Genomic DNA, 144,179 nt, shown 5'->3' on the forward strand with positions numbered 1-144,179 from the left:
TGTGGGAGCGATGTGGAGAAGAGAGGCTGTAACCGTAGGACCTGGGAGATCACTGTGGAGGCTTCATCCAGCAGTGGGGAGACACGGGCTGGAGAGGATGGGATGAGGGAATGTGTGGGAGCGATGTGGAGAAGAGAGGCTGTGACCGCAGAACCTGGGAGGTCATTGGAGAGGCTTCATCCAGCAGTGGGGAGACACGAGCTGAAGAAGAAGATGATGATATGATACACTGTGTTCAGAAAAAAAGGGACCCCTTTTATATTTCATCATATCTTACAGAAAAATGACAACATTTTCATGAACATTTTAGCAATTGTAGGTCTGTCACAGTAGATTCTTGCATTTAAGAATTGTCTGATAATCTAATAAATATTCTTGGGAATTGGTGATGGAATGAAGACCTCATCAAGCGCATCGTTACAAAATGGTGTTTAGCGAAGAAGATAAGCGCGTTATAAAGTGCTTGAGACAGAGAAAGAAATATGGTCGAAAACGCTGACATAAAATGTTTTCTGATTAAAGTTGGTCGCTAGGAGGACTGAAAAAACAAATTCAGATCATTCAGCAGTGGGAGCAGCTGGATCAACACGGTATCGATGATGCAATCAGACAGCGTTTAATCAGGAGGACGACATTTCGAACACACACTTTGAACTCAAACTTTATAGTAATCTTAATGTCTCATATTAGATTACATGATAGAAGGAACCACAGGGCACAACGGATTTAGAATATCCAAACTCATTTATTGAGCCAACACAATGTTTCGACCTTGATGGTCTTTATCAAGTGACATAGTGGCACATTTATGCCACTATGTCACTTGATGAAGACCATCACGGTCGAAACGTTGTGCTGGCTCAATAAATGAGTTTGGATATTCTAAATCCGTTGTGCCCTGTGTTCCTTCTATCATCTACCCAGGACTGATTACAGGCTATCGTACAAACACTGGAGCACCGGTAACTGTATTATTTTTGTTCATATTTTGAGGAGTGCAGCATCTCTCTTATTTGTCAGATTAGATTACAACAGTTGAACACATTTACGAGCTACGAAGGAAAAAGTCCTATTTCTCGTTTAATGAACACGTACCTCCCGCAGCGTATCTGGTACTTGTTGACATGATACAGTGACATCAATGTAGTTAACATCAGTTGATTGTCCACATTGTGCTTCCCACATAGTGTTAATCTACATAACAGAGCTACAATATGGCACATTTTCATGGAGACAGCGAGAAATATATATGTTTTGATGAAAAACTAAAGGGGTCTCTTGCATGTGTGCGTGTGTTACACTAGGCTAACAGAACACTAACAACTCTATTACCTTATTGTTAACTGTATTCCTGTGCTCTACACATACATGCATACAATCTGTTACCTTTAACCCTTTATTAGTCACATGTATGTCACCTTACCTATACACATATATAGTAGTGTGAAATGTACGTCTGGCTGCAAACTAATAAAACCTCGAGAAAAAAAACCCCAAAGACATTCACAAGTAGAACTAGAGTTTTATTATGAAATTACTCTTCAAATACATCATGAAGTCATATTTGTTTTGTCGTTTCCCTGAGGGAGGGATCACAGTACTTGAGAGAAGAGAACAGAATAACAGGCAGCCTGCATTTTTTTTAAGCCTTCAATACAACCCTTTATTTTATTTTTTTAATATTAACAGGATTTCTTCACATAAACAATCACGTAACAGACTCACAAACATGACAAAATAAATATACAACGCGTTCACAAGTCCGTTTTTTTACTTAAATATTAAATAAATAAATACAGCATTTTCATATACTGTTATCAGTGCCCGGAACACAATGTCCCCCAGTCTGGCGATGAAGGAACCGCATTGCGCAGAAATACAACGCAGCTGCGTCCAGCACAGAAAAGGGGTTACGTTAAATTAAAATATGGAAAACGGAAAAATAAAACCAAAAATGTCTGTTTTCTTTTTCCCTTTCCCAGTTTTTTTTGTTTTTTTTCAAATGAAAAGAAACGGAAAAAAAAATATCAAAACTCCTCCTTTTATAAAATATCTTTAAAAAAATTCCCATCGTTAAAAGAATAAATAACAAAATATATAAAAAATAACTAGGTTTCATCAAAACTATTACTGTAGATAGAGTTTATTTTTCAGTGGAATATAATTTATTGTCAAAAGGTTTTTATTTTTTTCTCTCTTTTTTATTTTTATTATTTTTTATATTTTCGCTCTCTTCCCCTTATTACCGTGTGGTGTCCAGTTTAAAATAAGTAGAAAATGAATAAATAAAAAGTCAACTTTAAATAAATAGCAAAAAGTTCACATATGGTTTTCTGAATAAATTACAACAGAACTTGTCAAAAATTAAATAATTTACAAGATAATAAAACGAACTCCTTTTTATCCCAGGAAGTGCAGGTTTCCTACTGTTAAATACTAGCTGATTTGTATTCACAATGTATTTAGAGGAGAGTATTATTTACACGTGGGGAGTTCTGTTCTCACAATTCCTTCATGCTCATGTAGCAAACCCTTCTTAGAATAAAAGCTTATTTCTCAGAAGCAGCAGCGCTCTACTTCGTTAGAACTTGGACAAATTTTGTTCCGGGTAGGAACTGATGCGTCCCCATTTTTTATTTCTCTCCTGCTATTATCTGTTCCTCATTGATTTCACTTTACCCTGTATTTATAACTACACTGCAAAGCACTGTGTACAGTACACAACTGGAACTACAGACCAATCATATCACAACCGCTACCATATGGGAATATGCCAGGTGTTTCGATGGTCTTCCGCTGAAATGGTCATATAACAGTTATATACATCCCAATCACCATACAGTGCAAATACATTGCATACCATTTTTTCACAGTTGCTCCATATCTAGATCTACTTTACTTTGCTTTTTCTTAAAGAAGCGTTCTAGACCCCACTCTTGATTTCATACCCATGTCAGGTCTTAAAGTGCAGAGTAGCAGAGATACGCAGTGGTGTTTTGCACTGCAGCCCTCGAATGCTGAAGGAACTTGCAACATATCGTTCTAAAGGGTTAAAGTGAAATGTAATCAATAGCTAGAAACAGGGGATGGCATTTTAGAGAGAGAAGTATCAAACAGGTTTGTATATTGGTCTAAATAACAAAGCAAAGGGTTACTATTTCTCCCTGTTACACACCCTTCAGTGCTCCAGTACAAGTGCTGGGTGCAAGTGCTGATTCCACTGGGAATTTTTGATAAAGTTTGCTCTTTCGCCGGAAGCAGGATTTCATGCTTAATTACAAGTTACTGGCATTTTGTTTGCTGTATTATATATCTGAGAACTGCTGATTCTTTCCCCTGTAATGTTAAAGAAAATGCCCAAACAGAACCCATGGTTTTAGCATCAACAGCCTCATCTCAGTTGAATAATATTAATATGCACCTGTATTTATTGAATGCATTCCAATTATACTTCAGGGATGTTTGTGCAGCGACCTGTGGGGTGGAGGCCTAGCAGCTCTATACTGTTGCTCTTGGCTACATAGTGTCTCCGAGGGGAAGAGGGGAGAGTGGAATAATGATATTATTACTTAATTACAGGGGTCTATGTATCAGCGTAGAGAAAAGTGTGTTTAGACGCCATGCTCTGTGTATTGGAGCAGACCTGCGGCGTATGTAGGAACCGTTTCCTACATCTGATGCAAAATTTTAGACTTGCGCAAATAAAAAGGCAAAAAGAATGGCGCAGACAGATGCAGAATGTATTATATCTCATTATAATCTGTGCACCATGTAACTCTCCCCAACTCCTCCTACTGACTCTCCCCAAAGTGCAAGCTGGGACAGAGATGCAGAATGTGATACATCTCATTATAATCTGTGCACCATGTAACTCCCCCCCAACTCCTCCTACTGACTCTCCCCAAGGTGCAAACTGGGGCAGAGACGCAGAATGTGATACATCTCATTATAATCTGTGCACCATGTAACTCGCCCCAACTCCTCCTACTGACTCTCCCCAAGGTGCAAGCTGGGGCAGAGACGCAGAATGTGATACATCTCATTATAATCTGTGCACCATGTAACTCGCCCCAACTCCTCCTACTGACTCTCCCCAAGGTGCATGCTGGGACAGAGGCGCAGAATGTGATACATCTCATTATAATCTGTGCACCATGTAACTCCTCCCCAACTCCTGCTACTGACTCTCCCCAAGGGGCAAACTGGGGCAGAGATGCAGAATGTGATACATCTCATTATAATCTGTGCACCATGTAACTCCTCCCCAACTCCTCCTACTGACTCTCCCCAAGGTGCAAGCTGGGGCAGAGACGCAGAATGTGATACATCTCATTATAATCTGTGCACCATGTAACTCCTCCCCAACTCCTCCTACTGACTTTCCCCAAGGTGCAAGCTGGGGCAGAGACGCAGAATGCGATACATCTCATTATAATCTGTGCACCATGTAACTCCTCCCCAACTCCTCCTACTGACTCTCCCCAAGGTGCAAGCTGGGGCAGAGACACAGAATGCGATACATCTCATTATAATCTGTGCACCATGTAACTCCTCCCCAACTCCTCCTACTGACTTTCCCCAAGGTGCAAGCTGGGGCAGAGACGCAGAATGCGATACATCTCATTATAATCTGTGCACCATGTAACTCCTCCCCAACTCCTCCTACTGACTCTCCCCAAGGTGCAAGCTGGGGCAGAGACACAGAATGCGATACATCTCATTATAATCTGTGCACCATGTAACTCCTCCCCAACTCCTCCTACTGACTTTCCCCAAGGTGAAAGCTGGGGCAGAGACGCAGAATGCGATACATCTCATTATAATCTGTGCACCATGTAACTCCCCCCCCAACTCCTCCTACTAACTTTCCCCAAGGTGCAAGCTGGGGCAGAGACGCAGAATGTGATATATCTCATTATAATCTGTGCCCCATGTAACTCCCCCAACTCCTCCTTCTGACTCTCCCCAACGTGCAAACTGGGGCAGACAGGGAAAAATTTGAGCAAAATGCTTTGATACATATGTGCAGGGTAAAAAGGCTCCGTATTTTTTTCTCCAAAATTGCCTTGATACACAGACCCCCACAGATGGAAAGTCGCTGAGCCAGGAATCTAACCCAAAAGATGGTATTCAAGGCACACCGCCATTCCTGTAGAGGTTAAAGAGAGTAATGTAGCATGAATAAATATTCTCTCTCTATATATATATATCCTGCACTGCTGCACATTGGGGTACAAAGACTATCAGAAAATAGAATTCTAGAAATTAAAGACACTGGATCATTACAGATGAAGAGTCTGGTCTCCCCCACACACGCCATCACTGGGGTTACCATTATTGTTCTGACAGCAACAACTCCCCCCAAACTGATGTTAAGACAGAAAAATAAGGAACGATGCAGCTGGAAACACCAAAAGCTCCCTGAGAACCTTGTATCCTTTGCGCTTCCATTGGAATTTCAGAACTGCTCTCCGAATGTTTCGTACGGAAAAAGAAAAAAAAAAAGATGAAAAGAAGATTCTCCTTGTTTCTAATACTTGCAATGTCTTTGTCTTCCTCCTGCCAGTTCATTCTCGGAAAACACAAGGAGAGTGTGGGACAGACAACAGGTCAGCAGAGATAAAGCTGCAGTTTTGGCTTTGTGTTGGAATTGGTCCATGAACAAACCTCAGGGTTTCTGCTGAAGGTCAGTGATCTCACCGTGATCTCACCGTGATCTCACCGTGATCCAGTAGACACGGAAGGGATTAAGATGCCCAATTTCACTTGGTGGCCTTCATCACTAGTTGCACATGAGTTCCTACTTATGACCCAGTTTTCACCGCTGGATAGGTAAGCATGATCTCCCTTCCTGGTTTGCAAAGTCGAGACAGATACACTTGAAAAAGAAAAAAGTTCGGTTTCTGTTCAGATTTTCCAAATTGGCTTGGTTTTGTTTAACTTATTTTGGTCCTTTAAAGTTTTGCGATTCAATGCACGAGCCACCTTGGCTTGTGGACCTGAATACTTGAGTGGAATGTCCCTTATATGCTCACGCTACACCTGGATTCCTTTGACTGCTTGTTTGATACTTTCTAGCAAAGCTTTGTTCTCTGGGTTCTGGTAGCACTCCTGGTTTGTGTACATGTCAGTCAGGGTGTTCACATAGGCATCGAAATTCTGTTCACTGATTGGCTCCTATAAGAAACAAGAAGAGACAAATGTCCGGATTGAAATATGCCATATTAATATCTGCACCAAATGAGTCAATTCCATGAACAGACATACAGTAAGCTAAAAAAAAAGCTCCTATAGGCCGCACTTATAGTGCCGGCGACGGCGATGTCGGCTGAAAACAAATACATTGCCGCCGCCGCGTGCGCTTATAGTGCACGCGACGGAGCGACGTCGCCGTCGCAAAAACCTGAAGCTGGCAAAATGTGATTTTTCACGTGACGGCCCTTGAACAAATCAAATTGCCGGAAACCCGCGCCGCCGTCGCCCGGCGAAACATAACTTTCGCCGGTGGCGACGGAGACGGGTGACATCACCCGTCGTGTCGCCGTCGCCGTCGCCATCGACGGCACTATAGGCACAGTCTAACATTTCGTTGTGTATCCGAGTCGCACATTTCCCGGCGCAATCATGCAGCAGATTTTAATCACAAGGGTATTTTTTAATTGTAAAAGATATTTTTTTGTTTGCAGTTGTGATTTTTGACACAGTTGTTGATACCGCTGTAACTTTGGCATCACGGTAGCATTCATACCTCAATTATTTATGATCACTTACCTAGCCCGTAACAAAGATAACATGCTATTAGTATTCCATGGAGTTGGAAGTGACATAGTTACATGAGAGGTGGGGTTGGAACAAGACCTATGTCCATCAAGTTCAACCTGTGTTAAATTTAGACGACAGATACTTTATCCTATATTAGTACTTACAGTATATTGATCCAGAGGCAGGCAAACAAAAAAACCTCAGTGACATATCATCTAATGATATCTCACAAGGGTGGAAATAAAATTAATTCCTTCCTGACTCCAATAATTGGCAATCAGATTACTCCCTGAATCAACATCCTTCCCATGTTTACTTATTTGGTATATCCCTCTAAACCTTTCCTTTCTAAAAAGATGCTAAGCCTTGAAGATATCTATTGTATCTGCCATCACAGTGTGAATTCCACATATAGCTCAACCCCCTTATAACGCTGTGCTTGGGGTCCAAAGAATCACATCGCGCTATAAGCGGATCGCGTTAGAAATAAAGTACAATTGTATGCATTGTACAATAAAGTATTTAAGACACCAATAATCCTGTTGTAAAGTATTCATAAATCCGAAAATTGGGAGCCGCGCTTGCATCGCGTTATAAGCAGATTCGCGTTGTAACGGATCGCGTCATAACGGGGTTGAGCTGTAGTAACTGCCCTTACTGTAAAGAACCCTTTCCTTTGTTGCTGGTGAAATCTCCTTTCCTCCAACCTTAAGGGATAAAGCTGCGCTTTTAGGGTTAAAAAGAGTAACATGAGCTCATACAACCCCTGTATTTATTTTGCTAGGTGGGACTGCAGCTTTAAAATGCCTTTTTTTGTACTCACCATGTGTGGAAGGCGGATGTTGGTAAGACTTCGGATTAGGGCCTGGCTTAACCCCGACAGTTCCACAAACAGTGCTTCGTTCTGCTCCTCTATAACCTTATTCTCATCTTCAATGTTTTTCAAGTTCTTTTCCATTGATGTTATCTGTAGTAATTGGAAGGTAATAAGTACTATCCATCCAAGCTTTGTAGGTTTCTCCTATCAATAATATAATGTGGCTGGCCCCTCCAGTTATACTTCTAACACCTTCAAAACCAGAGGGGTCTGAAACACATTGTGTAGCAATGCACTACAGCCGTTATGGTATTGAAGTGATTACACTTAATGATCGATAGGCCTAGCCCCAATCTGTGCTTGGAGCAATCTAGATTCTCTTAATGCACCAATAATGCAGCATGCTCAGGAAGCCTCTGCTTCCCTTATGTTCTTGATGTATGTATCTCTTTATTTATATAGCGCCGTTAATGTACATAGCGCTTCACAGCAGTGATATACATGACAATCATATAAATAACAAATAACATAAATAAAACATAAAGGGAAGAAGCGCTTCAGACATAAAAGTGACATTTTGGAAAAGGAGTCCATGCTCCGAAGAGCTTACAATCTAATTGGTATGTTGGAAGAACATACAGAGACAGTAGGAGGGCGTTCTGGTAAGTGCGTCTGCAGGGGGCCAAGATTTATATATGAGGTGTAAAGTATCAGCCACAGTGCTACTCATATGCTTCGTTAAGCAGGTGTGTTTTAAGGTGGGTCTTAAAGGTGGATAGAGAGGGTGCTAGTCGGATATTGAGGGGAAGGGCACTCCAGAGGTGTGGGGCAGTCAGTGAGAAAGCTTTAAGGTAGATGAGGGCTTTAGATACAAAGGGGGTAGAGAAGACATCCTTGAGCTGAATGCAAGAGCCGGCATGGTGTATAGTGAGAAATTTGGGCTGAGATGTAACAGGGGGCAGAAGAGTTTAAAGCTTTAAAAGTGAGGAGGAGAATTGAGTGTGTGATACGGGATTTGATAGGAAGCCAGGGGAGGGATTTCAGCAGGGGAGACACTGAGACAGATTTAGGAAAGAGTAGAGTAGACAAATAAGGAAGGATTGACAGCAATGGGCTAAGGTTTTGTGAAGAGTTTAATTAAAATTAACTTTACACCGTGGGTTCAAGACAAAGCTAGCAGTGGGGTCAGAATTACAGCTAAAAGCAGTGACTGGTTGGAAGCCATCACTAGTTTTGGTAAAAGATGACAACATTTGGTCTTAAAGCAACAGGCCTAATACACGTAAGAAAGATGAAGGTCTGGTCTCTGTTGATGGATGAGATGAGATGAGACAAGTATGCTGACCTGAGTTTGGAGGTTCACCATGTCTGTTTCCATCTCTGTGTTGGATTCGTTGAGTTCGTTAATCTCTTTGTTAAGCTGTTTAATTTCTTCATCGTTTTCTAGGACTGTGTGAAGGAGGAAATAGTGAGTTAAGAACTCTGATTTTATACTGCGTAGGTTATTGAACCCCTACATCCTCCAGTCATGGACCGGTGCTGTAGAAGTAATAACTTTGCTGTGAAGTGACCACTTTGCTCCAGAGAAAATCATTAATACCATTTTGCACCAGCATGTTTGCCATTTGAGATGATGGATAAGTTCAATTATAAATCGTGTGATGTGTTTGCACTGGTGCAAAAGTTCAGTTACACTGTAATAAATCACATTCCTTATTTTTTTTATAAGGGATCCACTTTTTGTACATCTCCGTTTTAATGTAGTGAAAATGATCTCCGGGAAGTTTCTGAGTGAGCACAAACAGAAAAATGAACATGCTTATTTTTAGGTCATTTATTGCAAAACAGTGAACTTGGTGGAAGTTGTCACGTTTTAGTAAAAACACTTGTGAGTCACTTTCTCTTACTGTGCCTTAGCCAAGAAAGGTTACATTGTAAGCTTTTGGGGTTTCGACATTCTCTGTTAAAAAAAAACAATAGGCTGCATTCAGTGTCAGCACTTTATACGGATAAAGGATTATTGTTATTATCTATTAAATGATGCAGTGAGCTACTGAACGTGATCTCTTAAACTGGACAGGTAAACAGTACTCTAGATTCCCAGCATGCAGAGACTACTATATATTTGCATGGATCGCAAGCAATCAGCATCCATATCTCACCCACTTACCATCGCTGGTCTTGAATTTTGTGCCAAGAAGTTCATCCCCTGAGAGTTTCCCCTTCTTCCCAGCAAAAGCAGCTCGTGGACATCCGGACAAACTGAGCACAACACATTAGAAGAATTTTAGGAGAGGCCCAGGTGACCTGTCGTCCCAAAGCACAGTGGCCCAAACGTACGAAGCAGTTGTCTACCAGAAGACAACTTCTGGCTCTGGAAGACACCTTAAAGCCTATAGAAGACGATGAGGCGTCTTTCACCAGTGGAAGGTTCTTATGGCAGAAGACGGCTTGGTAAATATGGGTACACTGCTGTAGATAATCATATTTTCTCCAACACTAGGTCTTGGAGTGAATATATGACTGTAGTTCTGGAACCCAAGCTTGGCTGCTTAATGCTTTAAGGCTTATGGGAAAATTCCTGTGAAAAGGAGGATTTGTAACCTAAAACATGGCACACTTGGTGAGTTCATTGACCACACTACATCTTCAGTTGAAGCGCTGAAGACTGGTACAGTCTTGGAGAACCTGGTCAGAGTGAATGTGATCTATAGTGCTTTCTGTCTCTCCAAAAGAGGAAAATACTACAAGATGTCACCAGTGGGATAAAAGTAAAGCAGAGGTGCTATGGTAAAAGGATGTGAGAAGAAGTGTGGGACAGCTGCTTTATATCTGCTTGTACCTCCTGTGAGTGAGGAAGCTGCCATTGGCGTGACCTGTCCCATCGCACCCTGGGGTGGGGCAGGAGGGACCCTCATTCTTCAGGGACTTCCATGAGAATGCAGAGCCATTGAGAGCCCCCTCTTTCTGCCGGCGAGCTGCCAGCGGACACCCGGATGCACTGCGGTGGGACGCGTATTTACCACTGATGTGCCCCAGCCCATCACAGCCCGGAACGGGGCACCTAAACCACGGAGAGAAGAGAAAGTATAAGGAACCCGGTGGAGATGAATATTTGCATCCTATATAACAAATGTATATATCCAGAGTGCGTTATTTCTGAGAGCTCACGGGGGCACAATGACTTGTGCTACTAATCTGGGCTCAAGGAGAAGCTCCTTGGCAATGTCACTGCCGTTTGAAGTGGGTGATCCCGATTCTAATCCCAGTGTCAGATCCCTGTGATCCCGATTCTAATCCCAGTGTCAGATCCCTGTGATCCCGATTCTAATCCCAGTGTCAGATCCCTGTGACCTTGGGAAATCCCGATTCTAATCCCAGTGTCAGATCCCTGTGACCTTGGGGGATCCCGATTCTAATCCCAGTGTCAGATCCCTGTGACCTTGGGGGATCCCGTTTATAATCCCAGTGTCAGATCCCTGTGACCTTGGGGGATCCCGTTTATAATCCCAGTGTCAGATCCCTGTGACCTTGGGGGATCCCGTTTATAATCCCAGTGTCAGATCCCTGTGACTTTGGGGGATCCCGATTATAATCCCAGTGTCAGATCCCTGTGACCTTGGGGGATCCTGATTATAATCCCAGTGTCAGATCCCTGTGACCTTGGGGGATCCCGATTATAATCCCAGTGTCAGATCCCTGTGACCTTGGCAAATAACCAAATATTCCCTGTGCCTCAGGAACCAACATTAGATTGTATACTGTAAGGGGCAGGGACTCACTGTGTCTGCAAAATTCTATATACAGCACTGCGTACACTGACAGCGATATATAATAACTAGCATTAGAAAATATACCAAAGGCGGTGCATCCATAGAGATAGGCATTACTATTTTCATACCAAATATACATTGCATATTGCATATGTTGTTCCTGGCTCTTTCTATCTCTGATAATAAAGGACAAGTCAGCTGAAGGTGGTCTTCGTATTTATGATTATCAGCCATTTACAATGTATTGATTGTTCCCTTAAGAGCTTTTATATTGTTTATCCCCATCCATGTGTTCAATTTGGTGCAGAATAATCCCTATTACAAGTCATGGGGTCTTAAATTCAACCAAACCCATCACTAATAATGAGAGCAGCAAATTTCAGAGAAATAGTCCCCTCCGTAATCACGGACTTTGCTGTGTGAGATCTTAGCATTTGTTTTATGCCTTTTCTTTTTAATAAAGACTGAGTAGCATACAGTAGCTGCGCCATCACATATATATTTTTTTTTAATTAATCTGGAGAAAAAAAAATGCTGATCTTGACTTTAATCGTTTGCAAGGACAGCGCAATTCTCTCCTAATATCTGTGCCAGCAGGATCCGTGCGAAACGCGTAACAGCCCTGTGTGTGTGTGTGTGTGATCACAAGCAAATTACTGCGTCCTCCAGAGATAAATCCCAATATATTCCACCTTTACGGTATGAATGTTACCCATTGTACAATGCTCGCTCTCTTTCTGTAAGCAATAAACGTCAGCAGAGATCTGCGCTTCCCCTTTAGTGCTTTGTTGTTGTTTGCGTTTATAAATGAGGTGACATTTCTGCTTTGCGTGACATGCCAGCGACACCTAGTCAGTTTCTCACCAATTTGCTCTTGACACAAGATCATTTTGGAGAGGGGAGTGATTTCCCATCGCATCTGCAGTCATTTGCTTAAAGGATGATTAACAAAGCGAGGTGGAATGAATGAGTCTTCCCTCAGTGGGGGTTGCAGGACCCCGGATAGCTCTAAGCAGCTTGTAGCACTCTGATGGACTCACAGAATAGCTGCCGTGCTATTTAAGTGTCAGCCTGCTTAGACCAACCGCTGAGGGTAGCTATTGATAGAATATACGTTGCCTACCCCCTGGAACATTTTGCACTTGGCAGCCATGGGATATTATACATTTATTGTTATTGCATAACAAGGTTTCACCATATATGCTGCCACTTTTACCTCCACTAAATAACCCAGTAATATGAGCTGGTTTTGTGCGCTGCGTCTTGGGATTTAAACGCATGTTATCCTTTTGCCTTCTTCATTGAAGCATTAACTCTGGCACGCACAACCTTCTAAACGATGAAATGCTCCTCAAGGTGACGCACAAGGTGTGCCGCTACAGATGAAGTCTTCCGTTCGGACGTGTCCTCCTCGCACCTCCGGCACGGCAATCTCCCCCCCGCGCGCCACGCGCACGAGAAGAATGCGCGCGCTTCACCCGGCTTTTTTACGAGCCGTAGCGGGTGAAAGAGCACCGCGGGGAGGCACAAATTCCCGCCGCAGGCACCTAACAGACTGCACACGGAGCGTGCCTGGAGGCACGACAGAACCAAAGACCGCATCTGTATGTACCTGATGGGAGGTCCACATGGGACCTGAGACGTTGTCTTTCCACTGTTCTTGGCTGTCACATTAAATGGGGAACTTCATTATGAACTTGTGTGATACTTTGTATCTCTGTCCTAGAGGAGACCGGCACTCTGAAGAAATTGTTTGCCTGTGTTGCGTTGGCTGCACAAGCCGGATTCTCCTCGCCTGAGGCTGTTTCCCTGCACTTAGGAATTGTACTATAATTTAATACACAATGTATACAGGAAATGTGACGACAGATAATAACCCTCTGGCACTCTTAGTCTGAGTCTTTCTCCAATGTAGTATAAAAACACAGCCTTTGCTTAGCTCTTGTGCATATTCCACGCATGGCTTGGATATTAGTATTGACCTCACTATTGAAGGCATTGAACCTCTATGTAAGACAACCGCTGCATCCCATTCACAACGCAACACCAACTGGCTGTCACTACTTGCCGTACTCTACAACTAGCAGAGCTTGGCAATCAGGACTGGGATAATGGCATGTGAAAGTCAGAGAAGGCCTCTTTGCTACACACACAATCCCGTTCCAGTAGCACTGCATCGACTAACAGCAAAGAAAGACCAATGGCTTCAACTGCTCTTTCCTTTTTTTGTTTAAAGTCGGTGTAAAGCTTTTGCCTCTGTTTCCATATCTCCCCATTTTGGGAAATCATTTTTTAATCGCTTTATTATTTTCAGATCTGCCAGAAAAGCTGCCAAGCCTTTGAACCTGTAGGATCTTTTGTGCATTAAGTCGTTTCTTTCCTACTGATCAGGTTCCACTTACTTCATTAGTTCTGGGTCATCCTTGTCATCCTTAGTGGGTGTAATTTTCATCCCGCTTTTCTTGGCACGAGGACAGCCTGACAAGCTATAATTGGAGAGAAGAAGCAGCGTTTATTGTTGTGTTCTGTGCATGGACAGAACCCCACATAAGTTTTCTTCCCAGGCAGGGTAGAGGAAAATCCAAGGATGCTGCATAATTGCCATGAACCCATCAATGCAACACACTGCAGGACCCAGGCAATGCAACACACTGCAGGACCCAGGCAACGCAACACACTGCAGGACCCAGGCAATGCAACACACTGCAGGACCCAGGCAATGCAACACACTGCAGAACCCAGGCAATGCAACACACTGCAGAACCCAGGCAATGCAACACACTGCAGAACTCATCAATGCAACACACTGCAGAACCCAGGCAATGCAACACACTGCAGAACCCAGGCAATGCAACACACTGCAGAACCCAGGCAATGCAACACACTGCAGAACCCATCAATGCAACACACTGCAGAACCCAGGCAATGCAACACACTGCAGGACCCAGGCAATGCAACACACTGCAGAACCCAGGCAATGCAACACACTGCAGGACCCAGACAATGCAACACACTGCAGGACCCAGGCAATGCAACACACTGCAGAACCCAGGCAATGCAACACACTGCAGGACCCAGGCAATGCAACACACTGCAGGACCGAGGCAATGCAACACACTGCAGGAACCAGGCAATGCAACACACTGCAGGACCCAGGCAATGGAACACACTGCAGGACCCAGGCAATGCAACACACTGCAGAACCCAGGCAATGCAACACACTGCAGAACCCATGCAATGCAACACACTGCAGAACCCATCAATGCAACACACTGCAGAACCCAGGCAATGCAACACACTGCAGGACCCATCAATGCAACACACTACAGAACCCAGTCAATGCAACACACTGCAGAACCCATCAATGCAACACACTGCAGAACCCAGGCAATGCAACACACTGCAGGACCCATCAATGCAACACAGTGCAGAACCCAGTCAATGCAACACACTGCAGAACCCATCAATGCAACACACTGCAGAACCCAGGCAATGCAACACACTGCAGGACCCAGGCAATGCAACACACTGCAGAACCCATCAATGCAACACACTGCAGAACCCAGGCAATGCAACACACTGCAGAACCCATCAATGCAACACACTGCAGAACCCAGGCAATGCAACACACTGCAGGACCCAGGCAATGCAACACACTGCAGAACCCAGGCAATGCAACACACTGCAGGACCCAGACAATACAACACACTGCAGGACCCAGGCAATGCAACACACTGCAGGACCCAGGCAATGCAACACACTGCAGGAACCAGGCAACGCAACACACTGCAGGACCCAGGCAATGCAACACACTGCAGAACCCATCAAAGCAACACATTGCAGAACCCAGGCAATGCAACACACTTCAGAACCCAGGCAATGCAACACACTGCAGGACCCATCAATGCAACACACTGCAGAACCCATCAATGCAACACACTGCAGAACCCAGGCAATGCAACACTGCAGAACCCATCAAAGCAACACATTGCAGAACCCAGGCAATGCAACACACTGCAGAACCCAGGCAATGCAACACACTGCAGGACCCATCAATGCAACACACTGCAGAACCCATCAATGCAACACACTGCAGGACCCAGGCAATGCAACACACTGCAGAACCCAGGCAATGCAACACACTGCAGGACCCAGACAATACAACACACTGCAGGACCCAGGCAATGCAACACACTGCAGGACCCAGGCAATGCAACACACTGCAGGAACCAGGCAACGCAACACACTGCAGGACCCAGGCAATGCAACACACTGCAGAACCCAGGCAATGCAACACTGCAGAACCCATCAAAGCAACACATTGCAGAACCCAGGCAATGCAACACATTGCAGAACCCAGGCAATGCAACACACTGCAGAACCCAGGCAATGCAACACATTGCAGAACCCAGGCAATGCAACACACTGCAGAACCCAGGCAATGCAACACACTGCAGAACCCAGGCAATGCAACACACTGCAGAACCCAGGCAATGCAACACACTGCAGAACTCATCAATGCAACACACTGCAGAACCCAGGCAATGCAACACACTGCAGAACCCAGGCAATGCAACACACTGCAGAACCCAGGCAATGCAACACACTGCAGAACCCATCAATGCAACACACTGCAGAACCCAGGCAATGCAACACACTGCAGGACCCAGGCAATGCAACACACTGCAGAACCCAGGCAATGCAACACACTGCAGGACCCAGACAATGCAACACACTGCAGGACCCAGGCAATGCAACACACTGCAGAACCCAGGCAATGCAACACACTGCAGGACCCAGGCAATGCAACACACTGCAGGACCGAGGCAATGCAACACACTGCAGGAACCAGGCAATGCAACACACTGCAGGACCCAGGCAATGGAACACACTGCAGGACCCAGGCAATGCAACACACTGCAGAACCCAGGCAATGCAACACACTGCAGAACCCATGCAATGCAACACACTGCAGAACCCATCAATGCAACACACTGCAGAACCCAGGCAATGCAACACACTGCAGGACCCATCAATGCAACACACTACAGAACCCAGTCAATGCAACACACTGCAGAACCCATCAATGCAACACACTGCAGAACCCAGGCAATGCAACACACTGCAGGACCCATCAATGCAACACAGTGCAGAACCCAGTCAATGCAACACACTGCAGAACCCATCAATGCAACACACTGCAGAACCCAGGCAATGCAACACACTGCAGGACCCAGGCAATGCAACACACTGCAGAACCCATCAATGCAACACACTGCAGAACCCAGGCAATGCAACACACTGCAGAACCCATCAATGCAACACACTGCAGAACCCAGGCAATGCAACACACTGCAGGACCCAGGCAATGCAACACACTGCAGAACCCAGGCAATGCAACACACTGCAGGACCCAGACAATACAACACACTGCAGGACCCAGGCAATGCAACACACTGCAGGACCCAGGCAATGCAACACACTGCAGGAACCAGGCAACGCAACACACTGCAGGACCCAGGCAATGCAACACACTGCAGAACCCATCAAAGCAACACATTGCAGAACCCAGGCAATGCAACACACTTCAGAACCCAGGCAATGCAACACACTGCAGGACCCATCAATGCAACACACTGCAGAACCCATCAATGCAACACACTGCAGAACCCAGGCAATGCAACACTGCAGAACCCATCAAAGCAACACATTGCAGAACCCAGGCAATGCAACACACTGCAGAACCCAGGCAATGCAACACACTGCAGGACCCATCAATGCAACACACTGCAGAACCCATCAATGCAACACACTGCAGGACCCAGGCAATGCAACACACTGCAGAACCCAGGCAATGCAACACACTGCAGGACCCAGACAATACAACACACTGCAGGACCCAGGCAATGCAACACACTGCAGGACCCAGGCAATGCAACACACTGCAGGAACCAGGCAACGCAACACACTGCAGGACCCAGGCAATGCAACACACTGCAGAACCCAGGCAATGCAACACTGCAGAACCCATCAAAGCAACACATTGCAGAACCCAGGCAATGCAACACATTGCAGAACCCAGGCAATGCAACACACTGCAGAACCCAGGCAATGCAACACATTGCAGAACCCAGGCAATGCAACACACTGCAGAACCCATCAATGCAACACACTGCAGAACCCAGGCAATGCAACACACTGCAGAACCCATCAATGCAACACACTGCAGGACCCAGACAATACAACACACTGCAGGACCCAGGCAATGCAACACACTGCAGAACCCATCAATGCAACACACTGCAGGACCCAGACAATACAACACACTGCAGGACCCAGGCAATGCAACACACTGCAGGACCCAGGCAATGCAACACACTGCAGAACCCATCAATGCAACACACTGCAGAACCCAGGCAATGCAACACACTGCAGAACCCAGGCAATGCAACACACTGCAGGACCCATCAATGCAACACAGTGCAGAACCCAGTCAATGCAACACACTGCAGAACCCATCAATGCAACACACTGCAGAACCCAGGCAATGCAACACACTGCAGGACCCAGGCAATGCAACACACTGCAGAACCCATCAATGCAACACACTGCAGAACCCAGGCAATGCAACACACTGCAGAACCCATCAATGCAACACACTGCAGAACCCAGGCAATGCAACACACTGCAGGACCCAGGCAATGCAACACACTGCAGAACCCAGGCAATGCAACACACTGCAGGACCCAGACAATACAACACACTGCAGGACCCAGGCAATGCAACACACTGCAGGACCCAGGCAATGCAACGCACTGCAGGAACCAGGCAACGCAACACACTGCAGGACCCAGGCAATGCAACACACTGCAGAACCCATCAAAGCAACACATTGCAGAACCCAGGCAATGCAACACACTGCAGAACCCAGGCAATGCAACACACTGCAGGACCCATCAATGCAACACACTGCAGAACCCATCAATGCAACACACTGCAGAACCCAGGCAATGCAACACTGCAGAACCCATCAAAGCAACACATTGCAGAACCCAGGCAATGCAACACACTGCAGAACCCAGGCAATGCAACACACTGCAGGACCCATCAATGCAACACACTGCAGAACCCAGGCAATGCAACACACTGCAGGACCCAGGCAATGCAACACACTGCAGAACCCAGGCAATGCAACACACTGCAGGACCCAGACAATACAACACACTGCAGGACCCAGGCAATGCAACACACTGCAGGACCCAGGCAATGGAACACACTGCAGGACCCAGGCAATGCAACACACTGCAGAACCCAGGCAATGCAACACACTGCAGAACCCATGCAATGCAACACACTGCAGAACCCATCAATGCAACACACTGCAGAACCCAGGCAATGCAACACACTGCAGGACCCATCAATGCAACACACTACAGAACCCAGTCAATGCAACACACTGCAGAACCCATCAATGCAACACACTGCAGAACCCAGGCAATGCAACACACTGCAGGACCCATCAATGCAACACAGTGCAGAACCCAGTCAATGCAACACACTGCAGAACCCATCAATGCAACACACTGCAGAACCCAGGCAATGCAACACACTGCAGGACCCAGGCAATGCAACACACTGCAGAACCCATCAATGCAACACACTGCAGAACCCAGGCAATGCAACACACTGCAGAACCCATCAATGCAACACACTGCAGAACCCAGGCAATGCAACACACTGCAGGACCCAGGCAATGCAACACACTGCAGAACCCAGGCAATGCAACACACTGCAGGACCCAGACAATACAACACACTGCAGGACCCAGGCAATGCAACACACTGCAGGACCCAGGCAATGCAACACACTGCAGGAACCAGGCAACGCAACACACTGCAGGACCCAGGCAATGCAACACACTGCAGAACCCATCAAAGCAACACATTGCAGAACCCAGGCAATGCAACACACTGCAGAACACAGGCAATGCAACACACTGCATGACCCATCAATGCAACACACTGCAGAACCCATCAATGCAACACACTGCAGAACCCAGGCAATGCAACACTGCAGAACCCATCAAAGCAACACATTGCAGAACCCAGGCAATGCAACACACTGCAGAACCCAGGCAATGCAACACACTGCAGGACCCATCAATGCAACACACTGCAGAACCCATCAATGCAACACACTGCAGGACCCAGGCAATGCAACACACTGCAGAACCCAGGCAATGCAACACACTGCAGGACCCAGACAATACAACACACTGCAGGACCCAGGCAATGCAACACACTGCAGGACCCAGGCAATGCAACACACTGCAGGAACCAGGCAACGCAACACACTGCAGGACCCAGGCAATGCAACACACTGCAGGACCCAGGCAATGCAACACACTGCAGAACCCAGGCAATGCAACACTGCAGAACCCATCAAAGCAACACATTGCAGAACCCAGGCAATGCAACACATTGCAGAACCCAGGCAATGCAACACACTGCAGAACCCAGGCAATGCAACACATTGCAGAACCCAGGCAATGCAACACACTGCAGAACCCATCAATGCAACACACTGCAGAACCCAGGCAATGCAACACACTGCAGAACCCATCAATGCAACACACTGCAGGACCCAGACAATACAACACACTGCAGGACCCAGGCAATGCAACACACTGCAGAACCCATCAAAGCAACACACTGCAGAACCCATCAATGCAACACACTGCAGAACCCATCAAAGCAACACACTGCAGAACCCATCAATGCAACACACTGCAGGACCCAGGCAATGCAACACACTGCAGGACCCAGGCAATGCAACACACTGCAGAACCCAGGCAATGCAACACTGCAGAACCCATCAATGCAACACACTGCAGGACCCATCAATGCAACACACTGCAGGACCCATCAATGCAACACACTGCAGGACCCAGGCAATGCAACACACTGCAGAACCCATCAATGCAACACACTGCAGGACCCAGACAATACAACACACTGCAGGACCCAGGCAATGCAACACACTGCAGGACCCAGGCAATGCAACACACTGCAGGACCCATCAATGCAACACACTGCAGGACCCAGGCAATGCAACACACTGCAGGACCCAGGCAATGCAACACACTGCAGAACCCACAAGGGAATAAAAGTAAGTCACATTTTAGTTAACTATAGGGCCGTGGATATAGTAGGCGCGCGCGCAACGTCGGCCAAACAATCTGTGGCCTGATATCCACATAGATGGGGACGCTTGGCGGAGGTGTGGCTGTGACGTCCAGAGGCTGGTTCGCCCTCATTGGCTGAAGCGCTCACGTGACCCGGTGGTCACGCGACACAAACAAAATCGTCTGCTGGAAAATCTGCCGCTTCCACGCGCTTCGTCGCGTGTGCGCTCCAGCGCACTATGGCCGGCCCCATAGATCCCCTGCATTTTGTTAGAGCCGCGCGCGCCATCGCTCGCACCGTGGCCATGGCCATGGCCTTAGAATCAAAATTGTACAGTCTCCGGAAAACTTGTTTTGACGCGTTGCCCGCGATGAGGGCGGATAGTCCCTAGAAGATGAGCAAATGGCCATGACACACGGCGTACATCATAGGGGCCTCTGGAGTGGCACTTTTCATCACGATGCACGCTGTACGCCATTAGGGCACTGAAGGGGATCATGCAGAACCTCTGCCCAGTACAATAACCAACGTCAGATTCTAGAACCAAGGCATTTCAGGGGTGCCCAAATGGTTTGTGCTGTGCCCCCCTGCCTGCTCTCCCCCACTGCTCGAGCCCCCTTCACCTTGTATCAAGCGTCAAATTGTGCCGCGGGTCATGCGATGTCACATCACGTGACCCCGTGGCGGCATTTAACGCCGCGTTTTCATGGCGACACGTCACACAAAGACATCTGAATCAAAGTAAGTGAGTTACAGAGGCCTGTAATTTAATTTAAATGCCTTGGGGAAGAGCACGGGGCCTCTGTAACCGTCGCCCCCCCACCCCCCAAAAAAATATCTCGCACTCCCCCCAGTTTGCACACCCCCACCCTAGGGGATCTCACCTCCGGTGAGAGGCATAATTCCCTGTTATGTGTCCTGAGCCATCACAGCCTGGAGTTGGGCACCTGGGAAAGAAAGAAAAAAACAAAGAAAAGGACATTAGATTCTTCTGGAGGGGAATTCCGGGTCAATGGTGGAATCGCTTAAAAGTCAAAATGGCGATCAGCGCAGACTGCTGCTTTAACATCTATGTTTGCACTAAAAAGGCAGTTTGATTTTGTTCAATAAGCATTTGTCATATGGCAAAGCATAAAAAGCAAAAACATGCAAAGAACTGAGAGTTTAGCCCTGAAGAGTTCAGCCCCAATCTGCTCAGAGCTAAAAAAAAAAAAAAAAAAAAATAGGGCCAGTTAAAATTTGGAGCCAATTGGAATATAATTTGCATCCTCTGTGATCTTTTGGTCAAATGTAATCATGAATTTGGTCTTGGTTGCCTGAGCAGATTTTTGCCAGACGGGGAAGAGGGGGAGAAGGTGAAAGCAGGAGGGCGGCAGGAGGAGAAAGAGGAATTGAAGTTCAGTGCAAACATACTTGAGATCAGCAGAGTGGGCAGCCATGAGGTTTCTGAGACTCTTGTCTGCAAGAGGGCAACCAGAAAGGCTGAAAGAGAACAGATAGAGATTTGGATAAGCCAAAAAGAAAAGGGGATGCGGGATAGTATCAAACCATAAAAATAAAAGCTTGCAAGCTGGAGCGGGAAGAAGCCATCACCGGGAGTCTAACCTGCGGTGGGAGGCGTAGTTTCCAGTGATGTGTCCACTTCCATCACATCCGGGGGTGGGGCAGCTGTAGGAAGAGAAGACTTCGCATTATAATCGGAGCAGAATGAATTCAGTCCACCTCCAAGTCCCAGGTTGTTTTCAGATCATTTAGGGTTGCCAGGTGTCCAGTATTGAACTGGACTGTCCTATATTTGGATTCTCTGTCCAGTAAAAAATGAGAGGTAATACTGCATGTGTCCGGTATTACTTCTCTGGACATAATGACATGGCCGGGATGGGGGAAGGTTACGCAGGATTTCCCCGAGCAGGGAGAGAGCAGGGCTGCTGCTAGGGGGCTGGGCAGCTTCCTTCATCCTCATTGGCTGCTGCTAGGTAATGTCAGGACACAGGAGGAGGAAACAGCATGGAGTGGTGAGAGGTGTGCGTGTGTGTCTCTCTCTCGAGCATGTCACGCCTTTCACCATTGTGTTCCAGTATTTTTGGAGAAGCCGCCTGGTTATACTTGGGATAAGCACACCTAGAACTATGAAATGGGAGTTAGAGGTCTACGATCCACAAGAGAGCGCTAATCGTTTGCACAGACTCCCATTCACATTAATGGGCTTCCTTTTGTGGATCTGGGCCGGAGGAGGTTGTTCATTACATTGAGATTTGTTTGTGCAACAGTGCCCCGAGTGGCACTATTGCACTTTAATGAAAGACTGTATAAAGCAGTGTTTCCCAACCGGGGTTGGGGCACCCTGGGGTTCCCTGAGAGCATGAAAAGGGTGCCGCGGGATTTCCCCATCTGCCGGAGCAGGGAGTGAGCAGGGCTGTTGCAAGGGGGCTGGTCAGTTTCCTCAATCCTGATTAACTTCTGCTGGGTTAGGCTTTGGTACCGCTGCGTCCGGCAGCGCGCGTGGCCGCATTCGCGTTCTTCACCAGCAGGGGTATCCTTTCCTAGCCGGTCCTGGTCCTCCCTCGCTGCACGGCTCACAACGCGCTGTGACGCGTCAGCCGCCAGGGGATGCAGGAAAATTGCGATCCCGAGCGGTGACGCGTCACGTGGTGCGCTGATGAGCCTATCAGGGGCAGGAGCGGGAGCTGTCAGAGAGCTTCCTCCACAAGTTAGGGGGTGGTGTGTGTGTACGTGTGGACCGGGATCAGCACGGAGAGGAGGGCATTTGTGGGGGGGGGGGGAGCTTTTTACCTTCCAGCATACAGCGAGCAGTAGCTCCCTCCTGCAGCCCGGGGGACCGACCCCCGCTGCAGCCATCCGCTGGAGGGGAGGGGGGGGGGGTGCCATCGGACGGGAGCAGCAGAGGGCATGTGGAGGGGGGGAGTAGCACGGAGAGCAGCAGAGGGCATGTGGAGGGGAGGAGTAGCACGGAGAGCAGCAGAGGGCATGTGGGGGGGGCCCTCCTGCAGCCCGGAAGACCCCCGCTGCAGCCCTCCGCTGAAACCACGCCCCCCCGGCCGCCGCTCCCTACAGACCGGTCAATTGCCTCTCCACGCGCCGCCTGTCTGCAGTGCGGGCGTGTGGTCTGAGGCAGCAGGGCTTTAGCCTAAGGCTGGGTAAGGCAGCGCTTATAGTGCCAGTGATGGCGACGCGACATTGCGCCAAAACAAATGTATTGCCATCACGTGCGCTTACAGTAGAAGCGACACGACGGCGCAACAGAGTGAAGGCTTGATCGCGATCGCTGGATGTCAAGTCAATTTGATTTTTCCAGCGACCGCAGCGTGACGTCACCGTCGTCGTCGCTGGCACTATAAGCGCAGCCTAATGCAGCCAATCAGGAGGAGGTGTCAAGAGCCTGGGGTGTGTGGCCAAGCAGAGCAGGAAGCAGCATGGGTCAGAGTGGTGAGGCTGTGTCCTGTGTGTCTCTCCTGTGTGCGTGTGTCTCTGTGTCTCTGTCCTGTGTGTCTCTCTCCTGTGAGCGTGTGTCTCTGTGTCTCTGTCCTGTTTTGTTTTTCTCCCCCCCCCTCTGTCTCCTGTGACTCTCTGCCCCTCTCTGTCTCCTGTGACTCTCTGCCCCCTCTGTCTCCTGTGACTCTGTGCCGCCTTGTCTCCTGTGACTCTGTGCCCCCTCTGTCTCCTGTGACTCTGTGCCGCCTTGTCTCCTGTGACTCTGTGCCCCCTCTGTCTCCTGTGACTCTGTGCCGCCTTGTCTCCTGTGACTCTGTGCCCCCTCTGTCTCCTGTGACTCTCTGCCCCCTCTGTCTCCTGTGACTCTGTGCCCCTCTGTCTCCTGTGACTCTGTGCCCCCCTCTGTCTCCTGTGACTCTCTGCCCCCTCTGTCTCCTGTGACTCTCTGCCCCCTCTGTCTCCTGTGACTCTGTGCCGCCTTGTCTCCTGTGACTCTCTGCCCCCTCTGTCTCCTGTGACTCTGTGCCGCCTTGTCTCCTGTGACTCTGTGCCCCCTCTGTCTCCTGTGACTCTCTGCCCCTCTCTGTCTCATGTGACTCTCTGCCCCCTCTGTCTCCTGTGACAAGAAGGATGGTCCCTGCCCCGAAGAGCTTACAATCTAAGTGGTAATTAGCCGCTGAAGAGCCCAGAAGAACAGGCCACGGAGAGCACAGCTCAGAAGCAAAAAACGGGAACCAGATTGAAATGCCAGTAAAAAGGGAGGTTTATTCTTGAACAGGAATCATCCACAACAACGGAGTTGCACACGGGCAGTCCTCTTACGCGTTTCACGCTCCAAGCGCCTGGAGCACGAAATGCGTAAGAGGACTGCCCGTGTACAACTCCTTTGTTGTGGAGGATTCCTGTTCAAGAATAAACCTCCCTTTTAACTGGCATTTCAATCTGGTTCCCGTTTTTTGCTTCTGAGCTGTGCTCTCCGTGGCCTGTTCCTCTGGGCTCTTCATCTGCTTCTCTTACTGGGAGATGCACGCACGTCAATTGACATGAAAGTGTCCAGCTTCCACGTGCAGCACCAGAGGTCTGACTGAACCCTCTCTTTGAAAGGATGGGTGATCTGTGACTCTGGGGCAGCTATCAGCTAGTTACTTGGACTTGAACTTTTCATACACATACCTAAACTTTTTTATGAAGAACCACTTCCCTTGCTATGTAAGGAGAGATTGCGTGGTGTGTTCTTGAGAGAACTGGACAATTATATACCTAATAGAGGTTGATATATACATATAACATTTGTTATACACCGTAGCTTTGTAATATGCTAGGGTAGGTTATGGTCCATGTCATTTGACCCATATATATGGTTGTTACAGTGAAATTGCTATAATATTTTTTTGTTAACTCACACAGTTCCTGTAGACATTGGTGTACATATTGATACAGTCACCTATAATAGCTGTGTCTTATTTAGCGCACTCCTTCCACTTTCCCCTCCCTACTTGCCCCGATGGACTCTGGATTGCTCATCCACATACTAGTGCAGTGAGTACTAATTTCATTCATCAATGACTTTCACTTATCTATATGCTTTTGGATGCTATCTTTCATTGGAGTCTGAAAAGGAGGGGGCTAGAGAAGTGATTGCACTAAGGAGGGAGTTACACGTATCTGGGTTGTCCGTTATTCATCAGGGTCTTATCCCTTGCATCTGCAAGGGGCCGAGGTCCGTGCATGAGATGTACAGTATCAGCCAGCAGAGCTACCTATATGCTTTGTTAAAGAGGTGTGTGTTTAGATAGGTCTTAAAGCTGGAGAGAGAGGGTGCCAGTCAGATATTAAGGGGAAGGGCATTCCAAAGGCGCGGGGCAGTGAGTGAGAAAGGTTTTAGGCAGGAAAAGGCTTTAGATACAAAAGGGGGGCAGATTTCTGCGAATTTCTTCACAATTGATTAGAGAACGTTTTCACAGCTTTCAATTGCCAAAACGTAGCCATTTTTGCCAGATGTTGAGCAAAAATGGCAGTATGTAAAGGACCACATCACTGTGCAGATTTAACTTCTAATGCTTGAGTGGAAAAAACCCCCCATAACATTTCGACTGATTCACGACCCTATGCGAGAAAAGGGCGCAGCTCTGCTCAATATCTGTGCAGCTCAATGCTCAGCTGTCCCTTTCTGCTGGGAGGTGGACCCTTGTTCTACTGTGTCCTCTTCCACCGCTCAGGGACTGCCAGAGTTATGTGCCGGTCTCCCGGAGTTTTGTTTGGATTAGTTTCATGGAGTTAGATGCAATATCAAAATACATTGCTCTAGGGGAAACAATCTGACGATCTGTCTGTGGCAACATACATTAAATATGATATAGAATTGGAGTTGCAGATCACGCTAAGGTTAGATTTTTGCTCAGAAACAAAGGGACGAGCCTGTTTTTTTTATTGATATCTTTGAGGGGTCGGTACATGGATAAGGACATAAGAGGAGAGCACAATCGTACTTATGCAGACCACTTTAATTGCCACAATTCCACGTTCCGGTTGGTCCACGCAACCTTGAACATGGTGAGGCTGGTAAAGTACATGACCCCCAATAAACAGGGACTGTCCTTATATTATGTTTTGGGGCAATGTTTCTTGCTGTTTCTTTGTTTTAATTATAATTCTCTTTAATTTTATTTATTCTAATAAATGTAGCAGTTCCGTATGTTTACGGCAATGCAATTATCTTAAGCTGCTGATCAACCCGTTCTCCCGTGATTGATCGGCGAAGATCCTGTTTTCCAGGGTTCACAATATGGCCGCCTGTTTCAAAAGAGGAAGTGCTGTGCTCTCATAAATGGTTGCTATAGAACCCAAGGATACGTAATACATAAAAAGTCATTAAAAAGGGCATAAAGATATAAAAATGCTGTATTATCAAATACTACACAACTGATTAATTAAAAAACACTTTAGGGGTTTAAACCAGTCTGTATCCGGCAACACACAAATATATACATTGGACATGGCATTGCATCAATGATGGGCATATATGTGGTTTAGTGGCTCACTCATACTTCTGCTTAGAGCCCACAATTGTCTAGCGCCATTGACATACATTTTCCTTTGTGTGAGAAGGACACACTCGCCCCATTCTCCACACATTTACCAAAGCACGAATTTAATTATAACAAGGGAACCCAATACACAACCCAGTTACTTTGTAGCACTGGCAAACAGAATGCAGATAACCACAGTGAACACTCTTGTGGGTTATCAACCTTTTTTACTGCTGGAGGGAGGTCACATCGCACGGAGAATCTGGTCTCTTGTGCACTGAACGGGTTAAAGGGACAAAATAACTGGCTACTCGTGAAAGGAGGGCTAGGCAGGTGGCGTTGGAGGGGGAAAAACCCTCAAATTACCATATTATATCCATGCTAAGGTTTCTTGAATTCGTCAAATAAAGGTCTCCTAGCTTCCTGTTCTAAACACAAAGATCTCTTTCGGTGGGATGACAAGGTCGTTGTAACATATGGCCAACTTCCACTGTTCAAACTAACTGCAATGAAACAGGCAAATCTCTGTGAGGGTTTATTAAGGAGATCGATGCTTCGGTCCTACCATGGACATTTGTCAAGAAGATATCTTGTATCTTGAGAAAAGGTTCATGGTAGAACCAAAATGTCGATCCTCTTAATAAACCCTCCCTGAGGTTTTTTCACAAGCCCCCTGGAGTGCCTGTTTAATTCCTGTTAGTTCTGATGTATCCATTGATTGTGGTTTCTAAAGCACCCGGGGCAGCTATATGAACATTCTGGTGCGTGCGCCTTTCTCTTCACTATCTACAACTTTTACTGTTAACAGTCCACAGCTACATGTCAAATCCAGTACTGCCTAACTGTTTAAAGCTGTGAAATACCAATGCGGGGTATTATTCCTTCCCGTTACAGGCAATGCTTGAAATAAGTGCAGCATGAAACTTTGACTCATAGGTGCACAGGGAACTGCAGGAGGAATTCTCAACCTTTTGGGACATTTGTACCATGTAGTAATACAGAATGAAAAGGGGGTATTAGGTATGAGTGTTTGACCTCCGGATTTTCTTTCTCTCTGCTTTGGGGGCTGTCCATGGTCCTTTTTCTATTCTTTAGGTTAGCCAGCACTTACTGCAAACTACTTTCGTTTTTTGGGATCTACTATTACTGCAGTACTGCCACTTTCCGGGAAATGTTGCTGTGGCCGGAGCTTTAGTGGCCCGGCGTTTTGTGGGGTATTTATCACCACTACAGAAGTACCACTAATGTTCTTTCTGCTTTGTGTCAATTGATGTACGTCATTTGCACCAGACGATTTTACAACAACTGCATTACAACACAGTGGTGTGTGACAAGTGAATTTTCTGTAATAGCATAGCTCATATGCCCTTCATCTTGTTATTTAGTTATTCCCTAATTCACTGGTTTCGCACCCACTTTGATCACTTTCATATATATTTTACACTCTGGTCAATTAGGTGCTTAATTAGTTGATCCTTAATTACCCCTCTCCCCCCCCCCTTTTTTTTTAACTGCATTGTCATCAATGCAAATCCTCTATAAATGACGCCGTAGGTTACATCATTAACAAAGCAGTGGGGCAAATCACACAATTTGAGCATCAGTGGCTCTCCTTTAGGATGGGATATATAACCCCAAGCATGTATTTCCATTATGTTTCTATATTCATGTTTGTGAATTTGCAGAACTTACTCATTCAGAAGGGTTCCTCCTTTTTTTCCTCCATCGCCCGCTTTTGGACTTGCACACCCCCCATCGCGTACCGGCCGAATATCTCGTTGTGAAGCAAAGTATCTAGGAGAATATTGGTTTCATGTAAGTCCAATGGCAGAGGCATTCTGTGTCAGACTGAAAGAGAGTTCCCCTGAGGCCTTTTCCTGAAGGGGCAACATAACTGCTATCGAGGAGGAGGGGGGAGGGATAGGTTGTGTATGATCGGTGAAAGTGGGAGGAGTTATAAGTAGAGGGTATATACTTTAGGAGGGGGCCCAAGGGGACTCCTACCTCTTCTTCACCTGGACCAGTAAGAAGCCCCACCCTCCCTCACTCCCTGTTTTTAGAAGTGGTTGGTGGTGTTGTGGTGTGTGATGGTTTGAAATGTTTCTGGTTTCAGCGTGGCGGTAAAGTGTTAGGTTGGGGACCAAGTACAAGTTAGCTCCTTATGTGGAGGTTGAAGTTACATACAGTACATCTGAATTGTTGGTTATGGGGAAGGCGGTGTCATGCCCAGCTTGGACAGCCAGTATGGTGGTGACATTCCAGTGGCGGGGTGTGTTTTGGGCAAAGTGTCCTTAGCGGCTGTTGGCATATAGACCAACAAGCCGGGGACATGAGGCATGGGTAATTTGAGGCATGGGTAAGTTATTCCGAGGTACGTCTGGGCAAAATGAGGACCGTTCAGAAGTACTTGTAGTACTCATCGATCACTGTGCAGTTGGAAAGCGAAACAATCCATGGCTGCAAAGTGGGGGGGAAGGGGAAGTTGGGGGGGGGGGGGGGACAGAGCATCTCTTTCGCCCAACTTTCCAGACGAGAGCCGATTAGATCTGCAACTTTAAGTGCGCTCCAATGTTCATGATGTGAAGCTACATGTTCCTTTCAAGTTCCATATTTGTTGTATGTGTTTGTTATCCAGCACCCGCTGTTACTATTGATAATCACTTTAAACATGTCTTATGGGCACCTGCAATATGTGTTTCCTAAATGCCTCTGCTATTAGGGGTGGAAAAGTGTCTCATGCAAGAGAACCGTAGAAAGTCAAATGAACGGCAATGTTTATATGTTGCCAAAGTACCCACGTACCTGCTCTCCCAACAAGAGTATGTGAAGAAAAGAACCTTTTTGGGTTTAGAGCAAAGAGGCTGTGCTCACATAGGCCTCACACTACATGATAGCTTACAAACTGTAACCTTTAGGTTTTCTAAGAACAGTACTAATGTGTCTAATACTTGCATTATGTCCTTATTCTTTTGGAAGGAGCTTTAATGCTATTTCTTTATCAAACGTATCCATGGCAACATTGCATTGTACTTACGTCAGAAGTTCCTTCTTGCTGTCCTTGGAGAGAAATTTCAGTTTGAAATTGGTTAGCGTAACATCTCCCGGGTATTTCCGTTCCTCAAAGCTTTCCTCCTGCATCTCCTGGTCATCGGCTTCCGAGGAGGCAAAAGAGGCAGCCGCAGGTTCCGACTGCAATAGAAGACAGAGAGGTTTCTTTCTTAGTTTCGCATGCTCAGTGTGAGATGTGTGTGCAAGGCTGACCACCAGAGCTAAAAAGATCCTATAGGGAGATGATGGGGGAGCTTCCTGCAGTCGGTTATCTCTTCAAATGTAATAAGTAGTTCAGTAGTTGTGTTTTAATAAACTCTGCAAACATGACCTATGAGTTGGTCATTTTGAAAAGTATAGGTTATAAAATATTGTGATATGTTGCGATAGCATTGTGCGCCATGTCACGGGTCATATCTAAATGTCACCAGATTAGTATGTCACACACACTCATCTTTCAATAATTCCTAATAGAAGGATTTCCTCTACCACCTACTTCTTCCGGCTCCTCTTCACGTTGGCGATTCGGCTTTGTGTAGTCAATAGGCCCATCCCAATCATCTTGCCGGGAGGTCTGGCTAGACTGGGGGGACGTCATGGTGCTGCTGGTGGCACTGGTGCAGTTTTGGCGCTGAGACTGGTCGGGGGATTTCATGCTTGGGCTGCTACTGCAGCTGCTGCTGCTGGGGAATGGGTTCTCTCGTTTCCGATGCTTGTTCATGCTCAAGTCTAGAGTGCCATTTTCATCGACTTCAATGTCCATGGACTGCTGCCAGAGATAAGCAAATCTTTTGACCACTTGCACGATAAAAACCAGACCTCATGGCCGTTGCTCCATTTGCTAATAATATACTCATATATTCACCAATGTGTGGGATCATGAACCACTTTTCAGTTAAATGGGAAATGGTGGGTGTCAATGTTATCCACGCAAGTTCATTCATCAGCTCCAGTGCAGGGTATCGTACCTAAAGCAGTGTTAACTGCCATTGACTTAAATGGCAGTTAACACTGGGCAGTGTGTGAAACCCTGCATCGGAACTCGATGAATCTGTCCCTTAGTGAGAGTTAATCAACATAATCATTCTGGAACCCTTCGCTGCTGGAGAGTCAAACAATACATTTGGTACTCTTCCTCGACTAATTAAACACATTGATCACATCACACCGGGCCTGTAACTCTACCTTCCTTCTATAAATCTGCACTCACTTTGCTGGGGAGATCCTGCTGCTTAGTGCTAAGATTCTCTGGCATTTCCCAGCATCGCGTCGAAAGATTCAAAATGGCGGTGGCGGCCATATGAGCAGCTTCCGCGTCGTGGGTATAGTCGAAGCCGGAGGAGGAGGAGGAAGTGCTTTTTACATAGCTGCTGGAGGGGCTGTGGCTGGGGGAAGAGGCCTTTGGAAATGGTTTGGCTGCGGAGGGTGCAAAGAGAAAAGCAATAAATACATGAAACGCTCTGTGCGAAAGCAAATTGTGTTGTGCAATCCAGGATGTTCCACCGTTACAGAGACGCGATGGCCAAGACTGTATTTCCACCAACGCATAATACTTTGCATTGCAAGCTCCTTCACAAATGAATAGTTTAAAAGCAACCCTTTGGGGAAATATGAACAGTAGGAGACATCATCTTCAATTTGTCACTGGCTTTTCAATGACGTTTTGCATTTAATAAATATTTCCAGCTCGGACGGATTTTCAATCAGCAAATTAATAAGAGAAGAGGAGAGAAATGATGGAAAGGTTTATCCTAGTTGGTTTTCTGGAATTCATTTTGTCAGTACAATTACCCTGAGAAATTCTTTCCTAATATTGCAAACTAGGCAATCCTATTCAGCAAGAGAATTATATATATTTATTTTTTTTGCAGAGAAACAAATGACTTTTCCATCAGCCCTAACCCAGGCTGGCAGCGGCATTTTCACATCTGGCCTCCTGCCAACATCATCATTTTATCTGTGCAGGTTTTAGCTGTGTAATAAAGAAGCCATTCCATTGTGCTGCAATAACCAGGGTTCTCTGAAGCATGAGTGCTTCTCACTGAGCATCTGTGTCAGGATTACACAGGGATCTTGGGAAGTAGGATTAGTTATGAGGAGAAAAGCCCTCTTGAGGCCGCTGAGATCTGCAAACAGTTTTCCTAAAACCCATATTTTCTTTCCGGCGTTTGAAAGAAGGATTCAATATGCATTAGGGAAAAGCAGATGTTGAAACCATCTCTAGCTGAACTCTGTCTTACCAGCCAGGTGTATCAATCGACTCCTTTTTACCCATAAAGAGAGGAATATGCATTATACTGGCAGGGACCACCATTTTTCTCGGAAGAGCCAGGATTTCCCAATCGGAGGAAATTTTGTCTGAACGTCATAAAAATGACTAAATCATTTGCACAGTTTAACTAATAATTCTCATGGTTGTCTAAAAGAAGATGTCCCCAACTCCTATCCAAGGTCAATGTTGATTTATAAGGAAGCCCTCTATATTAATAAAAAAAAAAGACGTATGCAGCCTCTTTGCTGGGCTGAATTTGGTTTCCGTTCCATTTATTTGAATGCATGTTGAATAGAGCCACACTAGCTCTTTTCCATCTAAATCCTATTCCCAATGCTGGAGAAGATATTGTCTCCCTTTTAAATAAATTAAACTAAAATCTTCACCATGGGTCACAGCATATGGAATAAGGTCCACTGTTGGGTAAGGATTAATGTATCTCTATGTTTACCTGTTTAAATATAATGACTCCATCACTATCTTTTAAACGTATTGCTCAGTAGTTTAATATGTATGCTAATTCTATAAAAGTATATGTGGCTGGAATCAGTATCATTATAATTGTCCCTGGTTTCGCCTGGACACATTCCAATCTTCATCTGCTGCATATTCTTTCCAACCTCCCAGATCCAGAGCTTGATGCGTAGCCGCTAGGGTAGTTAAAGAGGAATCTGTCATTCAAAATACCCCACAAAAAAAATGTTGACCCTTCTACTTACATTTAAAGGCTTTGGGTGAGGTTTCGCTTGTCTGAATCTTTGGGGCAAGCAAGCGTTTGCCGAAAACCTGAGCATCAAAACTTGCATAATCGAAGGTGACCTTGGAGTACTTCTCCAGCTCCTTGGCCAGATTTGCCCTGGGGGTTGCAGGAACCATGTTGGGCCTGTAGCTGCCATACTGTGGAATCTCCAGTTGCTTTACAAAGCACATGGGCCTGTCGGATAGAAAGTGCAACAAGAGACATAGTGAGTGATTTAAAGATGTCTACGCACTTAGGCCATGCTTGCTAAACTATGCTGTTCCATAACACACCATCCGGCACCAGAAGACACTTTATGACCAGTTGAGATGAGTGGGCTGGAGGATTTTATGGACTAGCAGCACTTCGTAAATATGGACTCAACCCAACTGTGTGATACTAGAGGGAGCTTATGATATAACATCCTCCTCACATGAAATATTGTGGAAATGATGCATATATCCCCGTATGTCTTCTTTTTCACTCACCTGAGTATTCTGTCTGAGTTTGAGTTGTTTTTGGAGAGCTCTCCAGGTTGTTGCTGTTTGTCATGCGACCTGGCCAACTTTTCAGCTGCAGCAATGGGACATCCAGATAAGCTGCGGACAAGAAGTCACATATGAAAGCTGTCGGCAGCAAATGAACCCAACACTCCCAGTCACTGTAATGTTATGCCTCTTAGGGCCCATTATTATTAAATAGTGCTATTCCATAAAACAGCTGTTTCAGATAGTGTCTTAACGAGTAACACTATTTAGTAAATAAGGGCCGTGTTGAGTCATGGGGACCACACATCGTTTTTACTTTCTGTTGACCGGCTAAAGAATTGTTAGATGGAACTTTTTGAAGAAGTCTTGTGTGTGTATATATAGTAAATTTCCTATTTACTGCAGGATTTAGTGGAAAAACTGCAGAATTAACGTTTTTTTTTCTTTTCTTATTTTAATTAATCATTTATTTAACTGGCGTTTACAAAGTACATTTATCTTATTTCGAGTAAAAAGCCACTATAAAGAACATAGATGTTGGACATTTTGCCACTGCGGGACAACTCACCACACCCATTTCGCTGCAGGGTTTAGGCTTCTTACAGTTTAGTTTTTTTAGGGGTTAAGGTTAGGATTAGGGGTTATGGTTAGGATTAGGGATTCGGGTAAGAATTAGTGATAAGGTTAGGACTAGGGTTAGGTGGTTAGGACTATGGGTTAAGGTTAGGATTAGTGTTAGGGGTTAAGGTTAGGATTAGGGGTTAGGATTAGTGTTAGGGATTAAGGTTAGGATTAGGAATTCAGGTTAGGGGTTCTGGATAGGATTAGTGTAAGGGGTTAAGGTTAGGATTAGGGGTTAGGATTAGTGTTAGGGGTTAAGGTTTGGATTAGGGGTTAGGATTAGTGTTAGGGGTTAAGTTAGGATTAGGGATTCAGGTTAGGGGTTCTGGTTAGGATTAGTGTAAGGGGTTAAGGTTAGGATTAGGGGTTAAGGTTAGGATTAGGGGTTAACGTTAGGATTAGTGGTAGGGGTTAAGGTTAGAGTTGGGAATATTAGGGTTAGGATTAGTGTTGGGGTGAAAATTAGCAATATTAGGATTAGGGGTTACATTTAGAAATATTAAAGCTAGGGGTTAAAGTTAAGATTAGGTGTTACATTTAGAATTATTATGGTTAGGGTTAAGGGTTAAGATTAGAAAAAATAGGATTAGGGATTAAAGTTAAAGTAAAGGGTTAAGGTTAGGATTAGGTTTATGAATATTAGGGCTAGGATTAGTGTTGTGGTGAAGGTTAGACATATTAGGATTGGGGTCAAGGTTAGAAATTTTAGGGTTAGGGGTTAAAGTTAGGATTCGGGGTTAAGGTACTAGGTTGTCTAGGTTATTGGCATTACCCAAAATGGCCCGGAATCCCCCCAGACTCCCTGGGTCATCTGCGGTGGCGACCTGTCCCAGACCCAAAGATTATAGGCTACAAAGACTTCCACATTTCACATGGTTCAAATTGTGGCATCATCCCAAATGTGACTGGTGGGCCGTCGGCTACTTCCCATGAACGATCACTATACTGTACCTTCGGTGTGTGTTTCTGTTGCTGTTGACATGGCCCTGTCCGGTGCAGCCTGGGGTCGGACACTTCAGGACATTTTCATGCATGGCCAGGACTTTGCATAGGAAATAAAAAAGGGAGAAGATTTACCATCACGGAATCGCTGGACAGCGCAGGCGGGCGCCAGTGTGAGGCGGCTGCGCCGGTGTCTCGAAGCCGATATTAAGACGGGCCATTTATCTCGGGATTTATTTCGATTTATCCTTTTTGAATATCATTTCTTTCTGTAGACGTTAATCTTCTAGATGTTTTGTGCAATGCTGGCCTTAAAACTTAACAAAAAAATGCATGTGTGTGTCTGGCTTGCTTTGTGCTATACTGTGTGCGTGTGTCTGTAGATAAGTCTCTTTGCAACTGCAGAGACCCTGCAATTAAGTGTTCTGTATACAGCACACATCGCATAAGAATCTATGATACAGGTCTCATGTCACATCTGGGAATCTAATGTTTCCCACCCATTGAGTACCATTTAATAAATTTTGTGTGTGTGTGTGTGTGTGTGTGTGTGTGTGTGTGTGTGTGTGTGTGTGTGTGTGTGTGTGTGTGTGTGTATATATATATATATATATATTTACTGGCTATGTATCAAAACTCAGCCAGTGCTGAAAGCTGTGTAATGCAGCGAGCATAAGCTTATAAGGCTACGGCCCCGCTATCTGCGCTGCACGTGCGCCTGCAAGGCATTTGTCCCATTATATATAAAACTTGGATGCCCATGTTAGTTGCAGTAGATTATACAACATATACTCACTCTCTGGAGGGATCCTGTCCTTATGAGGGCATCCTGAGAGGCTCCGGTGATGGGGGTACAGCCCTGTAACGTGTCCGGTGCCATCACAGCCAGGTGTGGGACATTTAATCTCTCGCTTCTCAGGTCTTGCTGCATCTAAAACACACACAGAACACGTGAGAAATTATAAAGGAATCGGACGTTTTATAATTCCTCTATTTTGTTCTTGTATACTTTTATTGTTTTCATGCTAAGCAGAGGTTTTTTAACTTTCTACGTAAAATCTTTCATGCTAAAGGGGGTGTTAATATTTCTAAGAAAGTCAAATACATTGATCATTTTGTTTCCATTTTTATTTAATTTTTACCAGCCTTGAGGGCCTGCCTATTTAAAAGATGCTTAATTTGTATGTTTGTTAAGAAAAAGGCCAAATATAAAGAAAATCTAAAAAGAAATATAAAGCTCAACCCCGTTATAACGCTGTGCTTGGGGTCCAAAGAATCACATCGCGCTATAAGCGGATCGCGTTAAAAATAATGTACAATTGTATGCATTGTACAATAAAGTGTTTAAGACACCAATAATCGTGTTGTAAAGTATTCATAAATACCAAAAGTGGGAGCCACGCTTGCACCGCGTTATAAGCGGATTCGCGTTATAACGGAGTTGAGCTGTATAAAGATATGTTAGTTTTTATTAGGATTCATTCTTGTTGGCTCCAGTATGAAAGCAAAGTAACAAGGTTTGAGCTTGTCCACTGTGAACGCGAAAAGTTAATGTACAACTAGATATCAAAACTAAGGATGACACCAAGAATAAACAGGAAAGATTGTTTTTTCAATTGCATGCGTGCTAATCTGTTTTCTGTGCGCTAATGGACAGTCACATAGATTCTTTACCAATTCTACCATCATTGTAGGAAAACACTGCTACGAGGAGAGTTGTATTATAACAGCTTTAAAATGAATCAAAGAAAGAAAGAAGCACTCTAAAAATGAGTACGGCACATAAATTGCTTCTGAAGCAGAAAATATTGGATTTTACTCTTGGCAGTATTGTAATGACACATTGCAGAAACACATCTCAAGAATGCTTCATGTTCTGGAAATCTACCACGCTTTACATCAAAGGATGAGAAACATGGCGCACTTGGAAAATGTATCCCTGCAATCTAATGGCTCATGACAAGTCTTCCTGGCTAAGATTAGCAGGCAATAAATGTTATTTTTTTTCCTCTATAATATTTGTGCCTCTCTTTCAGGTGTAAATGTTTAGTCTTTACACAGATAAACCCGAATGGGTCCACTTTGACCACCCAGTCCTCCAACACTGTAGTCTCTCTGTTTCTTATGTTCTTGTGTAGATCGAAACCTTTGTAGGAACAAATATATATATTTTGTATATAGCTTCTGATATTTTGGTCTGCGCCACCTCCATGTATTTTAAACACAGAAATAGGTTTACCGTAAAAGTTTTTTCTGATGTCCATCGATCTGTTTTGTTTTTCATCCGCTTGGAAATTCTGGATGTTGTCTGCAGGGGTTCTGCTGGGCTCCCGGACAACCTTAACTTGTTCGGCTTTTAGAGCAATGGCTTGCTCCAAAAGCCCAAGGTTTCCTCTGGTCATCATGTCGTACATCTCAGACTCATCCGTCACAGCTGATTTCTGTGAATGGCTGTCATCGTCTTTATCATCGTCTGACCTGACTTCCACAATGACTGAATATTCGGGTTTAGGACTGAATTGTCCTTCACAGTGGATTTTGGGGGAGTCCTGAGAAGCACGGGGCATTTCTTGGGTGACCATGTCAGACGGTGGTTCCTCTTCTTCCTCTTCATCCTCGTCCAGGTCATCATCATCCTCATCCAGTTCATCATCATCTTCTTCATCGTCCTCTTCATCTTCCATATCCTTTTGAAGCTTGCAGGCGTCATCACAGTTGACTTCATCCCTCGGTTCAAGACATGACTCACTGCTTCGTTCACTGGTCACCTCAATTACCTCTTCTGCATCTTCAGTCTGAATGATGATCTCTTTCTCACAGACCTCTTCCACCACTGTTTCCTCTACCTCCTCCTGGACTATCTGTACAACACCAGCACTTGGTTTGGGAGTCTCCAGCTCACTTTCTGGCAAATGCCCTTCTGAGACAAGTGTTTCTTTAGCTATTTGGCCCAGGTTTAAGAGAGAGTTGGCAATGATTTCTTGATAGCTGCTGTAATTGGCTTTTGCACAGGAGCTTGTTTCATTGTTAGATGTAAGCTCTTCGCAGGTTGCTTTTACTGAGCTTTCAGCTGTAATGCAAAACAACAAAAGGTTATCTTTATCCTGCCTTGTTCTGTAATTACTCCATGGAATAAATGGGTCTTGTAATTATGTAGCTAGAAAAACTGCTGAAACAAAACCTTAATTAACAAAGTCACGGTCTAATGAAAAGGAGACTAGTTCACGGATATCCAACAGGTTATAGTAGTAGCTGTTTTGTATCCAAGCTTGTACATAAATCAGGCAACCAACTTTAAGCTTGCTACACTCTCTTAATGACAGCTTACCATTATAAGAAAAGTGAGACTGTAAGCTCTTTAGGGTATGAATTTATAGTACCTGTAATACTTTATCTCTTCTTTTTTTCAATAAAAAACAATGATAATGTATCTAAGAGTCCTGTAGACATAACACCTTTTGTAGGCTCTGGGGACATTCCATGGCTCTTAATATCTGTGTTCTACTTTGTATCACTCGCTTTGTAACTAATAAAAGGATGATGTGTGTAAGACTCCTAAAGGTAGTGCACCTTCTACAGGTTCGGGGCTTGGGACATCTTTGGGTTCCGTAGTTTCCGATTCCTCCTCCGTCTCATCCAATGTCCCTTCAGAGTCATCTGTGCCGGACTCCTCCTCCTTCGCCTCAGTTTCCTCGCTGCCGTCGCTGTCCACATTGTAGCCCTCGTCCAGAGCCAGCTTAAGCGGGTGGGACTTCCTTTTGGATGGGTGGTGCTCGGCGTCGGCGTCCTGCAGCTTTCTTTTCCGCGCCAGGGGGCAACTTTGTAAACTGTGAAACGGCAACAAGACAGATGCTGCTGGGAAGATAGTCCACAATTTTCTTTCTATATATTTATTTTTCAGGGAATTCCAAATAAATGATCTCATTGATCAGGGACACTGCAGGCAATGATCCGCCTCTTAAAACATAATTTGGCATCCACTTTGCTTTTTTGTTCATTATTATAAAATTTGGCAAATTTGAAATTTAAAAAAAAAAAGGGAAGTTTTACCAGTTCGGTCAATTTATCTAATTCCGCTAACCGGGTCCAAAAAATATATTACAAGTTATCCACATTTATTATGAAATGATACTGTTGTTTTCTATGGCCACAATTTTCTTTACAAGTTAGCAATGGCAACTGCAACTTTGCACATCCAGGACTGAGTTCTACCAAGCACAGCAAGCGCACAATGCATTGTAATTCAGTGACGTTTCAGGCCTTTTCCTGTTCAGACTTAAATGCCTAACATGTGATTGACTTTTTGACATGTTCCATGTTAAGATTGTAGTGTTTTTGGTTAAATGACCGAGTACTACGCCTGTCACACAAGCCTAACATACAGTATCTTACATCAACTGACATAGCTTGATAAAAGCTAGGTTACTTTAGTGTCTGTAACACCCTATAAATTCATATTTTATATCAAATCTGTGGAACAATCACTAGCAGTGATTAGATCAAAATAAGGTGTGTTGCGGCACTGAAGGGGTTAATCTGTCTAGCAGACCCCACGTTATGCCATTCAGTTTTGCCACCTCACATTTCCTCTGCACCTTTGTTCCCTGTCGTCAGAAGGGGCAGCTGGAGTAACAGTTCTAAGCTGGGGTATCTGAGGGCCCTTACAAGAAGCTGCCTCCATGCTACTGTTTGACCCTTTGCCAGTTTCTCTCCCTGGTTATCAGTGAGTACTGTAACTCACTGGTGGGTTTCTAAATGGAAGAAAATATCACAGCATATACTGCAGGGTAAGAGGAAGGATACACAGTGCATGTAGTAACTGAAACTAGTGGTGGAGGGGGGCATCTTTAGCTCAGTTGCCCCAGGCTTCTTAAAGCCCTACTGCAGCCCTGTATTCTTATGTAGATGTCATACCTGTGTGCTGCATATGCAGTGCTAAAGCATCAGCTTTGTGCATCCAAAATTTACCTTCTATGTCTTGCATATTTTCCCCTTATATGTCCTGAGCCGTTACATCCTGGGGTGGGGCAGCTTGGGAGAATAGAAATGAGAACAAAGATTATTTGTGACTTCGTCCCTTCTTTCATGGCGCAGGAACTGAAGTCAGCTAGGGAACGTAAACTCATCCACCAATCAGCTAGGGAACGTAAACTCATCCACCCACCAGCTAGGGAACGTAAACTCATCCACCAATCAGCTAGGGAACGTAAACTCATCCACCCACCAGCTAGGGAACGTAAACTCATCCACCAATCAGCTAGGGAATGGAAACTCATCCACCAATCAGCTAAGAAACAGAAACTCATCCACCTACCAGCTACGGAACGTAAACTCATCCACCTACCAGCTACGGAACGTAAACTCATCCACCACCCAGCTACGGAACGTAAACTCATCCACCACCCAGCTACGGAACGTAAACTCATCCACCAACCAGCTACGGAACGTAAACTCATCCACCTACCAGCTACGGAACGTAAACTCATCCACCACCAAGCTACGGAACGTAAACTCATCCACCAACCAGCTACGGAATGTAAACTCATCCACCAACTAGCTAGAGAACGGAAACTCAGCCACTAACCAGCTACGGAACGTAAACTCATCCACCACCCAGCTACGGAACGTAAACTCATCCACCACCCAGCTACGGAACGTAAACTCATCCACCAACCAGCTACGGAACGTAAACTCATCCACCTACCAGCTACGGAACGTAAACTCATCCACCACCAGGCTACGGAACGTAAACTCATCCACCACCCAGCTACGGAACGTAAACTCATCCACCAACCAGCTACGGAACGTAAACTCATCCACCTACCAGCTACGGAACGTAAACTCATCCACCAACCAGCTATGGAACGTAAACTCATCCACCACCCAGCTACGGAACGTAAACTCATCCACCAACCAGCTACGGAACGTAAACTCATCCACCTACCAGCTATGGAACGTAAACTCATCCACCAACCAGCTACGGAACGTAAACTCATCCACCACCCAGCTACGGAACGTAAACTCATCCACCAACCAGCTACGGAACGTAAATTCATCCACCTACCAGCTAGGGAACGTAAACTCATCCACCAATCAGCTAGGGAATGGAAACTCATCCACCAATCAGCTAAGAAACAGAAACTCATCCACCCACCAGCTAGGGAACGTAAACTCATCCACCAATCAGCTAGGGAATGGAAACTCATCCACCAATCAGCTAAGAAACAGAAACTCATCCACCTACCAGCTACGGAACGTAAACTCATCCACCTACCAGCTACGGAACGTAAACTCATCCACCACCAAGCTACGGAACGTAAACTCATCCACCAACCAGCTACGGAATGTAAACTCATCCACCAACTAGCTAGAGAACGGAAACTCAGCCACTAACCAGCTACGGAACGTAAACTCATCCACCACCCAGCTACGGAACGTAAACTCATCCACCACCCAGCTACGGAACGTAAACTCATCCACCAACCAGCTACGGAACGTAAACTCATCCACCTACCAGCTACGGAACGTAAACTCATCCACCACCAAGCTACGGAACGTAAACTCATCCACCACCAAGCTACGGAACGTAAACTCATCCACCAACCAGCTACGGAATGTAAACTCATCCACCAACTAGCTAGAGAACGGAAACTCAGCCACTAACCAGCTACGGAACGTAAACTCATCCACCACCCAGCTACGGAACGTAAACTCATCCACCAACCAGCTACGGAACGTAAACTTATCCACCTACCAGCTACGGAACGTAAACTCATCCACCAACCAGCTATGGAACGTAAACTCATCCACCACCCAGCTACGGAACGTAAACTCATCCACCAACCAGCTACGGAACGTAAACTCATCCACCTACCAGCTATGGAACGTAAAATCATCCACCAACCAGCTACGGAACGTAAACTCATCCACCACCCAGCTACGGAACGTAAACTCATCCACCAACCAGCTACGGAACGTAAATTCATCCACCTACCAGCTACGGAACGTAAACTCATCCACCACCCAGCTACGGAACGTAAAGTCATCCACCTACCAGCTAGAGAACGTAAACTCATCCACCAACCAAGGAATGGAAACTCATCCACCAACCAGCTACGGAACGTAAACTCATCCACCTACAAGCTACGGAACGGCAACTCATCCACCAACCAGCTACGGAACATAAACTCATCCACCTACAAGCTATGGAACGGCAACTCATCCACCAACCAGCTACGGAACGTAAACTCAACCACCAACCAGCTACGGAACGTAAACTCATCCACCAACCAGCGACGGAACGTAAAGTCATCCACCTACCAGCTACGGAACGTAAAGTCATCCACCTACCAGCTACGGAACGTAAACTCATCCACCACCCAGCTACGGAACGTAAGCTCATCCACCACCCAGCTACGGAACGTAAACTCATCCACCAACCAGCTATGGAACGTAAACTCATCCACCTTACCAGCTACGAAACGTAAACTCATCCACCAACCAGCTACGGAACGTAAACTCATCCACCACACAGCTACGGAACGTAAACTCATCCACCAACCAGCTACAGAACGTAAACTCATCCACCTACCAGCTACAGAACGTAAACTCATCCACCACCCAGCTACGGAACGTAAAGTCATCCACCTACCAGCTACGGAACGTAAACTCATCCACCAATCAGCTACGGAACGTAAACTCATCCACCAACCAGCTACGGAACGTAAACTCATCCACCAACCAAGGAATTGAAACTCATCCACCAACCAGCTACGGAACGTAAACTCAGCCACTAACCAGCTACGGAACATAAACTCATCCACCAACCAGCTACGGAACGTAAAGTCATCCACCTACCAGCTACGGAACGTAAACTCATCCACCAATCAGCTACGGAACGTAAACTCATCCACCAACCAGCTACGGAACATAAACTCATCCACCAACCAGCTAGAGAACGTAAACTCATCCACCACCCAGCTACGGAACGTAAACTCATCCACCACCCAGCTACGGAACATAAACTCATCCACCACCCAGCTACGGAACGTAAACTCATCCACCAACCAGCCACGGAACGTAAACTCATCCACCTACCAGCTACGGAACGTAAACTCATCAACCAACCAGCTACGGAACGTAAACTCATCCACCAACCAGCTACGGAACGTAAACTCATCCACCTACCAGCTACGGAACGTAAACTCATCCACCAACCAGCTACGGAACGTAAACTCATCCACCAACCAGCTACGAAACGTAAACTCATCCACCTACCAGCTACGGAACGTAAACTCATCCACCACCCAGCTACGGAACATAAAGTCATCCACCTACCAGCTAGAGAACGTAAACTCATCCACCAACCAAGGAAGGGAAACTCATCCACCAACCAGCTACGGAACGTAAACTCATCCACCAACCAGCTACGGAACGTAAAGTCATCCACCTACCAGCTACAGAACGTAAAGTCATCCACCTACCAGCTACGGAACGTAAACTCATCCACCACCCAGCTACGGAATGTAAACTCATCCACCTACCAGCTATGGAACGTAAACTCATCCACCAACCAGCTACGGAACGTAAACTCATCCACCTACCAGCTACGGAACGTAAACTCATCCACCACCCAGCTACGGAACGTAAACTCATCCACCTACCAGCTACGGAACGTAAACTCATCCACCTACCAGCTAGAGAACGTAAACTCATCCACCAACCAAGGAATGGAAACTCATCCACCAACCAGCTACGGAACGTAAATTCATCCACCACCCAGCTACGGAACGTAAAGTCATCCACCAACCAGCTACGGAACGTAAACTCATCCACCAACCAGCTACGGAACGTAAACTCATCCACCTACCAGCTACGGAATGTAAACTCATCCACCAACCAGCTACGGAACGTAAACTCATCCACCAACCAGCTACGGAACGCAAACTCATCCACCTACCAGCTAGGGAACGTAAACTCATCCGCCACCCAGCTACGGAACATAAACTCATCCACCACCCAGCTACGGAACGTAAACTCATCCACCTACCAGCTACGGAACGTAAACTCATCCACCAACCAGCTACGGAACGTAAACTCATCCACCAACCAGCTAGAGAACGGAAACTCAGCCACCAACCAGTTACGGAACGTAAACTCAGCCACCAACCAGCTACGGAACGTAAACTCATCCACCTACCAGCTACGGAACGTAAACTCATCCACCTACCAGCTACGGAACGTAAACTCATCCACCTACCAGCTAGGGAACGTAAACTCATCCACCAACCAGCTAGAGAACGGAAACTCATAAACCAACCAGCTAACGACTGTAAACTCATCCACCAACCAGCTAGGGAATGGAAACTCATCCACCAACCAAGGAATGGAAACTCATTCACCAACCAGCTAGGGAACATAAACTCATCCACCAACCAGCTAGGAAACAGAAACTCATCCACCAACCAGCTAAGAAACGTAAACTCATCCACCAAGTATCTAAGGAATGGAAATTCATCCACCAACCAGCTAAGGAACAGAAACTCATCGACCAACCAGCTAGGAAACAGAAACTCATCCACCAACCAGCTAAGGAATGGAATCTCCTCCACTAAGCAGCTTTTTCTCATCCCTTTTTATTGTATTTTGTAATGCTGATGAGCCATGTGACCTCTTTTGCTTCAAATTAATGAAACACTTCACCCCATTTATTTAAATGAATGGTTCATTATAGTTTCATGAGTATGTTTAGATAAAGATTTGCATGTGTATGAGCACAATGTTAGACACCTTCCTTGTGTCTTAACTCTTTGAGTGCTATAGAAGTTGCTGGCATGAACCAGCTGCATGCTCTAGAAATATAGAACATCCACGTATATTATCAACTAATATGTGTCAGGTCTCCCAGTACTGATGGGCTAACATATTCAGTTTGTATTATTGGATTTTTATGTTCTTGGTTCTGATCATTCCCCTCTATCCTGTTTCTTGACTCTCATTTAAATGCAGCCAGTGCCCAGATCCCAATTAGTCGAGTACTCGTCCAGTTAATCATCCACTTAGCTGACATCTGCATTAGGGATTGTGGGGCATACAAGGATGACCCGCAAATGTGTCACCAGTTACAACTGTCGCTACAATGACACTGAGTGTGAAGCAGGGGAACCTGGTTGAATTCCCGGTGTCGGCTCCTTGTGACCTTGGGCAAGTCACTTTATCTCCCTGTGCCTCGGGCACCAAGAACATAGATGGTAAGCTCTGCAGGGCAGAGACTCTGGCCTTTAAAAATTCTATATACAGCTCTGTGTATACTGTCAGCGCTATACAAGAAAAAACTATTATTATTACTACCCATGTGAACAGTAATAAAATGAAAGGCTCTGAGATGTTTTCAAAGTTTGAATGCAGTGTTGGCTGGTGAAGTTGATTAAAAAAATATTATTTAAGAAACAATATCTATAACTGCACAACTGGCTTTGTACCAAAGGCTCAGCACAAAAACAAGTTCTATGGAATAGACAATGCATACCGATTGGATTATGAGTGTGTGGTACTAATTCCTAACGATAGATAGTGTGGCATAGCAGTTACAAAGTTGCAGTGACCAGGGCTAATTTCTAAAGCAAATTTGTACCATGTTTTTAAGACTATAAAATAAAAGGAATATTTCTTTAAGCTGGGTATTTGAGACAGCCGCTGAATAGGACACGCTGTGCTGCAGAAGAGAGGCCTAGTGGAGGTCCACGCTGGAACATGTGAGGTCAGGTACTACTCTTTGCATGCTCTTACCTCACTTCCTGTCCTATGAGCTCCGCTGGGACCACTGGGGAGAAGCACATAAAAATATGTATTAGTGCCAATCGCCGACGTGCACAGAGCGTTACGTACACACATTTCGACCTCTTCTACACGCGTAGAGGTGACGCAGGTTATTGGTTCTAGATCTGAGCAAATACCCATGGGTACACACAGACCATACTGTCACAATGTCATTGAATATAAACATGGATCTAAAACTAGTACTTTCAGACTTTACGGGATTCGGCTGGCCATTGTCTCCCATCATTCCACGGGTATATTGCTGCTTACTGCCCACAGTTACCACTCATGCAGTTTGGGGGTGTAGGCTATTTAATGCTTGCTGCTCTGCCATGCTGTCTCTGTTAGTCATGTAAGAAATGTACAGATTGGAGTCTCGGGCTCATTTTCATGGAATCAGCGTGTGTGTCCCTGCTTCTCAAACCAGTGTAGCTTTTAGCGGTGATCCCCGGAGAACACTCACATCACACTCTGCAGCTCTGCACTCTGTAGATGAATGCTTGTAAGTAATTAAGGGCTTTTCAGAATGAATTAATCATACATCTCGGTTTGTTATTAAGGAACTTTTTTTTGTGAATGAATCTGATGATGTATGACTTGCATGAGAAGTACGTGGCTCCGTGTTATCTTCTAAGAGCAACCTGCCGCCTGCAGCGCAAAGGAACAGCGCGCACTTACCTCTGATTGTTTTAGACCGCGTGCGTGTTCTTGTATCATCATTTTCTACATTCATCTGGAATTATAAAGAGTTTACGGGAAACATCACTTATATCGTTGCTATTGTATTTTCACAATGTGCCCACCATGCACTTTATTATGCAAGTACAGTTTAAGGACAATTAAAAATATTGGTAAAATGTAATCCCGTTGCATCTTACAATGTCGTTAGTGCATATTTATATACATTTTAATGCCAAACTATTTCGGATCATGCATCCGGTCTGCAGCTTCTGTAAAGGAGGGGTGATGAGGAATTCTGATATTATCACTGCTATTAGTATTATTACATTAATTATGGTCAACCTGAGGCACAAGAAGGTAAAGGCCACACATGTAAAATGCTCTGCAATCGCGTCCTAGAGCTGGAGAAGAATTCTGCTCCACGTTAATTGATGGGACTGAAATCTTCTCCAGCCCTGGGAAAACGGATTCAGAACACATTAAAATTTGAATAGGGGCCACAGTGCTTTGTCCAGAATCACAGCGGCAGTTATGCAGGAAACCTAATTACATGACGTGGGAAGTGGGGTTCTGGACCAAAAACTAGATTTTGATGGAAATAATCGTATTTCTTAGAATGGGATTACATTGAAGTCTATGAGACATCCTTCCAATGAGTGAGACATCCTTCCAATGAGTGAGACATCCTTCCAATGAGTGAGACATCCTTTCAACGAGTGAGAGTTGTTAGGCCTGTAGGTGGACTAATACAACGAAGGCCGAATGTATAGTGGTTCCTTTGCAAATTGATATTGTGATACAATATTACCATCTATGGAAAATAGGTACCACCTTTGCATGTTACTATTAAGCAATCTTCTGTGACACTGTTACAAGTGATACATGATATGTGCTATTGTTTATGGTGCCATATGTGACTATTGGTATTTGATCTGTGAGATTATTGGTGATTGATATTGTGATACAGTTACAAGTGACATCTGCACTTTGGCTGGAACCATGTCTTGTTTGGCGTGGCTGGCCATTGCTGTCAAATCCTTTCTTTTACAACTCGGATGTCTCTCTCTTCAGCCCCACCAACACCTATTGCTGACATACAAAGAACAATTGTCTCACGTCCAATATATATTAACAAAGTGCCACTCTCCCTCTCTCACTGCAGCACGGAAACACTGATGTATGTCTCTTGCTGGAAGCAAAAGCAAAACAACCCTCTGGAGCAACGTGAGCTCCTGATCAACGCAAGCCTTGTACTGCTGCAGCACCGAGCATGTTTATTAACAGCCTCCCCGATCCACGAATTCATACTCATTTCTACATCCAAAGACTAGGCGACCTCAAGCCCCTCACCGTCCGTATACTGTGCTGCCAGAGTGGCCAGAAATACATTGGAAAGCAATGACGCACTAAGCCTGTTTGTCGGAAAATGGATCCGGTATCATTGGCCTCTATGGCCACGAAGGAGATTAAGTGGCAGTCCGTCCAAAAAATGTTTTAAGGAAAATAGTTTTCATTATGGTAGTACAAGCTGTACCAGCCCGGAAGAAGGTAACCCCCCCCCCCCCCCCCCTTTATGCAATATCTCCATCGTGTTCAGTCATGAGCTTTTTTTAAAATTTATTTCTTTTATTTCTATTCTTTTAATGTAGCAAAAAAGATGCCACCCCCTTTCCAATGAAATAAAAAAATAATAGTTGGGCTTTTGTTTGATTATTTTCCCCTAAATCTATTTTTGATGGTCATCTGCTGCCACTAGGTTGGTTCATTTCCCGTCATAACAAACTAAAAAAAAAAAAAAAAGACTTTAAATAATAAAGCAGAAAACGTTTTGTTGGACAGAAGAATCCGTAATGGTGATACAGAAAAAAAAAAACACCCTGCTCACTTATAATATATCAAAAGAATATGTGTATGTTGAAAACCATGAATACATCAAATATATATTGTTGAATAAAAAAAAATACAATCAATACATGGAAACAAAATTGTGATGGCGTGGGGCAGGGGGGAGGTTTCCCCTACGTCAAGAGCCCTTTTTAAAGGCACTTCAAAGACCAGACTAGTAGGGTTATCTGATGAAGGGGTGGGTACCCCAAAACATCACACCTTTGCTTCATTTGCCTTGGGTAGGATGTCACTGACTGCATTTTTGTTTTCATGTATTATTTGTATTTACTTGATTTTTTACAAATGTTTTATTCAACATATAATATCCAAAGTAATAATTTTTTTAATATACATATATTCTTTTGATATATTTTGACTGAGCTGTGTCCTTTCTCCCCCCTCTCTCTGCATTGTGATCTTTCGGTTGGTGTTGGAGGCTCCCTGCCACACCTCATTTCATATTATTATTTTTTTGGTTTGTTTTCAGCTCCTCTTGTTTATTCTCTATATGTTCTAACGATGAAAGACCCTACCAAGCAGAATTTGATTATGGGTTTCTATGAGTGAACACACTTTCAAGGCACAGCCACAGAATTCGACATGACTGCGGGCTTTGATGAGAACACAAGATGATGTTACCAAAGCCACTTTGTGTTTGTTTGCAAAGCATAAAGCATTTCTTTCAGTGGATCGCCCTTGGATGATCTCCAGACTCTTCCACTTCCTGGGAGTGAAGCGAGTCTAACGGATCTGCACTTTAATTCTAGTGTGTGCATACAGCAACCCGCACACATTTCTCCACACAACATGCAGCTATCACAGGGCACCATTCTACATTGGCGCATTCTGAGTTGGCACGGAATTGACTCGCCTATTGGGACTATCGATAAAATGGAAGTCCGTTATTTATTGTGGGTTTTAACTTTGCTCAGATTACAATAAACTAAAGAGCCGCCTGTGAGAAATGGAGATTGGATGTCGTCAGTGGCACTAACTTTTCACGGGTTGGCGAGAGTTCTTCAATAGATGTAAGAGTGTGTGTTCAGAGTTTCCCAAACCTCGCAGGTCTCTTCTTCAGTTGTAAACACTGCAAGTATTATGTACTAACATAATACAAACGTTAAAATAATGTGTGTATTACCCGCCCCCCCCCCCCTTCCTATCCCCTTGCTTATTTTTGTTTCCCCCCCTCCCTCCTTTTCTTTTCTGTATCCCGCTGATAAATCCAATAAAAAAATTTGGGGAGTTTCAAAAATAAAAAATGTTTGTATTTATGAAGATGTCATACAGCGCATAATTTGTTTTTTTAAAGGATTTTTGACGCATCTCATGTGAAATATGGATTGGTACAATTTAAATGAAGTTTTTTTTTAATTTTTTAGAGCTAGTAATACTTTAATGTTATTAGTGTAATATTATTTATAATAGTCATACTGTGAAAATAATGTTTTAAACCTATATAATAAAATATCTGTGCCGCATCCAATATATTTTTGGGTTGATACAAAGCAGCTTCATTCTGTGCCAACACTTTAAGACAAATTTAACTTGGTGAGTGATTTTGACACACTTTTCATTGATTTTGTACTGCACACAAATATTATTTCTGAAATACATACCCTTTACATCAGTACTCCAAACACCGTCCATTTCTGCACCCCACCAATCCTCTATTCACCTTCTTTCTCTCTCTCTCTCTACTCCTCCTTCTTGATGCTTGGGATATGTCTCCTAATCCTGGACCCAGCCATACACACATCTGCTCTGACCCACGCCTCCCTGCCACCTCTTCCCCTGCTAATGGTATTAACCCATCTAATGTAATACCGACCAACCTTAAAACTCACATTGCAAAAGAAGCCTCCCAATAGCCTTGACTCGTGGTTACTGTCCCACACCCACAGTCACCCCTACCAACCATCAAGGCCAGACACTGCCATCTACTGCACTTATTCCCTCACCTGCTGTCTCTGTAAGTCTCCCAACATACCACTTAGATTGTAAGCTCTTCGGGGCAGGGATTTCCTTTCCTATTGTCTGATTTTGCTGCGCTTATTTTATTATTATAATTCTCCATACTGTATTCTTTGTGAAGCGCTGAGTACACTTTTGGCGCCATATAAATAAAGATATACATACATACATACATACATTTCTGTGTGCTAAAACATGACAAAATTATTTTGGGGCGCAGATGGAGACATTTCAGCTTAGTACAAAAATCGATTATAATCATGTCGCACACACAAACGTTTGCCAGACACAAGGCTGTACCTTCCCTTGATGTCTTTAGCTAAGCCTTGTGTTTTGCAAACGGGTGATGATATCGATTTGTGCTATTTTTGTGCTTTTGCGATCCTGGCACATGTCCAGCCAGCACCTACATTTATTACTGACTTGTATTCTAGAATCGGAGAAGTTGCTTTTTCTATGCTCGGGTGAGATTGGTTCTTGGTACACAGGCGTACACATGCGCTATTGAATGTTTGACATTGACCCAAAAAAAGCCGTTTGTGCCACTTAGCAAATAGGCCTTTATTACACCTGTGCGGACTTTATCGTGAGCCGTGGAAGCGGCAGATTTAAATTCAAGTTGTGTGCGTGTGAGCGATTTGTTAGCTTTAAAGTTTGGTTTTCCGATGAGCGGTTCTCCCCCCCGGGGTGTCCTCCCTGCTGCTCGATTTAAATATCCCTGACAGCGAGCCCTTTGTTAGCGACATTCAGAACACAATTAAACAGCAGTCGTTTCCTCTGCGGGTGACACAAAGGAAGACGTCGCCGCCCACGTGACATGCTGGCTGCTTCTCATCGTTGAATGGATCTCCTCGGAAGTATTTAGCTAGTGTAACACATCTCTAGCCAACACTCACGCTAAACGTGTCAGCCTACCTACTGTACACTGTCTTTCAGATTTGCCTACACACTATTTGATGAATATGCCGCCCTAAATAATGATATAAAGTATTTCATTTCACATCAGACCCAGAAAAAGAACATTCTTCGCTATACAAGGATAACAGGGATCTCCTGATGATGAAAATGCTGCATTTTCTAGATATAATTAGAAACTCTGCATACTTTTAGTATTGCAACAGACTTTGGGCCATTTTTACTAAGCGGTGATAAGCCAGCAGACACGCCACGGGGTTGTAAAGTACCCCTAAGGCCCATTCATTGGAAGGGGAAATAATGTCTTACGGTGCCATGAGCTTTCTCATGACTTGGCACTGCTTTGTAATGATGCCTGTCAGGTTTTGCAATGTGTTGCATGCATCTCGAGCACTGACCCTGTGCAGTAATCAAAGACTCTTCGTACCTTGGACTCCCGGCTGCTTAATCTCCTCGTTGTTTCACAGCTGTTTATCCTCTCGCCGCGGGTCCACCTTTGGTTTAGTAGCTCACCGCGGAACTCATTTTCTGTGGGTACCAAGAAAAGAACAGGAGATTTAGGGAACGGGGAAGGCAAAGGTTTGAAAGAATGCCCTGTGCTTCGTTACTTTGTATCAATCTCCCAGACAGGAATTGTATGTATGTATATCTTTATATACAGGTAGTCCTCGTTATCCAACGTTTCACTTTACAACGAATGGCATATCCAATGCTTTACAATGCAACCCTACGGGCCGTTTTACGAGGCCGGAATGCGTTATCCGACTCCTGAATGCGTTATCCAACCCTCACCGCCGCTGATTAACATGGGACTCACTTTACAACGGTTTCACTATCCCACGCTACTTCCAGAACAGATTCCGTTGGATAACCGAGGACCGCCTGTAGTGTCATTCATGTACATAGCGCTTCACAGGCATTGTCCTTTTCTACCTTCCTTGTGTGAGGGGAGAAGATTGTTGACACACATGATAATCAGACTCCTGAATTGTTTGAACTGCAGCGCATCTTTCTGTCAATGTTTTTCTCTTTTTATCGGGCAGGTTGAAGTTGCTTATTATTATTATAATAGCATGTTCTTGTATAGCGCTGCTAGTTTTACGTAGCGCTTTACAGAGACATTTTGCAGGCACGCATCACTGCCTCGTAGAGCTTACAATCTATGTTTTTGGTGTCGGAGGCACAGGGAGATAAAGTGACTTGCCCAAGGTCACAAGGAGCCGACACCGGGAATTGAACCAGTGCCAGTCAGTGTCTTTTACTCACTGGTCCGCTCCTTCTCCCCTGAGATAGACAAGTGTTTTGAGTGTATGACGACGCTTGTAGGAGAGCTTTCTTGCATCTGACACCGATGGTATAAAATAGAATAATGATGCACACACACAAAAAAAATCTGAAGACTATAACTGTGTGAAAACAGCGTGCGAAATTAAACTGGATGATCAACTGGTCATACGGATTATGTGTTCCCACAAACGTCGGCAGCACCCCCGCTATTCTTATATTCGACAAAATGCAAAACAAGTGTATTCAGAAACAAATAAACACAATCCCAAATCTCACTCAGAAACGAGTCAACGCTAGAGAGTTCGAAATATACATTGTTTGTCTTCACCTGACACCGTGAGTTATTTCAAAGGTCTGAGACAGGGAGAAGCGGGTGTTACTGCGGGTTTCTTTTGGGAGGGGAGGAGGTTACCTAAGCAGTTGTCTGCACTATTGCAGTTTAATTAATAAAAAAGACCTTCGTCCCAGGGGGTGTGTGTGTATGTCAGTGTGTGTGTGTCAGTGTGGGTTGCAACAAGCCAGTCTCTAAGTAAAGCGTTAAAATGCAAATTCTCTGAGCTCATTGCTGACACATAACCGAAAATAGAAACGGAAATCTTCTCGAGCTTACAAGAGCAAATCAAAGCAAATGTTCTGCAGAAATGTTCTGCCCTGTCACCAAAACCAGAATGGCCAAATCCCTTGCTGCCAAATATTAATGAGTACTTGGATTTATTCGCTAGCTGCAGTTTAAATACTGTATGATGCTTCAGAAGAGACTGCAATAGGGGTTCAGAACCCATTTGGGCCGAGTACATTTTAAACGTGTAGGCTGCAATAGCTGTGGGATTCCTAGAAACAGGATTCCCATGTTTGCTTTAAGTTAGGTTTTGAGGAACATCTTTTTGGTTTTAGTTTAAGGCAGGAGACAAACATTAGATGAAACTCAACAGATGAATGGAGTGTATTCAGAGCACTCACATGTTAAACGGACAATCTTTAGCCAAAAATGGTAAAGAAAGAGAAAAATGAGGTACAGTACCCATGTATGGAAAAAATACAAAAAGGCTTTATTGGGGCATAGATGAATGACAAAAACATAGACAAGAAAGTCCTAACAACGCGTTTCACGCAAGTGTTTGCGCTTTCTCAAGGAGCGCACGATAGCTGTACTGTATTAGATGAAACTCCCATGACTAAGGAGGCAGCTTTCGCCAGCCTGCGAGGAGGTGGCTAATTTTCTGATTTAAATTATAATAGTGACTTTGTTATTATAACTTAGTAATATTTGCATGACTTCTCTTCCACTTGCAAAGCAAAGATCTTCAGAAAACGCTTAGATTGCAAGCTCTTCGGGGCAGGGACTCCTTTTCCTAATATTACTTGTATGTCTGAAGCGCTTATTCCCGTTATGTGACGCGTGTTATGTACATGCATGTCGCTATAGGAATAAACAAATACATACAGTACACTACATCCATGGTCTGTGTCAGGTACTAAAGGGGAGAAAGTTACAATGTTATTAATACTAAATTCTAGATGAGTAACGTGAAGCACAACAAGATAAAGAGATATGACTAACATCACACTATGAGTAACGGAGGCGTGATAAGCACACACACAGATTGGTGTTAAACTTTAACACCGTAACCACCAATCCACATGTCCTGGCCGCTGTTTCCTTTGGCTATGACGATGTGGTATAATGTGACACAAGAAAGGCAGAGAAGTGGTTCCACGGATTTAAAAAATGCAATCATTAAATAAAGTGTCCAAGTTTCAGCTGTCACAGCAGCCTTTGTCAAGGAGTGGCATGAGTCTCTACTCTTCCTTCCCTGTGTCTCCTGTACCTGGGATAGCAGCGGGCCTTCCCTGTGTCTCCTGTACCTGGGATAGCAGCGGCCCTTCCCTGTGTATCCTGTACTAGGATTACAGCGGGCCTTCCCTGTGTCTCCTGTACCTGGTATTGCAGCGGGCCTTCCCTGTGTCTCCTGTACCTGGGATAGCAGCGGGCCTTCCCTGTATATCCTGTACCTGTGATTGCAGCGGGCCTTCCCTGTGTATCCTGTAAGTGGGATAGCAGCGGGCCTTCCCTGTGTATCCTGTACCTGGGATAGCAGCGGGCCTTCCCTGTGTATCCTGTACCTGGGATAGCAGCGGGCCTTCCCTGTATATCCTGTACCTGGGATTGCAGCGGGCCTTCCCTGTGTATCCTGTACTTGGGATAGCAGCGGGCCTTCCCTGTGTATCCTGTACCTGGGATAGCAGCGGGCCTTCCTTGTGTATCCTGTACCTGGGATAGCAGCGGGCCTTCCCTGTGTATCCTGTACCTGGGGTAGCAGCGGGCCTTCCCTGTGTATCCTTTACCTGGATAGCAGCGGGCCTTACCTGTGTCTCCTGTACCTGGGATTGCAGCGGGCCTTCCCTGTATATCCTGTACCTGGGATTGCAGCGGGCCTTCCCTGTATATCCTGTACCTGGGATAGCAGCGGGCCTTCCCTGTGTATCCTGTACCTGGGATAGCAGTGGGCCTTCCCTGTGTATCCTGTACCTGGGATAGCAGCGGGCCTTCCCTGTGTATCCTGTACCTGGATAGCAGCGGGCCTTCCCTGTGTATCCTGTACCTGGGATTGCAGCGGGTCTTCCCTGTGTATCCTCTACCTGGGATTGCAACGAGCCTTCCCTGTGTCTCCTGTACTTGGGATTGCAGCGTCCTTCCCTGTGTATCCTGTACCTGGGATAGCAGCGGGCCTTCCCTGTGTATCCTGTACCTGGGATTGCAGCGGGCCTTCCCTGTGTCTCCTGTACCTGGGATAGAAGCGGGCCTTTCCTGTGTATCCTGTACCTGGGATAGCAGCGGGCCTTCCCTGTGTATCCTGTACCTGGGATAGCAGCGGGGCCTTCCCTGTGTATCCTGTACCTGGGATAGCAGCGGGCCTTCCCTGTGTATCCTGTACTTGGGATAGCAGCGGGCCTTCCCTGTGTATCCTGTACCTGGGATTGCAGCGGGCCTTCCCTGTATATCCTGCCCTGGGATTGCAGCGGGCCTTCCCTGTATATCCTGTACCTGGGATAGCAGCGGGCCTTCCCTGTGTCTCCTGTACCTGGGATAGCAGCGGGCCTTTCCTATGTATCCTGTACCTGGGATAGCAGCGGGCCTCCCTGTGTATCCTGTACCTGGATAGCAGCGGCCTTCCCTGTGTCTCCTGTACCTGGGATTACAGCGGGCCTTCCCTGTGTCTCCTGTACCTGGGATAGCAGCGGCCTTCCCTGTGTCTCCTGTACCTGGGATAGCAGCGGCCTTCCCTGTGTCTCCTGTACCTGGGATAGAAGCGGGCCTTTCCTGTGTATCCTGTACCTGGGATAGCAGCGGGCCTTCCCTGAGTATCCTGTACCTGGGATAGCAGCGGGCCTTCCCTGTGTATCCTGTACCTGGGATTGCAGCGGGCCTTCCCTGTGTATCCTGTACCTGGGATAGCAGCGGGCCTTCCCTGTGTCTCCTGTACCTGGGATTGCAGTGGGCCTTCCCTGTGTATCCTGTACCTGGGATAGCAGCGGGCCTTTCCTGTGTATCACCTGGGATTGAGGCGGGCCTTCCCTGTGTATCCTGTACCTGGGATAGCAGCGGGCCTTCCCTGAGTATCCTGTACCTGGGATTGCAGCGGGCCTTCCCTGTGTATCCTGTACTTGGGATTGCAGCGGGCCTTCCCTGTGTCTCCTGTACCTGGGATTGCAGTGGGCCTTCCCTGTGTATCCTGTACCTGGGATTGCAGCGGGCCTTCCCTGTGCATCCTGTACCTGGGATTGCAGAGGGCCTTCCCTGTGTCTCCTGTACCTGGGATTGCAGCGGGCCTTCCCTGTGTATCCTGTACCTGGGATAGCAGAGGGGGACTTCCCTGTGTCTCCTGTACCTGGGATTACAGCGGGCCTTCCCTGTGCATACTGTACCTGGGATTACAGCGGGCCTTCCCTGTGCATCCTGTACCTGGGATTGCAGCGGACCTTCCCTGTGTATCCTGTACCTGGGATTGCAGTGGGCCTTCCCTGTGTATCCTGTACCTGGGATTGCAGCGGGCCTTCCCTGTGTATCCTGTACCTGGGATAGCAGCGGGCCTTCCCTGTGTATCCTGTACCTGGGATAGCAGCGGGCCTTCCCTGTGTATCCTGTACCTGGGATTGCAGCGGGCCTTCCCTGTGTATCCTGTACCTGGGATAGCAGCGGGCCTTCCCTGTGTCTCCTGTATCTGGGATAGCAGCGGGCCTTCCCTGTGTATCCTGTACCTGGGATTGCAGCGGGCCTTCCCTGTGCATCCTGTACCTGGGATTGCAGAGGGCCTTCCCTGTGTCTCCTGTACCTGGGATTGCAGCGGGCCTTCCCTGTGTATCCTGTACCTGGGATAGCAGAGGGGGACTTCCCTGTGTCTCCTGTACCTGGGATTACAGCGGGCCTTCCCTGTGCATACTGTACCTGGGATTACAGCGGGCCTTCCCTGTGCATCCTGTACCTGGGATTGCAGCGGGCCTTCCCTGTGTATCCTGTACCTGGGATTGCAGCGGGCCTTCCCTGTGCATCCTGTACCTGGGATTGCAGAGGGCCTTCCCTGTGTCTCCTGTACCTGGGATTGCAGCGGGCCTTCCCTGTGTATCCTGTACCTGGGATAGCAGAGGGGGACTTCCCTGTGTCTCCTGTACCTGGGATTGCAGCGGGCCTTCCCTGTGTATCCTGTACCTGGGATTGCAGCGGGCCTTCCCTGTGTATCCTGTACCTGGGATAGCAGCGGGCCTTCCCTGTGTATCCTGTACCTGGGATAGCAGCGGGCCTTCCCTGTGTATCCTGTACCTGGGATTGCAGCGGGCCTTCCCTGTGTATCCTGTACCTGGGATAGCAGCGGGCCTTCCCTGTGTCTCCTGTATCTGGGATAGCAGCGGGCCTTCCCCTGTGTATCCTGTACCTGGGATTACAGCGGGCCTTCCTTGTGTATCCTGTACCTGGGATAGCAGCGGACCTTCCCTGTGTATCCTGTACCTGGGATTGCAGCGGGCCTTCCCTGTGTATCCTGTACCTGGGATAGCAGCGGGCCTTCCCTGTGCATCCTGTACCTGGGATTGCAGAGGGCCTTCCCTGTGTATCCTGTACCTGGGATTGCAGCGGGCCTTCCCTGTGTATCCTGTACCTGGGATAGCAGCGGGCCTTCCCTGTGTATCCTGTACCTGGGATTGCAGCGGGCCTTCCCTGCGTATCCTGTACCTGGGATTGCAGCGGGCCTTCCCTGTGTATCCTGTACCTGGGATAGCAGCGGGCCTTCCCTGTGTATCCTGTACCTGGGATTGCAGCGGGCCTTCCCTGTGTATCCTGTACCTGGGATAGCAGCGGGCCTTCCCTGTGCATCCTGTACCTGGGATTGCAGAGGGCCTTCCCTGTGTATCCTGTACCTGGGATTGCAGCGGGCCTTCCCTGTGTCTCCTGTATCTGGGATAGCAGCGGGCCTTCCCTGTGTATCCTGTACCTGGGATAGCAGAGGGGGACTTCCCTGTGTCTCCTGTACCTGGGATTACAGCGGGCCTTCCCTGTGCATACTGTACCTGGGATTACAGCGGGCCTTCCCTGTGCATCCTGTACCTGGGATTGCAGCGGGCCTTCCCTGTGTATCCTGTACCTGGGATAGCAGCGGGCCTTCCCTGTGTATCCTGTACTTGGGATTGCAGCGGGCCTTCCCTGTGTATCCTGTACCTGGGATAGCAGCGGGCCTTCCCTGTGTATCCTGTACCTGGGATTACAGCGGGCCTTCCCTGTGCATCCTGTACCTGGGATTGCAGCGGACCTTCCCTGTGTATCCTGTACCTGGGATTGCAGTGGGCCTTCCCTGTGTATCCTGTACCTGGGATAGCAGCGGGCCTTCCCTGTGTATCCTGTACCTGGGATAGCAGCGGGCCTTCCCTGTGTCTCCTGTACCTGGGATTGCAGCGGGCCTTCCCTGTGTATCCTGTACCTGGGATAGCAGCGGGCCTTCCCTGTGTATCCTGTACCTGGGATTGCAGCGGGCCTTCCCTGTGTCTCCTGTACCTGGGATTGCAGCGGGCCTTCCCTGTGTATCCTGTACCTGGGATAGCAGCGGGCCTTCCCTGTGTATCCTGTACCTGGGATAGCAGCGGGCCTTCCCTGTGTATTCTGTACCTGGGATAGCAGCGGGCCTTCCTTGTGTATCCTGTACCTGGGATAGCAGCAGGCCTTCCCTGTGTATCCTGTACCTGGGATAGAAGCGGGCCTTCCCTGTGCATCCTGTACCTGGGATTGCAGCGGACCTTCCCTGTGTATCCTGTACCTGGGATTGCAGTGGGCCTTCCCTGTGTATCCTGTACCTGGGATAGCAGCGGGCCTTCTCTGTGTATCCTGTACCTGGGATTGCAACGGGACTTCCCTGTGAATCCTGTACCTGGGATAGCAGCGGGCCTTCCCTCTGTATCCTGTACCTGGGATTGCAACGGGCCTTCCCTGTGTATCCTATACCTGGGACAGCAGCGGGCCTTCCCTGTGTATCCTGTACCTGGGATAGCAGCGGGCCTTCCCTGTGTATCCTGTACCTGGGATAGCAGTGGACCTTCCCTGTGTATCCTGTACCTGGGATAGCAGCGGGCCTTCCCTGTGTATCCTGTACCTGGGATTGCAGCGGGCCTTCCCTGTGTATCCTGTACCTGGGATTGCAGCGTGCCTTCCCTGTATATCCTGTACCTGGGATAGCAGCGAGCCTTCCCTGTGTATCCTGTACCTGGTATAGCAGCGGGCCTTCCCTGTGTATGCTGTACCTGGGATAGCAGCGGGCCTTCCCTGTGTATCCTGTACCTGGGATTGCAGCAGGCCTTCCCTGTGTTTCCTGTACCTGGGATTACAGCGGGTCTTCCCTGTGTCTCCTGTACCTGGGATTGCAGCAGGCATTCCCTGTGTATCCTGTACCTGGGATAGCAGCGGGCCTTCCCTATGTATCCTGTACTTGGGATTGCAGCGGGCCTTGCCTGTGTCTCCTGTACCTGGGATAGCAGCGGGCCTTCCCTGTGTATCCTGTACCTGGGATTGCAGCGGGGCCTTCCCTGTGTCTCATGTACCTGGGATAGCAGCGGGCCTTCCCTGTGTATCCTATCCTGGGATTGCAGCGGGCCTTCCCTGTGTATCCTGTACCTGGGATAGCAGCGGGCCTTCCTGTGTGTATCCTGTACCTGGGATAGCAGCGGGCCTTCCCTGTGTATCCTGTACCTGGGTAGCAGCAGGCCTTCCCTGGGTATCCTGTACCTGGGATTGCAGCGGGCCTTCCCTGTGTATCCTGTACTTGGGATTGCAGCGGGCCTTCCCTGTGTATCCTGTACCTGGGATAGCAGCGGCCTTCCCTGTGTATCTTGTACCTGAGATTGCAGCGGCCTTCCCTGTGTCTCCTGTACCTGGGATTGCAGCGGGCCTTCCCTGTGTCTCATGTACCTGGGATAGCAGCGGGCCTTCCCTGTGTATCCTGTACCTGGGATAGCAGCGGCCTTCCTGTGTATTCTGTACCTGGGATTGCAGCGGACCTTCCCTGTGTATCCTGTACCTGGGATTGCAGCGGGCCTTCCCTGAGTATCCTGTACCTGGGATAGCAGCGGGCCTTCCCTGTGTCTCCTGTACCTGGGATAGCAGCGGGCCTTCCCTGTGTATCCAGTACCTGGGATTGCAGCGGGCCTTCCCTGTGTATCCTGTACCTGGGATAGCAGCGGGCCTTCCCTGTGTGTCCTGTACCTGGGATAGCAGCGGGCCTTCCCTGTGTATCCTGTACCTGGGATAGCAGCGGGCCTTCCCTGTGTATCCTGTACCTGGGATAGCAGTGGGCCTTCCCTGTGTATCCTGTACCTGGGATTGCATCAGGCCTTCCCTGTGTATCCTGTACCTGGGATAGCAGCGGGCTTTCCCTGTGTATCCTGTACCTGGGATAGCTGCGTGCCTTCCCTGTGTCTCCTGTACCTGGGATAGCAGCGGGCCTTCCCTGTGTATCCTGTACCTGGGATAGCAGCGGGCCTTCCCTGTGTCTCCTGTACCTGGGATTGCAGCGGGGCCTTTCCTGTATAACCTGTACCTGGGATAGCAGCGGGCCTTCCTAGTTTATCCTGTACCTGGGATAACAGCGGCCTTCCCTGCGTATCCTGTACCTGGGATTGCAGCGGGCCTTCCCTGTGTATCCTGTACCTGGGATAGCAGCGGGCCTTCCCTGTGTATCCTGTACCTGGGATAGCAGCGGGTCTTCCCTGTGTATCCTGTACCTGGGATAGCAGCGGGCCTTCCCTGTGTATCCTGTACCTGGGATTGCAGCGGGCCTTCCCTGTGTATCCTCTACCTGAGATTGCAACGGCCTTCCCTGTGTATCCTGTACCTGGGATAGCAGCGGGCCTTCCCTGTGTCTCCTGTACCTGGGATAGCAGCGGGCCTTCCCTGTGTATCCTGTACCTGGGATAGCAGCGGGCCTTCCCTGTGTATCCTGTACCTGGGATGGCAGCGGCCTTCCCTGTGTATCCTGTACCTGAGATTGCAACGGCCTTCCCTGTGTATCCTGTACCTGGGATAGCAGCGGGCCTTCCCTGTGTATCCTGTACCTGGGATAGCAGCGGGCCTTCCCTGTGTATCCTGTACCTGGGATTGCAGCGGGCCTTCCCTGTGTATCCTGTACCTGGGATAGCAGCGGGCCTTCCCTGTGTATCCTGTACCTGGGATAGCAGCGGGCCTTCCCTGTGTATCCTGTACCTGGGATTGCAGCGGGCCTTCCCTGTGTATCCTGTACCTGGGATAGCAGCGGGCCTTCCCTGTGTATCCTGTACCTGGGATTGCAGCGGGCCTTCCCTGTGTATCCTCTACCTGAGATTGCAACGGCCTTCCCTGTGTATCCTGTACCTGGGATAGCAGCGGGCCTTCCCTGTGTCTCCTGTACCTGGGATAGCAGCGGGCCTTCCCTGTGTCTCCTGTACCTGGGATAGCAGCGGGCCTTCCCTGTGTATCCTGTACCTGGGATAGCAGCGGCCTTCCCTGTGTATCCTGTACCTGAGATTGCAACGGCCTTCCCTGTGTATCCTGTACCTGGGATAGCAGCGGACTTCCCTGTGTCTCCTGTACCTGGGATTGCAGCGGGCCTTCCCTGTGTATCCTATACCTGGGATTGCAGCGGGCCTTCCCTGTGTCTCCTGTACCTGGGATTGCAGCGGGCCTTCCCTGTGTCTCCTGTACCTGGGATTGCAGCGGGCCTTCCCTGTGTCTCCTGTACCTGGGATTGCAGCGGGCCTTCCCTGTGTCTCCTGTACCTGGGATTGCAGCGGGCCTTCCCTGTGTATCCTGTACCTGGGAAAGTGCGGGCCTTCCTTGTGTCTCCTGTACCTGGGATAGCAGCGGGCCTTCCCTGTGTATCCTGTACCTGGGATTGCAGCGGGCCTTCCCTGTGTATCCTGTACCTGGGATTGCAGCGGGCCTTCCCTGTGTATCCTGTACCTGGGATTGCAGCGGGCCTTCCCTGTGTCTCCTGTACCTGGGATAGCAGCGGGCCTTCCCTGTGTATCCAGTACCTGGGATTGCAGCGGGCCTTCCCTGTGTATCCTGTACCTGGGATAGCAGCGGGCCTTCCCTGTGTGTCCTGTACCTGGGATAGCAGCGGGCCTTCCCTGTGTATCCTGTACCTGGGATAGCAGCGGGCCTTCCCTGTGTATCCTGTACCTGGGATAGCAGCGGGCCTTCCCTGTGTCTCCTGTACCTGGGATTGCAGCGGGGCCTTTCCTGTATAACCTGTACCTGGGATAGCAGCGGGCCTTCCTATTTTATCCTGTACCTGGGATAGCAGCGGCCTTCCCTGCGTATCCTGTACCTGGGATTGCAGCGGGCCTTCCCTGTGTATCCTGTACCTGGGATAGCAGCGGGCCTTCCCTGTGTATCCTGTACCTGGGATAGCAGCGGGCCTTCCCTGTGTATCCTGTACCTGGGATAGCAGCGGGCCTTCCCTGTGTATCCTGTACCTGGGATTGCAGCGGGCCTTCCCTGTGTATCCTCTACCTGAGATTGCAACGGCCTTCCCTGTGTATCCTGTACCTGGGATAGCAGCGGGCCTTCCCTGTGTCTCCTGTACCTGGGATAGCAGCGGGCCTTCCCTGTGTATCCTGTACCTGGGATAGCAGCGGGCCTTCCCTGTGTATCCTGTACCTGGGATGGCAGCGGCCTTCCCTGTGTATCCTGTACCTGAGATTGCAACGGCCTTCCCTGTGTATCCTGTACCTGGGATAGCAGCGGGCCTTCCCTGTGTATCCTGTACCTGGGATAGCAGCGGGCCTTCCCTGTGTATCCTGTACCTGGGATTGCAGCGGGCCTTCCCTGTGTATCCTGTACCTGGGATTGCAGCGGGCCTTCCCTGTGTATCCTGTACCTGGGATAGCAGCGGGCCTTCCCTGTGTATCCTGTACCTGGGATAGCAGCGGGCCTTCCCTGTGTATCCTGTACCTGGGATTGCAGCGGGCCTTCCCTGTGTATCCTGTACCTGGGATAGCAGCGGGCCTTCCCTGTGTATCCTGTACCTGGGATTGCAGCGGGCCTTCCCTGTGTATCCTCTACCTGAGATTGCAACGGCCTTCCCTGTGTATCCTGTACCTGGGATAGCAGCGGGCCTTCCCTGTGTCTCCTGTACCTGGGATAGCAGTGGGCCTTCCCTGTGTATCCTGTACCTGGGATTGCAGCGGGCCTTCCCTGTGTCTCCTGTACCTGGGATAGCAGCGGGCCTTCCCTGTGTCTCCTGTACCTGGGATAGCAGCGGCCTTCCCTGTGTTTCCTGTACCTGGGATAGCAGCGGGCCTTCCCTGTGTATCCTGTACCTGGGATAGCAGCGGGCCTTCCCTGTGTATCCTGTACCTGGGATTGCAGCGGGCCTTCCCTCATTGAGTTAGAGAGCATCGGTATCAGTATCTCAGATTTATTTTGATCTTTGGTGTGCACCATTTCCCCACATTACATTGTACAATGTGACACTACATATAATAATAATAATAATAATAATAATAATAATAATAATAATAATAATAATCCCACTCCAAAAAGTACCTGGGAAAAAATAGACACAGGATTTTTTTCCCCTAAAAGGATCTTTAAAAAAAATCCTTGAAACTTTGTTTAAAAAAAAGATGAAAAAAAAAAGAACTGGTAAAGCCTGTTTCCGCTTAAAGGAATCACCTTCCAATCAATCCATATAATCTATAACCAACAAATATAGGGAAAACCTCAATCGTCAAATAAATCATATATACCAACAGAGGAGGATACCAGGTTAGAGAAATGCAAGAAGTGTATTACATCATTTTACAAAAATAACATAATTACATCTGAAAAATGAATATATAACTTAAACCAATACATATATTTAAAAAAACGTACGCAGGCTGACACACCCGCTCAGAGAGACGCAACACCCTTTATCACTGTGACACCACGCCCGAACCACCTCATTTCACTCCGAATCATCGTGTAAACAATGGAAAAGGTAAAAGCAGCAACTGATTTGATTCTTTCAGAGAGAGTGGTGATTATGGGTGATAATGGTATCAGGTATGGGAATTATGGGGTCAGTAGCCTAAAGCAAGGGATATGTTCATAACTGACCAGAAGTCTCAGCATTGACCAGTGGCTCAGACTGGTATGAGAGCACTGGAACGACAATGGTTTTCCAACTAATATTTAATAACGTCTTATTTGGTTTCAGAGAGAGGTTAAACATGAATGTTAAATCATAAAGTTATACTGTGACTTTTTTTTTTTAAATTTATGGTATGGTACTGAAAACTGAATTATGGGCAAAAAGAAAAAATGCTCCTCTCTATAAAGTGATACTTGTATAATTTATTACATTAAAAGTGGAACATATATTTGCACATATATATATTTATCACTTTAAACTCTTACAATTGTGCGTGTGAATATTCAATTTATCTATATGGCATTGTTCCCTAGGTGTATATACTTTTTATAATTCCTCTGCTTAGTGACATTATTTTCCATCATAAAGTAGCTGAAGGGAAGCACATATTACATAACGTGTTTCCATTCCAGCACATATGAAATAACGTGTTTCCATTCCAGCACATACTGTATGAGATAATGTGTTTCCATTCAAGATAACGTGTTTCCATTCCAGCACATGACATAACGTGTTTCCATTCCAGCACATATGAGATAACGTGTTTCCATCACAGCACATATAAGAGACCGTGTTTCCATTCCAGCACATATGACATAACGCGTTTCCATTCCAGCACATATGACATAACGCGTTTCCATTCCAGCACATATGACATAACGCGTTTCCATTCCAGCACATATGACATAACGCGTTTCCATTCCAGCACATATAACATAACGCGTTTCCATTCCAGCACATATGACATAACGCGTTTCCATTCCAGCACATATGACATAACGCGTTTCCATTCCAGCACATATGACATAACGTGTTTCCATTCCAGCACATATGACAGAACGTGTTTCCATTCCAGCACGTATGACATAACGTGTTTCCATTCCAGCACATATGCTCATAAGGAGAAATATAAGCACTCACAATTACATGTATTTTTGCCACGGGTGCACTCTTATCCACATCACCCGAGGAGATCAGGGACAAATAGATAAGGCGGGACGCCAATATGAAAAGGGTCCAACATCAGGACCGAAACGTGGATTTTGTATGAAATGTGTACCCTTTTTTCACCAGGTCCTCCTGATCTATTTTGTCCGTCCCAGCACATACACATAACGTCACACAAGCTTTCACGGCCCATCCTACGTTTTCCGATGGGAAAATACATTTGTGATCAGATCCTTAGATTCCCAGATGTCACTGAGAAAGCAGAGATTACCCCCCCGAGCCGGTAATAAGAAAGCCCCGCCAAGGCATCACGCCGACAATAAAAACAACGGGGTGCCCAAATGCAAAGGAAGCTACGTGTATTTAGTTACATAATGGCTAAAAGCAGAGGAAGTGGCGTTTCCTTACAGCTGACCCAGATCCACAGAAGAGTGCTAAGCGTTAGGAACGTGCCACACACTCGCACGTTTGGGGTGTTCACAGTGAGTGTTGGACAGTCGCGACTGGTGAGAAAGTCTCAAGGCTATGAAGCTTTGTCAAAAGCACAAGATTTGCTATTTGCACACATATTCCTATAAAACGAAATAAAAAAAAGTACGCCCATGTTGACGCTGCACATTGACACATTGTCGTCGCTCTGAGGGTTTGTGGGCTTAGGAATTACTTAAAGATTTGTATCGAATCAGGACAACTTAATTACTAATAATAACAATAATGGTTTGTTCTTGTATAGGGCTGCCCAGGATTGTACAGGATTGTACCCACACCCGCGCTCCACAGCCAATGCCACCCGCTAAAGGGTATATACTGTATTATTATTTTATTTAAATGGATTTAATAACACGTTATTTTACCTTTCTAATCTCTAAAAATGTTCAGAATTCCAAATAAAAAGTAGCATTGCTTTTATACAGCGTGCGGCCATTACTACAGAAACGACTCGTTGCAGTGAAGAAGTTACTATGTAATATTCAGTACCTGAAACAATTTGCCCCCTGGCGTCTTACTTCAAAGCACAAGGCGTCTTCTCCCCTTGATAATAACATATTTTCTTGTATAGTACTGACAGTCTGCGCAGCGTTTTACAGAGCATTTTTGCAGACATGAGTTCCTGCCCTGTAGAGCTTACAATCTATTTTTTTGGTGCCTGAGGCACAGGGAGATAAAGTGACTTGCCCAAGGTCACAAGGAACTGACATCGGGAATCGAACCAGGTTCCCCTGATTCAAACTCAGCGTCATTGTTTGCAGAGCCAGCGCCTTTCCTCACTGAGCCTTTACCCACTGAGCTTCTACTCACTGAGCTTTTCCTCACTGAGCCTTTCCACACTGAGCCTTTCCTCACTGAGCCTTTCCTCACTGAGCTTTTACTCACTGAGCCTTTCCACACCGAGCCTTTACTCACTGAGCTTTTACTCACTGAGCCTTTCCACGACGAGCCTTTCCTCGACGAGCCTTTCCTCGACGAGCCTTTACTCACTGCGCCTTTACTCATTGAGCCTTTACTCACTGAGCCTCTACTCACTGGGCCTTTCCTCACTGAGATTTTCCTCACTGAGCCTTTACTCACTTAGCCTTTACTCACTGAGCTTCTATTCACTGGGCCTTTCCTCGCTGAGATTTTCCTCACTGAGCCCTTACTCACTGAGCCTTTACTCACTGAGCTTCTACTCACTGGGCCTTTCCTCACTGGGATTTTCCTCACTGAGCCTTTACTCACTGAGCTTCTACTCACTGGGCCTTTCCTCACTGGGATTTTCCTCACTGAGCCTCTACTCACTGAGCGTTTACTCACTGAGCCTCTACTCACTGAGCCTCTCCTTCAGCCCATGATGTTTATTACATATTCAGTAACTGTGTTCTTGTCATGAACTGAGTTGTGGTATCTGCATCTGACCTGTCCTGCACAGCATCCAACCCGAGGATCATTAGGACCACCTGCCAACATTCAACCCAAGGTCCTAGGACCATCGGAAACTGGAGTCATTGTTGCAGGCTCCTTCAGAAACCTGACATGCAAGTAACACAATAGCTGGAAATGGTGCAGCGTGCAGGGTATCAGTTTAGCCTTCCAGCAAAAGTCATGAGCTATGCATCACTGTGTACTTTATACAAGAGCTGAATCAAACCTCTAGAGGCCTCCATATTAATCATGAAAGTGCAGAAATAGATTTTCTCAATCACCCTCCACATGCATACATCCATCCTTATAATGGAATATATTTGCTACACTCTCCTGCACCCCTGGTCTATTATTATTCTGTGCGCAGGAAAAATGATGCAGGGAGGCGTGAGAGAGCCAATAGGAGGAGGTCTTCACCATCTAGCGTATTGTAACAATAAATTACTATGCCATATTCCTGTATCCAATCCCTCGGTATTATTTGTGGCTTGCGGGCAAATTAGAAAGAAACACATTGTTAGGATTCAGAAAAAAGAGAAGGAGAAAGGACTCCTGCATTCAAATTCCCTCAACATTTACACATAAGAAAACGACACTTTTGTCCAACCTCTATGCAAAGTGTTCTGCAGAAAAATCCGGAGCGATACAGGGCAACTGTGATCTCACGCCTCTGGTGCAGCATCATATCATAATGGGGTAGTAAAAAGGATTGTTCTCTAGATGCTGAGACTACTCATCTGATAAATACTGTCAGTTTTAAAACACACATTTGTGGCTTTTTTTAAGCTGACTTTTTTTTTTACTTTCTACATGTATTCTTTGATGCTCTGCCACTTGCTTTTACCTTTTACAGTAGATCATTTAGTGGAACATACATGTTCGGAGTATATTTATAACGACTTGTGCGCATGGACAGTATGTATACAGCGCTATTCCCCACATGGGGCAAATAGATGTCAGAAGGATACAGAATGACACTGCCACTGTTTATTCTTCAAGTGTGTTATAGTGCTGTTACTTTATCATTATGCAGCACAATGTACGTGTGTGAGGTACAAGTATTACTGATTGTAAGTCAAGTATTTCTACCGCGGTGAGATCACCTTCCCGCCACCAACAGCAGGTGGGATTGAAGACTTTGTAACTGCTATCAACCTTAATTATCTTGCTGTAATACTTTTTACAAGAGATGTACCTTATTGTCACAATACAGACGAAGGCCAGGAGGCTTATCCAACAGATTGGGAGATGGGTAGATTGGATGGGTCAGGTAGTCCTTATCTGCTGCCAATGTCTATGCGTCTAACTTGGACATCCCGTAGCAAACAGATGTTAACTATGCATCTGTCAGAAGCTAACGAAGTAAGGGTGAGGGGAGGCATGTCCTCACCACTGGGATGGGTTATCTCCTGCCTTCTGAGCTAGGAAGGCTTCAAGTTTCTTACCTGCTGTCAAAATTACACCTAGCCTACCTGCTTTATACATCTGCTGCTCTTCCCTGGGGCCATCAGTGAGCTGCACTGAATGTCCATCTGTCACCTTCACCACAAAAGCAGGAAGCAGGAACAAGTTTGCAAAGAATAGGACAGATGTGAGTCTAGGCAAATATTAAACAAGCTCGGGCCGATCCACTTTCAGACTTGCTGGAAAAGTACAAACCACGTTCTTGTTTTTGTTGTTATTGGAACTAAACTACGAGGTTTAGTTTAATAAGAGATTCGATGCAATTTTATCACACTAGTCCCAGTAAAAAAAAAAAAAAAGACTTTACATTGCAATGTTTGTTTATGAAATGAAGTAGTTAAGTCTGTTCCGTTAACCCATTTCCCAAAATGGCACAGAGATACAGTGTATACTGTATAACACAAATCAGACTTCACGGCTCATCACTGAGCAATAAAACAGTCATTTCACATATTTTCTGAGTCGCATTTTACAGCGTTTGTCTCTAGAATAGAAACGTACTGGAAAATAAAGTGTGTGAGGGGGGGTGGAAAGTGGATTGTAAGGTAGTTGAATATATATATATATATATTTATATATATATATATATATATATATATATATATATATATATAGATATAGATATATATATATATCAAATAAAAAGATCACTTGTGAGCACATTCACATGTCTTAGACAGGTCTGCACTCCTGCCTTTCAACCATTATCACCTTGCATACAGTGCTCCCACTGCAGCAAGGGATTCTGGGAAATGACATGCAAATGAGCACACCTATATATGTACTTTGCAACAAGATGAAACTTAAGGGAGTTCAGATACATTATATGAATAAGAGCAGCAATTGCCACCCACAGTCTGCTTCACAAAATGACACTTGCTTTTACTTCACACTAACGCTACGGCCTCAGTGACCGCGATGCGCGTGCGACGCGGTGCCTGGCGGCGCGCGTTCCCTGCATCCAAGCGCTCTGAAAGACTTCAGATCACTGGCGATGGGAGGGTGGGGGTGTGGCAGGGGCGCGGCCATGATGTTACGCGGCTGGTTCGCCTTCATTGGCTGAACCGCCGCCGTGACGTGGCAAACGCTCGCCCGCCGCGCCAAAAGACAAAAATCTTGTCTTTTGGAGCATCGTGGTTTCTGCAGGCGCGCGGCGGCAGTCACAGGGGCCGGCCCAATAGACGGCCATAGCGCGAGCAGTGGCGACGAGGCTGAGGCCTTAAACCGACCCGCGGCCAGCGAGCCTTCAGCTTTGGCCTTTCTGCCCAAGCTGATTTCATAGCAGTTGCTTAGGCAGCTGTGCAGCTTCTCACACGGAAACTCACCTGCAGGTTAAGCGAATGTAAATATATATGGTGCAGGTGTTACACACGAAGGCAAAACATTAACATATAATCTATTTTTTTTTTTTTTTAAGTCTTTGGATGTAACTAAAATGACATTACAATAAGCTGTTGGCTTCTGCTCCCAAATGTTTTCTGATCTGGCCGCTTTGGAGAACTCGTTGAAGAGCCTAATCCCCTTCCCTGGCAGTGAAGAGGTTAAATGACTATCTCACAGTGTCAACGAGGGGAAAGAACTTCTCATTATTCCCCTCTACTGACACCTAATGAATTCCCTCTGCCCTGATCTCTGCTTTGAATGGCGCTTTCTTTTTCTACTATATATATATATAAATATATATATATTAACACACATTCCCAGCTACCTCAAACTTGTACACCCACCACATCATGAATATATATGTCAAAAAAGAGTGCTACTGGGTGTGGCAAATGTATACAACAAAAGACAGGGGTGCCCAATGCTACATCCAATTGACAAAACATATGGTAATAAGTATAACGTTTAAATACTTCAATAATAACAATAATTACTTGGTTATTTAGTTAAAAAGGTATTTTCACTTTGCTGCAAGAACAGGACCTGCTGTGGTTCTTTCCCCTCATACAGGGGTAAAGGGGAGGGTTCATAGTGTAGTGTAGGATCTGCATTTTTGGTTATACCTTGACGTTTGGTATGCAGGCTTACGACGCTTTGGCCAAAGGGTTTAACTAAATAACCAAGTAATTATTGTTATTATTGAAGTATTTAAACTTTATACTTATTACCATATATGTTTTGTCAATTGGATGTAGCATTGGGCACCCCTGTCTTTTGATATATATATTGCAGAATAAATGTGTGTGCTTCAGTATTAGGTGATATCTTTTTTATTTGGACTAGCAATTTATGTCATGGGACAAGCTTTCGGGAGTTCTCCTCTCTTCCTCAGGTCGGCAATACTGATATACACAGGAATCTATGGCTAAAACAGAGGGTATCGCAACTGGACTAACACAGCTATTTCCGTTTATTTATATATATATATATATATATATATATATATATATATTTATTTATTTTTGCCGTGCTTTCCTTTATTATTTTGCTTCTGATTTCGCATCTGAACCCTTTTTTTTTTTGCATTCAGTAATAACCAAATGCAGGCTGTGTACTTTAATCTCCCAAACACAGGCTCACTGCTGTGAAAATCATATACATGGACCTCCCTACATCGCGTGCTTTCTTTTTCTATTTATATGCAAATACTAACCTTTCACCCAAGCTGGCTCGAAGAAGAATTTTCCTAAAAATGCAAATAAACGATGCAGTCATTTCAGCGCTCCTTGAATCTTTTCATTTCCCCCCCCCCCCCTTTTTTTTTTATCTAGCAGGGCTATGAAACAGAAGCCACGGACGGCAGCAGTCATTATTTTTATGAATCTACAGTGCATATTGAGCCTGGAACAATCAGCCACGCTTATAAGGCTGCGTCCAGGGTTGAGGCGCGCTGAGGCTGAGGGAAAGCGGGTGCTTTCCCTGGCCTTGGTTAGCGCACCGTCCGTGGGCGTGTCGGGGGGGGGGGCGGGCCAGTGACGTCACGGAGCTGGTTTGCCCTCATTGGACGAACCGCTCACGTGACCGGCCCTGCGCTCCCGTGAGCGCAAAATCTAAAATTTGGATAAGACCTACGCCTCCGCACGCTTGCGGAAGAGTAGGCGAGCCCCTACTAAAGCCGCTCTCATTGCGGCTGCAGGGGCTCACTGAGAAGCACCAGCGCGCCTCAGCACCGGTCAGCGCCTAAGCGCTGACCATGCCCGAGGCCTAATGGGGAAGGGTTCGCTTGTTTGCTTTGGTGACAAATGCAGCCTGGTTCTGTGTAAGGAGCAGTTGATATAGCACCTGTATTTACTATGTGCCCGCCATACTTCTATATTTTACAAATTAGATTGTAAGCTCTTCGGGGCAGGGACTCTTTTTCCTAAATATTACTTTTATGTCTGAAGCATTTCTACCCTTTGTGTTATTTATATTAGTTGTTATTTATATGATTGTCCCGTGTATTACTGCTGTGACGCGCTATGCACATTAATGGCGCTATATAAATAAAGACATACACACATACATACATCCTGGAGATAAATTGTATTCGTTGCGCTATAATATACCATATGCAGTATATCACTTGGCTTTACTCATATATCCTTAGAGTTACAGCGCAGTATCTTTTACACTTGGAACCTTTTGCTGTCAGAGGAAGCGGCAACACATGGCAGCTTAACCCTTTGAGTGTCGGATTGGCCGCCGCACCGTCCGCGTGTCACGGCCCCCTTCCGGCACAGTTTGGGGCACATGACCACGGCAGCCATTTTCAGGAAACGGAAGATCTGCCGTTTTCCTCCGCGGGAACATAGGACGCGATCGAACCAGGAAAAACAACCCTTCCCTGGGCAGGACGTAGTCACGATGTCATGGGAAGCCCTGGAGTGTCGGACCCCATGACGCAGTGACTGTCTTGGGGCACTCAGGGACGCCAAAAGCAGGTTTTGGGACCCAGTGAAATTATTTTTTCGGGCCCTCCCCCCCGCAACGGTTTTCTCTCCCGAACTTGCTGCCGCCCTCCTTCTCCTTTTGAACCGCGGTGTCAAATGACGCCGTGGACGTCACCAACGTGACATCGCACGGCGCCACGGTAATGTGACATCATTTGACGCGGTGACATCGCTGCGGTTCAGGAGGAGGGCGGCAGCAAGGAGTGACAAATAATGACACTACTGAGAAAAACATATGCAACATAGTCGGGCCCCGGACCCCCTTCCGGACCGGCCCCCCGTGATTGGTACCGGCTGACGCCCCCCCCCCCTCTCGTCAGCCCTGGGAGCACTCAAAGGGTTAAAGCAGCATTCCCCCCTCCCCCAGATATCTATCCAAGTTAAACTCAGATAATGTCCTGCCCTGATGCAGAGTTTCTTGTTTGAGACGAATTCTTGGCACATTGCGTCATGTCCAATACCTCATTGATACAATTTCAATTAAAAAACAGAATAATGGGTGTTTTATTCATAACTAGTATTGGCCAATATTAATTATTCGTGTAATATTATATAATAGCCGTGCTGTGAAAATAATATATTTGTTGGCTACGTAATGAAACGGCCGTGCTGAGTCTGATCCATTTTGGGTTGATACATCATTTAATTTGGCATGAACAATTTTCGGATTTATGCCAGGTCCACATTTTTAAGTACACATCATGAACATCCGTACGCCAAACGCATCCATTTCTGTGGCCCAAATATATTTGACTAAAGCTATGCGCACATGCAGAAAATAAGGAGGAGCACACAGGTGCAATTAAGTAGGAGACCTCCGAGCTTCAATTTTACGCCATAAATGCCGCTTGCGATGCTTAGTACTCCGGCCACATAATATTTCAACTGCACATATCTCCAGAACAAGGCCACGGATTTTACAAATAAAAACATCCTTCTAAAAGTAAAATAAATATATATTTTTAAATAGCGCTCAGTGGGGGTGCTGCCTTAAGGGTTAACATGGCAAATTGACTTTTAAGCCCCCCTCCTCCCCCCCACTCATCCTCAGCCATCCTTAACTACTTTCAGCGATAAAGGGGATTATTGGTGTTTGAATGGTAAATAAATTGTGGCTTCTCATACTGTAACCTACTATTAACATTGATCATCGCTGCCCAGCTTTCAGACGCAGCACACAGGGCCGTTTTAAGACCTGCGAAGGCCGTTGGCACTTTTATTTCTAGAGGCCGGCGTGTCGGAAATTTTTACTTGTTTTTACGCTAATGTCATCGTTTGCTTGTTTCTTTCGATACGAGCGATATTTGGCATCGATACTTATGTTTCGATATTTAAAGGTATCGCTACTTCGAAGGCATTTTAAATTAAAATGTGCTGTTTTCTCCTATTTTGGGATTTTTTTTTGTTTAGGTAATTGTTCAAGTGAAATATTGTAGGCCCTAAAAGGTTCGTAGGTAGGGGTGTCAGGTATTGAACTGGACTGCCCTGTATTTGGACACTCTGTCCAGTAAAAAATGAGAGGTGCTGTAATACTGGACATGTATGTGTCTGGTATTTTCCTCCCTGGACATAGTGACCTGACGCACCTTTCACCATTCAGTCCAGTATTTTTGGAGAAGCCACCTGGCAACCCTATTCGATGGCCCTAGGCACTGCCTATGTAGGTCTAGTTCCCGTCACTGTATCCGTAAACCCTTCTATGCCACGGGGATGCAATGCACAGGTTCTGCTTGAATGGGGAGGTGAACATTCTGTACATTACGAAGGCAGCTTACCCCTTCCTCAAATGCCACCTGGGCCTTTAAATAAGGCAGTTATATTTGGGAGTTAGAAACAGGACAGTTCAAATACAATCACACGTGACTGCTGCGCCTTCTCTCTGTAAGAGTAGATTTAATTAGCATGAAATAGGGTGAATTCAGAATATACAGTATAGTGTGGTCACAGAGCAGAGCTGAACAAGCAGACAGTACAAGAGAAGCTGTGCATGGGGGATAGGACTCGAGGAATGTCCAGCAATTGTATTGTATTGTATGTCTTTATTTATATAGCGCCATTAATGTACATAGCGCTTCACAGCAGTAATACATGTGGTAATCAAATAAATAACAGATAATATAAATAACAGATCATGGGAGTAAGTGCTACAGGCATAAAAGTAACATTAAGGAAGAGGAGTCCCTGCCCCGAGGAGCTTACAGTCTAATTGGTGGGTAGGGAGAACGCACAGAGACAGTAGGAGGGAGTTCTGTGATGTGTTCTCCCGATATCTGCGGGAGTTCTGAATGTGCGGTGGTATTCAGTGGTACCGAGTACCCAAACTTTCCTATCTGCACAACCAAACTTCCACTTTTAAAAGAAAGGAAGGCATTTATTTAACAAAGATTTGTCTCCTGAAGGCACTGGTCTTATATCCTTACTGGAATACATAGAGCAGTGGTGAAAATAAAAGTTGTTACATGACTGAGTGCTTTTACTTTCCTACAACTACAATGTTACTAAAAACTACGCGTTGAAGCACGTGTGCATCACATTCAACTTATGCATTAATTAATAACACAACTGAGGAAAAATTAGTTCCAACTCAACACCAAGGAGACTATCGAGGGACAGGAAAGCAATGTCCGGCGCCTTTAAGGGCTCAACTAATCCCACACATAACAGATGTATCAGGCAGGTTTGCTCACAACAGATTACCCCCCCCCCCCCCCTCTCTCTCTCTCTCTCTCTCTCTCTCTTTCCTCGCTCTCACTTTGTATTTTTCTCTTCATCTCTCTCTCTCTCTCTCTGTATTTTTCTCTTCACCTCTCTCTCTCTCTCTCTCTCTCTCTCTCTCTCTCTGTGTATTTTTCTCTTCACCTCTCTGTATTTTTCTCTTCACCTCTCTCTCTCTCTCTGTATTTTTCTCTTCACCTATCTCTCTCTCCTCCCTCTCTCTCTCTCTGTGTATTTTTCTCTTCACCTCTCTCTCTCTCTCTCTGTGTATTTTTCTCTTCACCTCTCTCTCTCTCTCTCTCATCTTTCTCTCTCTCTCTCTCTCATCTTTCTGTTCCTCTGTTTTTCTCCATTCTACATGTCTCTGTTTCCCCCTCTCCCGTGTCTTTCTCCATCTCCCCCACTATCTATTTCTAGTATTCATCATATAACCACTGATCTCTTTCTATTAGACATACACATTTTTTTAGGTGAAATGAGTGTGGGCCACAAGGAGCTTTAAATCATAAAGAGAAAATAGAAAAGTCATCTTTAAGCACCAGTTTCTCCTTAATGCTGCTCTCCAGCAATACCTGTTACACTATTTGTACTCATTATCTTTCAACTAAAATTGTGCTTTACTATTTCAGTAAACAGAGAAAGCTCAATGCACATCGTGTATGACAAGTGATTTGATTAATTTCTATATGTTTTGTCTTCTCATAAGTATGGGTCATTTAGCTCAGTGTTTTGGCCATATATTTATGTAAATTTGAGGTCACTTTCCCAGTAGGGCACGAGTTGACATTATTACATATATAAATGTATAATACCATGGGGCTGAGTTTTGAGCTTGAGATTGTGTATGTCTAATTACTATTTCAGGGCCAAGCTGAACCTGATTTAACAAAGCGAGAGAAAAAAAAATCCAATTGGTTCCTATATGACTCTTGTCTCTGATGTGGGATTGAAATTTGGTTAAAAACTAACAACAACTCAAACTTGTGTACGTAAACGTGATCTTATTCCAGGCACTGTTTCCAAGTCCACGTACTTATATGTGTGTAACATATCATTCACCGATTGCTCCTCCTGCTTAACACTTTTTTTTATATCCGAAATTAAGAATATCAAGTTGCAGTCCACTGGATATAGATCAAAATAATACATTTATTATAGAGCAGAAAATAATCAACATTTCGGTTCCAGTATCCCGCCTATGTCAGATGGTCTGATAGTGGGACCCAGAACGTTGATCATTTCTATATCTATAATAAATTTATTATTTTGATTTAAATCCATCCATCCATTGGATTGGATCTTCATTTCTGGTACTATGTTTCTCCTTAATTGAGGCAACGTGCACCCACGGCAAGATACCTGCTGGTGTTCTCCGTCTTTTTTTTTCTGTTTTGCTTAATATTTTTTTTTGTCGACAGAAAAATAGGTTTTAGGATCCAATGCAGTCACGCGGTTCTCTAGTTCTAGGTGTCTTTGATAGTAGTGCAGGAACCGGAGCTGGGAGACGTCCATCTCCTGCTTCATGTAACATACAATAGAAGTCATGCTCGGACGCACATATGAAAATGACTCCAGATTACTGTATTCAAGAGTACACATTTTTTATTTTGCAGGAAGCACAATGTTTTTGGGGCCGCAGTCTCCTCCGGCAGGTGCCCACTTTTGGGGTAATCTGGAGTCCCTTTTGTCTGTATGTTGCAGGGCACATCTTCTGTTATATTTTTTGGTACCACAGAGGCTCCTCTAATGTCTTTGCTGCCAGGGGGTCGGCACCATATTATTGCAGGTGTATGTAAGGAAATAGGGTTCATTTCATCAATGTGAAAGGGATCAGCCCCTAATCCAACGTCACTCAACAGCCTATCAACTTTCACTTGTTTGAAGTGAGTTTCATTTACTGCAAGGCAGTCTCACTCAGCAGTGAGTGTTACTCATAAGAAGGTTGTTTTCATCACTGTGAAGTAGCCCCGATGATATTAAGTACTGTGAGTCTCACTTAACTGAAGGTGGTCTGAACTATTCCTAGCACGTACTCCAAAGTCGAGTATAGTTATAGAACTGGTGTATGTTGTGATACCTAATGATAGAACAACATTAGAGTTCTTCATAGATTATTGTATAAAGAGCTTTCCAAACCTCACTGGTCTCTTCTTCACATTTACAGCGCTTTCCAAACCTCACAGGTCTCGTCTTCATGTGTACAGAGCTTTCAAAGCCTCACAGGTCTCTTCTTCACGTGTACAGAGCTTTCCAAAACTCACAGGTCTCTTCTTCGTGTACAGAACTTTCCAAGCCTTGCAGGTCTCTTCTTCACATGTTCAGAGCTTTCCAAACCTCACAAGTCTCTTCTTCACGTGTATAGAACTTTCCAACCCTCATAGGTCTCTTCTTCACATGTACAGAGCTTCCCAAACCTCACAGGTCCCTTCTTCACGTGTACAGAGCTTTACAAACCTCACAGGTCTCTTATTTACGTGTACAGAGTTTTCCAAGCATCACAGGTCTCTTCTTCATGTATACAGAGCTTTCCAAGCCTCACAGGTCTCTTCTTCACGTGTACAGAGCTTTCCAAGCCTCACAGGTCTCTTCTTCACGTGTACAGAGCTTTCCAAACCTCACAGGTCTGTTATTCAAATGTCGAATAAAAAGGTATTAGAACTTGCAATGAAGACCTCAAATAACTTAACTAAGTCTCACTTACTTAATTCAGAATTATACCATTAAAATATATTTTTTTTTTTACCACAGCCCTAAAAGAAAAGTCTTTAAATAGAAATCTACGAGAATAATGGTATGAGGCTAATCTGCTCATTAAACCGAGCAGTATAGTTTTTATTGTGATTAGAATAGTGCTGGGGCTTTAATAATCCAACACAGTAACCCTCCTATTTGCATTCAAATTCATGCAAATTGGGTAGACTGGATGAGCCCAATAGTTCAGTGCATCAGCACACGTTTCTCTGCAAGCCTTTAGTAACCACCCAATGTTATGTGTGTCCAAATACAAGTAATGGCAACGCACTAACAGTAACTGCTTGGCCTTCAATATTTCCATCTTACATGTGGGAATTGGGCTGTGATTAGGAAGGCCCATTCTAGGTAAGAAGAGTAGCAGAGAAGGAGTAGGACAAAATTGTGTTTTCTCAAAAAGTCCTAAAACAATAAAAAAAAAATTGGGGGGCAGTGGTGAGGCCAGAGCAGAAGAGGCTGGACACGAAATGAAGCACAGCTGCGTTCCATGAGCAATCCGGTCAAGCTAATTCCAAAATGTCATGTAAATTGTAGCAGAAGAGGGATTGTTTATCCAGTGTGGCTAATACTTTACACCTCATACATCGCCCTTGGCCCCTTGCAGACACACTTACCAGAACACCCCCCTGCGGTCTCTGTACGTTCATCCTACTTACCAATTAGATTGTAAGCTCTTCGGGGCAGGGGCTCCTTTTCCTAACGTTACTTGTATGTATGGAGCGCTTATTCACATGATCTGTTATTTAAATGATTGTCACGTGTATTACTGCTGTGAATGTACATGAATGGCACTATGTAAATAAAGATATACGTACATACAACAAGTAAAGGCTTTTAAATACGGTACAGAGGATGAATAAAAAAGGGGTTAACTGTTTCAAAATGTCTGAAGATGGTGAGTGTTGGGAAGCGGCATTCTGCATACACATTCTGCATACTCAGCTGGCTTTGTGCTGCTCACGTGGTTTCTAGCAATAATTCAAAAGCTTCTCTTGCAATTTCACCCTATCTAGTTACACTCCAGCAGCCTCTGTTCCTTTCTGTTGTTTTTCTCATTTCAAATCCTGCATCAATGTTAATAAAAGGGCCAGCCTTGGAAAGGCAGGGAAGGAAAATTGATTTTTGTTTGTAAAGCTATTCTGCGAAATGCTGTTTGTACAAACTGGCAAAGACGTAACCACAACGAACGCATGTTATCAGCAGCCACACAGAATCGGGATTGGGTTTGCGTGTTAAAGCAGCAGTGCCACCAAGCCAGGCGCAGAAGAGTTGCGACCAAGGGAAAGCTTTCACCTATTCAACACATTTTGTGACATCTGCATGACCTGTACCCAAGATATCGTCAATGGCTTGTCGCATTATCACATAAATATCTGCTACAAACTCCACAATTGCAGAGAGCAAGCGACAAGCGTTAGGCCTCGGATGTAGTGAGCCCCGCGACCGAACGCGTGGCGTCGCGAGCGCCTGTCGGCCGAGCTATCTGTGGCCTGAGATCCACGACGACGGGGAGGTGTGGCCCGTGACGTCACAAGGCTGGTTCACCCTCCTTGGCTGAACCGCTCCCGTGACCCGCCCACCGCGCGACACGATCAAATTTTTTTGTCGACTCAAATTTCTGCCGCACGGTGGCTCTTCATCGCACGCGCTCGCACTCGCGCTCACTATGGCCGTGGCCTTATGGGCTGTACTAGTCTACAATCTGGTAAGATACACTGTTGCAGAAAACTCCTATGCTGCATTGATCTGGGCAGCATTGTGTAGGAAACAGAAGGCCTCCTGTACATTGCTTTGTTAACCGATAGACATTAGTCTGAGAGGCAATGCAAGTTCTTCTGGTCCCACCATGTAAGTGCATGCACCAAACCCTATGCAAGTGATACAATTCATTTGTTGTACATTTTGTTGTACATAGTGCAATCACTGCACAAATACTAGAATACAACGCTCACACTTCTCATATTTTTTCCATTTCACACACCCTGAATTGTAAGGAGATAAAATAATGTGACTGAGGCCGTTATTTATTTAAAAGCCATGCTTTAGCATACAACTATGGGGACATCAGATCTACAATTCCTTTAGAGATTTCAATTCTTGTTAACTTCTGTCACATGGTGATAAATGTATATCTTTTTAACTTACTCACTTGGAGATGACCTTACAAAGATGTGACAGTGTGGGACCAGGGTTTCTCAATTCAGACGCCATGTTCTAACCACAGGGCCACTGCTCAGATTAGAATTGTTTACCGTTTTCTTTTTATAGGCCTTTCATGCAGGCTCAGCTGTTTAATTTTCAGTGATTATTACTTGCATTAAATCCCTGGTTAGAAGTCACACCTGGTCCTGCTGCCACATCTCAGCCGCCCCCCCCCCCCCATCTCAGCCCCCCATAACCTCTCTTCAAGTGATCAGCCATGGAAATCCGCTTTTGGCAAATTCATTAGTGAAACAATGCAGCGTGCAGGCCCTCTACAGCTATAAAACAAAACCTATGAATGTATCAAGCGACTAAGGGAAATGGGATTGTCAGGCCTTTGTCCTGCACTTAAAGGTAATAAAGACACAAATGGTAAGACCACCAAAGAAAACATGTAACCGCATCAGTGCTGGGGGGGGGGGGGGAGGGAGGGGGGAGAGGAGGGGTAGGTTGCAATTGTTGTATATATGGAATATGCAAAATCATAAACAATTATCCAGTGCTGGAGGGCCTCAAAATATATCACATTTCAATGCATCCAGCGCCCTTCCAGTATTCATGAAAATGTTTCTCTTTTGTGCCTGAAAGATGCATTTGGCTGTATCCATAACACAATGCATTTAAAGCGTTGCAGAGTTTACGTGCTGGTTGCCGACAAAATGCAAGTTCCTGAAACAGCCAAAAAGCTAAATGAGCATCGCTGATTGTATTACCCACAATCCTCCCTCCTTAGTGAAACCGTGTACTGCTTGTGGAACTATGTGCGACACATCTTATACAGTACTTTCATAGAACATGAATTTACAGGGTGAAAGCAATGAATGGGGGAGGATGTTCTACTTCCCATGCAGAAATATATTACATTTTTGGGGCTTTTACTTCTAACCCTGCTCAACCGTTTCAATGCTAGGGAACTGGAGGAGAATGATATTGATGCTGACATTTCATGCTGACTGCTTTAACAAGAATGAACCCCTGTATATACCTTCTGTGAGAGGCTATCAAATGGTTTCCATGCCATTGGACCAGTCCTGTTTTTTTTATTTTTTTTTATTTCAATTTTCAAGAATCATAACTACAATTTTTTTTAACACTGTGCTTTAGAAATAATACAAAACAAACCTTGTAGCCTATGTACCAGTGAATAGAAGTTGGGAGGCAGCCTTTGCACCCCTCCCCCAGTGCTTTAGACTAAGTCCAGTTGAAGTTCGGTTTTTCTGATCCTATAACTGGGGCATCTCATTTATGAAACAGAAAGCATTCAGTGTTCAGAAATGGCACTGATGATGTTAGGGAGGCTGCACATGCGGGCAGCAGTGGAAATGGCTGTGTTTCTAGGCACTATAAATGTTGCAGTTCTTTTCCTGCCCTGCGGGTCTGTTCAGCAGTTAGATGTGTTATTAGAAAGCCTTCAAGAGTGACTAAATGAATCTCCTCAAATGGGATCCTGCTTCTATCGAGTTTGCTAATAGGAGAGATGACTGAGCATGAGTAAATTGATGAGTAAGTTCCTGCGTAGGCACCATGTGTATTAAATAGTGGGCCCTAACAGATGTTACCCTAATGAGCAATGTCAATTTCATCTTTGCATTTAGATGTATTTTGCATATTATCTCCTCAGTATGAATAGATAATACAACACATTTATCGTGTATGTGTAGGGTACAACAATCGCTCATTACTAAAAAAAAATGTTCATTGAGCTTTTTTGGTTTCCGCCACATGGTGAACATTCAGGAAAGGGCAAAATCACTAGATCCTTGTTTTACTTAGTCACTCCTAATAATAATAATTGTTTGTTATTGTACAGGGCTGACAGTGTACGCAGCATTGTACATAGAATGTTTGCAGGCAACGTGAGTCCCTGCCCTGTAGCATTTACAATCCATTATTGGTGCCTGAGGCACAGGGAGATAAAGTGACTTTGCCCAAGGTCACAAGGAGCCAAAGCTGGGAATTGAACTAGGCTGCCTGCTTCAAGCTCTGTGTCATTGTTTTCAGAGTCAACACCTTTACTCACTGAGCCTTTACTCACTGAACCTTTACTCACTGAGCCACTTCCACCCAGTATTTTTGCAGAGAAATGGAAAGTAATAACAATGTACAATAAGCTGGAGTATAACATATCTGCAAACTTCTAACTCAGTGTTTTTCAACCAGCGTTCCTAGGAACTCTTGGGTTCCCCGGGCATCCCTAAAGGGTTCCCTGTAATTTTCAGGTCATTTTAAAAATTGTAGCAAATACATAAGAAGTTACCATGCATCTGAAGTCAGATGCGCTGTTAGAGAGGGTTGGGGTTCCTCAGAGTTTCACATGGGGTTCCTTAACCAAAAAAAGGTTGGGAACCACTGCTCTAACTGATCTTTAAATGAGTTTTGTTTATACGACTTGAAACTTAAGTATCATTTTCTTTTTTTTATAAAACATGATTTATTATATTTTAATAAGGGTGGCAATACTAGGAAGCTTGTACCCCTATCTCCTGAACTTGAAGCTCTCACAGAGTTAAAGGCTTTGCCTCAGGCTGTTTGTATCCAGGTGGAAGGGCTCGAGGCCCATAGCTTTGCCTTAGGCTCTCAGGTCTTTATGCTTTTTATATATAGGATTTTATGCATGCAAACCTTGGGAAGCCTCACATTAAAGAGCATGGACGTGAAGCTTTGTTTTAGACCGCTGAGCTCCAGTGTCCCAGGAACTATTACGTTTATGTCTCCAAATTTGTTGTTAACATTATTAGATACCAATGCTGATGATTAGATTGTAAGCTCTTTGGGGCAGGGCTCCTATCTCCCAATATCTTGATGCATTTATCCCATCTGTATAATTATATTCCCAGTATTGTAAAAATTGCAAAGTGTGGCGTGCCTGGTTGGCACTATAACAAAATAAAACGTTAACTATATTTATATATTTATGCATCAATATATTAATATATATATAACATTCAAAAATACATATTTGCTTGTTGGTATCACTATAGTTCTGTGTGTTTTATACGTGACCTTTGGTATTAAACATATAGTTTGATCTTCACATCTTCGTGATGTCATGATAGTAAAAATGGTTTCCTGTGTCTTCATTCACAAAACCTTCATAGCATGTGGAAACAGTTCAAATAGTGCAAACACTGCAAATCTAACAATTTAAGCTTTGCCGAGTTGAACCAAAATGTTTTTTTTTTTTACCAGTAGTTATACTGCTCTGTAATCTCCTTTATACAATTACTTCACTTGAAATGTTTCTGCAGAATCTGTGCACAGGGATAGGATTTTCTGCTAATATGTCCGGATAACAGCCACTAATTTAGTTTACCAAGTATATATATATATATATATCCTTGCTAAGACAGTTGCATTTTTACAGTAAACTTATATTTACTGCTTGCACTCTTGAAAAAAAATATATACACGCTCAAGTTGTTGCTACTTTGCACAACACTGTGGCCTTGCTTATTGCTTCAGTGTGTACCGCTTGTGGAACAATAATTACCATGATACAAACAGATATGGGCAGGGGGCTGCTCCTATTTCTGGTTTCTATGACAGCATAAAAGGCACACCACCATCTATCTATAAGCTCCAATTCCTGTATCCCCTTCTCTTTGTTTGCCATTAATTAAAGTGACCATATGGGAGAAGCTGATAATGGAAGCAGATGAGCCAGGGAAAAAATGAATTCAGCGATGGAAAACTGGCCTGAAGAGCTTTTCTACTCCCAGATAGATTTGAATACAAGCTTGGAGGCCTGACAATGGATGTCAGATAAGCTTGTGAGTGACTGCACGCAAGCGCACTTATCTACTACTCATAAACGGAAAATAGCTACCACCTAGAAAGATGATCAAGGCAGACTTATAACTAATACTGAGAACAATCTTTTCAAAGAGAATGATGTTTTAAAAAATTATTGTAGGCACAGATTGTGCACATCTCCCACACAGCAAATGTAACCAGCAAAGATCATGTTTTACTCATGTACATGTTCATCAACTAGGAAATGTCAGTGGAATAAAACTTAATCTCTCTAATCATAGCAGCAAACTTTGTTTTTTTTTTTTTTTAACTTTTTACACAAAGACTCTGCCCCAGTCCAGGATAAACTTCTAGCAAATAAACCTGCTATTTTCATGGAATCTACTTGGGGAGCAGTTCTCAGTTAAATGAAAAAGCCAAACTAATAAAAACACAGAATAAAACCACATAATAAGCCAGATAAATAACATACATCTGTTTTTCAACCTCAATCAATACAAATATAAACTCTTCCATCTCAAATTGTTATGCAATTGTCAATTTTCACCCTTCACACTGTTCTCAGGGATATTATAATGTACAAGAAACAAAAGTATATTGTGTGGCACTAGTACCTCCAAACACAGCAAATGAAACATTAGTCAAATTATACTGACTATATCTACAAATCATATTACCTTGGAGGCAGAAGACCAAGGGGGGTGTCCTTGTGAAGTGCACTCCTGGCGTTTTCTTTCCTAAAACGTTTTCTCCATTAATTACGTTCTTTTTAAAGAGGACCTTCCCCCCCCCTCCCCTGATATTATATAGATGTAGATGTCCAGATACCAAGAATGTCCGACCAAGCCCCAAATACTGTGTCTGCCTTTCTCCTGCAACTCATTCACAGATATTTGGAAAGTTCCCCAGTTTATTCCAGTGAAAGTCCTCTCTGCTAGATACAGAACCGCCCCTCAAGCAGATGAAGAGAAGGTGAGGATGGACCCAGAAAGGATAGGAATAGAGACGCTTAGTTTCTTCACTTCAAATATCTCATGCCTTCTGGATCATGGGAAATGTGCCCTTCAAAGAACAAGATATCCCTGGTCCCATCGGTAGCTGTTCGAGGTGCTGAACCCACGATTCTCTATCTTTGCCATCGAAACAACACAATATTGACTTACCTTTCCCACTCTATTGTCTGCCCCTTCTCAAAATGACATCACGGAAAGCAATCATGAAATGTGCATGGGGTGGAGGAGGGGGAGTGATGGAGAGCAGTTCTCTTACTCTAGTAGCAAGCTGTTTGTTGGTCTCAGTTAAAGGTCCTCCACTCCTTCCAGTGTGATCAATCTTGGTAGCTAAAGGCAGGGTCTCAATCACCTAATGACCAGGCTCGTCAATAGCACGAACTCGGAGTTGGGTTTCACTTTAGCAAATACTCCTTGAACCCTAGCCTTGCAATATATCTGTTTACTCTCCGAGGTGAAAGAAATTTACAGTATAGCATCAAAAAAGATGGAGCAGTTCACTTCCTATGGGGAGAGAGTGGGTTGGTCCTTCTTACCAGATCAACCTATTATTTTCTCTGCTACAGTCAACAGAAGGTGCCTGGTTCAACCACGCTGATTAATAATTAATATGCAAGATCGTTGAAGCTTCTTCTATGGGGAGGGCACAAAGGGCTGTGAACGTTACAACTGTCATCCTAATCCCCCTATGCATTGCCATCTTGTGGTACAGTCCAATAATTTCTAATAGCAACACCCAGGGAATGACAGATGCCCTGTGTGACAGAGCTTTAGAGAAAGTTCCACTCAGGATTCATGGCTAGTTAGAGAGATGACCTCTTCCCAGAAGAAGATGATGCAGCAGTGAGTGTCCGTTAATGAAACCGATAGCCCCCCTACACTATCCAATGTGCAGATTCGCCGGTTAGTGCCTTCAGGTTTTGTACAGTAAACATGTACACATGTCACCAACAAGAACAGCAAGAAAATGGAGCATTTAACCATTAAATGACCAGTGCACCACTTATGTAGCATGTCGTGTTGATGTCCTATGGTACAAGTCCTGGATAATATTGGCTCTCTGAAATGTCCTTTTTTTCATGTTAATCAGATTTTTTTTAGCAGTAGATATGTCATAGTCAGTATTTGTGTCATTAGGGAATGTTAGGAAAATAAAATAACATCCTCATACGTCAGAGAGATAAATAGATTAATTCCTGGTTCGAGTTGGGTGTTTTGAGCAATATTAACTATAAGTCAAATTTAGATTTATATTATTAATACAATGTTTTCCATGTTTTATTTATATAGCGTGGAATGCAATGAGTAACTTCCAGTGTAGTTTTTTTTTTAATTATTTATTTTAATCTCACATAAACCCCCAAAACGCATTCAAGAGAATTGTCTTATTTAACTGTTACTCGGTGCTACTCCACAATGAGATTATAATTTTGCAATTCAAACGCTGACAAATTCTAAATTATTTAAATATACTTTTTACATGAAAAAGAAGGTTTTCTATACTGACGGGAACTCAACCTACAATTAAAAAAAAAAAGTAAACTCTAAAAAAACGCCACCAACAGAGATAATAGTAGTAGTGTAGTAATAGTAGTAGTGTAGTATTTTTCAACTGTAAAAAGTAATTCTCGTCATTTAGGCAAAAGTATATTCTTGTCAGGGATTTTGGTGAAATACAAAATTGCCATGTTCGCTGCCAAAATGATTGAGAAGCAATTGTCTGGGGGTTACAACCATTAATTGAAACACCGTTCTTGCCAAAAAATAATAAAAAAAAACACTTTTTATCCTAAAACAACAAGTACTGGAATATTTACAGTAAACCTCAGACTTTCATTCACTCTGTGCCTCTTATCACACAGCAACAGGTCCAGATGTGTCATTGTACAGCTCTCCAGATGTTATCTGTGGAAGGGTCAGTGCGGCATCAACCTAATCCATTGCACAAAAAACCGCACAGAAACTATTACACTGAAATGGAAACTGACACAAACCAAAGTTGTTAAAAAAAAAAGGGGGGGGGGGGGCCTTGGATATCCAGATCAGAAGACGTCAGCCACTAATGGAATCACTTTCACCCGGTCATATTACACCGAATTTCACACCCACCCAAGGTTACAGTGTGTGGGCTGAGGAATTCAAAATAAATGGTGTAAGTATAAAACTGGGTTTAGACGTCATACTAAATCCTATTTATTTTACGGTATAAGTGAGTCTCTATCCACGGATACATTAAGTATGAGCTAAGATGCACTGGGCCCTAGACCTAAGCGCGTATCTTGGAATCTGTACCAGGAAAGTGCCAATAGATAGCGCAGGATCAGCACCGCTCCTGCGGACAGCTCCCTACTGACAGCTCTGGCCTTTGTTTGAGGAAAACTAGAAGCTGAAACTAGTTCAGATGCTTTTAAGACTTCCTTAAATTACATGATGTTACATCATATGTTATATATCGCAGTATATTCAACACCATCATCTGTGTTATATATTACTGTATATGTAATATAACAGGTAAGAATTAAAATAAAGATATTTATTACAGTAATGAGCACAATGTCGACTAAAATAGAATTACTGTTGTCCTATTAGGAAAGGGTAATGTACTCTATTTGCATAAGTAGACAATGTAATAAAATATAATGTATATTTATATTCAAATACATGTCATATGTGTGCAAAATTGAAGCATTACAAAGTTGACGAAGACGTCGCTTCAGCTTTCAGACTTTAAGGTTACACAGCTCTCTGTTCTCTCGCTGTGCAAAGTGTACACTTATTAAAATAGAGCCTTTATAAATAATGCAAGTGACCTTAATCAGGGCTGTTCCCTTGTCCTGCTAAACTCGCTGAAAGTATACTTATGGCTGAAGTTTCTGCATCTCTAATTGGCAGCAAGTTCTCCGGTTACCAGCTGGGGTGAAGATTTTCATGTTCTTTTCAATGCTCCTATGCAGATGGGGTTCCTTAATGCTTCAGACTACAATTAGTGCTGTTGTATATGCTGAATGGGAATGGGCTGCATTAATATTGTATATGGAACAGCTGAAGGGCTGGGTTATGCCGGCTAGGATAGACCCATGGCAGATGGAGCAAACAAAAAAAAGTTTTAATAAGCCTTGGGGCTAACATTGCCATAATGCCCTCCCCTCCCCCTCCCCTACAAATAACCCCCTTCCCTCCAGGACATGCAACTGCTTTGTCTAAACAGAAAGTCGAAGTTTGAAGTTTTCTCTGAATGGGATGACAGATTTGCATTCAACTTTTTTTTTTTTTTTTTAAGTTAAGCAAAACCAGCATTTAAGTTTCTATGGGATTGTAAAATTTGGCAACTTTTCAATAAGTCTGTTCCATTCTCTGCACAACTTGTTCTAGCTGTTTAGCAAGAGTTACAAATTACTAGCTGCCGTCTTCCAATTACTACAAATACTGTATACACTGAGTAACTTTTCCTGAACAGCAAAAGCAGAAACAGTTCAAGTCCAGCAATAGAAAAAGCAAGTGTGGAAGAGACAAAAAAGTTGGATAAAGTTTGCTTAAAATGAAACTCCAGTTTTGGGAGGAAATATGTTACTAAATACTTCTCTTATTTTCTCAGCCAAATAAAGTCTTTGGGCTTTGACAAAAATAAAGTTTGGGCTTTCATAGAAACTCCCTGAATTTAGACTTAATACTGTTTCTGACACATATTTATTATCTAATAAACATGAATACAGACCCTGGTCTGGGATGGGATGCTGTATTAACAAAAGAGGGAGAACTAGATATTTGCATCAAAATATTCTTGTTTATTTTAACTCTGTTGATACTAATATTGTTCTCATTAGTAAATCAACAGTCAAATATGCCAAGTAAACAGAGTAGTTTTTCTACTCTATATTGGGGAAAAAAATGACAAAACGAGTAATAATATCTATTCTGATAATGGAAGGGAATCCTGTCCAGAGGTGATATAAACACAGAACTAATTTCCCCTGAACTTTAGTAATAAACAGGTGTGAGGTTATGTAACATATCTACACATTCAATCTTCATAAACATATCTGAATGTTACGAACACAAAAACAGAATATACAAGTAACCAAAGCGTTGTAAACATGAACCACTTATGAATGGCTTTAGATGTTTAATTATCTTAATTATGACTGCAACGTAAATATATACACTCATGCTGCAGAACTAATTCAATCCTATCTCATATACATGCAGAAATATGTGTGTATCCAGCTCTGAGATAGACAATATTTATAGAGGCGATATTGACAACACTAAATTAAAAGGGCATTTGCAAAATACTGAAGATGTAGCTACTTGTTTTGTAGACAATGATGCAATTACACATCAACAGCACAGGCAGAAACACATCACACATTCAATCAATGGAAAAGTTTAGAAAGATTTTACAAACCGAGAAAAGTTTCACACAACTTCATTCTTGTAAGTGTTTGATCCACCGGCTCCACTTTAAAACAGCTCAGCCAGAAGTTACTTCATTCCTGCAAAACTTGCTGCTAGTAGCAAAAACTTATGTGCCCAAGAGGCAAACAGGAGCCCTGACCAGTCCAATCACAGCCCAGCCAGCCATAATTACAAATCAATGCAGGCTACAGGGCAGCCAATCCCGGGCAGCAGCCCTTGTGTACACAACACAATTGCTATTGAGGAGTGAGACAATGGAAAGCTACCTCCCCCATACTCTGAAAACTGCCTGCTGCAACTGACTGGGAGCCCCCCCTCTCCACCCCATGCAACTGACTGGGAGCGTCCCCCTGCTGCAACTGACTGGGGAGTGCCCCCCCCCCCAACTGGCTGGGGAGCCCTCTGCTGCAACTGACTGAGGAGGCCCCCCTGCAGCAACTGACTGGGGAGCCCCCCCCCCCCCAACTGACTGAAGAGCCCCCCTGCTGCAACTGACTGAGGAGCCCCCCCCCCCCAACTGACTGGGAAGCCCCCCTGCAACTAACTTTGGACCCCCTTGCAACTGCATGGGAGCCCCCCTCCCATCTTCTCTTACAGGCAAGTGAATTTTGGGCTGTCAGAAATTGAATCATATTACTTCACTCCAGCCCCTCTCCAGTTACCACTTTTTCATTCAATTTCTCTATTTTAAAAGGAAACTGAGCAGTTGGGGAAATATTTGAAGTTTTAATGGGCTGGGCTATATATCACACATCTACTGATCCTCCATAATGCCATGTTCAGTATGTGCTCTGACCTGGTTATCAAATAAAGCCACAGAAGGGACTTGTGAGGCCTCCACAGGAGGTGTAGTTTTAAAAAAAAGTTTACAAACTTGCACAGTTACTTAATTGCTAGAGTCATATTACTGTTCTAATATATTATTTCTAGTAAAAGCAGCACAGCTCTTACCAACCAGAAGAATTGGATCTGGATAGCACAGGCCCTATAGTTTTAAAATTATGCTGCAATTTGCCATTCACATCTTCCTGCAGATCTCCACAAGCTGTTGCCTGCACTGTCCTGGCAGATCTATTAGTAAATAACAAATATATTGATGTAGTCAGGGCTTCTGTAAACCAAGTGCAACTTCACCTAGCTTTTTTTTTCCACTATTTTTATTACCCTGGTAAAATCGCCAATCAATCTATTTTATTAAGAAAAAGGTAAGGAGACTGAGGATAGAAGAAGTGCAAACTTCTAATATATGAAATAAGAATTTACACACTCCAGTCTCAGCAGCTCGGGTAAACACACAAGCAGCCAGCATCTCAGCCCTCACAGTCAGTTGGTGGCAGATAATAGTGACATCCATACACATATTCTCGTACAAGGTTTGGTTCCATTAACTTGAACTCCTAAAGAATAATAAACCATTTTTTTCTATTCATTATCACCCAGCACACAGCACTTCCACTACAGCAAGGGATTCTGGGAAATGACGTGCAAATGAGCACACAGTGCCACTTTTTGCTTCAAAAACCATTTTTAACATGGTTCCCTATAGGCTTAAGCTTGTTCCATGGTCACAGCTTTGAGCACAGCCAGGGTTAAGGTGAATACCCAGAAAACCCACCCATAGACAGCTGTTTCGACATTAATGGGTCTCATCAGTGTATATATATATATATATATATATGACAATAATGCTCTGTAGAGGTTCGGTTACCATCAGATTGTTTTCCTAAAACTTGGTAAAGGGAATATAAATGGGAAGGGCAATCTCATTCATTTGCACAACTCTAGGGATTAATAGCTCTAAGTTTGCTCTATCTGTAGATATGTTGGTGATACTTTGTCTGGGCTACAGGTAAATATTTTACACATATTGTAAAAACGTCATAGACGACAAAAGTTGTTGTAGTGCTATAAACGCACCGGTGGGCATGGGATGATATTAAGTTATAAGGAGTACCACATATTTGCAAACATAAACTTCTACTTCTGTAGGAAAAGTGAGAGCCATATGTTAAAAAAAAAGAGTCTCACCCTTCTTGTTCAGGCCTAAAAAATATGCCCCTGAAACTCTTTTAAATGGTGTATAACTAGCTTATAAATCTTGGTTGAAGGATTGTGTTTCCCTACAATCAATCACAGTACCACTACTTTTGTTCATGTCACCAGCTACTGACAGTAATGCAGCAAGTACTGTAAAAATATCTAGTTAACTCCAAGCCCTGCTCCGATGGCCTTGCAGTAATGAAACACAATATGGAGTTCCCAGGGTTTAAATATATATCTGCTCTTGTGAAAACAGGACTGCCCTTTCAATTCAGAGGCCTAACCAGATTGCAGTTCTTGATTCCTATCCCAATAAATATATATATATTGGGATGGGAATCAAGAACTGCAATCTGGTTAGGCCTCTGAATTGAAAGGGCAGTCCTGTTTTCACATGGGCAGATGGCAACACTGCCATGCACTAATCACAGCTGGGATGAACCCACTAAAGTTCTGTGAGAAACACTTTCACTACCAACCTCCCAGATGGAGCGAGATGGGGGTTGGGTTACCAAGGAATTTATGTAACAAAGGCTTTTACTTAATGCAATTCACCAGAGTAAACTTGACCGTCTATTGAGCTTGCATGATGATTATTATTTCAATAGGCCAATATATTCTTTAAAATAACATCATTATGTCAGCAAGATTGCCAATAAACTTTTTTTTTTGGAGGAGGGGAAAACAGAAAATCTAAGCAGCGCTACTAAAGTCTTCTTAGAAAACCAGGAAGTTCTCATCGTGTAGATTGCAAAACATTGTTTCACCCTAACGAAGTAACAGCAATCCCTAATCAATGTGTGCCGTTTGCAGAAAGTTCCTTATCATCTGGCTTCACAGGGACCAGCTAGGTGCTAATCTTTTCATTTCTAAATGGAGTCTCCTGTAGTGGAAACTCATAGGAAATGCTAAAGAGGCCCAGCTAACAACTCCTGCAAATTACGAGGCTGCTCTCTTGATAAAGCGGAGAAGGAAAGAGTATTTTTTTCTTGGAAAGGACAGGTGGCAAAAGTAATAGGCCCCATGAACAAAGCTGACATTAATGCAAGAATGGGGTATGGAGCAATTTGGCTCAGCAGGGCTGGGGTTGCTTGTGTTTGAAAGAAGATCAGAAGATAATGGGACATTGGGCATGTCTGTGATATGACATCCCAAAGCTGTGTATAGTGATAAGGCCACTTTTATTTCCTCCTTTCATTTTCTGAATGGTCCAGACTCACTTAGCAGCATATATTTAAGTTTCAGTAAAGTGAAAGCAGTAACACTGATCAATGCACATTGTACTCTCAGAGCCTCACTATAACAATAAAGATAGAATTTGCAGGCATGCACACTATGAACAGTGAGAACACTTAAACACCACTTCTAACCTTTCATACATCGTTCCGTATGTTTAAGAGCATTTCAAATGTAGGCATGAAACCCTAACAACGCGAACACTACAAAGTACACAATATATTATCTTTCCATCTGGGAATGGTTACTAATTAACAGAGGGGGCATGTTTGCACACTTTGTAAGAGCTCCTTAAAATAATATTTCACATCAATATTTATTTCTAGTGCCATGGAAAAGTGTGTGCATATGTGTGTATACACACACACACACACGCACATACATACACACGCACATACATACACACACACACACACTCACACACACACACACATATATATATATATATAATTTATTTTTTCTCATCAGTATGGGTCATTTAATTCAATCCTTTGGCCAAAACATTTCCAGCCTGCAACCACGTCAAGGTGGCCAAAGGATTGAACTAAATGACCCATGCTTATGAGAAGAAAAAATATAGAAAGAGCATATAGTAATGAACTAAAGAAGTTGTCACATTGGATGTTGCATTGGTGCCTCTTTGTCTATTGTAGTAACCTTGAGGTCTCTTTCCCAGTAGCGCTTCACATGAGGTCTCTTTCCCAGTAGCGCTTCACATGAGGTCACTTTCCCAGTAGCGCTTCACATGAGGTCTCTTTCCCAGTAGCGCTTCACATGAGGTCTCTTTGCCAGTAGCGCTTCACATGAGGTCTCTTTCCCAGTAGCGCTTCACATGAGGTCTCTTTGCCAGTAGCGCTTCACATGAGGTCACTTTCCCAGTAGCGCTTCACATGAGGTCACTTTCCCAGTAGCGCTTCACATGAGGTCACTTTCCCAGTAGCGCTTCACATGAGGTCTCTTTCCCAGTAGCGCTTCACATGAGGTCTCTTTCCCAGTAGCGCTTCACATGAGGTCTCTTTCCCAGTAGCGCTTCACATGAGGTCTCTTTCCCAGTAGCGTTCCCCTTGAAGTCACTTTCCCAGCAGTGCTCCAATCGACACAAATAAATATATACTGTACATATACATTATTGTGGGTCTGGGTATTAATCTTGCTAAGATTGTATGTGTGTATGTGTATATATATAAACATATATATGCACTAGTGATGTACCGGGTACCCAGAAATTAGCCGGTACCCAGCTTACCCGGCGCTTTTCCAGCTACCCGGACATTTCCCGGACCCGGCAGCAGGGGGCTGGGCTCGGCATCGGGTAGGAACCGGCACTGGGTAATGTCACTGTAAATGAAAATACTTCATCACTTTCCTGCAGCCGGCCGACCAATAGGGACGCTCCTGCTCTGGTCACATGGTTCCCCGGCTCACACTGGTATCAGCTGTGTGCTGTATTCCTGCTGCTCCCGCCGGCTGAACACGGACTTCAGTTGCTGCAACCGCCAGCAGGACCTCTGCTGCTGCTGCTCCCAGATGTCACCGCGGTCTTCCTCACCCTGCAGGTAAGTGCCGTCCGGGTATCCGAGTACCCGGGTACCCGGCCAGGTAAAATTATTGATTTTGCCCGGGTACCCGTTACCAGGTTTTCTAAACAAATAGGACCTGGTACAACACTAATATACACACAAATAATTGCTGTAGGCATTCTGTTACAGGGCCTTTACCCCTGTCTAAAAGTGCTTCAATAGAAAGCCTGCAGGGAGCTGGTTAATTGCAGCTAAAGACAATTAACCAGTCTCCACCTAGCTCATCAGACAGGTAGAAAATCCTCCAGCAAAAACTGCAGAAGAGATCTCTTGAGCACACGTGGACTGTATTGCAAGAAGAGACTCACAGGAACAGGTATCTTGAGCACAGAGGCCTGTGCTGCCTGCAAGACACCCTGAAACCAGACCCTCTTTTCCAGGGGGCGCAGCGGAACCCGGAATCCGCCAGAGAGTGGCCCCAAACGGACACAACCCAGAGACTGACATAAAGAGCCCCCTGCTTACAGTTACCTCTTTGAACTTTGGGGTCATTGATTGGCAAGAGGCCTATCCTTCCAGCCCTGCAGATAGGGGCTGGGAAAGTGGGTTAGCCCAAGGGTGCGCAGTCTTTCCCTGCTGCGTCCCCCTTCCTGCTTCCCTCCCAGCTCTCGACCCCCCCCTCCTCCCTTATCTTGTCTCCGGCTCACAGCGTCAAATAATGCCACAGGGTCACGTGACCCAGCAGCGTCATTTGACGCCGCATTGCCATGGCGATGCATCGCCGAAGACAAGGTAAGTGTAGTTGCAGAGGCCTCACGCGATCCCCCAGCATTAATTTAAATGGCTTGGGGGAAGAGTGCGGGGCCACTGCAACCGCCCGCGCACCCCCTGAAAAATCTTGCGCCCCCAGTTTGCGCACCCTTGCGTTAGCCCTTACAAAGAGATAGGATGTTTGTTTATGTGTGTGCTTCCTTAAACTGTATTGCTTAAAGCTACGGGTGTAATAAAGACCATGGTTTATTTTCCCCAAATATGTCTCCCTGCTTGTAACTCTGCACGTCTCTTATTTATTCCTTTTAGTTAAGAAATCTTTATTGATCCGACATTTCGATAACAATGAACCAATCAATTAGAAAGAATTGGTACATTCTATCAAGCGACAAGACTTTTAAAGGTACTTTTGATAATAAACCCCTGTTTGGGTACAGAAGGGTAATTATTTGAGAGACATTCTAGTTCAATCAAACCCAGTGAACAAAACCGTATTTCCATCATTTCCACCCCCAGCAAAACCAGGCGGTTATAAATGCCTTGGATATACCACCTGTGACAGTATGATCACTGGCAAGGCTTTTACCCATCCGTATTCTGGGAAGATTTATCAGCCAAAACATAGGCTTTCATGCACATTGGCATCGGTGGAGTACATTGGGAAATGCCCTTGCAGTCTCTACTATGTTGGTAAGACGGAACCGTCCGTTCATGGAACGTAGGGCGAAAGGCTGCTCAAGCAAACACATTGCCTACAGGAACAATCAACCCGTGGGGAACCCCATCCTGGCTGCGGGTCACACAGTACCAGACCTCAGATGTTTGCCATTTGACCAGGTGCTCTGCAAATCGAGAGGGGTCAACACAGCATGCTCTTTACTACAGAGTGGGGGACTTTTGGATACGCCAGCTACAAACTGTGCACCCTATGGGACTTAATATGAATATGAATTTCACCTGTTTTCTTGATCAGAGATAAATGTTACTGCTGTCATGACTTACACATAAGGCTATGATAAATGTTTACGTTTGGGGTACATTAATTAATCAGACACAAAACATGTTATGGCGAGTTTAAAAAGTGACAAAAAACGCTCCACCGTACAGTGTACAGCAAATAAAAAGACTTCTTGTGGGTGCATTTGCACATCTCAGACGGGTCCGCAAACCTGTCTTTCCCCATTATCTCTTAGCCAACAATGCTTTCACTGCCGCCAGGGATTATGGGTAATGACATGCATAGGAGCACTCACAGGCCCTTATTCTGTAAGGTGTGACTACGCAGATGATGCGCAGTCACATTAAAGTCATGGGGACTTTTCATGCAATAGCGCGTTCTCTGCGCTATCTCACCTTGCAGAGTAAGGGCCGCACAGTGCATCACTTTTTGCTTCTTGTCCATTTTTACTTAGATCCCTATAAGCTTCTGTCTGCCGTATTACACAGATTTTTCAGCACAGTTTGGGTTAAAGAAGTGCAGAGCCAGCAAACCTAATCATAGAGAGCTGCTCATCATCAGTGTGAGATTGGTTACTGGCTATGCTATGCAATGTGAAGATGGAAGTAGGATAAATTAATGAGATAGGTAGGCGGTATGGTATAAATTGTGACAGCTGGCTCTAATACCATCTGCTGCCTGGATGTTGCCGGATTGATGGGTGCTATATTGACATACAGTATATGCTGAGTTCCAACAACTTTATTATCAATGTAACCTTCCCGTTCTGTTATCCCACTTAAACTTACACTGCAATGTGTGTACAGTTCTATGGTAGGGTATGCAACGTAGTTGAGTGATAGCAGATTCAGGTAGCTTCGTTAAAATCACTGCTATATCGAACGTTTTGGCAGGACCTACCTTGCGGTCGCAAGTCAGATACCGTTAGCGGGGAATATGCCATACAGATCGGGATAGCAGTGCCTTTATCTCTGCATTTTTCTTAGTTCTGCCCTGAGATATACCTGCAGTCTGTAAGAGCAGCACAGAGAGAGCTGCATCTCCCTGCACAGCTCTTACAGGCGATCGCACTGTTTTTATTTTATTTTAATAACACTATATTGAAGCAGGGGGTCTCTGGAGCTGAACCGCATTAACTTCAGCCTCGGGGACACCCTGCTTCCAGAGTTACAGGCCCCGTTATGGGTTGCCGGTATCTCTGCAAAGTTCAAATGTCCCGGGCAAGTGACACAGGAGATTTAAACTATTCAGGGAGATACCGGCACCCCATACCACGGCCTGCAACTCAGGAAGCAGGGGGTCCCCAAGGTTAATATTAATGCAGTTCAGATCTGGAGACCCCCTGCTTCAATACTATATTATTAAAATAAAATAAAAACAGCTTCATTACCTTAGTGGCTAGCTGCTATGGTAATTAAGGGATAAACCAGGGTACTTGTTTGTTGGGGGTAGAGGGGGATGGTGAAGGGGGTAGTTGCCCCAGGATGGGTGATTATGCCTCACAGGAAGGTTGCAGGGAGGGGCTAACCCCTTCATTGCCTTAGTGGTCACTACCACTAAGGTAATGAAGGTCTTAACCCCTCCCGCAACCAACCTGAGTGGCCTAACAACCCACCCTTGGGCAACTACCCCCTTCACCCACCCCCTCTACCCCCAACAAACATTAAAATACAATACAACAACAAATACTATCCAATACACCCATTGATTGCCAGTGTGGTTACCTATGCCTTCAATGGGAATGAATGGGCACCCTACTACCCACCCCCTCTACCCCCAACAACCCCTCCCCCCTCATTAGTACATTTGCCCATTACAAATAAAGCATTACCCAGCCAGCATATATTAAATTAAAGTTGTACTTACCCCTGCCCGGATGAAGGCCCCCCTCATCCTCATCTCTGTACTCCTCGTCCTCTTTGGGCAGCAACATTAAAATTAAAAAACTAACTACTGGTCACTAACCCCTTAATTACTTTAGCGGTTATTAACTGCTATAGCAATTAAGGGGTTAATCCCACCCACTACCCACCCGGGAGGCCTAACCACTATGCCCAGGGCAACAACCCCCATACCCCACCCCCTCAATCCCCATCACCACACATACACGTTTGCCCATTTGTTTTCAAAACAAAATACATGCACAATAAAATAACATTGACATAGTACAAAACCATGCCCACAATATGAATGAATGGATAACCTAAAGAAATACAACCACAAAATAAAAGACATTACAAAAAAAAAAAAAATGCATTGATTGTCACTGTGGTAAACCATACCCACAATATGGGCATGGAGTAACACAATGGCAATAAATGGGCAACCTAAAAAAAAAAACAACACAAAATGTAAAACATTACATTTAAATAAAAAAAAATATTTGCCAAAAAATGCATTGATTGTCAATGTGCTTATCTATACTCTGATAGGGGCATAGATAAACACTTTCCCAGTCATTGGGCATCCTAAAAAAAAATCCTAAATAATACACAATTAAATAAAATGCAATCAATGTATTTCTTACCTTTGCCGAGATGAAGGTTCAGCCTCCTCATCCAACAGCGGCACCAATTCTTGCCCCACGATGCAATGATCCTCAGCAGCATGATGCGAAGAAGTCCATGATCCTCAATTGCTATCAAATTAGGGTGTTCCACTAATAGATTCCTTCAGGTTTCTGCTATCACAATCCCTATCATCTATTCTTCATGCCATTTATATGTGTCATCATTATATATCACAGAGTCTAATTTTCAGCACCAGTCATATCATTCCCTGTTGCTGTTGGGTTCTGTGTCAAGGGATTGTTTGGTTTCACTGCTAGCACATGTGACCAGCTGGTATAGGTAGGGGACGGGCATCTTTGTGCCGGAACCCCCTTGGTCTGTGTTCCCCGCATTTGAGTATTTGAGTATTATCTCGGGGTCCTACTATCACAGTGTGTTGGATTGTATCTTTGTATCAACTTAGATCTGACCATTATAGAGGGTTTGTCTGTTACATTTACTCCCAGGGACTGTTTTAACTTTTGTTTTCATAGACGTTGTTTAATAAATTTGATACCTATTATACTTGAGTGCTTCAGATGGATCCTTCTTATAGTAATGATATATTTCCCTTCCCTTAGCACCGTCAGGGTCGGTACTGTCAGCCTTACTTTTAACTTTTAACCTGACTATAGTATATTTTGATTCAATTAGTCTGTTGCAGGTACGCTTTTTCGTGTATATATATATATATATATATATATATATATATATGCAAATATAACTGTATGCTCATCTGCATGTCTTAGGCAGGTCTGCAACCCCGCCTTTCCCCATTATCACCCAGCATACAGCACTTCCACTGCAGCAAGGGATTCTGGGAAATGACATGCAAATGAGCACACAGTGTCACTTTATATATATATATATATATATATATATATATATATATATATATATATATATATATATGTTATCTCATGAAGCCCATATTGTGTTATTGTACTTACGGTAGTCCTTATCAGCATTGGCTACATCTTCCTTGCCTCTCATCGACTATTACTTCAGTTTCTTTGTGAATGGTAATGTACAAACCATGGTGCTCTTCCTCCCACTGTGTCTCCTTGTCTCACACTGCAGTTCTTTGACTGTATGATGGTTCTTGTTATACTGTTTCACATTGTTCATGTTTTTGTTAAAAACCCACGAAGAACAACAAATGTAATATTTTGATCCTGGTTTTCTACACCTGTGTTATCTATTTCTGAATCATTTTCTTGCAAACAATGGCTTCCAGTTTAAAACAAAGGTAACTCAACTTCTGAAGCGTATGCACCTCTGTCTACTGGGGATGCTTGTAATGCATAAAGCCGGCTAGTAGAAATATTCACCTTACTGTACCATAATAAGCAACCAAAGCAGCTTATAGCATTACTTTCTGTGTTCTCACAGTCACAGGACTGATGAGCTGTCCATGTGACACCAAAACATTGACTTATGACATAAATAAAACACAAAGATGGAATCAAGACTGGAGTACCACAGTATTTATTTTTGAGAGGCTTGCAATGCAGCACCACACATGTCCTGTAAGGGTTTAATATCTGGAATGAAGGTTGTATTGTTACTTGGATAATCAGGGACCATGTGTTTACTTAATCAATGCTTCTGCAGATGAACTGCCTTGCTCTGCACTAACCATGTCATTGGTGTTCTGAAAGCTCACCTCCTCTCTTTCATTTGCACACACACAAAAAAGATGTTTCATTCTGAGAGGTGCTCCTACTTAGAGAGCAATTTTCCTCAACAATTATGTTTGCTGGCAATTTCAAGGGAAAAAAAGAGCTTTTGTTCATTGGTTTCCTGGAGCCTCCTGTGGCTCTAATGAAAAGCAACAAAGTGGTCCCTGCATAGTGATTTAAACAGAAACACCACTTACTAGGCCCCCAAAAATACTTTATACAAATTACCTTTACTGTTCATTATTGGGAGAGGCTGCTAGTGTATGTCAATTATCGCCGTCATTTCCCTGGCCTCTCCTTGTCGGGGCTGGCAAAAAATCTGCCCATTTCTTCATCATGGCAGCAGAAAAGGAGGAGGACTGTGCCGTTGTAGAGGGAATCTGTGCATGCCGCAGCCTCTCACAGTGTCCCCAATAACATCACTGTGGCATGATGTCTGCCTCTTCAACCCCCAACGCAAAATAAAAACTCGTCAATCGTTTTTATTTTAGATTTGGTTTTCTATACCGACATTGACTCGATGAGGAATACGTTTTAACCACTTTGCAGCCAGTAAAGGGTTCATTATGCCGTGGATTTGCTTTAAACCTTTACACGCAGTGTGTGCGCCTGTTGCCGAACTAGTAAAAGATTATACCCCAAACATTGACAAATCCATTATCTCACGTGCTGATTGCACCCTGTCAAGGCTGCCAGGCAGCGGTGACAAGTTTTCAACGCGCTTTCTGACAATGTTCTGCAAAAAAGGTTTGACCCTGGAACAAGGAACAAGGTTCTCCCTCTCAAAACACTTCCATCGCAGCTAACGGGAGCTTTATCTATGCAGAAGCAGCACACGCTCTTTGTATTAAATCCAAAATATATGTGCACTCAAGACAGAAGCATAGGTTATGTACACAGGCTGCAGGCTGCCACATTGTGAGGAGAAAAGAGACAAGTTAGTATAGTATAATAATCATTAATAATTGATTTTTCTTGAATACCGCTAATAGTGTGTACAGCGCTGTACATATAATTTTTGCAGGCACAGGTCCCTGCCCCATGGAGCTTGCACTCTAATTTTTGGTTCCTGAAGCACAGGGAGATGAAGTGACTTGTCCAAGGTCACAAGGAGCTGGCACTTGGGGTTGAATCAGCCCCCCCCCCCCCCCGCCTCCCACTCAGGGGTCATCATTTTCAGGGTAGCTTTACTATGTCAGAGCACTTCAATATCAAGTGAATACATTTATTGTGTAGATATTTTCACTGGAGTCGGATATTTCAGCTTTAAATACAAAGAAAAACACAAAAGAAATTCCCTGAAACCTTTATAAGGGTTCAGGCCAAGATCAAAATATTGGACTTGTACGACTATTTCTGCACAACATTGAGCAGAACCCCTGTGGTACTGATACTGGTCAGAGCTTTGTGGTCTGTATTTGAAAGGCTGTTGAAATGTCCTAGTCCATGAAACAATTGTTTAGAATGTCAGAGGACGTGTTACGTGGGAGAGTGCTTTCAAAACTCCACTCACTCCATCTGTTAGAATGGCCACATGTGTTTCGGAGGAATTCCCCGTGGCTGCAATGACAGTTACAAGATGTGCAAAACAACTGCTAAAAGCTGTTAGTCATTAAAGTTATCCGCTGGGCTTCTTTCTCTCTCTCTCCCCCCTCTAAGTCACCCTGGAGTGTGTGATAAGACACATGCAAGCACCAGAGAGGGATAATCACAGGACCCAAGCAAGAGATGCTAATTAATACCAGTCAAAAGTATCGGTGCATCTAGGATGCAGGTAGGAATAAGAGAGTTTGTGAAGCACAGTGTCTGCGTCTGCTTATATCTATTTAAGGCTTTAGTGGGGAATGGTTATCAAGGGCCAGGGAGTGACAAGATAAGAACTAGGTCATACTACCGGGGTATCATTCTGCATCAATGTATAGAATGTCATCTCCATCAGATTATGTACTAGGCATTAAGCATACAGCGGGATTGTTTTGAAATTCATAGGACACTAGGCTATTTTAGTGAATTTCTGGCCTTTGAAAAACCGCCCACGGTCCTGGTGTCTTCAAAAGTTCTTACTCTTAGAAAGAAAGAGCCAAGAAACCACAAACCATAACTACTTTGCTGACAAACAGAGACAACTATTCAATGCTCCAATTAGCCTTCCAGAAGACTATCTGCCATTGGACAACCTCTGGTTCCACTTTCACATCTCTCAATAAACCAGAACTACTCAAAAGGGAGAAGATCCTTCTATTTCCCAACATACAATGGCAATTGGTAGGAGATAAAATAACGTATTTAACCTTGTGAATCACAGACCCAGTATGGTCTTTGTCCCTCCAGCAGAAAAGAGAGGTGCATGAGAATTGTGCCAGGTAGTGTTAGGACCTGCAGATTGGTCATGCTGTGAAGTGGCCGCACGCTTATAACCTTTTGGCCAAAGGGTTTAACTAAATGACCCTTACTCATGAGCAGATAAGCACTGAAGTATTGTATTATATGTTGTGTCATTTGGTATGTTGCGCTGGCCTTTCTGTTTTTGTAACTTATTTAACCTGGTTTCTGTGTAGAGAAAGGCCCCGCAAGTGGTGACCTCTGCCCAGTGCTCACCGGGTCAGAAGGAATGTAAAAGAGGAATGGGTTTGCGATGAGATGGTTACTCTGCAGAGACAGAGCAGGGAAAAAATGAGTGAAAAGAAGAGATTGAAAGAAGGCGTCTGGGAGGGAAAAAAGAGTGTAATCAATCCAAATGATGCAGAATGTTTTTGGGGCGGTCCGGAGGCCACCGTTTCCTGCATTGGAGCAGAGGGAAAAGTTTGTGTCACAGCCAAGGACTCCCACCCGGCCCGGCTTCTAGGGTAGAGCTTTGTCAGATGTAGCAGCAGGTGCAGCAGGACTTGGGGAGAACAGTCATGTCTTTCTAACCATCTGACTGCTGCCTTATCTCCCTTCTCAAAAGGGCTCAGTTCGTTTAGCTTGAAGCCCCAGAGAAGCTGAAATGGAAGAGGGAGATAGGAGATGAAACCCTGGCTCTCAAAAGGCACATTGCTGAGCCAAAGAGACCTTTAGCTGGGGGGAATAAAGAGATATCTCTGAGATGATACCTCCAACAATGTGACAATAAGCACCAACGACTACTTATTCTTGGGGACACCATTCATTTTGTTTGCTGGTGTGAAATCTCCTCCCCTATTGGTGTAACCGATGGGTGGTTAATGACCAGATGTCCTCCTTATCTCTAGTCTGCAGGCCATACAGACTGTATAGAAGACCTGCACAATCACAGCACTGAACAACCTGTATCCGTAAAATGGGTAAACAGCTGCTCTCAAAACATTGTAAGCTCTTTGGGGGCAGGACATCCTTATGTTGTCATTTACATGCTGCTATTATCCCCATAAATTGTAGTTTATTGTCCCTGTATTGCAATTTTGTAAAGCGCTGTGCACACTGTAGGTGCTCTATAAATAAAATTATGCATACATACACACAACAAATCCCCATTGATAGTTTCTTGGTTATCTTAATTAATCTCCTTCTGACTGTAAGAGTATACTCCAAACCCTGACCTTCTGCAAAAGTGCCCCTCATTACAAATCCCTGATGCTCTGTAAGAGTACATCTCCCTTGTCTTCGTACAGCACTCCCCTTCGCTGTGATTGTATCCCTTCATTCCTCATCCAGCACCCTTCACTCACCCCTGTTATCTGCAAGGGATCCCCATCTCCATGACTCCTTCTTCCAAGAGTTTACAAGCCCTGTGTGCACCTATCCCACTGTACAGGAGCATGCAAAGTGACATGGAAATGAGGCCTCACCCTCGACTCCCGGGCACCTGCTGCCCTTTAATGGCAGAGGCTTCTATACGAGAGAGAGAGAGAGAGAGAGAGAGAGAGAGAGAGAGAGAGAGAGAGAGAGAGAGAGAGAGACACAGAGAGAGAGAGAGAGAGAGAGAGAAAAGAAAGAGAGAGAGAGACAGAGAAAGTCCCCATGCAAATGTCAATGACATCAACCAGCAGATTCGGCAGTCACAAGCAGGTGACGGTATGAAAGTGGTCACATGTGCCACCATCACTAAGCCCTTTGCTGCCAGAGAGACCTTTAAATTGTACGTTTGGCTGCAGGGGTAACCCATTCTCTGCTAGAGGGGAAAGCAGTGCACCCCCACAAATCCTCTATTCACACCCCCTATCTACTCCTTCCTCCTGCTGGGGATATCTCTCCTAATCCTGGACCCAGCCATGTACACACCTGCTCTCACTCACGCCTCCCTGCCACTTCTTCCCCTGCTAATGGTGTTAACCTACAGTATCTAATTTAATACTGACTAACCTTAAAACTCGCCTCACAGAATCCCAATAGCCTGCACTCACGATTACTGTCCCACACCCACAGTCACTGCTACCAACTATGGTGACCAAGCACTGCCATCTACAGCACTTATTCCCTCACCTGCTTTCTCTGTAAATTGCCCGTCATACCACTTAGATTGTAAGCTCTCGGGGTGAGGATTTCCTTTCCTATTGCCTGATTTTGCTGTTTGTATTATTATAATTCCCTGTACTGTATTTTTTGTGAAGCCCTGAGTACACTTTTGGCGCTATATAAATAAAGACATACAATACAATACACTGTTTTGTACTGTAAGCCATCGCAGGATATAAGGGGGTTTATAAGACTGCCCCCTCATACAAGTCATTTTTATCTTATCTAGCAAATACGACTCACGGGGACTTCAATGTGTTGTATATACATAGATATGATAATAATGTGTATCGATAATATGCAGTCTTATATAAAAGAGCTACATTTAACAAACATCCTACCTACCACTATGTGCCGTTTCTATAAAGTTATACGGCTTAGAGGGTGGAACTCACACGTTTTCCCAAGAGGATGCATATTGGATTTATACATCAGTCAATAGAAGCAGAGTGCAAAATAACATCCAGCTCTCTGTGTCTCTCAACGAGGATACTGTAACATCCCTCTTATTATCTCACGTGATACTACAAAGGAAATAGCTCAGTGGTTTTGCCAGAGGTAAAAATGTTTACATTTTTTTTATATATTATATACAGATGTAATAAAGTTAATGTTCTCGCGTGTTAACGTTTTTATTACAGAAATGATCTACAGAGTTGCTTTAATATGCAGATTGGTGCATAATGTGCTGAGCAGTGTGTGCCTGTAATATACAGATCAACGTGCAGAGCAACGTGCCTGTAATATGCACAGCAATGTGTATATATAATGTGCAGGAATAGTTTATCAGGCAGGCACTCCAGCGCATAATCAACAATTTATTTTGGCTTCTACAAACTAAATTGTTAATTGTGCACTAAGTGCCTGTCTAGTGGATTATTCTTCCCCTGCACTGCTGGATTGTAATAGTGTTACAGTGCCCCTGTGAGAATTTAGCTTTGTTTTCCTAACTACATTAACATGGTCTCTATATAATGTGTGTTAGTAGTATCAGAGCAGTGTGTTCCCCTAACGTACAGAAGTGCTCCATATATAGGCTGATGTGTGTGCGTGTGTGCGTGTGTGCGTGTGTGCGTGCTGCGTACGTGAGGCTGGGAATTGAAGCAGCTAATAACATTTCAAGGCCTGACTTCATTCAAATGAGCTTGAAATTGTGCTCCTTCCCAGCAGATGGCTTTGCAGATAATGATGCTTGGGCAATGGAGAGAGAGTCCCTCCCCCCCCCTCCCTCTCGCTCACTCATCTCCTGTTGCCATGACAGGCCGCAGGGCTGAAATGGATTCTGCTTATTAAATTTGTTGACTCTTGTGTGCTCTGAGAATGAATGCTGCTCGGCATTAGAATATAAAGAAAACAGAAAGGGCGGCCCCTCGCTGCAGCATGGATAGTGTTATCTTGGAGAGTCAGGTATCTGTAGTCCTTGCTAGGGCAGGACATGATCATCAGCAAAGTTCTACTCTTTGGGAGGCCCAAATACTCAACGGAGATTTTGTTTCAAATACACACAACCGTGTTGCTGTTGAATTGATGCTAAAATGGTCATTTGGACCATACAACTCTTACTGTCGTTGTATCAAGTTAGAAATGTTTAAAGGAGCAATAGGGGGAAGAGTTACATCAATTGTAACTTCAATAAAAAAAAATGTATTTTTAATTAATATATTTTAATCTAATGTGTGACTTTGGTAAAGAGATTTGCACAGGATAACTCTCGGTGGAAATGGTCCAGATAGTGGTTTATTGTAGATTAGCACATTATGTTACTTCTGACTGCTACTTATTATAACAATTGTTTGTTCTTGTATAGTGCTAGTTCAGTGCTTTACAGAGACATTTTGCAGACACAGCTCCGTAGAGCTGCCAATCTATGTTTTTTTGGCACAGGGAGATAAAGTGACTTGCCCAAGGTCACAAGGAGCTGACAATGGGAATTGAACCTGAGTTGCTTCAAACTCAGTGTCAGTCAGTGTCTTTACTCACTGAGCCGCTCCGTCTCACACTTTTTGAATGTTAATACTTCAGCTACTTAGAGTCCATGTAGCATATGCAGTTTACTGTGTGAAAGCAAAACTGTTAGCAACCTTTTACATCTGCTGTTTTTGCTGCAGCTGGATTAGACTTCTAAATTCAACTTCTTTCCCAACGTCTTAATGCTTCTGCAGCCAGAGAGACACGTTCTCTCTTCATTCCCTTGAACTGGGGGTCTTACTAAGACAGGTGGTCCTTCTCTGCTATTCACAAAAGGAGCTGACAGTGACTAAGGGTCCTGCACAAAACCTCAGCACTTGAGATGTTTCACACAAAGGCAGCTGTGATGGAAAGGTCGCAGGGCAGTTCTGTTTCTCGGTGGAGAGTACACCCTCGGAGTCAAAATCAGCCCATAGAGCACTAATACTGACGTGTCCCACAACTCGCTGCAGTTCCTGGTATTACGGGGAAAAAAAGAAAAAAGAAGAGGGATTGAAAATAAGAATAAAAGTGTGTGGATGTTGGCCATTCACCCACACCCCCATCTTCCTGGCTCTGAGTCACAGGAAGTTTTAGCTGCAGCTTTCTCTGTGGGGTCTATGTTTCAAACACCAAAAATGACCATCATGTTGTTAAACTTGTGCTGAAAGAAGCAAGCTAAACTGCAATTTACTCGGGTCTGATTCCACCTCATTCTGTCCATAATCAGCACAGACAATGGTTACATGGAGCTGCAGGGAAAGTTACAGGAGGATGTGTGTGAACTTATTGTAATAGGGTGTATTCTTGTCTCGTGCGGTCGTATTTAACTACTTCTTCTGCAGGAAATAAAGTATCCGAGCTGTGGCTTAGAAAATGGATTCAAATGTCTGAAATTTGACACCCACGTTTCCTGCTGTAGCTGATTTTCAATAATACAATTCAGGGCACTAAGATGGGGATAACTATTGCTAGACACATCAGCTCTCACTGATTCTCTATGAGTGCCTCTGATTTGGAGCCGGTCGCACTGATTTTTGGTTAGCATTAGGGATCGTTTATACTTCAATGGATTCCCACTTAACAAATACCCACTTTCTTTCACTTTTCTATAACAAGCTATTTGTGTGGTCCGGAACCCACAAATCTCACTGGTTTTAGTCATTTGAGGTGGACACAACTCTTAGGCCTCCTGTACGTAATAATAATAATAATATTAATTTGTGTTACAAATGCACAGAAGTTTAGAGATAAAACCATCCCTTTATCCCACATCTTCTTTGCGTGAGGATACACATAGAAACATAGAGACGGGAGGGTTGTGATATTCAGGTGGGGCCTTCAGGCCTCACATTGCATCTCTGTCCTGGAAACTCTGTACTCAGAGATTCCAAGCCGTAGTCTAAGTAGACACAGGCAGCACTCCATAAGCAGGGCCAACGTGGGATGACAAAGGCATGCCACACTTATGGGAGGGTCTCCATCCCAGGCTGCAGGCCTCATTAAGTGGGGAGGAATAATGTTAATAGGTTTTGTTCAGAGCTCAGAGGCCTGGCTGGCAGACCCAGCTGTCGTTGGGGTAAATGCTTGGAGATGGGGAAGGGTCAGCCGGCGTAAAGTAGAGAGCAATTAAGAGCACACAAAAGAAAATGATCCCGGCACGTAGGGTAGAAAAAAAAAAAAGGTTTAAATCAGGCAAGAAAAACAAAAAAAAAAAGGGGGTATGAAGCAGCTAAGAACTTTGCATTCCTGGCGAGGAGGAAAAGGCAGCTCAGGGATAGAAAGTTATGTTACATTGTATCCCCACACCCTCTGCACGTGGAAAGCAAGTTTTCTGGGTTTCAGGAAGTATCGCCATTCACGGTGTTTCATTTCCAAAGACAGAATATTTTATTTGTGTTACTAAGGCAACACCTGACTTTTTTTTTTAACATTTTTTTTTTTACAATGTATTACAGGGAAGTCACCTTTCATTTGGCAGCATGCATCGTCACATTGCAGAAATTAATGAGTCTCATTTTCTCAGCAACTAACAAATGCTTTTTGGCTCATTTTGATGGCTCTGCATCCGGAGATTTCAGTAATGTCAAATGTACTGCAGACAAGAAAAGAGTTCTAAAACCCCTGGGAAATCACGTGGCTTAATCGCACGCTTCTCTTGTATGAAAACGTTGATTCTGTATCCATGTTCTTAAGCACTTTTATAGACAAAGTTTGATGACTACACCTCAAATCACACACAAATCTTCCCCGAACACACACAGGCCACCAGACAAAGAAACACACAACGCTTCTCAAACACACGCAGATCCCTAATACATACTGAAAATACACATACGTGGATCCCACACCCAAAAGACACCCTTCTAGTCGCCCCAGTTCCTCTTAAAACCTTAAAGCATCCTTAAGTGTTCCTCAGTACTTTTAGGAAACTAGCTCCTCCTATGTGTATGAAGGAACGGAGTGAGGGGCGAGAACCAGACTTTTGGGGAATAATGGTCCTTCTGAATGGCCATTGTCCAACCACCTGGGGTCTTCCAGCCAGCAGCGTAGACTCCAAGCACTAGACGGAGATTTTGGGTGGTCACATGTTCATTTCTCATCCTCCCAAAGCTCTGCTTTTCCTTTCATCCCTTCCTCCCCCAACCCTCTTCCCAATTCCTAAATGATTTCAGGGGCATCTGTATGTAAATGGGGTTCTGTTAGAGGAGGAGTTTAGATAAAGAATGTGATCAGTGATACTTTGTTGGGTGCCTGCAGATCAGGATAGATGGTGCTTTGTTTGTCGGGCAGCGTGAAGGTGACGTAGAGAAACCTTTTTTCGTGGATCATTTAAAGCTGTAGTGCCTCTTATCTGCTAATGTTGAGATAACCGTTTCAGTGCCGGCCACGCATTGAAGGGGAGACGGGTGCAGTTAATTGTAACAAGGTCAAAACACATTTCTTTTTTTTTTTACAACCCGCAGAGATGGCATCATCATTTTAATGTGTTGTGCTTCACTGCGGATTCTGCTGCTGACCTTTTGTGAAGGAATAAGAGGTCGTTCTGTTTATTCCCAGCTCTGATTCAGAAATCAGGCAAGGGCAGTTTGTGTGTGGTTTCAACAACAGGAAACAGACAGCACGTTGCCTGTATTATATAGCAAGTCTTCTGCTGCACTGTAGTGATAAACAATCACATACAGACCCTCATGTGCTAACAATCAGTCAATTTAAAGTTCTGTATTACGACATTAAATGATGTCTATTTGGGCATGTAAGGCAGTAGGCACCTGGATGTATTTACCTTGTTGAAAAAAAAGTTGGGCTGGTGTATTATCAGCAGAGATAAATAGACAAACATGTTATGTTCAAATTCCGCATCTCTCGCCTAATGTTCTCCCCTTTCATCAAAACGAACGACTACATCCGAGATGGAGCAATCCTATCGGTATTGTTCAGTGTCAGGATTAAGCCGTTTGAGTGAGACATTTCTTCAACTGGAACCAGGCTTTATTGGATGAAAGAAGGCACACTGCAAGGTGCGGATATCATGAGCATGACAATGGGACCACTTTAGGGCAATATTTACTAAACCGTGCTAAGTCATAAGGTAATAAACACAATCCCAGCAAACTCAGAACCCCCAAAACCCACCACACATTGCGGTGAGTTTTGGGGTTCTGAGCTTGCTGGGTTTGTGTTTATTAATTTGATTTTCAACTGGTATCAGTTGTTTGGATGTTGGTGGATCTTCCTCCCAGGATTTAAGCTCGCCCCTCCCCACTTTTGAAGTGGCAAGGTTTTTTTCATGTTCCTGTGCAGTACAGGCCCACTGAGCTTATTCTCCCCCCAGCAGAGGTAAATGAGAAGTGTCACAGGTAGCGTTAGGACCTGCATACTGGTTGTGCCTTGACGCGGCTTGCAGGCTTATTACGTTTTGGCCAAAGGGTTTAACTAAATGACCCTTATTCAGAAGAATAAGTATTTCACTGTGTATTTTTGTCACATTGGATAAGGTGCCTTATGGCAGCGGTGCTCATCTCCAGTACTCATGCCCCCCTAATAGGTCAGGTTTCCAGCATATCCCTGCTTCAGCACAGGTGGCTCAATCAGAGGCTCAGTCAAAGTATGATTGAGCAACATGTGGTGATGCTGGGATATCCTGAAAACCTGACCTGTTTGTGGGGTGCGGGTGGGGGGAGGTAGGACTGGAGTTCAGCACCCCTGCCTTATGGCATATTCAATAGGGTCCTTAATGTTTTACGGATTCAAAAATAAATAAAATAAAGTCATTTCCATGAGTCATTTTGTGGCACCCTATTTAAACAAGTTTGCACAACATTACTAAATGTGCAGTTTGCATCTAAATGCAGGTCCACCAACACGCATCGTGCATTTCTCTGGCATCTTCCACTGTTCTGCCTCAGCTCTGCGTATTTCTTAATGGCGTTGAGTCTGCCTTTTTATTTCCCGGTTATTCTCACAGCGAGAGAGGGTGTATCTGCCCCTGGTAGAGTAGGCAGGGGGTGGGTGGGTTGGACAGACACAGCATACCAAATGGGGCCCTTTATGTGTTTTACTAATGGACTTTCAGGGACAAAGTTATTATTTTCTTCTAATGGTGTTCTTTTCCCCCCCTCTACAGTATCTCTTTTTCTCTGTCCTTTAAAAAGCACATCATAACTACAAACAGAATAGCTGTGCAAATTACAGCAATCACCGCTAGAGCCCGACTATTAGGAGCATCTGGGATCACGTTTTACATAACACTGGACACTTTCTTGAAACAATTACGGCTGATAATGAATCAGAATTGGCTGTGGCTGTAAATGCTTCAGAGAGCTATTCAGGAGTTGTCAGCAGCAGAACCCCCTCTTTCTTTAAAATAAAGGGCTTGCCTAATGCAAGGCAGAAGTTTTATTGCTGAAGCACTTGCAAGAAGTGAGTCCTGGGCAAGTGAAATAAAGGAGAGGTGCCCTTTGGTGGTAGCTGTTCATGTCAGCATCGTAGTGTCATCTCAATGCCTATGGCCATTCATAAGCAGTGGGTGTGATGGGGTCGGTGTGTGCATGTATCTGACACTTTAAATACTTCACTCATTGAATCTTTACTCCTCTGCTTAGTGACACTATTTCTGCGCCAGTTTTGTCCCATCGAAATCAATGTAGTATTTTCATTGAGAAATCAGACAGTGAGTACAATGTATCTAAGGTTCACCAGGATGCACAGGCTGTAAAACCGATGCTTGGAGAGCCACGTGAATCCCTCATCCCCAGAGGGTTCTACCGTTACTACCCAGTGTGAGACATCCATCTACGGTGGAGATAAGGAGGAGCCTGCAGACACAGATATTAACATGGGGATAATTCAAATGGAGAATAACAGGCCCTGGAATTGAGCTCTAGAGGGAGACAGCCCCTTTGTGGGCTCCATGTTAAAATGGATCAGAAACAAAAAGTGACACACTTTGTGTACTCCTTTGCATGTCATTAGCCAGAATCCATTGGTGCAGTGGAAGCACTGTATGCTAAGAGATTATGGGGAAGGGCAGGGTTGCAGACCTGTCTGAGACACGTGAATGTGCTAAAAACGTGGGATTTTTATTTGCTGGAAAATAAATAAAATGTTTTTTTTTTTTTAAAAAAAGAAGTGTCTTTTACCATAACGTTATATTTTTTTCCCTTTTCCTGGTAAGTCTAAGTTGTCAGGAATTCCTCTGCTTCCAATGTAACAGCATTATTTTTTTACATTTTGCTCAAATACAAAGCAGAACTATGAATTGCTGCGTGTAGGAGCACTTAGTACACAATGAGTCCTTCCTGTTTTTCAGTCCTCGGTCACGGTTAGGGTGCCCAGAATATGTTGGGCTTTATGTATCCAGAGGTACGTTCACGCTGATGCGGCTGCGTCCAAAAAATAGCCACATGTTTATGAAGTGTATTTCTACGTTTTTCAAATTTGACGCACACTGCGCTAGTATCCTGCGCTGGAAAACGAAGACTTGCGTCTCCTTTAAGGTGACGGAGAAAACCAACGCAGAAAACTCAAGAAAAGTAACATAAGGCGCACAGTTCATAATACACAGACCTGCGAGAATATGCAAATGGGACTCCGCCCTAACTCCTCCCACTTGCTCCATAAATCCCTCATGGTCTTGCAGAGATACCTGAAAATGGTACATAGACGCTGCCTGGCACCGGTATATTTCAGCGGGAGTTGGGACAAAGTACCGGCTTTGGCCTGCAATTTGCCCATTGATACATGGACCCGTTTGATGTGCAGTGCACATCCCATAGCCATACAGGGGCTGGTAGACGGTTTGCTAAGGGATGCACCATTATAATTGTCAGAGAGGTGATTCTATTTTCAGCTGCCTATTGGGATAACAGATTAAGTGATCAGTGTCCAGCTGCTTTGTAAATCTCTCATGATTTCAGGCTTGCAGGTGAGCCTGGGTAAGTTTCCTCTGGCAGCTGTCACACAAACTTGTCGCTCAACCTACCCTTTGTGCCCCTAAAATACTCTAAACAAACCCTTTGTCCTCGCCCCAAATAAAAACAGAAGAGAAATCCCCCTCGTTTTCAGCAGAGAGAACATTTCCTCCTGGCCCCAATCAGTTTATCATCAAACAGCGACTCCTGCTAAGGTGGAACAAAGGAGGGACACATCACACCTGCTGTCAGGTTGTTTACATGAAGCTCAGGTGTTCTGCAGGAGGCTTCTGGTCCGCTCCCTTCAGCTGCTTTAGGACCTCGCACTTCATGCCTATGACTTTGAACTAGCAACAAGTTACCTAACCACTTTCACCGCTAATGGAGTCTGCAAAGTGCTTCTTGGTAGAAGTGCAATAAAAGGTGTAATCTCCCCAAAACATGTGTACAAACTGCCTTTGCTTTCTTCATTTCATCCCATTTTTTAACTACTTGAGGGAGACGTGTGTATGTATATCTTTATTCGCGTTATACGCCTGTCCGACTCTTGCGTTATGCTCAAGGATGTCTTCTGTCTGCCCCCTTTGTATCTAAAGCCCTCACCCACCTTAAACCTTTTTTCACTCACTGCCCCACACCTCTGGAATGCCCTTCCCCTCAATATCCAACATCACCCTCTCTATCCACCTTTAAGACCCACCTTAAGACACACCTCCTTGATGAAGCATATGAGTAGCTCCGTGGCTGATACTATACACCTCATACATCGACTTTGGCCCTCTTGCAGACTCACTTATCAGAACACCTTACTCCTGTCTCTGTTAGTTCTTCCTATTTACCGCTTAGATTGTAAGCTCTTCGGGGCAGGGACTTCTTTTCCTAATGTTACTTTTATGTTTAAAGCGCTTATTCCCGTTATGTGTTATACTATTATGTCACGTGTATTACCGCTGTGACTCGCTGTGTACAAGGATCGTGCTGTATAAATAAAGATATACATACATATAGAAAAAGATGGCCTGTCCCGCAGAGCTTACAATCTAAGTGGTAAGTAGGTTTAAAAAAAACAGCATTCATTAAAAGAAAACAAATTCTTTTCAATGTAATTTTTTTTTTTTACAAGTTTATTGTCTGTTTTTTTTTTTTAAACAATATTACACCAAGCACTTCACCTCAGTGTGAATTCTCTGTGGTTCGCAATTAAAATGTCTGCTTTCCTGATACAGCTGGACCCCATTATAATGCGGTGCTCCGGGGCCACACGATGAGACCGCGTTATAACCGGGATCGCGGGGGGGAAAATGGCCGCCGCGATCAGGATTTACCTTACTTTGTTGTTTTATAAATGCCCAAGTTTTGACCTCCTTTGGTCTGATTACTGGAAATAAAAGTGACAACTTTGACTTCTTTTTTTGATACTTTTCAGGCCTATGTAGCCAGCTGAGTTTGACATGTTCCTCAAGCTATTTTGCCATAGTTCGTCTTGCTCATGATTTGGGGGCGGTGGAGTGGGGGGGGGGGGGGGTTATATGGAGGAGTTGGGGAGGAATAGAAAGAGTAGTTACATGGAGCGGGGAAAGAGTTACACTACACACATTATAATGGAAAGTATCAAACTCAGTGTTTGTGCCCATTATTTTCCTCCCTTCTTAGGCCGCAACCGTACCGAGTGCGACGGCGTAGCACCGAGAACAAAAGGCCATTCCTCAATTGCGCGTAAAAATAATTTGATTTTGTCGCACAACGGCTGGGTCACGTGAGCGGTTCAGCCAATGAGGGCGAAACGCTCACGTGACATCACGGGCACACTTTCCCGTCACGTCTCCTCCAGATCCCGTGGCCTCGGATCGCCTATGCAGTAGGCGGAGCGCATGGCGTCCCGCGCGCCTGCTATATCCGGGCCCTGCAGCAAAGTCTGCGGTGGCGTAAACCTCTCTAGCAAACAGATCTACACAAGCTCTGAAGGGGTTATTGGCCATACTGTATGGGATCAGATTGTAGGGGAAATTGAGTATTGATCCCTGAAACTGCCCGAGCGTGAGCTGGAAACGTCAGCATAGGAAAATAATATATCAACTAGAAAGAAAGTGAGAGAAGCTGACCCCCAGTGACCTGGGAGTGTGTGGGGAGGCAGGCGGGGGGGGGGGGCTCTCTGTGGAATCCTTCGCCCCACTCACCCCACAGTCTGCAACGACAATACAGGCAGCTGCCTGGGAACAGAGGCAGAGAGCACAGAGAGTAATTTATTTACTCCACACAATGGCTTGTTTGAACAGCCTCCTGTAGACGGGGAGAGAAGGGAAGGGAGTTAATGTGCAGGGGTATTCCCCAAATATATCGTGGCGGGGATACCACACCTTAACGTTCTGAACCTGAGGAACCAGGGGCTGTGGGACATCCACTTTTAAAGAATAACGTGGCACGACCAGTGTAAAGTGCAAGAGCGTAATTCAGCATTAACGTTTCTGTGTATCAATGCCTCTTCTTCAGGGCGAATCGGTTGACATTGAATAAAACCATTGCACGTAAGATTGGTTGTGCCACGTAAATTAGGGTTGCCAGGTGTCCGGTATTGAACTGGACTGTCCTGTATTTGGACAATCTGTCCAGTAAAAAATGAGAGGTAATACTGGACATGTACGTGTCCGGTATTACATCTCTGGACATAGTGACATGACTGGCTTGGGGGGCCGCAGGATTTCCCCGAGCAGGGCTGTTGCTTGGGGGGCTGGGCAGCTTCCTCCATCCTGATTGGCTGCTGCTGGGTAATGCAGCCAATCAGGAGGAGGTGTTATGATCCAGGGGGTGGGGCCAAGGAGAGGAGGAAACAGCATGGAGAGTGTTGCACCATTCAATGTTGTGTCCAGTATTTTTAGAGAAGCCACCTGGCAACCCTAAACGTAATTACCCTGTAACCTCTTTAGGAAAACACGGAGGCCCACAATGCAACCCAGCCCTGTGTGATGTAATTCAATGCAATCCAACACAACAAAAAGTGCAGAGCAACACAATATTTTTTAATTGTATACATTTTTATAGCGCTGGCAGTCTACACAGCTCTGTACAGAGAAATGTTGCTAGCATTGGTCCCTACCCTGTAGACCTTACAATCTATGATTTTGGTGCCTGTGGCACAGGGAGATAAAGGGAGTTGTGCAGGGTCACAAGGAGCTGACACCGGGGATTGAACCAGGTTCCCCTGCTTCAAACACAGTGTCATTGCTTTTCAAGTTCAGAGCCTTTACTCGCCGAGCTTTTACTCGCCGAGCCGCTCCTCAGCCCAATATTACACAAAACGGTGAAACACGAAATGATGAGCTGATCAGTGTAAGTGGCCCAAAGTGTAAAATGCAAGAGCCTGTTTCATAAATGAAAAGGGATACAAAATACTTTCCCCCAGGTTCTCTTAAAAATGAGATACCTTTTTGTAAAGCTGCAAATTCTTTGAGGAAGGAAAGCAGCATTTTCAGAATGATTTGTTGATTGGCGTAACTTTGCAAAGCTTCGAAGCAGAACATCTGTTACATGCCTGAGTGCTTTAACGTTATTTCAAGTGTAGTATATTTCATCGGGGGGGGGGGGGATGGGGGGGGGGGGGTATTAGGAGGTTGCCCCTGTGCCCCTTCACATGAACTATAAAGTTCTCTCTTTGGGAGGGAGCTGATGAAACATATATCTAGACCTATGTTCTAAGCATCGCAAATGGCTTTTTTTGCGCACGTCTCATTTTAAGTTGTACTTGTGTGAGCTCTATGTGCTAATCTGCTGTCCTATCTGTGCTAGGTATAGAGATATTAATAGTTTGCGCTAAAAATAGAAATTTCTGTGCACTAACAAAAGTAGAAAGTGCATCACAATCAGTTGCTAGATATCGATCCAAAAATGTTTTTGACACAGCAGGTATGTTTAATTATACAAGCTAACATAATGTATTATTTTTACAGTATTATTACTAATAAATAATAATTGATCATTACTAACACTTGTTATAAATGAAAATAAAATACACAGAATTAGTTTTTTTATTGAAATAATATCAATCAGGTATTTCACATGATGCGATGCGCCCAAAAGTTAATTTCAACAACAGCTTATGCTTCACTTACACATTCTTGTTACATTCGGCACACAATTGCTGAAGGTTTGCATTACTTTTTAGCACTGATGCACACAACATTAAAATATCATCTGAGTAGAAAGGACCCCCTGTAAACTCACTACTAATAGGGGTAGCGATTCTCTAATCGGGCTAATTAAGCAACATACCCATTTACATTTTTATTGTGAATAAGAAAGAGTGAGAAAAAGTAGTGGGATGTTTTCAGAAGTTTTGGAAAGTATGGGGTGATTTTGGCGAAGCTGTGAAAATGACACATGGAATCTGTGCCTCCCACGGGGAGGACAGAAGAAGCCTATGGCCCATAGGGTCTGTCCCTTATATGGAAGGGGGCACAGTAAGAAGGAACCTATAACTAATAATAATAGCATGTTCTTGTATAGCGCTGCTAATTTTACGTAGCGCTTTGCAGAGACATTTTGAAGGCACAGGTCCCTGCCCCGTAGAGCTTACAATCTATGTTTTGGGTGCCTGAGGCACAGGGAGATAAGGTGACTTGCCCAAGCTCATGGAGGAATATGAACAAGGTTCCCCTGCTTCAAACTCAGTGCCAGAGTCAGTTTATTTACTCCCTGAGCCATTTCTTCTGCACTAGCTGGAGACATTTGAACATATGGTACAGTAAATATGAGATATTTCTGTGTCATCGACATTTTTAGAAAATGTCAACATGTGCAAAAAGAAAATGCTACAACCTCACACAGTGACACAAACACAGTGGTCACCTATAGAAAGGGCACATACAGGCATACCCCGCTTTAAGGACACTCACTTTAAGTACACTCGCGAGTAAGTACATTTCACTTAATAGGCAAACGGCAGCTCGCGCATGCGCCTGTCAGCACGTCCTGAACAGCAATACCGGCTCCCTACCTGTACCGAAGCTGTGCACAAGCGGGGAGGCTATAGAGCCTGTTAAACATGCGTTATTTACATCAGTTATGCACGTATATGACGATTGCAGTACAGTACGTGCATCAAAAGTGGGGAAAAGGTAGTGCTTCACTTTAAGTACATTTTCACTTTACATACATGCTCCGGTCCCATTGCGTACGTTAATGTGGGGTATACCTGTACAGTACATTCTACAGGGTTACAGTATAGGGTGTTCCTGATGTCCAAAAAGAAGGAGATGGATGGGAACTAAAGGTTCCTAATGTCTTTGAGAGATATGTTTCTGATGTTGAACCGCAAATAAAAATAACCACTTGGGAGCACATGCAACCCTGCCTGTCCCCATTGCTCCCTCCCACTGCAGCCAGGGATTCTGGGTAATGACATGCAAATGATCTCTCACAGTGTGATGTTGAACCAGAATTCATAGATGTTATCATTACCCAGAATCCCTTGATGTAGTGGAAGCACTGTATGCTAGGTGATAATGGGGACAGGCAGGGTTGCAGACCTGTCTCATACATGTGAACGCGCTCACAAGGGGCTATTTTTATTTGGTGGAGGGTTTTGTCACTTTTTTTTTTACTCCAATAACTAGATGTTATACATGAAGCTCTCTTAGATCGCCACAGTCCTTAAATCCATCTCTCAATTTACAAGAAACACATTATATACTGTATATGTCATTTTAATCTCAGAGTGATAACGCTCATCATTGAAATGCATTGAAATGAGCAGTTATCAAAGCACAAGGCCTGAGAATGGATTCCCATTCACTGAAATGTAGTGGGAACCTACTTTGGAATCCCTGTCTGCACCAGATCAATCCCAATTCCTTATTAGTGTGAACTGCATAGTGGCCAATGTCTGATTCGTGTGAAATGCACGGGGGCCAATGTCTGATTCGTGTGAAATGCACGGGGGCCAATGAACCAAATAAAATAAAAGAGAAACATAGTTACACAAATGATCAGAAGTGCCTGGTTATCTGAGCTTCACTTGTTACAGTAGGAAAGTTATTCTGATTTGAGAAGGTTGAGCAAGTTCTTTGGATCAGGGAGGCCAGGATAATCATGTCTCTTAATTTGATTTCATCTTCTCTATTGGGTCTTGCTACTGTGTCCCAGCTACCACTGGCTCAAGTAAAAGAAAGCAATTTTGGTTGGTTTCCCCAGTGCATTAAGAGGGGAGATGTGTGGGTGTTATTATCTAACAAGCCTTTGAAGTCTCATATGTTTGAAGTGAAGTGAGTGTCACTCATTACAAGGCAGTCTCACTCATATTGGGAGAGTCTCACTCATTGGAACGCATCTCACTCATATTGGGAGAGTCTCACTCATTGGAACGCAGTCTCCCTCATACTGGGAGAGTCTCACTCATTGGAATGCAGTCTCACTCATATTGGGAGTCTCACTCATTGGAACATAGTCTCGCTCATATTGGGAGAGTCTCATTCATTGGAAAGCAGTCTCAGTCATATTGGGAGAGTCTCACTTATTGGAACATAGTCTCGCTCATATTGGAAAAGTCTCACTCATTGGAACGCAGTCTCCTTATACTGGGAGAGCCTTCCTCAGTGAAACATAGTCTCGCTCATATTGGAAGAGTCTCACTCATTGGAACGCAGTCTCCTTATACTGGGAGAGCCTTCCTCAGTGAAACAGTCTCGCTCATATTGGGAGAGTCTCACTCATTGGAACGCAGTCACACTCATATTGGGAGAGTCTCACTCATTGGAACGCAGTCTCACTCATACTGGGAGATCCTTCCTCAGTGGATGGCAGTCTGACATATATAGTGAGATCTTCACTCATTTATATGAAGCTTTAGTGATTCTGAGGGTGTCTTGGTTGTGAGAAGTTAGTCTCACGTATTTAGATTGAGTCTCCCTGGTTCCTACGGATTCTGTCCATCAGCCACTGGTTCTGCTTTATAAAGTGTTTGCCTAGAGTAAGGGTGTTTGTGATGAAGAAAAGTTACTCACTATGGAGTCAACCATCTTAAAAGTGAGAAATATTATTTCATACAAGTGATTTCAGACCTTTTGCTTAATGAATGGCAGGCGTAAGGAACTGCAGGTACTTCCAGCAATGTATACTTAGATTGTAAGCTCTCCGGGGCAGGGATTTCCTTTCCTATTGTCTGATCTATTCTGCGGCACTTAATCTATTATAATTCCCTGTACTGTCTCTTTTTTGTAAAGTGCTGAGTATAGCTGTGGGCACTATATAAATAAAGATATACATACATACATACATACATACAAGGGGAGAAACTTCTATAGCGTCAAGACATGAATTGTATATTTTGGGCAGGGGTCAAAGTGCATCAAGGTCCTTCCCCTCAATATCTGACTGGCACCCTCTCTCTCCACCTTTAAGACCCATCTTAAAACACACCTTTTTAATGAAGCATTCGTATGAGTAGCTCCGTGACTGATACTATACACCACATACATCGACCTTGGCCCCCTGCAGACGCACTTACCAGAACACCTTCCTACTGTCTCTGTACGTTCTTCCTACTTACCACTTAGATTGTAAGCTCTTAGGGGCAGGGACTCCTTTTTCTAATGTTACTTGTATGTATGGACCGCTTATTCCCATTATGTGTTATATTATTATGTGTATTACTGCTGTGAAGCACTGCGTACATGGATGGTGCTATATAAATAAAGATAAACATACATACATACATACATACATACATACATACATAGTGGTACAATCTTTGAATGCAGGATAGCAAACTCTGGGAAACACAGGACGCTCCTTTCTTTTTGTTCAATTTTAACAAGTTTAGGCGGTAAGAAAAAGGAGAGGAATAGTGTGTGCAAAATATGTCATTTTACGGTCTTAAAGAACAAATAAAAGAATGGTAGTTTTGGAATAGAGATGATGCTTACATATCCGGTTTCAGGCATGGGATTTTCTGTCAAACATAAATCACCTTTTTTTTTTTAAATATTATTTTTGCCAACCTGTTATCTGCCATAAGAGGCAGACTGGCGCGAGGAGCCATAAGAGGCAGACTGGCGCGAGGAGCCATAAGAGGCAGACTGGCGCGAGGAGACACCCGTCAGGCCTTTCACTTGGATGTGCTGTACGGTGTCTTATTGGGAAGTGTGTTGCGGCAGAGGTCTGCGTACCTCATTTGGCTCAAAATGTCTTCAAAACGTTTTGTGGCCAACTGGAGGTTGGTACCAGGCGTGGGTAATGGGGAAGAGTTATTCATTGCTGTTCACACATTGAGATGAACAAGGGGGATTACGGAGATCTCTTTGGTATTTGAGAGTTGTGAGACAGAAGGTTCCATAGTCTGCTCCCCACTCCCGAGAACATATGGTGTGAGGCTAATCTGTTCAACTCCTGTTGGGGAATCGTCCGTCCTTTAATTAGCTTGTCTTAGAAAGCACTGATGGCTGCTCCCAGCACTCTAACTTCCATGGGCAGCATGTGTGTGTGGGGTGGGGGAGCTGAAAGCACTCACCTATGTTACACCTTCTCTGCCAACATTAACCTGGTTGCTGCCAGAGGAGCCAGCAGCGCATTGCAGAGCAGCGAGACGATTACCGTTTGTTGCTACAAACTTGGAGCGAACAAGGTTGAGTTATGGAGAAAATGTCCAACAGTCTTACAAATATTATTCTGCATCAGTATTTACCCAAATTATCTCTAAACATGTTATCAGAATGAAAATGGAATAGCAATGGCAATTTCTATCATATGTAACAAAGTTGGACAGAGCCAAACTGAACTCTGCATGCAGATAATCGTGGACTCTTTTGATATGACTGGTAGAGTGGCCTTAACGCATTTGTGTGCAAACTGGGGAGGCGTGAGATTTTCTGGGAGGGCGCGGCTACAGAGGTCCCGCGCTGGCCCCCAAGTCATTAAAATTGAATGCCGGGGGACGAAGGGAGGCCTCTGTAACTAACTTACCTTGGCTTCCAGTGACGCATCGTCATGGTACCCCGGCGATCCCGCGGCTTCGTTTGATGCCGGAATCGAGCGGTGGGGGGGGATTTGCGTGAGCAGTGGAGGAGATTAGGCATGGGGGCGCAGGGGGGAAAGATTGCGCACTGGCCTAAGGGCAGAATCACAGAGAGCAAGAGGTGGAACAGGGCAGGAGGAACTGGATGGAAGTCGTAGCCATACTTGTCCTGGAGAAAACCAGTGGGTCAAGGGTGGTAGTACATAATAATGCTGAGTACCTCTATTTATACAGGACGTTCAGGGACTAGGGGTGGGCATTTTCATTGGTGTTTTGGTTCTACAATGTTTGTGTTTTGGTTTCACCAGAACTCGATTGGTTTCTGTTTTGTAAAAAATCATGGAAAAAACTTAAAATAAGCAGAACATTTAAAAATAAATAATAATTAGGAATTGAAACTTTTGTGCATAAGTTTGAGAACCTAAAACTTTTCCCAGTTTATTTAAGAAGACAGATGTCTTCATACAAGTGTTACTAGGGCCAGTGAATCCACAAACACTGGTAAACAAACACTGGTTAACACACTGCTCTCCATAGGGTCTACTACACCCTAGCAGTTTATACAGCGCTCACAATTTCTTTAATTCTTGTTTTAAACCCCATTGTTTTAACGTGTTCCTAATAAAACCAATATATGTTTTAATTAAACTATCATCTCACAAGGTGACATTCGAGTGCTACATAGGGGTTCTATTCTCTCTGGTCCCCTTTGTACACAAGTGCAATTGAGTTTGAGATTCCCGCGCACTTATTTTGTTTGTACAGTACATAAGATTCTTAACCTTAATACATTTATTTGAATGGGCCTTAAGGCTTAGCACTAGTTATAAAATAAAGCCCTAAATACTGTAATGTACAGATGTTTAAGTAAGAATACGCGGAGTTTCTTTAAAGTATAACAAGGTGGAATGAACTTGTAAGGTATTTGTTGAATGAGTTTTCCGGAGTGATGACTGTACTTTTTTTCAGGCAGGACTGGAAGTGTCAGCTTTGTGGCTGCTCAGGTTATATTTTTGGGAGGGCAGCAGAAAGCCCCTCTCAGCTCCGCACTCTGCTGACAAACCCATTGGAATTGGAATTCTGATTCTGCATTCATGCAATGTGCGCTGCCTTCCAGCAGGGATTTCATGAAACGCTTTAATACATTTTATGAGATTTGTCAGACACGGAAAAGGTTAAGAAGAATTTTCTCTGCGCCCAGAATTTCAACAACTGCTCTCTGTACAGGTAGTCCTCGCTATGGATGGAATATTCTAGATCAGGTCTGAGTGGATCCAGAGTGAGGGGGATCTCATCAATGTAAATAATGTAAGTCCTGTGAGAGTTAATTAGACTCAGTTGTTTTCCAGCCAGGGAAGTGCTTCTCCTAAAGATAGGGCCTCTCTATATGGCTCTGAGCATGTCCCACCCACAAGAGGGAATGGACAGGTACTCCAAAGGAGGTTTCTTAAGTAAGGGCCAGAGAGTATCACCTTAGAATTACTAGGGGTAAGAAACTCCTTGGTTCTGTTAGAGGTGATAGGGTGTAATCTCTCGTGCCAGAGGGGCCTCTGCCTAGGGATGCCAGGGAGGTGGGAACAGCCATTATTGAAGAGAGAAAGAGAGAGTGCTTCTGTACCATAATGGAAGTGGAAGAAGTGGGCCTCTTTGGGGAGTTCTGCATGAGCACCCCTAAAGAAGAAGTTGTTTAGATGCTGGACTGTTCAAATAAAGTAAAAGAAAAGTTCTTGCTCACCATACCAGCCCTGCATGGACCATCAGCCCCTGATAATTAAGGTAAAAGAAGCTCTGAGCATCACCTGCGTCACTGTAGAGACATGGCTACAATTTGATGTGGTCCCTCTTCTATTGGCCGGGGAAGAGATGTTACACAAGTTCTAGAGGTCTGCTCTGATTTATATAGTACGGATGTAGCTGATCTTACTGTCTCTGGTGCCACGGCCACGGGTGGGCACGTGGCAGCTGCAAGGCTGGAAATGGGATTTTTGAACTGGGGGTATGGCTAAATCCATCAATGTTATTAACCTCCCTCACCCCCCAAAAAATACCCCCATGGTTCAATCGCCACCTGTCATATAATTTCCAATGGGAAACATTCAAAATACATCAATCTTACTAAAAACAAATATAATAAATAAAAATAAAGGCCGGTTGTCACTTATGAAGCACGAAACCAAATGGCTTTAAGTGTACAAAGAGGTATAAACATTTTTCAATAGAACATTTAAAAAATAAGATTACTGAAACTGAAATACATTATAAAATGCCCCAAAAACGCTTACATTCAGAATCATCATATCGCACCTTTTATTTTAAAAAACATGCAGTTTCTCCAGCGCGGCGCCTTCCCTGAGGAAGCCGAGACTCAACATAAACGTCAGGATTGAAGAGAGGAAGAGGTGGCCCGGCCAAGTTTATAAAAAGTATGTTTCGTGGGCGTTCCACATTCAGACTTGCACCCAGGGCTGCCACCACTCCGGGTTTCACCCAGAAACGACAGGTTTTGGCCACGTATCTCCAGGCCACCGGGTTTATCTAGGTGGCGGCGTCGGGCAGCGTCGTCAACGTCTCCCGGGATCCTCGGCGTCCCCCCCCGGCATCTCCCCCTTGCAACTACTGCCACTGTGGCTGTGCGGTGTCAAATGGCACCACATCGCCATGCCAACGGGAACGCTACGTGACGCAACAGCATCACTTGATGCGCGTTGCCATGACAACGGCACGCTACGCGATGTCACGCGGCGCCGCGTTGCCATGGCAACGTGATGTCACGCGGCGCCCAGGCGCACAAGGCATCCTGTTGTCATGGCAACTTGATGCCACGAGACGTCACATAGCGACCCCATTTGACGCCGCGCAGCCATATTGAAGGGAGATGCCAGGAGACGCCGCTGAAGGTAAGTGCTATATTTAAAAGGGTTAAATTAATGAACACGGACATAAAGTTTCAATTAACCAAAAGTGAAGGGTCACTGACCTCTTTGCAAGGGTGCCTGGAGTTCAACACTAGCAGGTGTATTTCCCTGCCAGAAACTACAACTCCCATAAACCCTTTGCTGCAGGTCAGTGATGTCAGAGTGCCCTTATAAAGCTAGACCTGCCATATAAGGGCGCTGAGCTGGCTACATATCCCAGAAGCCCTTGCTGGTTGCAGTGTCAGACCGGGCTGGGGCAGCGCTGATGCAAGGAGCCTGAGCAAAGCTTAGCTAGGGATTATCACAGCAGGGGGTTCCCATTCAAAGAAGGGGTCCCTGGTGTAATAATCTTACATGGAGCCAACTTTACTGTACCAGGCGCTGCTGCTTGCGGTTGGAGTACGGTTACCTCACATCTGTATGAAGAATAGTTCATTACTTGGGCGATAGGTGGCGCTAGCAGGATTATATCAAGAAAAAGAAATAGATCTAAAAAGAAAAATATATCGGAATTAGGGGGATACCATCCATCTGCATCCCCCTGCATCTTCTCACCCCCCCCTCGCATCATCCCCCACATCTCCCTGTATCCTCGCCCCACCCCCCACATCCATGCATCCCCCCACATCCCCCCACATTCTCCCATATCCCCCTGCATCCTCTCACATCCCCCCGCATCCTCCCCCCACCCCCGCATCCACGCATCCTTCCCGCAACCCCTGCATCCTCCTCCCACATCCTCCCATCCTTCCCGCAACCCCTGCATCCTCCTCCCACATCCTCCCACCATGCCCCACATCCTTCCCCCATCCCCACCATCCCCTCACATCCGCCCGCATCCTCCCACATCCTCCCCCTATCCTCTCCCCACCCCCGCATCCTCCCACATCCTCCCCCTATCCTCTCCCCACCCCCCGCATCCTCCCACATCCTCCCCCCATCCTCCCCCCACATCCTCCCCCATCCCCCCCCCACATCCTCCCCCATCCCCCATAGCCCACATCCTTCCCCCATCCCCTCTCATACTCCCACATCCCCCTGCATCCTCTCCCCACCCCCGCACCCCCGCATCCTCCCCACATCCGCTCCCCATCCTCCGCATCCTCCCCCCATCCCCCTCATCCTCCCACATCCCACCGCATCCTCCCCCCATCGACAGCATCCTCTCCCCATCCCCCGCATCCTCCTCCCACCCCCCCATTCTCCTGCATCCCCCCCATGCCCCACATCCTTCCCCCATCCCTCCATCCCCTCACTTCCCCCCACATCCTCCCACATCCACTGCATCTCCCCACCCCCGAATCCCCCACATTGTCCCCCATCCCCCCACATCCTCCCGCATCATCCCCCACATCTCCCTGCATCCTCGCCCCACCCCCCACATCCATGCATCCCCCCACATCCCCACACATTCTCCCATATCCCCCTGCATCCTCTCACATCCTCCCCCCACCCCCGCATCCACGCATCCTTCCCGCAACCCCTGCATCCTCCTCCCACATCCTCCCATCCTTCCCGCAACCCCTGCATCCTCCTCCCACATCCTCCCACCATGCCCCACATCCTTCCCCCATCCCCACCATCCCCTCACATCCGCCCGCATCCTCCCACATCCTCCCCCCATCCTCTCCCCACCCCCCGCATCCTCCCACATCCTCCCCCCATCCTCCCCCCACATCCTCCCCCATCCCCCCCCACATCCTCCCCCATCCCCCATTCTCCTGCATCCCCCATAGCCCACATCCTTCCCCCATCCCCTCTCATACTCCCACATCCCCCTGCATCCTCTCCGCACCCCCGCATCCTCCCCACATCCGCTCCCCATCCTCCGCATCCTCCCCCCATCCCCCTCATCCTCCCACATCCCACCGCATCCTCCCCCCATCGACAGCATCCTCTCCCCATCCCCCGCATCCTCCTCCCACCCCCCCATTCTCCTGCATCCCCCCCATGCCCCACATCCTTCCCCCATCCCTCCATCCCCTCACTTCCCCCCACATCCTCCCACATCCACTGCATCTCCCCACCCCCGAATCCCCCACATTGTCCCCCATCCCCCCACATCCTCCCCCCATGCCCCCGTATCCTCCCGCATACTCCCATATCCCCCACTTCCTTCCCCAACTCCCCCCATCCTCCTGCCACTCCCCCCACATCCTCCCTGCACCCCCTGTATCCTCCCCCATTCCCCCACTTCCTCCTGCATCCTCCCACATTCCCCCCACACATCCTCCCACATTCCCCCGCATCCTCCCCACACATCCTCCCACATCCCCCCACATCCTCCCACATCCCCCCCGCTTCCCCCAGCATCCCCCCACCCTGCATCCTCCCCCCATCCCCCGCATCCTCCCACATCCTCCCCCTACCCCCCATTCTCCTGCATCCCCCCCATGCCCCACATCCTTCCCCCATCCCTCCATCCCCTCACTTCCCCCCACATCCTCCCACATCCCACTGCATCTCCCCACTCCCGAATCCCCCCTATCCCCCCACATCATTCCGCATCCTCCCGTATCCTCCCGCATCCCCCCACATTTTCCCACATCCCCCCACATCCTCCCCCCATGCCCCCGTATCCTCCCGCATACTCCCGCATCCCCCCACATCCTCCCCCCATGCCCCCGTATCCTCCCACATACTCCCGTATCCCCCAATTCCTTCCCCAATCCCCCGCACCCCCCCATCCTCCTGCCACTTCCCGAACATCCCCCCACATCCCCTTGCATCCTCCCCCATCCCCCCACTTCCTCCCGCATCCCCTCGCATCCTCCCACATTCCCCCGCATCCTCACTACACATCCTCCCACATCACTGCATCCCCCCGCATCCTCCCTCCATCCCCACATCCTCCCCCCATCCACCCACATCCCCCACCCGCATCCTTCCCCCATCCCCCGAATTCTCCCCCCACATCCTCCTGCATCCTCCCCCAATCCTCACGCATCACCCTGCATCCCCCCACATCCTCCCGCATCCTCCCCTACATCCCCTGTATCCTCCCCCATCCCCGTGCATCCCCACACACCCCCACATCACCCCGTATCCTCCCGTATCCCCCCATATCCTCCCACATCCCCCCATATCCCTCCACATGCTCCCATCCCCCACATTCTTCCCCCATCCTCTCACACCCCCATCTCCCCGTATCCCCCCACATCCTCCCCCCATCCCCCCACATCCTCCTGAAGTCCCCCACTTCCTCCCCCCATCCCTCACATCCTCCCCCATCCCCCCACATCCTCCTGAAGCCCCCCACTTCCTCCCCCACATCCCCTCTATCCTCCTGCATCCTCCCCCATCCCCCCACTTCCTCCCACATCCTCCCCCATTTCCAGCCCTGGACAGCTGTGGTCACGGCACCAGAGGATTATCACTGCAGGGTCCCCTTCGGAAGCATGGACCCCCCCACATATCCCCATGTCTCTGTAAGCAGTAAGAGGTATGTGTCCCCATGTCTCTGTAAGCAGTAAGAGGTTTGTGTCCCCATGTCTCTGTAAGCAGTAAGAGGTATGTGTCCCCATGTCTCTGTAAGACTGCAGCAAGCAGAATGTGTCCCCATGTCTCTGTAAGCAGTAAGAGGTATGTGCCCTCATGTCTCTGTAAGACTGCAGCAAGCAGTATGTGTCCCCATGTCTCTGTAAGCAGTAAGAGGTATGTGTCCCCATGTCTCTGTAAGCAGTAAGAGGTTTGTGTCCCCATGTCTCTGTAAGACTGCAGTAAGAGGTATGTGTCCCCATGTCTCTGTAAGACTGCAGTAAGAGGTATGTGTCCCCATGTCTCTGTAAGCAGTAAGAGGTATGTGTCCCCATGTCTGTGTAAGCAGTAAGAGGTATGTGTCCTCATGTCTCTGTAAGACTGCAGTAAGAGGTATGTGTCCCCATGTCTCTATAAGAGGTATGTGTACCCATGCCTCTGTAAGGCTGCAGTAAGAGGTATGTGTCCCCATGTCTCTGTAAGAGGTATGTGTCCCCAAGTCTCTGTAAGCAGTAAGAGGTATGTGTCCCCATGTCTCTATAAGCAGTAAGAGGTATGTGTCCCCATGTCTCTGTAAGACTGCAGTAAGAGGTATGTGTCCCCATGTCTCTGTAAGAGGTATGTGTCCCAATGCCTCTGTAAGGCTGCAGTAAGAGGTATGTGTCCCCATGTCTCTGTAAGAGGTATGTGTCCCCAAGTCTCTGTAAGCAGTAAGAGGTATGTGTCCCCATGTCTCTATAAGCAGTAAGAGGTATGTGTCCCCATGTCTCTGTAAGACTGTAGTTAGAGGTATGTGTCCCTATTTCTGCGTATACAGTTAGAGGTATGTATCCCCATGTCTCTGTAAGACTGCAGCAAGCAGTATGTGTCCCCATGTCTCTGTAAGACTGCAGTTAGAGGTATGTGTCCCCATGTCTCTGTAAGCAGTAAGAGGTATGTGTCCCCATTTCTCTGTAAGCAGCAAGCAGTATGTGTCCCCATGTCTCTGTAAGCCGTAAGAGGTATGTGTCCCCATGTCTCTGTAAGACTGCAGCAAGCAGTATGTGTCCCCATGTCTCTGTAAGAGGTATGTGTCCCCATTTCTCTGTAAGCAGCAAGCAGTATGTATCCCCATGTCTCTGTAAGACTGCAGCAAGCAGTATGTGTCCCCATGTCTCTGTAAGACTGCAGTAAGAGGTATGTGTCCCCATGTCTCTGTAAGACTGCAGCAAGCAGTATGTGTCCCCATGTCTCTGTAAGACTGCAGCAAGCAGTATGTGTCCCCATGTCTCTGTAAGACTGCAGTTAGAGGTATGTGTCCCCATGTCTCTGTAAGCAGTAAGAGGTATGTGTCCCCATTTCTCTGTAAGCAGCAAGCAGTATGTGTCCCCATGTCTCTGTAAGACTGCAGTAAGAGGTTTGTGTCCCCATGTCTCTGTAAGACTGCAGCAAGCAGTATGTGTCCCCATGTCTCTGTAAGCAGCAAGCAGTATGTGTCCCCATATCTCTGTAAGCAGCAAGCAGTATGTGTCCCCATATCTCTGTAAGCAGCAAGCAGTATGTGTCCCCATGTCTCTGTAAGCAGCAAGCAGTATGTGTCCCCATGTCTCTGTAAGCAGTAAGAGGTTTGTGTCCCCATGTCTCTGTAAGACTGCAGCAAGCAGTATGTGTCCCCATGTCTCTGTAAGCAGCAAGCAGTATGTGTCCCCATATCTCTGTAAGCAGTAAGAGGTTTGTGTCCCCATGTCTCTGTAAGACTGCAGCAAGCAGTATGTGTCCCCATGTCTCTGTAAGCAGTAAGAGGTATGTGTCCCCATGTCTCTGTAAGGCCTCGGCCAGGCTCCCCGCTGGCGTGCTGAGGCGCGCTGAGGCTCAGGGAAAGCGGGTGCTTTCCCTGGCCTTGCGGTTGCTTGCCCTGCGCGCCGTCGGGGGGTGGGCCGGGGGCGGGCCAGTAACGTCACGGAGCTGGTTCGCCCTCATTGGGCGAACCGCTCACGTGACCGGCCCTGCGCGCCGGCAAGCGGGGAAATTTTAAATTTCCCTAAAACCTACGCTTCCGCCCTTGCGGAAGCGTAAGCGAGCCCCTACTAAAGCCGCTCTAATTGCGGCTGTAGGGGCTCAGTGCTGAGCGGGAGCGCGCCTCCGCCAGCAAGCAAGTAACATGGCCGAGGCCTAAGACTGCAGCAAGCAGTATGTGTCCCCATGTCTCTGTAAGCCTGCAGCAAGCAGTATGTGTCCCCATGTCTCTGTAAGCCTGCAGCAAGCAGTATGTGTCCCCATGTCTCTGTAAGCCTGCAGCAAGCAGTATGTGTCCCCATGTCTCTGTAAGCCTGCAGCAAGCAGTATGTGTCCCCATGTCTCTGTAAGCCTGCAGAAAGCAGTATGTGTCCCCATGTCTCTGTAAGCCTGCAGAAAGCAGTATGTGTCCCCATGTCTCTGTAAGCCTGCAGCAAGCAGTATGTGTCCCCGTGTCTCTGTAATCCCCTGATGTCTTTGTTGGAGTCCTGGGAGTTGTGTGGCTTCTCAGGGATATTTCAGGACAACGGGCAAAGTTTCAATAGAGCTGACATGAAAAGGATGCCTCCCCTGACCCCTGACCCCGAGGTCAGAAGGTTTAGGGACAGTAGTGGGAAGGATTGGTGTCTGTGGCAAGGGGAAGTATGACCAACAGAAATAAAGAGTGTGAATAAGAAATCAAATCAAATCAAATAAGCTTTATTGGCATGCCGAAAGAACATTTCGGTATTGCCAAAGTGTGAATAATGGGGGTGGGGTACAATGATTACACAGTACATGAGTAACGGGGTAGGGTATAATGATTGCACGGTACATGGGTAACAGGGGGTAGGGTATAATGAATACACAGTATATGAGTAACAGGGGGTAGGGTATAATGATTACACAGTATATGAGTAACGGGGTAGGGTATAATGATTACACAGTATATGAGTAACAGGGGGTAGAGTATAATGATTACACAGTACATGAGTAACAGGGGGTAGGGTATAATGGTTACACAGTACATGAATAACAGGGGGTAGGGTATAATGGTTACACAGTACATGACTCACAGGGGGTAGGTATAATGATTACACAGTACATGAATAATAGGGAGTAGGGTATAATGGTTACACAGTACATGAATAACGGGGTAGGGTATAATGGTTAAACAGTATATGAATAATAGGGGGTAGGGTATAATGATTACACAGTACATGCGAAACAGGGGTAGGGTATAATGATTACACAGTATATGAATAATAGGGGTAGGGTATAATGGTTACACAGTACATGAATAACAGGGGGTAGGGTATAATGGTTAAACAGTATATGAATAATAGGGGGTAGGGTATAGTGATTACACAGTACATGAGAAACGGGTAGGGTATAATGATTACACAGTATATGAATAACAGGGGGTAGGGTATAATGGTTACACAGTACATGAATAACAGGGGGTAGGGTATAATGATTGCACGGTACATGGGTAACAGGGGGTAGGGTATAATGATTACACAGTACATGAATAACAGGGGGTAGGTATAATGATTACACAGTACATGAATAATAGGGAGTAGGGTATAATGGTTACACAGTACATGAATAACAGGGGTAGGTATAATGATTACACAGTACATGAATAATAGGGAGTAGGGTATAATGGTTACACGGTACATGAATAACAGGGGGTAGGGTATAATGGTTACACATTATTGAGTAACAGGGGGTAGGGTATAATGATTACACAGTATATGAATAATAGGGGGTAGGGTATAATGATTACACAGTACATGAATTATAGGGGGTAGGGTATAATGGTTACACAGTACATGAATAACAGGGGTTAGGGTATAATGGTTACACAGTACATGAATAACGGGGTAGGTATAATGATTACACAGTATATGAATAATAGGGGGTAGGGTATAATGGTTACACAGTACATGAATTATAGGGGGTAGGGTATAATGATTACACAGTACATGAATAACAGGGGTTAGGGTATAATGGTTACACAGTACTGTATACTGTATGAATAACGGGGTAGGGTATAATGGTTACACAGTACATGAATAACGGGGTAGGTATAATGATTACACAGTACATGAATAATAGGGGGTAGGGTATAATGATTATACAGTATATGAATAATAGGGGATAGGGTATAATGGTTACACAGCACAGGAATAATAGGGAGTAGGGTATAATGGTTACATGGTACATGAATAACGGGTAGGGTATAATGGTTACACAGTACATGAATAATAGGGAGTAGGGTATAATGGTTACATGGTACATGAATAACAGGGGGTAGGGTATAATGGTTACACAGTATATGAATAGTAGTGGGTAGGGTATAATGATTACACAGTATATGAATAATAGGGGGTAGGGTATAATGATTACACAGTATATGAATAATAGGGGGTAGGGTATAATGGTTACACATTACATGAGTAACAGGGGGTAGGGTATAATGATTACACAGTATATGAATAATAGGGGGTAGGGTATAATGATTACACAGTACATGAATAGCAGGGGGTAGGGTATAATGATTGCACGGTACATGAGTAACGGGGTAGGGTATAATGATTACACAGTACATGAATAATAGGGGGTAGGGTATAATGATTACACAGTATATGAATAATAGGGGGTAGGGTATAATGATTACACAGTATATGAATAATAGGGGGTAGGGTATAATGATTACACGGTACATGAATAGCAGGGGGTAGGGTATAATGATTGCATGGTACATGGGTAACAGGGGGTAGGGTATAATGATTGCACGGTACATGGGTAACAGGGGGTAGGGTATAATGATTGCACGGTACATGGGTAACAGGGGGTAGGGTATAATGATTGCATGGTACATGGGTAACGGGGTAGGGTATAATGATTACACAGTACATGGGTAACGGGGTAGGGTATAATGATTGCACGGTACATGGGTAACAGGGTAGGGTATAATGATTGCACGGTACATGGGTAACAGGGGGTAGGGTATAATGATTGCACGGTTCATGGGTAACAGGGGGTAGGGTATAATGATTACACAGTATATGAATAACAGGGGGTAGGGTATAATGATTACACAGTATATGAATAATAGGGGGTAGGGTATAATGATTACACGGTACATGAATAGCAGGGGGTAGGGTATAATGATTGCACGGTACATGGGTAACAGGGGGTAGGGTATAATGATTGCACGGTACATGGGTAACGGGGTAGGGTATAATGATTGCACGGTACATGGGTAACGGGGGGTAGGGTATAATGATTGCACAGTACATGGGTAATGGGGGGTAGGGTATAATGATTACACGGTACATGAATAGCAGGGGGTAGGGTATAATGATTGCACAGCACATGGGTAACGGGGTAGGGTATAATGATTGCACGGTAGATGGGTAACAGGGGGTAGGGTATAATGATTGCACGGTACATGGGTAACGGGGTAGGGTATAATGATTGCACGGTACATGGGTAACGGGGGGTAGGGTATAATGATTGCACGGTACATGGGTAACGGGGGGTAGGGTATAATGATTGCACGGTACATGGGTAACAGGGGGTAGGGTATAATGATTGCACGGTACATGGGTAACGGGGGGTAGGGTATAATGATTGCACGGTACATGGGTAACAGGGGGTAGGGTATAATGATTGCACGGTACATGGGTAACAGTTACACAGGAAGAAATCCTTCTTCCTAATGACTTCATTCTGACCCCATTGCTGGTCCATCGTGTTGTCTCTGCAGAGAATACTGCCACCTAGTGTCACAACCAGGGAGTCACCAACACAAATATTTCATCAAATCCCACTTTATAAATCACTTCAGCTTACTCTTCTCTCTTCACTTAAATGTTTATACACTTATTAAAATGCAGGCCATGAAGTCCTCCTGATTATCACTACAACCCCCTTTATGTCCAATTCCTCCTCCCTTCACATTCATTCAGACTAAACGCTGTCTGTGTACTTTAGAGAGAAATGTCATCAATGCAAGCGGCCATCTTTAATGTGACCGGCTGAAAGGTCATGGTTTGTTTTTTCAGGAGACTAATGTGTATGTCTGGAAATGTCATTCTTCCTTTTCTTTGGGGCAATATAAGTATCCCCTTGTCCTATGAAAGCTTATGTCCTCAGACAGAAAGACTTCTCTGTCCGTGGGACTCCTCACACAGACAGAGCTGAACAGAATTCTGTACCTCCTCCTTCCGCCAGCCTCACAAACAGCCCGGTCCTAAGTACACGTTCCCCGCTGTCTCATCTCAGTGTGTCAAACTTGGAAACAAACTCAAGTTTGTTCGCTTCGCACAAAGAAGCTATAGCCCCCCCCCCCCCCCCAGATGTTTGCGGAGCAAAAAGGCAAACACAAGCCCATCTTCCCTCCTCCTTGCCTGTCTCCTCCGTGTGATCGCTGTGGGTTAATCGTCACTCTTAGGGACCGATTCACAAAGCAGTGATAAGTTTCTTAATGGGGGATAAATGCTTTTATAGCGTGATACTGCCTGAGCTGCTATTCACAACGCCGTGATAACAGTGCAGCAGCGCGCTATAACGCCTTAGTTACGCCCCTAAACAGCCAGAGATAAAAAAGTCATCGGATAGGGCAAAAAAAGGCAAAAGCGCCATTTTGTGCCCGTAACAGATTCACAACGTGACGTGGGAGATTTAAAGTGACTCGCCCAAGGTCACAAGGAGCTGACACCGGGATTTCAGTGACAATCACTGAGCTGCGTCTTTAGCTCTCGTCACTTCCCTGTGAAGAATAAATGACTTGCGTCAGGTTTGCTGCTGATACATTGTAATCAGATACTAAACATGCTACAAATGTATCCGTTTTCCTAAGGATGGCTGCAGAATGACCTTACAAACCCGGACACTGACAATTTATCTGTAGACTATTTGGGTCAGATCTACAAAAGGTGCTCAGCTTTAGCCCCAGAGATGGGTGAACCAGTCCAAATTTGTTCCCCCCCCCCCTCGTTCTGGGCATGCACAAGACGTGTTAGTTGTTCCTGCGCATGTGTGAAAGTGGAAAAGCGCTTCTGCGCATGTGTGAGTATTGACGAGTGCTTCTACGCATGCGCAAGTAGTTCTGGATGCGTCTGCACAGCCGCAGGTAGTTCTGTCTGTGTCTGCACATGCACAGGTGGCTCTGGTCACTTCTGCGCATGTCCCGTCGGCGCTGGCCGTCTCTGCGCATGCGCGGGCAGCACAGGCCATTTCGTCACTTCCGTTACACATTTTCGTCTCCATAAAGGAGTTTTGTCCTACGAGAATTTACTAGGTGCCTGCAAAGAAGTTTCACTTCAAAAGTCTCTAAAGCAGAGAGTCACCATAAAAACGTGGAAAGATAATAATAATAATTAAAAAAAATTAAGAATACTTCTAATAGTCTGAATAATATTTTTAAAAAGGTACTAATTACCATCTTGACTGAACCTATTAAACATGTCACTGCCGTCAGGTCACTTTGGTCTCAGGTTTGGTCTTAAAGTTTTGACATTTTTATTGACTTATTTCGTTAGTGTTTCACCCTTTGTTGTTTTTATTTGATACCTTTTCATTCTTTTTTTCCATTTTTGTAAAAAATACCTTTATTTGCGAAGAGGTTAGAGAGAAAGCGGGAAGCCCAAGGGAGAGAGGTGCCATCGATGTGGCAGTTGAAGTCCCCAAGGAGAAGAACAGGGGAGTCTGAGGAGAGAAAGAAAGAGAGCCAGGATGCAAAGTGAGAGAGAAAGGCAGAAGGGGGATGAGTAGAGGAAGGTGGGCGATAGATGACCGCTACGTGGACAGGGAGAGGAGAGAAGATCTGGACAGTGTGAGCCTCAAAGGAGGGAAAAGCAAGAGATGGAGGAATAGGAAGGGTTCGGTAACGGCAGAGAGAGGAGAGCAGGAGCCCCACGCCTCCACCCCTGCCATCAGGGCGCGGAGTGTGGGAGAAGGAAAGGCCACCATGAGAGGGCAGCTTCCAGAGCAGAGTCAGACTGAGTGAGCCAGGTCTCAGTTATAGCAAAGAGGAGCAGCGAGTGAGAGAGAAAGAAGTCATGCACAGAGAGGAACTTGTTAGAAAGGGAGCGAGCATTCCAAAGGGCACAGGAGAAAGGGAGAGAGGAGGGAGGGTGGCAGGGGATGGGTATGAGGTTGGAGGGGTTGACACCAGAAGGACTAGAAGTTGCTATTTCATCCTTGATGACCCGTCGCTGACTTAAACTTAACATGTCAAAGACGGAGATCCTCTTACTTTCTCCCAAGCCTGGCCCTACTTCCCCCTTCTGCATTACTGTTAGCAGGACTATCATACACCCAGTATCACAAGCACGCTGCCTAGGGGTCACATTTGACTCCTTCCTCGCATTCTCCTCTCTTTCAAAATGTTGCTAAAACCTGTCACTTTTTCTTCCGTAGAAATTGCAAAGATTCGCCCTTTTTCTGCTGATCTACTGCTAAACCTCTAACACAGGCCCTCATTCTCTCCCATCTCGACTACTGTAACCTCCTGCTGTCCGGACTTCCTACCTGTCTCACCTACAACCTATCCTTAATGCTGCTGCTAGAATCACTTTACTCTTTCCTAAATCTGTCTCGGTGTCACTTCTGCTGAAATCCCTCTCCTGGCTTCCTATCAAATCCCATATTACACACAAAATTCTCCTCTGCATTTTTAAGGCTATACAGTCTCCCGCCCCTCCTTACATCTCATCCCTAATTTCGCGCTATACACCTACCTGACTTTTGTGCTTGAGGATGTCTTCTCTCTACTCCTTTCATATCAGAAGCCCTCTCTCGCCTTAAACCTCTCTCACTGACTGCCCCGCACCTCTGGAATGCCCTTCCCCTCAATACCCGACTAGCACCCTCTCTATCCAACTTTTAAGACCCATCTTAAAATACACGCCCTTAACTAAGCATATGGGTAGCTCCGTGGCTGATACTTTACACCTCATAGATCGACCTTTTTTAATAAAATGATAACACTGGGGGGGAAAATAAACAGATTTTATGGGAAAAAAATAAATACTAAAAAACGGAATCTCTATTTTGAACATTTAATTCATGTAATTGTCTCTTTGAATTGAAGCAATGCAGAATCATCAGACACCAAAATAATGGGAGCATGGTGCACACGCGCCACCTAGTGGGCAAAACGTAGAATGGTTTTCCTAGGTAGCACTATCAAAAATAATATCCATGTTTCACTATCACTGAGCTTGTGGGTTTAAAGCAGCCAAACAGTCAAAATCCTACAGGTGTTTTCTTTAATAAATCAGTTCTATAGTACTAGATAATATTTACTGCATTTAATAAGAAATTCAACTCTTAATGCCATTTTAATGCGTTTTAATCCTTTGGTTGCCTTAGCAGGTTTTAATCAACCTCCCCAACAGTGCAAGATATTTGGCATCAAACAGGAAACTGTTGCAGTGTTCCCAGCAGGAGACTGTGGCTGAGCTGCAAGTTATAACAGTAGACAATGTTACCTTCATAATATAAGGTTACATTGTAGCTGCTGTGTTACACTGACTGAAGGATTGATTGAAACAGAAAGGCAGCCATTAGATGAACCCAGAGAAAGAGGATCTTTGCAGCTCAGGTCATTAGTTTTCATTAAAGGTAATTAAATGCTGCAAATATTAAATGTATATTTTTATTTTTTTACGGTGCCGTGAGGAATGCTGTATCCCCATTTAGCTCCATGGCTAGGCTTGTCACATCTACAAAAAACAGATGTATTTTCTGCAGGTTGTGATACATTTTATTGAACCAACACTAACATTCTTTATAGATGTGGTTGTGCCGGAACTTTTTAAAGGGTAATCAAGCATCTGATTGGTCAGGTCACAGCTGGAGTAACAGAGCATTTAAAAGTGTTCCATACCCGTACTGGCACAAAGATGAGAATGCCTTTAATTTTATATTTTTAATTTGTACAAAGGGACCACCTTAGGAATCCAGTGAGTTGTCCGGTGCCTGTCAGGGCCGCCAACAGGGGGGACGAGCCGGGATAAGGGTCCTGGGCCCGGTGGCTGTTGGACGTTGGGCCCAACCTCTGAATGGGCCGAACATCTTTGCCTGGCCGCTGGTGCTGTCGTTGCCGCCGGGCCCTCCGCAGCTGTGAGCCTCCCGCACAGTCCCATGCACGGCTTCTCTTTGAGGCCCACAGAGCTGGGGAGAGACGGGTACCGGAGGCATGAGACCATCCCCAAGGTAGGTAAATCTGTAGGTCTTTTTGTGTATGTATTTAGAGGGTGGGGTTTTTTTGTATTTGGGGATGGGAGGGGTTTGTATGTATTTGGGTGGTGGTGGTTGTGGCTGGGATTCTGTGTGTGGCAGGGAGAGGGGGGGGTGGCAGATTGAGTGTGAGAGGGGGGCTTGAGGAAGCACTCAATCCCCAGCTGCGGGCCTCCCTTAATGACACTGTCCCACGCCGAGCCTCTGACACCGGCGGGCGCCGCGTCTCTCGTGCTGGTGTGCACCGGAAGCTGGGTCCAGCTTCCAATGCATGCCAGCGTCAGGCTCAGTGTGGGACACTGTCAGAGAGGGAGGCCCCCAGCTGGGGAGAGTCGGAGGGCGGCAACGAGAGGACCGGTAGCCTGGCAAAGAAGATTGTCCAATACTGTATGTGTGTGTGTGGGGGGGGGGGGGAGTTGGTATATCATGTCTTAGTAGTTTGGTAAGTTTGGTTCTCTCTTCATTGGGTTCCCCTAACCCTTTAACCCGTGGACACATTTTAAAAGATTCAAACAATCACAGGACATATCATTCAGATTAAGCGGTTCTTTTGGCCGCCTCTCTTCTGGTTTGGTAAGCACCTGTAGCTGTTTTCTTCTGCCTAGAGCTTGGCGCACACAAGGACAAGACTGATATACGGGTGTTCGTGTACTGTGTAATACTGATGCTTTTGCAACCCATACGCTATAGATGGTACTTGTGTCCAAATGTTTATCCATCACATGAATGCTAAGCTTTGGTTTGCACTAAGGACTCACACCACTAGGCGGCAGCATTTCTACACCTGTAACACTGGACTGTGTGTGTGTTTTGAACACATGTAAAAACTGGCATTGAAGATATTAACATTTTCTTAAGAGCAGGAAAGATAGGGGAGAAATGAGTTAAATTGGCCTTGTACAGTGAGTGGAATAAGCGGAGAAGCAAAGAGGCAAATAAAGCTACATTCTGCATCTTCACCATTTTAATGCCACAGGGGCGTGACTCTGTTGCTGTCTCATCCAAGAGTTTAATATTCAGTTTGTAGGCTCAATAGTGAAGGAGATGACCGCCCCCGTTAGTTACCCGGATCTTGTTATTGTGCCGAACAGCGACCTGTGTTATTACAGTGTCCAAAAAACAACAAACTGCTTTGCAGATATAATAACTTTGCTGCCTTACTGGTATGTAATAATTGCTGATTTCAGGGGTTCTTCGTCATATCTGCTAATAAGAGAGACGCCAGTAGGATACCAGAAGTGTCACATCACCCCACCCCCCAATCACCCCGCCACTCCACCCAGTCACCCCGTCACCCCACTCAGTCACCCCGTCACCCCAGTCAGTCACCCCGTCACCCCAGTCAGTCACCCCGTCACCCCAGTCAGTCACCCCATCACCCCAGTCAGTCACCCCGTCACCCCAGTCAGTCACCCAGTCACCCCAGTCAGTCACCCCGTCACCCCAGTCAGTCACCCCGTCACCCCAGTCACCACCCCCGCCCCAGTCAGTCACCCAGTCACCCCCGCCCCAATCAGGCAACCCCACCCCAGTCAGTCACCCCGTCACCCCAGTCAGTCACCCCGTCACCCCAGTCAGTCACCCCAGTCAGTCACCCCCGCACCAGTCAGTCACCCAGTCACCACCCCTGCCCCAGTCAGTCACCCAGTCACCCCTGCCCCAGTCAGTCACCCAGTCACCCCTGCCCCAGTCAGTCACCCAGTCACCCCCGCCCCAGTCAGTCACCCAGTCACCCCCGCCCCAGTCAGGCAACCCCACCCCAGTCAGTCACCCCGTCACCCCAGTCAGTCACCCCAGTCAGTCACCCCCGCACCAGTCAGTCAACCCCACCCCAGTCACCACCCCTGCCCCAGTCAGTCACCCAGTCACCCCCGCCCCAGTCAGGCAACCCCACCCCAGTCAGTCATCCAACCTCTCTCTCTCTGTGTATCACCCACACTCTGTGTGTGTCACCCACCATTTCTCCCCTCTGTGTCTCCCACCTCTGTGTCTCTCCACTCTCTCTCCCCCCCCACACTCTCTCTCTCCCCCCCACTCTCTCTCTCCCCCCACCACTCTCTCTCTCCCCCCACACTCTCTCTTTCCCCCCACACTCTCTCTCTCCCCCCCACTCTCTCTCTCCCCCCCACTCTCTCTCTCTCCCCCCCACTCTCTCTCTCCCCCCACTCTCTCTCTCCCCCCACTCTCTCTCTCTCCCCCCCCCACTCTCTCTCCCCCCCACTCTCTCCCCCCCCACTCTCTCCCCCCCCCCACTCTCTCTCCCCCCCACACTCTCTCTCTCTCCCCCCCTCTCTCTCTCTCCCCCCCACTCTCTCTCTCCCCCCCCACTCTCTCTCCCCCCCCCCCCACTCTCTCTCTCCCCCCCCCCACTCTCTCTCTCTCTCCCCCCACACTCTCTCTCTCCCCCGCACTCTGGATCTCTTATTTACCCTATATATCTTACTTGTCCTATACTACATCGAAATAACCTATACTGCTTTCTTCCAGATCTGACTCAAGCTTCACACGGAAGACATCGGAATCCCCCCTAAGCCAGAAGACAGGTAGGGAACACATCCCCTCCAATGTATAACATTGCTGGAATGAGGGTACCTGGACATTGAGGGACTGCGGATCAGGTAAGATCCCAGACGGGATTGCTGCTTTAGATATTATGAAGCGGGGACGTCCAGACACTGATTAAGGGGTTCAGGAAACTAGTCATTCACACCTGGCTTTTATTTCTAGATCTGACATTTACACACACACACACACACACGCAACAAGGACTAATTGTAGTATAATGTAATACAATAAATACATTTGTCAAAAATGAATGTTGTTCTGACTAGGAATTTATTAAATGTATTTTATTTATATATTTTATTTTAAAGCGGGGTTGGGGGCGGGACTAGGGTTGGGGGGGGGGGGGGCTAGGGGCGGGGTTGGGGCGTGGCTAGGGGCGGGGTTGGGGGCGGAACTAGGTGGCGAGTAGATTTTTTGTTGGGCGAGTAGGTTTTTGGGTAATTTGTCGAACACTGTATATATATATATATATATATATATATATATATATAGTGGTGGGTTTTGGGGTTAGAGCTTGCTGGGGTTGTGCGTTTTATTAAGGTCTCCATGTTTAACTGTACAAGAAGCAAAAAATTGACACACTGCGCTCATTTGCATGTCATTACCCACAATCCCTGGCGGAAGTGGATGCACTGTATGCTAAGAGATAGTGAGGAAAGGCAGGGTTGCTGACCTGTCTGAGATATGTGAATGTGCTCACCACGGGGTATTTTTATTTGCTGTACGGGAGGGTGCAGGGTTTCTGTCACTTTGTTACTCACCATAACTTGTTTTGTGTTTGTTTCATCCTTGGGAATGTCTGCAGTTTCTCTTACTCCACAGTGCCAAATTCTGCTAACCAACATTTAGCAGTTGGGATGGTGATCATACAGTCGCTCCATTGGTCCCATCACCTCCTGGGTATCTCCTTAGCTAAGTGTAACTGCTGATAATCTGATTCCATTATCTGGGCTTCATTATGAACTATTCTATGCAACTGGCTTGTTCTTGATTCCTGCATTCAAATAAAAATAAACAAGCAGACTTGTGTCTTGGTAGAAATGCCATCCAGAGCTGTGTTTACACTTGTAATACCATTTTATTCTGTATGGAAGGGAGATTAATCTGTGGGTTCCACACACGAAGCTAAGAAGCAGTTAAACTTTAAAATCAGATGGAGGACCCCTCGTATATGGAGCCCAGGGGTTAATCTCCCTTTCATATCCTCTAGGCCACCATCTCCTGCCTGACCTTAGGTTGTTGGATCAGTTCATCCAACAAGATCATATTCAGAAAGCATACTTTTATAAGATCACTTTTATGAGCTTCCGATGAGTCTGCTCATGTGTCAATCAATCTAATACTTGTTAATGAGGGTGTCCTTGAGCGCCCAAGCTGGTATAAATATCACACCATCCTATGCTGAGCCACAACAATGACATGTTCCAGTTGTAAAAATGTTACTATCTCCTGCAAATAACCATAAATCCAATTATTTGCTATGACTCTCTTTTCACTCTTATAGCAGAGGCCATTGCATTGGAAATCTAATAGATTGATGGTCCCCACCATAGGAAAAACCCTTTTGGCCCCATGTCAATTCCATGAGGGCTGTCAAGATTACTCATAAAAGGGCTTAATAGGCAGGGACAAAGCCATTCTGGCAGTGTCTGTTGATATTGTGAGACATCACAGCCAGGAAGGCTCTATGGGAAAATGGTTTTGTGACCCAAGACCATCCGACATTGGAGTACAGATCCAGAAGGCGAATAGGAAACCTGAACTAGTCATTATTATATCGAGAGATGGGCCAAAAACAGAATAGGATAACCTAGGCAAGTAATGGGATATTAAGGGCTGCATGTCAGGCTCCTGTACAAATGACATCTATGGAGGACACTTATTCTCACGCTCACTGTTTAAATCCAGTCACTTGAAATAATCGTCACGACACAAATAGAAACTCATCACTTGTTTGGTGTCCGAATCATTCATACAAACACGTTTCAACTTGAACTCCAGTATGCGAATGGTGTATCTCTGTGTGTCGTGTGCCCTATTTGTGGCATCAGCAGTAAATAGCAAAAGACAAAGATACCAAGTGCTACATCCAATGGGATAAAATACATAGTTACATATTTCAATGTTAGTATTCTCATGCGTAAGGGTCATTTAGTTAAACCCTTTGGCCAAAGCGTTATAAGCCTGCAGCCACGTCACAGCATGACCAGTGTGCAGCCACGTCACGGCATGACCAGTATGCAGCCACGTCACGGCATGACCAGTATGCAGGTCCTAATGGTACCTGTCAGTATTCTCATTTACCTCTGCTGGAGGGAGAACGGCCTCTGTAGACCTGTCCTGCATGGAAAAACCTGTGAGTAAACTAAATGACCCTTACACATGAGAAGACTAACATTGAAGTATTTAACTATGTATTTTGTCCCATTGGATGTAGCATTGGGTATCTTTGTCTTTTGTTGTATACATTTGGCCACGCTCAGTAGCTCTCCTTTTGGCACAAATATATATAGGAAGTGGTGGGTTCAGGGGTTAGAGCTTGCAGGAGCTGTGTGTTCATTAATTTTAATTTTCACCTGGCACCAGTTGTCTGGAGGTTGTTGTCCCCTCCTCCCAAGGTTTAAGCTCACCCCACCCCACGTTTTAAGTAGCATGTTTTTCCACGTACCTGTGCAGGAAGCCTGCCATTGTAGCACAGACGTGCGAGACCCTTAGACTCCAATATACTCCTTTATGCTTCACCATCACACTGACCTTCTCCAGCAGTGAAGGTGTTAATAAATACCCCCACACCCCCTTAGTATCAAGCAATTAGTGCATACAGACTTTCCATCCCTTTCCCTCTCATCCCAGATCAGGAGGTTTTTTTTAAGGCAACTCACTCTTTTTTATATTTTAAACTTATATTTTTATTGAGATTTTCCAAATATAAATGGGAAGGTTAGGGGGTACAGAAGGAAAAAAGGTGTGGGGGGTGAAACAACCATTTTGTAACAAAATTCTTACAGTCATCAACAG

At 45.4% G+C, this 144,179-nt stretch overlaps 1 protein-coding gene across 7 annotated transcripts; it reads right to left on the minus strand.

The window, feature by feature from the left end:
• Positions 1 to 1,518: 1,518 nt before the first annotated feature.
• Positions 1,519 to 89,464, minus strand: MYT1 (myelin transcription factor 1). Of its 7 annotated transcripts, XM_075571525.1 has the most exons (25): positions 85,116 to 85,797; positions 84,630 to 84,689; positions 51,832 to 51,932; positions 46,626 to 46,680; positions 45,918 to 45,951; positions 40,098 to 40,160; positions 38,700 to 38,956; positions 37,369 to 38,199; positions 35,926 to 36,060; positions 35,139 to 35,229; positions 33,567 to 33,677; positions 33,059 to 33,273; positions 31,278 to 31,483; positions 30,564 to 30,836; positions 30,054 to 30,208; positions 28,712 to 28,813; positions 22,143 to 22,205; positions 21,951 to 22,019; positions 21,422 to 21,484; positions 13,755 to 13,838; positions 10,422 to 10,643; positions 9,750 to 9,841; positions 8,925 to 9,028; positions 7,586 to 7,729; positions 1,519 to 6,177 (listed from the first exon to the last, which is right to left on the minus strand). In XM_075571525.1, the coding sequence occupies exons 4-25, from the start codon at positions 46,678 to 46,680 to the stop codon at positions 6,037 to 6,039; spliced, it is 3,510 nt and encodes a 1,169-aa protein (XP_075427640.1). In that variant the 5' UTR covers positions 51,832 to 51,932; positions 84,630 to 84,689; positions 85,116 to 85,797; the 3' UTR covers positions 1,519 to 6,036. The 7 variants fall into 7 exon arrangements, with proteins under 7 accessions (XP_075427640.1, XP_075427635.1, XP_075427633.1 ...); XM_075571520.1 differs by lacking the exons at positions 84,630 to 84,689; positions 85,116 to 85,797 and adding an exon at positions 89,368 to 89,464 and having other exon boundaries at positions 30,564 to 30,833; XM_075571518.1 differs by lacking the exons at positions 84,630 to 84,689; positions 85,116 to 85,797 and adding an exon at positions 89,368 to 89,464.
• Positions 89,465 to 144,179: the final 54,715 nt, after the last annotated feature.

This window comes from Ascaphus truei, chromosome 15, assembly GCF_040206685.1.
Source record: "Ascaphus truei isolate aAscTru1 chromosome 15, aAscTru1.hap1, whole genome shotgun sequence".
NCBI lineage: Eukaryota > Metazoa > Chordata > Amphibia > Anura > Ascaphidae > Ascaphus > Ascaphus truei.

Excerpts from the sequence above, each read along its gene's own strand:
- MYT1 (XM_075571518.1), bottom strand. The coding sequence starts at position 89,392 with ATGAAGTTGTGTGAAACTTTTCTCG. Across the intron at positions 46,681-51,831 it reads TAAGCAGCCGGGAGTCCAAG|ATGAATGTAGAAAATGATGA; the intron begins GTACGAAGAGTC and ends TTATAATTCCAG. Across the intron at positions 13,839-21,421 it reads AATTATGCCTCTCACCGGAG|CTTGTCAGGCTGTCCTCGTG; the intron begins GTGAGATCCCCT and ends CTCCAATTATAG.